The 124,634-nt window shown below is 48.5% G+C and overlaps 3 protein-coding genes across 5 annotated transcripts; all 3 read left to right on the forward strand.

Moving 5' to 3' along the window:
- Window positions 1–6,531: 6,531 nt before the first annotated feature.
- Window positions 6,532–42,503, forward strand: FAIM2 (Fas apoptotic inhibitory molecule 2). The gene is made up of 12 exons (XM_061128226.1): window positions 6,532–6,680; window positions 9,993–10,188; window positions 13,280–13,383; window positions 13,799–13,863; window positions 14,307–14,360; window positions 20,444–20,494; window positions 20,786–20,825; window positions 21,316–21,353; window positions 21,897–21,984; window positions 22,268–22,363; window positions 24,024–24,077; window positions 38,982–42,503. The coding sequence occupies exons 1-12, from the start codon at window positions 6,666–6,668 to the stop codon at window positions 39,129–39,131; spliced, it is 951 nt and encodes a 316-aa protein (XP_060984209.1). The 5' UTR covers window positions 6,532–6,665; the 3' UTR covers window positions 39,132–42,503.
- A 21,312-nt stretch (window positions 42,504–63,815) lies between these two features.
- On the forward strand, window positions 63,816–75,428 carry BCDIN3D (BCDIN3 domain containing RNA methyltransferase). Its single transcript, XM_061128241.1, has 2 exons — window positions 63,816–64,737; window positions 68,419–75,428. The coding sequence occupies exons 1-2, from the start codon at window positions 64,504–64,506 to the stop codon at window positions 69,061–69,063; spliced, it is 879 nt and encodes a 292-aa protein (XP_060984224.1). The 5' UTR covers window positions 63,816–64,503; the 3' UTR covers window positions 69,064–75,428.
- Window positions 75,429–83,657: 8,229 nt separating this feature from the next.
- NCKAP5L (NCK associated protein 5 like) lies at window positions 83,658–119,574 on the forward strand. 3 transcript variants are annotated; one of them, XM_061128265.1, is made up of 14 exons: window positions 83,658–83,752; window positions 84,050–84,110; window positions 102,664–102,725; window positions 103,824–103,982; window positions 104,661–104,729; window positions 104,832–104,870; window positions 105,590–105,709; window positions 108,782–108,895; window positions 109,967–112,593; window positions 113,524–113,686; window positions 113,946–114,027; window positions 114,345–114,653; window positions 114,729–114,871; window positions 115,172–119,574. In XM_061128265.1, exons 4-14 carry the CDS (start codon window positions 103,860–103,862, stop codon window positions 115,382–115,384), a joined length of 4,002 nt encoding a protein of 1,333 aa, XP_060984248.1. In that variant the 5' UTR covers window positions 83,658–83,752; window positions 84,050–84,110; window positions 102,664–102,725; window positions 103,824–103,859; the 3' UTR covers window positions 115,385–119,574. The 3 variants fall into 3 exon arrangements, with proteins under 3 accessions (XP_060984248.1, XP_060984238.1, XP_060984255.1); XM_061128255.1 differs by lacking the exon at window positions 83,658–83,752 and having other exon boundaries at window positions 84,019–84,110; XM_061128272.1 differs by lacking the exon at window positions 83,658–83,752 and having other exon boundaries at window positions 84,026–84,110; window positions 103,854–103,982.
- The last annotated feature ends 5,060 nt before the right edge of the window (window positions 119,575–124,634 follow it).

Below are 124,634 nucleotides of genomic sequence, written 5' to 3' on the forward strand. Positions count from 1 at the left end.
CCTTGCGGGCATGGATGGGCGTTCTGCATCTCTGTCTCCCTGATACCCAGCAGGGAGCTGACACAAAGTAAGTTCTCAGCAAATGGTCCTGAATGGATGTGGATGGCAACAGCTCCAGTGTGTCAAGCCTACCATGTCAGGTGCTGTTTCAGCTTTTTCCATATGATGGTTCATCAAGTCCTCACAATTGCCCCATGAGGCAAATGTTAATATTCCCCACTAAAAAGTAAATCCCCAAAGGCAGAGAATTGCATCTTTTGTGTTGGCTGTTGTATATACATTAGTGCTTGAGATGTAGTAAGAACTCAGTAAATATTGGTTGAATGAATGAATGAAATCAATGGATATCCATTACTAAGCTCAGAGAAGTTTAGTGACTTGCCTAAAATCACTCATATAATAAGTAGCAAGGTCAGAATCCGCACCCAAATGGACCTAGATCCAAAACCTGTATACTCTACCACTGAACTCTAGCAGGTGGAAGAGACTGGGGAGGGGGGACTGCTGTAAGGATCAAGAGACACAGCCTACCTTTAAGGAGCATCTGGTGGAGAAGCAGAAATGCACACGCATAGAACACAGAACACAAAAAGTGATCATAACAACCTGTGACTATCCCAGGAATCAGGGAGGGCGGGCACCCACACCAAGACCCAGGGGGAAGGAAATGACTTCTCAGGGGCCCCCAATACTGCCAAGAGCAGCATGAATGCAATTTCACACCGTAAGCAATTCCCACAGCTGGAAGGTGATTCAGGGTGTTGGTGCCTGCCAGAGACGTCGTGTTCCCGTGCTTTGCAGACCGTGTCTGGGGAGGCAGTATGTCCTGGGGTGAAGGAGGGGGAGGCAGGAATGGACACCCCAGCATAGAGGAGTTGTGCAACCAGGCTATGACTGGCCTGGACAGGATGTTGGTTTCTTTGCTGTAGGGCTATTGGGGGTGGAGGGGGGAGAAGGGGAGGAATTTGAAAGGGCCTGCAAGGATAGCAGTGAGAGGGGTAGGGGGCCGGAGACCTGCAGAGTAATGGCAGGCGTCAATATCTGTGGGCCCTGGTATACGCAGGGAGGTGCGCTGGTACCCAGAGCAGGCCTGGACCACTGCCTCCTGCAGCCCAGCCTGAGATCTGCCTGCGCTGAGCCACCCAAGCTCCAGCCCCTGCCTCTGCGGTTCTCTCTTCACCCTCGGGGGCAGGTGCTGCTACTGGCTGGGTGTACTAGGGGTATGGGTGTGGATCTGGGGAGGGGAGATGGAATGGCTCTGATTGTGCCCACCTAGGAAGCCTGGGAACCCTTCCAACTTGTCCTCCACACCCATTCTAAGTGTTGTCATTTTGAATCACTCCTGGGCTGATGGTCCCCGAGCCGGGGTCACATTCACACTTCTTACCTTGGCACGGCCCCCAACCTGTCATGTAACATTGGGTTAGTCACTAGCCCTCTTTGGCCTTTTGCTTCTATGGCTGTAAAATGAGAAGTGACGCCTCTGTCCACACCTTCAGCCCCCTCCCCTGGCACCTGCCCCAAAACGGAACTGACTGGGAACCACAGCAGAACAAATATCCGGATGGGCCGCCACGGTGTGAACTTGACAGGGGAGGGGGTCTGAAACAGAAAGAGCGGGGGCCCATGAGCTCCCTTGCCCGAGGAGTAGCCCTGAAGACACTGATGTGTGGTCTTCAAATCTCTCCATTTCCACCTCAGCCTGGAGGTTGAAGATGGTGAATGGTGAGGGGGATTCTGGAGGGAGGTAAATAATTTCCTTCCATCCCCTGCATACCTCAGGTGATGCTCCAGGTCTGCTTGCCCTCCTCTTCCTTCCTTGGCCTCGATCTCCTCATGTCCCCGGTGATCCAGCCACTGTCCACACGCTAATGACCAGTGGCCACCCAGTCCGTGGCGACCCCACTGCTAGGCTCCATGAGGCCCCAGGACTGGGTTCCAGGGCAGGAAGGGCAGAGGTGTTCCCCTAGAATCCGTGCCTACTGTCCCCTGAGCCATGCAAGGTCCTGCCCAAGACCTCCGGCTGACCGCCTATGGGATATCACCACCTGGGTGTCCCACGGGCACCGCAAACTCAACCCGACCCCACCTGAGCACATTAGCATCTCCTCGCTTCTCATTATAGCACCATTCACCCAGGGACTTGGTCTCCAAGCCCCGGTCTCTTCTGATGCTCCTTCACTCCTTACCTACGTCCGGCCTCTTCCCAAGTGCGGTCAGTTCTGCTCCAAGCCATCTGCCTCCCTCCATCTTTGTCCCTGGATCATTTGTCTCACTTTAAAGTCACCAGACACATACAGAGTACTTGCTATATACCCGGCCCTGTTCTGAGCGCTTTACCAACACTAACTCTCAACCTTCACTTCACAGAAGAGGAACCTGAGGCAGGCAGAAGTGAAGCATCTCATGCAGGGCCCACACTTGAGCTCAGCCCAGCTCAGTCAGCCTGGGCTCTGAATGCCCATCACCAGAACTCTCCTGAAGTCTCCATGATGTCTCTGCACCTCCAGCCTCTCCCTCATTCAGTCCTTCCCACGTGTTGCTCACTTTCTTTTTAAAAAACTATTTATTTTTGGCTGCTCTGGGTCTTCATTGCTGTGTGTGGGCTATCTCTAGTGGCAGCGAGTGGGGGTTCCTCTCTTGTTGCAGAGCACGGGTCCTAGGGCGTGTGGGCTTCAGTAGTGGTGGCCCACTGGCTTAGTTGCCCCGCGGCAAGTGGGATCTTCCCAGGTCAGGGATCAAACTGGCCTCCCCTATACTGTAAGGCGGATTCTTAACCACTGGACCACTAGGGAAGCCTCCATCCTGCCCTTCTTGTTTAAGAAAATGCTTTAATGAAAAAGACGACTCCAGTAGTGTGGTCTTCCTGGAGCATGTGCTGGGCTGTGCTAAGCTGCTTCAGGCATGTCTGACTCTTTGCAACCCTACAGAATGTAGCCCACCAGGCTCCTCTGTCCGTGGGATTCTCCAGGCAAGAATACTGGAGCTTGTTGCCAATGCCTTCCTCCAGGGGATCTTCCTGACCCAGAGACTGAACCCACATCTCTTACATCTCCTGCACTGGCAGATGGGGAAAGCCCTGGAGCATGCCCTGCTCAAAAAAACCTTGAAACCTGCCCCTTCTCCCCTGGCCCCAATTTCCCTACTTTATGAGCATGGAGTAAAGCTCATTCCCTGGGCTGATGAGGATTCAAGGATGTGACCCCACAAGCTCCCAACTCCCCTGAGGAGCTCCTTACCTTTCTGGATCCCTTCAGACACCCCACGCTCTAACCTCCCCAACTACACTTTCTCCAGCCCTCATGCTACATGGGGGTGAGCTCTGAACGTGCTCGGGATGGATTGTTCCTCCTTGAGGAAAGACTGCAGATCTGATTCCTCTTTGAATCACTGTCCCCCACACAGTGTCACACAGAGGTAAGCATTACACACATCAAGAATGAATAACAGTGGAACAGAGTGCTTTATGAGGATGGGGATTAATTATTCATTCAACAACATCTGTGTAACTTTTAAGGTTGATAGCTTACTTGTTGCTGCTGTTTAGTCGTTAAGTCATGTCCAACTTTTTGAGATCCCACAGAGCCTTTGCGACTGCCAGCCTCCTCTGACCATGAAATTTCCCAGGCAAGAATACTGGAGTGGGTTGCAATTTCCTTCTCCAGAGGCTCTTCTTGGACTAGCGATTGAACCAGTGTCTCCTGCTTGGCAGGTGGATTCTTTATCACTAAGCCACCTGGGAAGCCCAATAGCTTACTTACAGGGAACTTGTTATGTGCTGGGCACTGTGTGAAGCCCTTTACAGATATCATTTCAGCCTCTCTACAGTCTTGTGAAGTCAGTACTATCACTGTCCCCCATTTTACAAATGAAGAAACTGAGGCTCTGAGAGGGGAAGTAATTGTCTGGAGTCAGACAGTCTTCAAGTAGAGAAGCTGGGATCTGAACCAAGGCCGCCTGACTCTCAAGTCTGTGAACTTGATCACTGGACTTCACTGCCTCCAGAGGCCAATGGAGTACTAGACAAGCATTCCAACTTCTGAATGATGAATGAAGACTACATAATGGGATATATAAGCAAAGTCAAGAGTCAACAAGTCCAACTCTACGTCAAGGTCATAGAGTTCAACATCTGAGAAACATCATAGCACTGACAATGTCAAAATGTCTGAAGAATATGAGAATTGTATATAATGTTGCACTTTCCTTAGCCAAATGTTTATCAAGCACCTACTACATCCATGCCAGGCACTATTTTAACCCAGGGGTGTAGGGCAAAATGAATCCTCTCATATAGTTGATGGGAGAAGAAGAGACCAAAAAACTAAACAAAAATAAATATCAGAGGTGACAATTGCCATGAGAAAAAATACAGCTGAGTCAGGAAAAGGGGACCGTCCAGTAAACTGAGTGCACATACACTGGTGGCATGGCTGCTTGTATGACATCAGGAAGATCCCTCCCCCTAGTAAGGTGATGTCTGAGCAGGGCAGCAAAGAAAGTGGGGGTGTGTAGAGATCCCAGGCAGAGGACAGAGTAAGTGCAAAGGCCCTGAGCTATGCTTGATCCAGTCTAGAACAGCCAAGAAGCCTGTGTAGCTACAGCTGAGGAATGGGGATACAAGGAGTAGGCAAGAGTCACAAACCCAGAAGGATGCCAAGGCCTAAGTAAATTGAGGCTCTGCATAACATTGTACGTTTGGATAATAGTAATAAAATTCATTCATTCCACATGCCTGGCACAGTCTTCAGCCCTGCTAACACAAAAACTGCTACAGACAGGATCTCTTAGAGACTAATGGGGAAATTGACAAACTCCAAGTACCACGTGACAGGTGCTATGTCAGGGCACTCTGAAAGTATAGAAGAGTACATCCAACCCAGACTAGGGGCCACAGAGGCTTCCTGGAGGAGATGGCACTTAAGCTGCCAAACAGGAGAAGGAAAATGCTCTGGAACACAGGATCAGAGAGGGAGGGAGGGGAAGGCCAGAACCTGGAATGCTGGGCAGAGCTTCAGCAGTGCCAGGGCCAGGAGGCAGCTTGTGGGAAGAAGGGGTCAGGGAGAAGGGCTGGGGAGGAGAGTGACAGGACAGCGAGGGGCATGGGGAGGAGACTGCGTCTATGGGGTGGGGGTGGGGGGCTGCGGACAAAGCCTCAGGACAGGGAGGCCCAGGTTTAAGCAAGTGTGTGGGAAGTTGGTAGTTTTGGAGTGGGAGATGGCAGATGAGTGGAGGTGGCAAAAAGACATCAACAATTTACCTGCCAGCCGAGGGCCCTGCTTTCTCTCTGGTCACTAGGCGGGTCAAGCCCGGAGACGACAAGGAAGCAGAAGGCAGGAGGCCACCCCGACCTGCACCAAATCTTGTTTTCTCCTCCCAACCTTCAGGGTTCAGATCCTTCTTTAGGCAGATCTCTGAGTCCTCACCCTGGGGCAGTTCAAGACACTCTCAAAGGAGATTCTTCAAATAATGATAATTCAAAAATCCACAGCCCTTTGTGGTCTTCAATGTGCTTCTACCACCATCACCCCTGTGTCTCACAGTACATCTAGGATGGACAGAGCTCCACTGTTAGCCTCCTTCCCACAGGAGATGCTGCAACTCAGAGAGGTTAAAGCTTTGTCAAAGTCACACGGCCAGTGGGTGACTACTCTGGGACTCAAGCCCAGCCCTTGAGGTTGCAAATCTCACACCAACACTGCAGCAACCGCAGAAAACAGGGCCCAGTGATGGCCGAGTCCCAAGGACAAGACTGGGGAATGGGGTGGGACCAGCTCTGGAAAGGGGAGGAGATGGATAACAGGGGTGGTGGAGGCTGAGATTGGAGGCAAAAAGGGAGCAATGTAGGGGGGTGGAAAGGTTTTGAGACAGAACTAGAGGCCTCTCCAGAAAGATCTGGTAAAATGTCCCAGCAGGGTTGAGAAAAAATAGAAGCTGCATCCTCCCACTGCCCATGTCTCTGTGACAAGGTCAGGAGGGGCCTCTTGCTTCCATTTCACAGGTGAGAAAAGGGAGGCAAGGAGAGAGGCCCACATGGTTTGCCTAAAGGCCCACAGGAACTTAGGGCCCAGGGAGGCAGTAGGGTAGACAAGACATCGGAGACTTTTCCCACTCCAGCTTGAATGACGAAACAGAGATGATGAGAGGGGAGGTGGAGATGGAGATAGAAACCAGGGCGGCATCCAAATAGGGAGGGGGGAAAGGCATAGGTACGATGGAGCCTGTCAGCGGCAGAGATGGTGCAGAGATAAGGCCCTGTCACCCAGCTCCAGTTACAGGCAGGCAGCATCAGCTGGTCGGGTGTCACGGAGTCCCCGCGCCTGCTCCCGCCCGCGCGGACACATCCACTTGGGCAGTGCCTCAGCGCTGAGCTCCCTGGCCCCCGGGGGTGAGGGTACCAGGGTGGAGGGGGCGGGAGGAGGGGGCGGTGCTCCTCCGCCTCCTCCTCCGCCGCCTGCAGCTCCGCAGAGGCCTCCGCAGCAGCCTCCTGGCCCGCCCCCTCTTCCCCCCACCCCCCGTGCCTGGATGGTACGCTCCGGTCCGCCTGGCCCGGCTGCAGTGGATGTTGCTAGAACCCACGCGGAGAAAGGAAGAGACGCAGGCAGGCTGCGGTGACCCGAGCGGCCGCCTCTGCCCCAGGGACCCCTTCCCCGAGAGACGGCACCATGACCCAGGGAAAGGTACCGGCATCTCCCCCACCTGCACCATCCTCCATCCTCAGGTTTCCCCCATCTCCCTGTCATCTTAAGCAAGCCCTCTGGACCACTGTAAGCATCTTGTGCTTGGCTCTTGTGCGAAGGTCCTGGGTAGTCCTTGCTGAAGTCAGAGGACCAAAAAGCCCATTTCAAGGAATGGGCTGTGGCCTCTTCCTGCCCACCAGGCTCTCCTCTCCTCCATCTACATTCCACCCATGCTTTGGCATCACAGGACCCTTCACAGATGCCCAGGTCTCCTTAAGGAGTCAGCTGAGGAGTCATGTGTGTGTGTGTGTGTGTGTGTATCCCCAGGATGAGCCCTGAGAAGCAGTCTCTATGTGGCATCCCCCTCTTTTGTCCAATCCCAACCCCAACCATGTTATACTCATCTTTTACACCCTCCACAGAAACCCCCCCTCCAACTCCCTGTCATCATTCCATTTCTGGATACAGCCCCTGTGGCTGAGGAGTTACTATGGCAACCCTGCTTCAGGATGTTCTAATTTTTGTTTTGGTTTTGGCCAGACATGGTACTGAATGGGACCGGATAAAACGTCTTCTCTTTTTGTTTCTGTTTTAGGCCTGAAATGCAGAGGAGGGGGACTGGGGCAGAGGCTTGGCTGGCCTAGTAGGGTTATGTAACATTGACAGCCTGTGGAATTATACAACCACCAGGGCCTTGGGCAAAGGAAGAAGGTCCTCTGGGGTGGTGCTAAGGATTGGGTAGAGGAAACAGAAGAAGGGCTTCCCTTTTGCTCCCACTTTTTTTTCCTCAGAGATGAGCCTCAGAGCCAATGGCATCTTTCCTGGGCTCTTAGACCCTCTTTTTGCCTTGTTTGCAAGCTCATCAGGCCAAAAAAATGATGTCATTGGGTGATACCATCTCCTGCCATTTGGGCAGACTTCACTTGGGAATGCTGGATGTGGGGAGGGCAGGGCCCAGGATTCTCTGGGGGGTCTGGTCAGCAGGGTGGTTCTTGGTGAGGAGGACCAGTGTGGACTGGGCTGAAGTCAGAGGTGATAATCCTTTCCCAGGCACGAGCTCTGGGTCTGGGCTCAGAGGACCTTGGTTCTGGTGGGCTGAAGTGGATTTTCCTGGGCATGACCCTTCTGATCTGGGTGATGAAGGGGATTGGCAAGTAGGAGGGAAGCAAATAAACCAGGACCCCATTCCCACAGGCCTGGGTTCTGAGGCCCTTCCGTGAGGATCGAGGGGTGGGGGTTCACCATGGGGAAAATGAAGCACTCCCCCCTCTGCGGATTCTTTCCCTCCACTTCCCACCCCTGCCTCCATCAGTCACTTTGCTGACGCTGCTTCCTGTCCTTGGATGAATGTATTGCCCCTGCCTCCTCCGCCCCCCACACCCCAGCTTGTTCCCAGGCTTTCTGATGATGAAAAAGGCCCCTCTAGTTCAGTGGCCCCCAGGGCTGGACAGAAGCAGAATATCCTGGTGTGGTTTCTTTTTTCATACCACCCTTGCCTCCCAAGTCATCTCTTCCCTGGCAGCCTCATTCGGGCCCTCAAAGCCTATATCCTCTCACCAAAGCTGAACTTGTACATTGTGGGGGCCTGTCATCCTCCATGGGACATTTCCCACTGGGCCTTAGTTTCCTTGTCTGTAAGATGACAGAAGGGGCTGAACAAGGCACTTTCCCTTCCATTAGTAACAGTCTGATTCTGTTCTGGTTTAAGGGAAAGAGGCTGAGATTTCCAATAAGAAAGAAAGAAAGAGTTAGTCACTCAGTCTTGTCCGACTCTTTGCGACCCCATGGACTGTAGCCCGCCAGTTCCTCTGTCCTTGCAACTCTCCAGGCAAGAATATTGGAGTGGGTTGCCATTCCCTCCTCCAGCGGACATTCCTGGTCCAGGGATTGAACCTGGGTCTTCTGCATTGCAGATTCTTTACCAACTGAGCCACTAGGGAAGCCCATGAGATTTCCAAAATGGACTCTTAGCCAAGGGCTTCTTGCCCTTCCACTCCCCTGCAGTCCCTGTTCCTCTTCCTCCTTTCCCCCTCTCCTCTCCTCTTTCTGTTTCCCTGATTTCCAAATCCCTGCCCTCCTTGGTCATCTCCAGCCCAGGAGAAAGAGGCCAGTCCCAGTGGATTGTGTCTGGGCTCTGCAGCCCAGTGGGCCTTGGCGGGCTTTGAGTCATTCTTCCTCTCTGAGCCTCAGTTCCCTCATTTAAAAACAGGGATCAAAATATAATTAGCAAGGTAACAGGGCGATTCAGTGAGAGAACCTTTCATTGAGTAATATTTTTTAAGGGCCTAGTCTGTGCGAGGCCCTTCTCTGCTCCCCAGGAAAAAGGTGAAACCGTATAGAGCCGGGCACTGCCCCAGGGACAGTGACCCCCAATGGTGGGCCCTCCTAAGAATTTCCTCCTTCCTCAGTTCTTACCCCTGTTCCAGTGTGTGTGCCTCTGGCCAGCCCCAAGCCTCCTAGAGCTCAGTTCTCCCATCCATAAAATAAGGAGATTCTTTTTTCCAGCTTTATTGGGGGTAGAATTGACAAATAGAAATTGTATATAGGGACTTCCCTGGTGGTCCATTGGTTAAGACTCCACGCTTCCACTGCAGGGGGGGGTAGGTTCAATCCCTGGCAGGAGAGCTAAGTTCCCACATTCCGCATGGCACAGACAAAAACAACAAAAAAAATTGTATATATCTAAGGTGTATGATATTTTGATGTACATGTAACTTGCAAAATGATCACCCCAATCAAGCTAGTTAACACATCCATCACTTCACATAGTTACTTTCTCTTTGTTTTTTGGTGGCAAGAACACTTATGATCTACCCTCTCAGCAGATTTCAAGGACACAATACAGTATTGTTAACTCTAGCCACCATGCTGTGCATTAGGTCTCCACAACTTATTCATCGTGCATAACTGAACCTTTGTACCCTTTGACCAGTATCTCCCCACTCCCCCCACCACCCCCTGACCCTGACAGCCATCATTCTACTCTGTGCTCCTGTGAGTCTGACAATTTTAGGTTCCATGTATAAGTGAGATCCTCCACTTTTTTCTTTCTGGGTCTGGCTTATTTCACTTAGCATAATGTCCTCCTGGTTCATTCATGCTGTTGCAAATGACAGGAATTCCTTCTTTTTTAAGGCTGAATAATATTCCATTGTATATATACCCCCATATAAAATAGGGGAACTTGTCTGCACCCCTGTCATTCTAGTAAGGGGAGAAAGTACCTGGGGGAATTCCAGAAGTGGAGGGGCTGGTGCGGAGGACTTGGGTGGTGCCCTGTCCCTGGTGACTTTCTCTGCCTCTCCTCCACAGCTCTCCGTGGCTAACAAGGCCCCCGGGACAGAGGGGCAGCAGCAGGCGAATGGTGAGAAGAAAGAGACTCCGGCAGTGCCCTCGGCCCCGCCCTCTTATGAGGAGGCCACCTCTGGGGAGGGGCTCAAGGCAGGAGCCTTCCCCCCGGCCCCCTCGGCTATGCCTCTCCACCCCAGCTGGGCCTATGTGGACCCTAGTAAGTCTCTTGGTTCCTGGAGGCAGGAGCCTCCGGGGAAGTAGTGGGCCCGTATGAAAAAAACCTGTGTAGGAGGAAGTTGCCCAGAAATAGATGCACTGTGTGGTTGTCAGATGAGGCTGTGATGTCAAAGGTTTGGGATTTCTGGAGGACTGTTCTAAGGATACCTGGTCAAGGAGAACTCCATGAGAAAAGAGAGATACAGTTTCTGCAGTCAGTTCTCTTGGGTAGGGAAGAGGGGTTTTTTTCAAGTCATCGAGCTAGGACAAAAAGAGGGAACAGATGGGGGAGAAAAACCAGGAGCTGGTCTAGAAGAAAGGGATGCAGAGTAGGAGTGGGCAAGGTTAGAGCAGACACAGGAAGAAATAGTGCAAGACCACAGTTGACCGTGGCCTCAACTGGGACTGGCTCCCTGTGAATGGGATGCAGTCTGCTTACATGCGGGCTGATCTGAAACCTGTGTGCATGGAGGCCCCAGGGTTGTTGGGAGCTCCGACCTGAGGATCCCCTTCATCCATCACTCTCCTTGACTCTTTCCCTTCCCCGGGCCTTAACTGGAAGCAAATACCAGCTGTAGTGGGATTCCCTGGTGGGTCAGACGGTAGAGAATCCGCCTGCAATGCAGGAGACCAGGGTTCGATCCCTGGGTTGGGAAGATCCCCTGGAGAAGGGCATAGCAACCCACTCCAGTATTCTTGCCTGGAAAATCCCATGAACAGAGGAGCCTGGTGGGCTGCAGTCCATGGGGTTGCAAAGAGTCGGACACGACTGAGCAACTAACCCACACCAGCCTCAGCATCTCTCACAGCCAGGTACAGTTCCTAAGCAGACCCATGCAGGCTGACGCTAGCTCCTTGCAGACTAAGAATCATGGCTGGTAGGGACCCCTCTGTTAGGCTGAGCAGCCTGGGGAAACTTTGCCTCAGGGCTGGGAACATACAACCCCCCATGAGCTGTAATGAAGTCTTCCTCAGCCCCTTCAACCTCCCTCAACAGCCCCTCGATCCCCTCCCCCACCGTGAGTCCCCACCCCCACCCCCAATGGAATTCTAGAAGCGACCCCAAGAACAATGCCTCAGACAGAGTCTTGACTCACAAGGAGTGGCCACCATGGTTCGCACCTCCCACCACAAAGCTCCTCGGGCCAAGCAGACCCACCCCACCGTGACCTATTGGAGGGCCTACGAAGGTTTGGTGTTCATGGGAGCCCTTCCTACTGCCCCTGATACCCACAGGACTGCTTTTTCTCTCCTTTTCTCCCCCTCTGTGGTCTGGACATTTGGGCTTTGGCAGGAAGTGTAGACAGTACACAGAGGAGTGAAGGATAAGAGGTTTAGGGTCTTCAAGCCCCAGGCTGGCAATGGGTCCACCTCCCTCCCCACTTCCTCATTTCCTGTGTCCTGGTTGTCAGGAATGGCTGCCGTAAGGAATGTTTTCCACAGAACTGTCAGGGCAGAGGAAAGCAGCTCATTTCAGTCGGCAGATGACAAACATTTCCTAAGCCTGAACCAGGCATCGTGTCTGGCACTGAGCTGGTTTCTAGGGATGCATTGATTTGCAAGACCTGCACTCACAGAAGTGATTGTGTAGACAAGTAAATGGACAACCACCACACAGGGAAACAGGTGCGGTGATGGAGGCCTCAGCCATTCAACTAACCTGCCCGACAGTCAGGGAAGACTTCCTGGAGGAAGGGATATCCACTTGGAGTCCTGAAGGATGGCATGTGTTAGCTTGGTGAAGAGGTGGGAAAATGAGTGTCCGAGGTTGAAAAAAAGAATATGCAGAGGCTCAGAGGCATGCGAGCATATCACTGAAAAAAAATATAGTCCCACCGAGAAGAGTAGCAGGGAGCAGTGAGCAGTGGAGCTGGAGGGCTCATGGGAGGCTGAGGAGGCTTTGTTAGGGAACTGGAACTTGAGTAAAAGGCAGTGTGTTAGTCACGAAGTCCTGTCTGAGTCTTTGTGACCTCGTGGACTATAGCCCACTAGGCTCCTCTGTCCATGGAATCCTTCAGGGAAGAATATTGGAGTGGGTAGCCATTCCCCTTTCCAGGGGATCTTTCCAACCCAGAGTTGGAACCCCCGTCTCTTGGACTGTAGGCAAATTCTTTACCGTCTGAGCCACCGGGAAAGCCCAAAAGGCAGTGGGGAGCCATCAAAGAACTTGAAGCAGGGCAGTGCCAACATCAGCTTTGAAAGACCAAGACAGAGGCTATTGTGGTGGAGGGTAAGGTCGGGGAGAGCTGGTAGGGATAGTTGGGGAGAATAGAGTGGACATATTTGAGGCCTTAGAAATGACCCAGATGCAGGATGAAGAGGTTGGTGTGGTCAGCATCAAGCACAAAGTTTTCACTTTTATCTTGTTTCATCGCCAGTAGGTGGGTATCACCGATCTCTATCATACAAGGGACTCAGAGAAGGCTGGTGACTCCCTTAAGGTCACATAGCTAGGCAGTCTTGAGGACTGATCCACATGTTTTCCTACGGAGCCCATGCTTTTCTAAAAGTCTAAGTTCTAGGACCAGGCTCCCAAACTTCACCTGACTTTATTTCCCCTCCAATCACTGCCCTTCACTGGTTCCCAGCTAGAGCACCAGCAGGTCTGATCTTCCCAGGAGTCTCCACTTCCCACCCCAAGGGCCTCAGAGCAACCTGGGGTTGGACCAGTGACCTTGGGGATGTGCAAGGTGGCCCTGGGGGAGTGGCTGTCCCTCTCTGAGTCTCAGTCGAGAGGGAGCTAGAGTGTCCAGGGAGGGGGGTGGGGGGGCACAAGAGGGAAAGACCACATCTCTATGAAAGAGTGTGGCCCCCAGGGAGCCCCAGCTGGGGGTGGGGGCAGGAAGAAGGGGGGTGGGGAGACAGTTCTTTCTAAGGATTCGGAACAGGAGAGGTGAGAGGCACCCTGGGAAAGGTCTGGGACCTCTGTGCGAAGAGATGGGGTGGGGCGGGAGGTTTGAGAATGAGGCTGGAGAGAGAGGCTTTGCCTGGTCCTGGGAGCCAGTCTGACAAATGCTCTGAGCAGGTGGCCGTGGAGGGCAGTGTTCACATGTGTGTTGGGGGGCACTCATGGCCCTCCCCCTGCCACCCAGACAGCAGCTCCAGCTATGAGAGTGGCTTCCCCACTGGAGACCATGAGTTCTTCACCACCTTCAGCTGGGATGACCAGAAGGTTCGCCGAGTCTTCATCAGAAAGGTAACTGCCTCCCCCAGCTCTCCCAGACTGGGAGGGTAGGCGGGAAAATCCGCTTGAGAAACCCCTGGCCCAACCCTCTGCCCAGAGGCCGCCCTTCTCCCCCTCACTGTGATCCCAGCTGATAGTACCTGCTGGTAAATGGGGGCATCCACCACCCCCTGCTGTGCCTGAACACCTGGTCTCTTCTCTCCAGATCCCCTGGGTGCAGGCTGTGGAGCATCTTTGCTCTCTTTTCTTCTTGGCCTGGATTCCTCCCAGTGACTCTGAAGATAGAGGGTGGAGGGCATAGGATGCGGGTCTGGAGGGTAGATCAAGTCACCAGGAAGCTGGGCCCACCTGATCTTGGCTGGGGGCCTGAGCCCCCCGGCCTCCAACAGGGTCCCCTAAGCTGAGAGGAACCCCTTCCTGTCACCAGGTCTATACCATTCTGCTGATTCAGCTGCTGGTGACCTTGGGTGTCGTGGCTCTCTTTACCTTCTGGTGAGTTGACCATGTGGACCAGCACGCTCCAGGAGTGGCGGGCCCAGGCCTGGGGTTGGGGGGCGGATCCAGCATCAGATAGGGCTGGGGATGTTTGCCTAGGGATATTTGTTCAGGGCAGCGGCCCCCCTGGTGCTGGGAAGAACCTTAGACTGGGTACATGGAGGGGTCCTCCATCCAGTGGGGGTGGCCCCATGCTTTCCGGGCAGCGAGTGTCTGTGAAGCAGCTGTTCCTCTCAGACACACCAGCCCTACACCCAGGCATGTCCGCGTCTCAGCCCAAGACTGTGGCTGGGGTCCCCTGCCCCCCAGGGGTGCAGTCACTCCTTTCTTTCTCTGGAGAGAAAGTCCTGTGAACTGGGGGCGGGGGGCAGGTGCAGATGTAGAACCAGAAATGGAGACAGAGGGTCAATTTGGATTCTCTCTTCCTCCCTTCTCTGCAGTGACCCCGTTAAGGACTATGTCCAGGCCAACCCAGGCTGGTACTGGGCATCCTAGTGAGTATTCCACACCACCCACCCCCCTCACCGGGAGCCCCCATGGCGGCACAGGGTGGAAGGTCTCTGCTGACAAGTCCCAGCCCATGGCCTCTCCCCACGCCATGTGGACTGTCCTCACAGGAGCACGGCCAGAAGGGCCCTTCTGAGGTGTTTAGGTCTGAGGGGGAGGGGAGAGAGGGGTGTCGGTTCTGGAGCCTGCATAAGGAGGGAAGGGTGGAGCTGGAGTCATGGCTGGAGAGACCCAGACCTTGGCCCTGAGCAGGAGGCTGGGACACCTTGGCCTACACTAATAATAATGTTGCTACTCTTATTAACATAGTTGTTATTAGTGCTTACGAATTATTAATCATAATAGCTGCCACTTATAAAGTGCCTAATAAGGGCTGGGCATTGTTCGCTGTGCTTGATGTACAGTATTGCATTTGCTCAGGTCTACTGGGTATAATTACCTCAGAAAACTCAGGCTCGGAGAGGTTGAGTTTGCCCAAGGTCACACAGGTAGACAGTGGTGGAGCTGGGGTTCAAACCCAAGATTCAGGTTGAGGCTTGCACTCTTAATCCCTCTGCTTGGCAGACTCCCTTCCCCTCGAGCAGTCAGCTCCCGCCTAGCCTATACGCTGCAAGGAACATGGCAAGTAACTTGAGAGAAGGCTATTCTGACCCTCCCAGGTGGGCGATTAAGACACTGTTCTGGATAACGCCAGGCCGGACCACCATAGGCTCAAAGCAGAACTACTGTCAGCAAAGTCTCCTTCAGCACCCATTGTGAGGCCAGGCTGGAACTGGGGCTGCTGGGAAGGCAGCCTCTGCAGGGCCAGGCAGCCTATGAAAGAGGAGGGGCAGCCCTCAGTCCACGTCAGGGGACGCGTACCTCAGAGGGGGGGCCAAGAGGATTGGGGACTGGAGTGGCTTAAGCAAAAGCGTGTGTGGGAGCTGGAGTGGGAGTACATGGGGTACATTTGCTGAGTTAGGGACCAGGCTGGCAGAGCACTGCAAGGTTCCGTGGAGGGGAATCTGGGACACCCCACAGAGCAGTGGGCCTTCTGGGATGCAGGCTCCAAATGCCCACCAAAGGAGCTTGAGTACTACAGCTGTCCCAGGCCCATTATTGAATAGGAATCTGGTGGAAAATATAGGCTCAGCCCAGAGCTTCTTGGATCACCCGAGCCCAAAACAGTCCCACAGTGGGCCTTGAGATAACATAAGCCAGCCCAGAGACTGACAAGAAGGAGACATCTTGGCCTCTGGGGCTCTTTAAGAGCCCCAAGCTGGGGGTCCCAGGGGAGGAGACATTCACACCCAAAGCCTTTCTTAGGGTGCAGGACAGAGGGCCTGTCTGCAGACCAGGCAGGGAGGCAAGCGTCTAGGGGAACCGGGGACACTAATGAGGGTAAAGCTAATGAGGCCCCAGGGACTGCCACCCCAGTCGGCCCACGTGGCGGGTTGGCATGACTCCCGGCACGTCGGCACCTCCTGGCAGCCTCTGAGCCCTGAGACCTCGAGAGTGGAGTTGCCGGGCCCCTCGTCAGGCCTTCTGTGGGGGAGTCTTCAGGACTGTGTGCCCTGAGCAGATGGAGCAGGGGAACAATCCAAGAATAAGCAGCTCAGGAAGTGGAGGCAGAGTCAACCCACTGAGGGCGGGTGTGAGACTCTGACCTCTGAATGCCGAGACTTAGCATCCTTCCTCCTCAGCATCTCCAGGCAGAAAACAGAGATGCTGTGCTGGGCTCAGGGATGCATGGGGGTGGAGAGAAGCCGGAATTGGGTCTGGGCCCTGTGCTTTCCATGGAGCATGGCAAAGCCTTAATGGTGCTGATGAATTCACCACTGAGATGCTGTGCTGTCCTACAAAAAGCCAGCCTGTGGCTCTGTCCTTCCAGCCCCCTCCCCACCTCACCTTGGTCCTGAGTCTGCCTCTGGGTCGGACACCTAGCAGGGCTGACATCTAGTGGGTCTCACCCCCTCCAAGTACCAAGCCATTAATAGGGATAAAAATGAAACAGGTCTTTTTCTCTGTATGAGACACTGTGCCATGGGATTTGCAGATATTTTTCATTTGATCCCTAACAACAACCCTCCCAGGCAGTTATGGTTATTATTACCATTTTATACATGAAACAATTGAGGGTCAGAGTGAAGATGTTGCTTCCTAAGCAGCAGAGCCAGGATTGAAGCCTGTATCTCTGACTGCAAAGCTGTTGCACGTCCCCTCCCTGCCCAGCAGCCTCCCCCACAGTCAGGAACTGGTCCCGGAGCAGCGTAAGTTGGGAGACAATGCTGGGTTTGGACGTTGGCCTCCACCTGAGCCTCGTGCCTCTGTGTTGACATTCTGTAAATAGACCATGGCTCCAGCTCAGGCCCTGGGGCCCTAGATCTGACGAGTCTGTCTTTCTCTCACTTCTTCTGTGACTCGTTCTCCACTCCCTGGGATGGCCGCCTACCAGCACCCCCACCCCCAGCCCTCGCTTTCTCCAGGCCCCAGTTACCTTCCTCAGTGGGCTCTTGCCTTACTGTCTGATTGCTTCCTCTGAGCCGTGGCAGCAGGAACTGCGTGCCTCCCTGCAGCGGGGCAAGTAAGGACCATGGGTTGGAGGTGGGGGAGCCAGGCAGAGGAGGACAAATGTGAGCCCAGAACTGGGGGGGAGGTGGGTCCCAGCGTCTCCAGGAAGCTGTCAGTCAGCCAGGATCTAGTCATAATAACAACAGCTCTCATCCTCAAGTCCCTGCCCTTCACCAGGCCTTGGTGCTCAAGGCTGGACTGGGAGCTGCCATTCAACTCTCACTGCAGCCCAGTGAATTGGTCAGTATTCCTATTTTACAAAGCAGGAAGCTGGGGCTCTGCAATTAAGTAGTTTGTTCAAGGTTACACGATAGTGGTGCCAGAGCTGGGATGTGAAATGTGAGGGTCAGGCTCCCGAGGTCCCTCGTCCCCGGGCTGCCCCCAGGGGTGACCTGCCCCCAAGTTACCCGTCCCTCTGCCCTTCCTCCCAACCACTCATCTTGAGGGTTGAGGAGCTCTAGACTGGAGAGAAAAGGAGGTTGAGCTTTGCCCTCAGGAAGCGTCCAGTCTGGCCAGGGAGACAGGCCCCACACCCAGGATACACATAGACTAAGGTATTATTATTATCATTATTGTTGAAGTGACTGACCTGTGACTCAAGGGGGACCCAAAGAGAGCAAGTGCTGGAGTGTTTCTTAACAGCTGGGGCAGGATGATGCCACGGTCCCTCACAGAGCAGGATGTCTTGCAGCAGCCCTGGTCACAGCACTGAGAACCCCTCCATCACCATGACAACAGGGATGCAGCAATTGAGAACCACTGAAGAACAGGGAAGGGTGAAGACAGAGGGCTCCTGTTCACCAAATCCAGTAGGCTTGTCTCAACCCCTGCATTCCCTAAGTTTTTCATCCAGGAATATTTAAAGATCGCCTAACCCGTGCAAGGCTGAGGATTAGATGATAGGTTGTTCCAGATGCTATACCTGGGTGCGGATCTGATGAGCAGTCCTGTGGGGTATGAGGTGCAGGCTTTGGTTGAGTTCTGCCCATGGTGCACAGAGCAAGCCCCTCCAGCCCTGGCCACAGGCATCCTCGCCAGTCGGTCCTTTCCATCAGGGGCAGAGGGAGGTGGTCACCCTGTGAGGATGCGGAGGGTGATGAGAGGGTAGATGGAGGGGCGGACTATGGTGCGGGATGGGCTGGAGAGGTAGGCGGGGAGCAGATCACGCAAGACATTGCCAGATCTTTGGAATTTTAAACAGAAGAGTCACATGATGGGATCTGCCTATAGCTTGGAGAGTGGCAGTCAGGGTTGGAGGCAGAAGGACCAGATAGACAGAGGTGGCTCAACCTAAAAGGGTGGTTGCAGGAATGGAGAAAAGGGAGCAGATTTGAGAGCTGCCTAGGTAGAGGACTTACAGGTCCAAGTGATTAGTTGGGTGTAGCAGGCTGGGAGTTAACAGCTGACTGAGCTGCTGGGTGGGTGACTCCAAAGCTGCAATGGGGGGTGCCCAAGAAGGAGCAAGGAAGGGGACAAGTTCAATTCTAACCTTCTGTGTTGGGCATGTTTCTAAATGTGTCTGTCCAGTTGGCAGTTGGTTATTCAGGTCTGAGGTTGAGAAGGAAATTCTAGATCAGAAATATGGGTGTGCAAGTCACGAGCATCTGCCTGATAAAGGGAGTCCTAGAAATGAGTGAACCCACCCAAGGGGAGCAGGAAGGGAGACAGCCTGACAGAAGAGACCTGGTGCTGAAAGGGGTGGAGAAGGAGTGACCAAGGGAGTTAGGCGGGGACCTAAGGCTATGTCATTGTGGAACCAGGGCAACAAGGGAGAGATCAGATATTGAGAAGCCAGGAAAGATAAGGATGGATAAGTGTCAACTGGACTCAACAAGGTCATAGTGATGTTGCAAAGATAGCTGTCTTTAAGCTGGGGCTCAGGCTGGTTTGTTGAGTTGAGGAGTGATCATGAGATGGAGAAAATGCCGTGAACAGAGACAACTTTTTCAAGAAGCTTGGCTGTAAGGGTGGATAAAGTAGCAGTAGCAAGAACCATGAAAGGTATTGTTTAAAGATGGAGAACAGCTGAGGAGGTGTGTGAGGGAGAAGACGTGGTAGTCAATGGCAGGACAAGGGAGGGTATGGGACCCAGAGGCTTAGGGGATTAGTCTGCGATGAGAGGAGGGACAGGAGGAAGGGCACAGAGATCCATGACACAATGTTTCCAGGTGGCAGACAGGGAGCCAGGGGCGCCCCACCTCATCTCAGATCTTCCTGGGACACATCAGGGCAGACCAGGCAGGAGACTGAGGCAGCCTGGGAGGTTTGAAGATGGAGGAGGATGGTTGGCACTGCTGCCATAGGGGATGGGTGAGAGAACTGAGGAGAAAGATGGGGAAGGATGACAGGTGCCATGTCTGATGGCACATTGGGAACTGGAGCCCATGCATTGGTGTTGGCACCCATCTAGGTAGGCATGAGCATGCCCCACCCTTGGGTCCTCAGCCCTCATCTCCCACCTCCTGGACTGGTCTCCATCTCCACTGCTCTCCAGAAAATCCTCAATCCTCAATCCTCAATCCTTGTCTCTGGGTTTGACTTGAGCTTCCTGCCAGTCTCCTGGTGGACATGGCCACCTGGTTCAGAAATTCATGCCATAGGTACTTCTCACTGTGCCAGGTGCTGGCAGGAAAAACAAGATCGTTACAAGTAGCAACAGGTCCAGGGAAAGGCCTGAAGGAGGCAGTGTGGGGTAGTGGTTATAAGTGAGGACTCTGGCACCAGAATGCCTGGGTTCTAACCCTGCCTCTGCCGTGTGGTAGCTGTGTGACCTTGGACAAGTCAGCTGGCCTCAATAAGCCTCAGTTATAAAGTGAAGAACATGCTTCACAGAGATGATGTGAGGATTATATTAGTTAATATTCATAAAGTATGTTTTCTCTAGCTGGCACATAGAAAACACTATATGAACTCCATATATGAAACTATATATATACACACACATATATATGCATGCGTGTGTGGGTGCTCAGTCATGTCTGATTCTTTGCAACTCTGTGGACTGCAGCCTGCCAGGCTCCTCTGCCCATGGAATCTTCCAGGCAAGAATACTGGAGTGAGTTGCCATTCCCTATTCCAGGGGATCTTCCCGACCCAGGGATCAAACTTGCATCTCTTGTGTCTCCTGCATTGACAGGTGGCCACCTGAGAAGCCCATATATATATATACATATATATATATATATATATATATATGTTTGTGTATACACACACACACAAGTTATAAGGTATTATCTGGAGGAAAACCACTTTGGATTGGGTGGTTAGCTATCCTATGGCACCCAAGATTCATTATTTCTAGCAGTAGGCTCATCTTATTCCCCTTCCTCTCTTTTGGAACTGGACTATCACCCGGCGCATTACAAGATTCTAGGATGGTTGTGGGCTTAACCAATCCCCTGCCTCTGCCCCGCAGCACCCTGCTTGGTGACCTGTGGGCAGAGAGTGGGTTGAGCAGGGAACTGAGTGGAAAGCCTTCAGGAAAGACCAGCTGACTCCCCCGTCTGTCTGTCTCTCACAGTGCTGTGTTCTTTGCGACCTACCTGACCCTGGCCTGCTGTTCTGGACCCAGGTAATGATAGTGGAGGGGGGAACTTGTGGGAACATGAGCAGGATTTTGGAAGTTCTGGCCCCGGTCCTGCCTGCCACCAGTACTCTGCACCCTAAGAGAGTCCCATTTTCTGGACTCTGTTAAGCAGGCCTGCCTTTCCCCTGTTTCCTTGGCACTTCAAAGGTGAGGGGAGGGTGAATGTACAGCTAGGGGCCCATGGGGATGTGCCCCAGGAGTGGGGGTGAGTTTCCAGAGCCCCAGTCTGTGCTTCCTGCACCCCCACTCTTCTCAACTCGGCGGCTTGCCTTACAGGAGGCATTTCCCCTGGAACCTGATCCTCCTGACCATCTTTGTAAGTGACGTGGGGGTATCTGGGGACAGATGCTGTAGTGATGGAGGGAGGAGGGATGCAGCGTGAGTTTCGAGGGCCAGGAGTTGGAACCAGCCAAGGTGAGGTCACTGAGGGAGGCAGGGGTATTTTCACCCCACTTTTTCTTCAAAGACAGTTCACCGTCTCTTTTCAAATGAGCTTTCTCTCTTCACTCCAGCCACTCTCTCTTTCCACTATGATTGTGTTTTTAAGAGGTTTGTGTGGGAAATCCTAGAGCTGTGGGTAACAAGGGGGATGGTTGTAGGAAAGGGGAAGAACAGGGCTGCAAAACAACAAAGGGACAGTTGGCTTAAGGCCCTTTGGGACCTCCTTCCCCAGATGAAGGCCTGGAGGTAAGCGCATGTGCCCAAAGCGGACTCAGAGTTGAGGGGCACACACAAGGGGTGGAGACCCAGGCAGGCTCTTGAAGGTGTCTGGGCCCCACCATTCCCTCACGCTCTTCTCCTTTCAGACCCTCTCCATGGCCTACCTCACTGGAATGTTGTCCAGGTAAAGCAGATAGGCAGAATGGGGGAGTTGCCCCAAACTCTATCCCTCCTGGGAGCGCTGGATAGGCAGGTGTTGGGGAGGGGCAGGCAGGTAGGAAATGCTGACTTCAAGCTCACTCCTCCTGCATTCTACTGGACGGTGCCTCCAAGACCTGGCCAGGCTGGCGGGGTTGGGGTGGGAGATGGAGGAGAGCAAGGTGACACTTCTCCAGCTGCAGCTGAAAGGACCCCAGGTTCCTGATCATGCAGTTCCCTGAAAGCAACCACCATATACCAGTACAACCCCCACCCCCACACCCCACCCTCCGATCACCACCTCTTCAGGATCCTTCTAACAGGATTTCGAGTCTTAAGCATGTTGGGAGGTTGGGTCCCAGTAGAAAGGATGGGGAGGCAGGAGAGGGAGGATCATGGGAAAGGAGAGAAGGTGGGGGCCCCAGGTGGTGGGATCAGGTCCTTGCAGAAGGGGGTGGGCCTGGGAGGAGGGCCGGGGGAGACCAGAAGCCCTGCCCTGAAGCTGAGCCCCTGCCCGTGGGCCCTGCAGTTACTACAACACCACGTCTGTGCTGCTGTGCCTGAGCATCACAGCCCTCGTCTGCCTCTCAGTCACCGTCTTCAGCTTCCAGACCAAGGTCAGCTCTGGGGCCCGCCGGCCCGGGAAGGCAGGTGGGGTGCAGGCTCCGAGCTTGGATCCCTGGCTGGGGAGAGGTCACAAGGATGAGAAGCCTGTGGGGAGGGCACCTGGAGTAGATGGGGAGGAACGCCAGGTTCTGGGGTGAGCACTGGAAGGTAGCCTGCCCCAGAGGCCTCAGCCTTCCGGCCAGCACACTGTCTGGCCAGGGCCCCCCGGGGAATGCCGAGCCACCTGGGCAGGCCTGAGGGGCCCGGCAGCTGACACTCATCCCATCCCTGCAGTTCGACTTCACATCCTGCCAAGGTGTGCTCTTCGTGCTGCTCATGACTCTCTTCTTCAGCGGACTCATCCTGGCCATCCTCCTGCCCTTCCAATATGTGAGTCTCTGGGTCTCCCAGCCGGCCCCTTGGGGATGAAAGGGGAGGGATCGCTGGCCCGAGGGTGCCGTTTCCTCCTGCTCCCTCCAGGGAAGGCCCGGAGCCAAGGCCTCACAGCCTGCCATCCAGTCCTGCCACTCCTGGCACCTTCCATGGGCTTGTTGGCAGTGTAAGCAAACACAGGCTTTTCTTGACAGGTCTGGGCACCTGCCCGCTCCACAAGCCACATCCGGCTTCACCTTTCCCATCCTCCCCGCTGGGGTGGAGGCGAGGCTGAGGCGGAGGGCTAGGAGCTTTTCTAAACCCTAGGCAGGGGAGGGGCTCTGGAGCTCCATGGGGCTACGAAGCCCAGAGGGGCCCTGAGGACAGGCCTCCTGGGATTCTGGGGGCATCAGTCAAGTCCAAAGGGGCAGGATCTGGCTGGCCAGGCAGGTGGAAATTGAGACAACAGGGCTCTAAGCACTCCCTCACCTCATGAGGGTGTCCATGGGAACAGTCGAATCTCAGCTCTTTAATAAGTGTCTGGCCTGCCCAGGAAACCCAGCTAGGACTGCTCAGGGCTCAGTGACCTATTCCAGGCACTCGGGCTGCTGCAGGTGGAGAAGGGGCAGACCAAGGGCATCACAGGAGGAGATTTGAATCCTGGGAACCCAAGAGAGCAGCTACTAGACCCCTGCTGAAAACCCAGTGCTGTACCTGCCCCCGGGCTCCTCTTGGTCCCCACCACCCCTTGCCTTCCAGACCAAGGGCAGCCTTCCTCACTGCCCCTCCCCTACCCCATCCTACCCAGCCCCCAGGTATTGGCTCCCAGTCCAGGACATCAGGATTGGTTCTGGCATTTCCTTGGCTCTTCCCAGGATCCTGTTGACGAAGGGAGGAGCCGGAGCTGCGGAGCTGGCCTGGGGGCCTTCTGTGTATCTAGGATGGGGGAGGGGGTACAGGAAGGGGCCCAGAGCTTCAAAGAACCCTTTATTGACCCAGGTCAGGCTCACAGGATGCCTGTGTTTCCAGGAATCTTCTGGGGGAAGGCTCTACAGAGGGCATGGTTGGTTTGGCACCTCTTGCAAGGTTTCCACACATGACCAGGTGCCCCTGAGGCCCCCGGGGGGGGGCAGAGGTTGGGAAGCGGGGGCAGACAATCCCATCAAGTTCAGCGACAAGGACTCCAAGTGCTCCTCCTCCCCGAACTCAAGTCTATCCGCTTCTCCCTGAGATCCTCACCCCCACAGGCAGAGCCTCACCGCCCCCGACAGGGGGGCCGAGAGCACAGGAATGAGTGCTCACTGGGAGGAGGGCACAGTCCCCGGCCAGACTCAGGCTGGGAGGATGTCAGGGCCCCATAGGATGAGTCTCCCTGGGCCAGCCTCAGCCTGGGGCTGTGTGTGGAGTGAAGAAGTGCTGGCCAGTCAGGAGCTCCCCTGCCAGCCCCTCATGATCACTGTTATTCTAGGGCTTCCCTAGCCCCATGAGCACACAGAGGTTTAAGGACCTCTCGGTCTGGGGCTGGGTTAGGGGGGCAGTGAGAGAGAGGGCCCCCACTGGGGAGGTCTGTGCTGCATCCTCCATTCTCAAGACTGAGCCCTTCTCCCTTCCCCTCTGCCCCTCACCCCCACCACCCACCCTCACCCTCCCTGAGTCCATATTTTTGTCTGCCTTGCAGGTGCCCTGGCTCCACGCAGTGTATGCCGTGCTGGGAGCAGGCGTGTTTACATTGGTGAGTGTACCCCCTTCTCAGCCCCCCACCACCTCCTTAGACCCCTCTTCCGTCCCTATCTTCCTCATAGTCCACTTCTCTGAACCCCCGTGGAGTATCAGTGGGCTGGGGCGGGACTCAGTGCTACTCAGGTCTCCAAGACATATCAGCTGACCTGTGCACGGGCATGGAAGGTTGTAACAGCAGGATTGACACTTTAAACAGAGCTGGGAAGAAGTACCCCTGGTTCCTGGGGAGAGGTTCAGTGCTGCTTGTGGGAGCAGGAAAGTGAGGGTGGACTAAGTTAGCCCTGGCTGTCTCCTGGAGGTAATCTGGGAAGACTTCTTGGAGCAAAGGAGATTCCAGGTACTCTGTGACAGAAGCATTTAGATTGAACTTGTCCTTGGCTGCCCTCACCAAGCTGAGAGTGTTAATGATGATGATAACGATAACAGTGATAGTTAATATTTTATTGAGTGCTCACTTCTCCCACAGCAAGCCCTTCACATATACTAACTCCTCACCGTAACTCTATAAAATAGGTTCTGTTGTTCTCAAATTAAGATGAGGAGCTTGAGCTCAGAGACTTTAAATCCCTCTCCAGGTGGCACTAGTGGAAAAGAAGCCGCCTGCCAATGCAGGAGACATTAGACAACGAATGGTAAATCAACTAGCGTAGCCTTGGTCAGGACTAGGGGTGCCAACTCATCCTGGTTGACCCAGAACTTTACTGGTTTCAGCACTGAAAGTGTCCCTTCTTGCGGGGGAACCCCCTAGGAACTGCAAGGTTGGACAAACCAGGATGGTTGATTATCCTATGACACTAATTGGTCTTGGTTCCTGGACCAGCAGTCTTTCCCACAGATGTGTGTGTGTAGTCACTCAGAGATGTCCAACTCTTTGCAACCCCATGGACTGTAGCTTGCCAGGCTCCTCTGTCCAAGGGGATTCTCCAGGCAAGAATACTGGACTGAGTTGCCATGTCCTTCTCCAGGGGATCTTTCTGACCCAGGGATCGAACCCACATCTCATATCTCCTGCACTGCAGGCAGATTTTTCACCTACTGAGCCATCAGGGAAGCCCTTCCTGCAGATAGTACCTGCTGAAGACAAATCTCAATGAAAAGGATGGGTCAGGGGAGTCAACCTAGGAGGAAAGGAAGCAGGAGGGTCAGGCTTAGGGGAGTGAGACTGGGGAAGCCTCAGAGAACGGTGTTTGCAGGGACAAATGGAAGAAGAAGAGGGGCCCAGGCAGGGCAGAGTGGGAGGAGGGCAATCGCCGAGGGAGGGTCAGGAAGTGTACTTGGCTTCCCACTGCTGCATGTGCGTCAGCTGTGCGGGGAGACTGTGCAGACAAGTAGGGTTGGATGAACAGTAATCCCTTAAATTTGTTTAATAATTGCTTGTTATTAGAAATAATAAAAACAATCCCAACCATCGGTTCCACCCTTTCCATTTTACAAAGCACTTTCACACATATTACCTCATGGGATCTCTATCACATCCCAGGGAGGGAGGCAATGCTGCTGATAGAAGACCTGCTTTCTAGATATACCTGAGGTCGTGGGTGTTAAGGAGCTGGCACATAGTCCCACTGCCAGTAAAGGGCAGATTTAGGGCAGGACCCAGGTGTCCTGGGCCCAGCCTGCTGCCATTTCCAGACCCTCCATCGTCCCCCTCAAAGAGGACAACTTCTATTGGCTTGAAGTGGGGAGAGGCTGGGGCGATCTCTCTGGCAATGTTCCCCCTCTTTCTCTTGCACCATCTGTATTGCCCTTTCTACTGGATTATTTCCATCAGCATAAAAACGGGCTTTAATTTCTCCCAAATGAAAAAATAGCAATACAAAAAACCCTTAACTCACATTCCCCCCTAGTTCCCCCATTTAGAGCAAAGCTTCTTATAAGGGAATCTATGCTGTCTCCAATTCTTCTGTCTTCCTCCCTTCTCTCCACTCCATCATTCTTGTGTGTGCTTAGTCGCTCAGTCGTGTCTGACTCTTTGCAACCCCATGGATGGTAGCCCGCCAGGCTCCTTTGTCCATGGGGATTCTCCAGGCAAGAATACTGGAGTGGGTTGCCATGCCCTCCTCCAGGAGATCTTCCCAACCCAGGGATTGAACCCCAGTCTCCCACACTGCAGATGAATTCTTTACCGTCTGAGACACCAGGAAAGCCCATGAATACTGGAGTGGGTAGCCTATCCCTTCTCCAGGGGATCTTCCTGACCCAGGAATCGAACCAGGGTCTCCTCCATTGCAGGCAGATTCTTTACCGGCTGAGCTACCAGGGAAGCCTGAATCCTCTTTAAATGTTCTCATCAGGGTCCCCAGTGGGCTCCCTGTGACTGAATCCAGTGATCATTTCTTAGTCCTTTATCTTGGTTGATTCTTGGTAGCATTTGGTACAATTGTTCGTGCCCTCCTCCCAGAAGCATCTTCTTCACTTGGTATCCAAGCACCAGCTCTCCTGGTTTTCCTCCTGGGTCACACTGGAGGGTTCTAGGGCTGTGGACCTTCTAGCCTAGCTTCCTAGGAAACCTCAGACTATCTCAAGGCTTTGAACACCATTTTTTATGATGATGATCCTATGTTTTACATCACTGGCCTAGAATCCCTCACTAGAATTTCCAGTTGCCTACTCCATATCCCCATTTGGAAATCTAATAGGTACCTCAGACTTAATGTGCACAAAATTGAGCTCCTGCTCTTCTTTTGAACCCCTGCTCCTCCCACACCCTCCCCGTCTCTGTTAATGGCAGCTCCATCCTTTCAGTCACTCAGGCCAAAGGCCTTGATGACATCTCAAATCCTCACTCTCCCCACACCCCACAACTGGCCCAGCAGCAAATCTGGTTGGCCCCACCTTCTGCCTAGAATCTGACTGCTTCTCCTCTGCCTCCATGGCTACTCCCTCGTCCATGTTGCCATCATGTCCCACCTGGGTTCTTGGAATGGCCTCCCGTGGGTGCTGCCCCCTGCAGTCTGTGTCCTGTACCACAGCAGTGGGAGGAATCCTGTTCACTGTTAAATGAGGTCAGATCATTTCTGCACTTGGAGAAGGAAATGGCAGCCCACTCCAGTGTTATTGCCTGGAGAATCCCAGGGACAGAGGAGCCTTGTGGGCTGCCGTCTGTGGGGTCTCACAGAGTCGGACACCACTGAAGCGACTTAGCAGCAGCAGCAGCATTTCTGCACTTGGCCTCCAGCAATCGCTGCCCACCGCCTGCAGACCCTCCTGACCTCATGGCTTCCCACTCCTGGTCACCCACTCTGCTGTAGCCACAAGCATCTTTGCTGCTCCCTAGGATGGCAGGCTCACTCCCAGCCCCAGGCCCCTGCTCCCATGGTTGCCTCTGTCGATTCCTTCTGATCTTCTCACCGCTCCCCACCTCCCCTCCTTCAGTGTTTGCTTTGTTTACAGTCTTGTGTGCTATGTGTGTTTACACACACACACACACATGTAGGCATGCCTATAGGTTGCTCCCTTTATTTCTCTCCATCGCACATCTCATCCTCTGACATACTGAATATTTTTCTGGTTTGTTTATTTATTGTCTCCATCCAGCAGAATTTAAGTTCCTTGAAGGCAGGGATTTGGGTCTGGCTGGCTTGTCGCTGCACCCACAGTGTCTAGAAAAGTGGATGGCTCTTCTACCCACAGCCTAGGGGTTTACAGCAGGCACCCCTAGATGTTTTCAGAATGAACGGACTCCGGAGAGGCCAGGTCCAGCTGAGGCACTGTAAGAGTGAGGTACAGAAAGCATGACTGCACAGCTGACTTAGGCATCCATCTCCTGTGAGTCACAGGGGAGGAGGAACACTGCACCTAATTACCCATAAATGTCTCATTAGGAGAGCGACACTCTGACTCTCCAACAGGCCTCAGTCAGGCTCATCCTTCAAGTCATGTAAACAGTGGTCAGGAGCAGTGGCGTCTGTCCCCCAGCCCCATCCCCTGCCCTCTGTTACCTGGATCAGAGGAAGGAAGAGCTGCAGCCCATCCCATGGTGTGGGGAGGGTTGAGGAGGGGCCGCTGGACTCATTCCGCTCCCTCCCTCTCAGTTTCATGTGGATGGAGGCCCGCAGAGGCCCAGCCCCATAAGAACTAAGGTTCCCATGCCTTTCCATTAACCTCAACTCGGAAGGTCCTTGACCTCAATCTGATCCTGCTTCCAGCATCACTTCTATCCTTTGGAATCTGTGGTCCAACCTATCCCCAGAACCGGTGCCCAGCACCCCTGGTCTCTCTGAATGTCCATCCTGCCTTCTCCTACCCTAGCCTTTGACGAATTCTCATCACCGTGAAGGGCACTCCCAGCACTGCAGCTAGTCAAGGATGTTTCACTCAGCGATCCCTGCCCCTCTTGCTGCCTCGGGGAGGATGTGTGAGAAAAGGGAGAAAAGAAGTGTTAGAGGAGGGCCCAGCCCCCAGTGAGAACCGCCCCAATCCCACCAGCCTGGGCCTTGGAAGGGCTGTGAGAAGCAAAGGGCTTTCTCCTACAGACCTCAGCCCCTCCCCCGAAAGATTGCCGTCTTGGATAGCAGGGCCTCCCAGCTGGACTAGGCTGAGAATGGGGAGATGGGGAGCCGTGGTCCTGCTGGCAGGGACGGGCCCCTCCTAGGCCTCACCCTGACTAGCCTTGGCACATTCTCGAGAGGCTTGGGTTTTTCTCCATTGCCCTACCCTGTAACCCTGCTCTGGGCACCACACTCAAAATGCCAGTGGAAGTGGTGAGTCAGTCGGAAGTTTCTGGCCTCAGGGTGGCCCCGTTCTCCTCTCCCTTCTATTGCCCTCTCCTTGAGTGCATTTTTGTAGAAGCTGATGGAAAGCGAGGCAGGGGAGCATGATGGGTGGGCTGGGGTGGTGAGGCAAGGGGCAGGGTCTGGGACAGAGCAGGAGAGTAGAGGCAGGGAGAAAGAGAGAGGGAGCGAGCCCACAGAGCCTGGACAGCTGCCTTCCTGCTGTGGCAGCACCTCTGTACCTGCATGACTGTGGGCAGGTGCTCTACCTCAGAGCTGGTCCTTCTCTGGGGAGGTGAAGTCTCCCAGTCCCTGAAATCATGAAGCCAAGCCCTGATACCTGGGGAGAAACCAGGAATAGGACTTTAGGTGACAGGCCCAATGAGAAGAGAACTCTCTTCTGCCTGTGCCACCTGGCCAGTTTCAGGACCTCTGGCAACTTTCGTTCCTGTGCTTTAAGGAAGATGAGTGAGAAGCCAGATTCATGAGTAGGACAGAGGCTGGGAGATTAGTTAGGAGGCCGCTGCAGTGTCCCAGAGTCAAGGACAGGGTGGCCCGGAGCATTTGCGTGGTCAGTACAGGATGCGTCAGGGTCTGATGGTGTCTGGATGAGTGAAGCTTGGATGGGAAGATGCTTTTTCTGTAGAGGGGCTGGGCCTCCAGTTCTGGGTATTGACTCCTGGCCACTGAGGGGGCACTCACAGCCATCTGTCCTCAGTCCCCGGGAAGGCGGAGCACTGGGACCATGAGTGCTCAGAGCTGGCAGGGACCTTCCTGTGCTGAGACCCAGAGAGAGCGCAAGCAGACTTACACGCCACATGCCTGCATACCACACATAGACACACCATACACACGTCACACACATACACCACGTATACCATATACACATCTATATACCTCACAGACACACACCACTCACACATACACACACCACACACTCACAAACACACACATGCACACCATACACACATCACACACATACACCTCGTATACCATATACACACTACATACCTTACAGACACACACCACTCACACATACACACACCACACACTCACAAACACACACAGGCACACCATACACATGTCACACACATACACCACGTATACCATATACACACTACATACCTCACACACACACACCACTCACACATACACACACCACACACTCACAAACACACACATGCACACCATACACACGTCACACACATACACCACATATACCACATACACACCTACATACCTCACACACACACACCACTCACACATACACCACACACTCACAAACACACACAGGCACACCATACACATGTCACACACATACACCACGTATACCATATACACACTACATACCTCACACACACACACCACTCACACATACACACACCACACACAAACACACACATGCACACCATACACACGTCACACACATACACCACATATACCACATACACACCTACATACCTCACACACACACACCACTCACACATACACACACCACACACAAACACACACATGCACACCATACACACATCACACACATACACCACATATACTACATACCTCACACACACACACCACTCACACATACACACACCACACACTCACAAACACACACAGGCACACCATACACACGTCACACACATACACCACGTATACCACATACACACCTACATACCTCACACACACACACCACTCACATATACACACACCACACACACATACACATGCACACCATACACACGTCACACACATACACCACGTATACCATATACACATCTATATACCTCACAGACACACACCACTCACACATACACACACCACACACTCACAAACACACACAGGCACACCATACACACGTCACACACATACACCACGTATACCATATACACACTACATACCTCACACACACACACACCACTCACATATACACACCACACACACACATACACATGCACACCATACACACGTCACACACATACACCACATATACCACAAACACACACACCACACACATACACACCATACACACGTCACACATACACCACGTATACCATATACACATCTATATACCTCACAGACACACACCACTCACATATACACACACCACACACTCACACACACATGCACGCCATACACACGTCACACACGTATACCATGTATACCATATACACACCTACATACCTCACAGACACACACCACTCACACATACACACACCACACACTCACAAACACACACATGCACACCATACACACGTCACACACATACACCACGTACACCATATACACATCTATATACCTCACACACACACACCACTCACACATACACACACCACACACTCATATACACATGCACACCATACACATGTCACACACATACACCACATATACCACATACACACACACCACGCACATACACATCATACACACGTCACACATACACCACGTATACCATATACACATCTATATACCTCACACACACACACCACTCACATATACACACACCACACACTCACACACATATGCACGCCATACACACGTCACACACACACACCACATATACCATATACACACCTACACACCTCATACACACACACCACTCACATATACACACACCACACACTCACACACATACACATGCACACCATACACACATCACACACATACACCACATATACCACATACACACACACCACACACATGCACACCATAGACATGTCACATATACACCACATATACCGTATACAGACCTACACACATCACACACACACCACTCACGTATACACACACCACACACTCACAAATACACACATGCACACCATACACATGTCACATATATATACCACATATACCACATATGCACACACCACACACATACACACCACACACATACACACATACACCACACACACATGCACACCATACACGCATCACACACATACAGCACACATACCACATACATACCTACACACATCACACACACACACACACCACATATACACACCACACACACATACACACCATACACATGTCACATATACACCACATATACCATATACACACCTACACACATCACACAGACACACACCACTCATATATATACACCACACTCTCACAAACACACACATGCACACCATACACACATCACACACATACAGCACACATACCACATACATACCTACACACATCACACACAGACCACACATATACACACCACACACATACACACCACACACACATGCACACCTACACACATCACACATGTACACCACACATACCACATACACGCCTACACACTTCACACACCACACACATATGCACACCACATTCATGCACACTATATACATGTTGCACATATACACCATACATACCACATACACACCTGCACACATCACACACACACACACACATGCCATATATACATCACACATCTATACCACATGTACTACATGCACACCTACATACATCACATATATACACTAGACACATACACACCACACACACATGCATTTACACACGTCACACATATACATACACCACACATACCACATGCACACCACACACACACACCCCACATATAGTCCACACACACATACACATACCAGACACTCACATACACACCACACACACATGCACACCATACACACGTCACACATACACACAACACATCACTTACACAACATATAACACACACACCACAGACACACAGACACACCACACGCATGCAGTGTTGACTGCCAGGCTGGATGAAACGCCTCTTTTTCTGATTCTCAGCTCAGCACTCTTTCTATTCTGTCTCCCTTTCCATTTCACAGATGGAAAGATGGAGGCCTGGAGAGGTCTGTCCCCTCATATCAGGAAGGTCCAGAAAGGCCTTCTCAGTCTGTGTCATCCATAGACTGGGCTTCAGGCAGTCTCTTCATCCAGGTCCAACCGGAATCCATGTGTCCTGGGACTCTTCCCCAGTCTTTGAGGGGCTCAGGGAAGAGACCCAGTCTGCCTCACCCCACCACTTGCCCTGCTTTTCTCATGGGGGCTATGGTAGATGCCCTGCCTTCTTCACAGTTAGAGAAACATTTTGAAAAGTAAAAATGGCTACACAGACCTGAGGCAGGGATTTGATTTTCTTTCAGACTTTATTTCATTCAGAATTTGGCGACTCCTTTGCCTCACTAGTTTCCGTGAGCCTAAGGGATCCAGTGAGAGAACCTTCTCTGTTCGGCCGCCTGTCCTCTGCCACCACAGCAGCCCTGATACCCCACCTGAGGCCTCCTCTGAACCCTGGAGGCCAAATGAATTCCTCAGAGGGCAAGAGGAAGGAGGGTAGATTGACCAGTAATTGCTCCTTCAGGGGGAAAGTACACTTGTGCACCGCTCCTGGGCCTCACCTCAGTCTCACTTCCTGAGACACTAATCCTCAGAAACCAACGCCCTGCTCAAATCAAGCCCTTCAAACCAACACCCTGACTCGGAGAAGGTGAAGGAAGCCCCCTGCCCCAGAGCTTGTGGACTGAAGGAGGGGTGATTAAGAGTCCCAGTAGGGCTCAGGGCAGGATGCATCTACATGGGCCTGAGTCGGGGAGGTGCTTGCAGGAGGCCTTCCTGGGAGCTCTCCAGGTGACCACGGGTATCCCACCCAAACCACAGTCAAGGTCTCACCCATCTTCTTACCACTGTGACCTTTGGGCAAGTTACTTGATCTCTCTGTGCCTGGTTTTTAAAATGGGGCTAATGTTAACTGTTTCACAAGGCTGTGGTAATGCTTAATAAGATAATATATGAATGGACAAAAGAAAACAGCCAAGCACCTGGAATGTGGTAGTTTCTCAGCTACCCTGGGAGCTTTCACTCTTACCGTACATGTTAACCTTGTAGTTCAGGGCCCAGATTCTGGAGCACAGTGTGTGTGTGTGCATACTAAATTGCTTCAGTCATGTCCAACTGTTTGCGACCACATGGACTGTAGCCTGCCAGGCTCCTCTGTCCATGGGATTTCCCAGGCTAGAATACTGGAGTCGGTTGCCATGCCCTCCTCCAGGGGATCGTCCCAACTCAGGGCTCGAACCTTTGTCTCTTAAGTCTCCTACGTTGGCAGACAGGCTCTTTACCACTATCGCTCCTTGGGAAACCCTTGGAGCAGAGTAGCTGGGTTCAAATCCATTCTCTGCAACATTTAAGCTGTGTGGATTGAGTCATGTCACTCTCTGTACTTCTGTTTCCTTATACATAAAATTCAGATAATAGTTCCCACCTCATAGCTTGTGACTTGTAAGTGAATCAATATATGCAAAGCACTGAGAAAGTGCCCGGCATGTCATCAGTGAACAATAATATTACCTGTTAGTAGTTGTCAGTTGCCCAGGGTCAGAGGCAAGCTTTGAACCGAGGTCTATGGGACTCCCCAGTCCATGTTCTTGAGCTCTGTTACATGCATACCCTTCACTTGCCTTCTCACATTGCTCCCCTCTTGTCCAAACCCTGTCAGACCCTGTTTGTTTGGTAGTGGTGGCCCACCTGAAGGTGCTTCCCAGGACTGCAGCATGCAGAGATCATCTGTGCTATTTAAACTTTAAAAAAAAAACACAAAAAACAGAACTACTCTTTTATTTAAACATTTATTTATTTCTTCAGCTGCGCTGGGTCTTAGGTATAGCATGTGAACTCTTGGTTGCAGCATGTGGGATCTAGTTTCCTGACCAGGGATTGAACCTGGGCTCCCTCCCTTGGGAACTGAGAGTCTTAGCCACTGCACCACAAAGGAAATCCCCTGTGCTGTTTAAACTTTTAACACCCAAGTTACTGAAGACAAGAGAAGTATGTTCTATGGGACTGAAGCAGGTCTCCACTCAGCTGCCCTCTCCCTGTCCTACATCCCAACTGAGGGTATAAGGGCTTAAAGCTGGCAGTTAGTCTCTTTTCTCTGGAATCCTCAGAGCCCAGTCTCACTCTTTAGCCCAGAAAGTGGGGAGCAGGTGGGCCCAGCGCTCCCTGCATCCCCTCAGATAGCCCGCTGGGCCCTTAGCCATGAACTTTGGGTACACTTTTCTTCCTACCTCTTCCATCCTTTAACACACACACACACACACACACACACACACACACACACACACACACACACCACGCCCCAATGTGATGTCACACAGTGGAAAGAGAATGGGATTGACTGTCCTGTCAGCTGTGTGAAGTGGGTGAGGCACTTACATTCTCAGGGCCTCAGTCTTCTCAGTTCCATGATAGAGATGATTATGCAATATCTGCCCCAGGGGCTTGTGGTGTGAATTAAATGAAAGGGTTCATGAACTCTTTTTTTGTGTTACTTTAACCCTTCTTTTAAAATTTTCTAATTTATAGTATGTGCGTGCGTGCTTAGTCACTCAATCATGTCCAACTCTTTGCAACCCCATGGACTGTAACCCACCAGGTGCCTCTGTCCCTGGGATTCTGCAGGCAAGAATACTAAGTGGGTTGCCATGCCCTTCTCCAGGGGATTTTTCAAACCCAGGGATTGAATACATTTGTTCATATATTTCATTTTTAAAAACCTTAAATAACGTATATAAAGCAAATGTCATCAGGCCATATTCTTCCTTTCCTTCCCAGTGGTAACTGCTGTGGTTAATTGTCTCTCCTTCCAGACCTTTCTATATACATTTTATAGATACATGCTAAGTAGCTTCTATGTCATAGGTTTTTTGTTAGGTAAAGGGGCTCGTGTGACATGGATTTTTCTGTCAGTTCGTCTCTCGTAATTGATGTTATCAGAGATATTTCTGCCTCAGTTGATAGAGTTTGGGGTTGTTTCCAGGGTTTCTCTGTTAGAAGCAATGCTGCCTTGAACAGCTTTGGGTGTGTTGCTGGCATTTCTGTGGGATGGACACGGTCCGCATATAATTTTTTATGCTGATTCAACCCATTGTAACCCCAGCTTTTTGTATCCAGTGCCTGTTCGTTGGTGGCTCTGAGCTGCCCTTTCCATGGCATGGCTCAGAGCCCCTCCAGCTCACCTCCGGAGGGCGGCAGACACAAGCCTGGGTGCCACAGGGTCAGGCCGACTGTGTGGCCTGGGGGGGCCCTGGCCAGGTCCAGCCCTGACCAGTAGGGTGAACCAGGAAAGTCTGCCTTTGTCTTCTCTGCCATTTGCACATGCCTCTTCCCTCCCTGCAAGCCCACCCCACCCTCACCGTCTCTTTCAGAATGTAGGAGACAGGTAATCTGATTCCAGCTGGATAAGTGGCCATCAGCAAGTCACTCACCTGCTCTGAGCCTCCCTTCCTCCTATGTAAAGTAGTGATAATACTATCCACCTCCTAGGGTGAACTGGGCAAGTGAGATAAAGGACTAGTGTGTGAAGACTGCCCAGATGTAAGTTAATAGCACCCCCATCCTGTTCCTACCCCTGACTGCTGTGCCCCTCCTGCAGGGTCTTATATCCAGCTGGCTCACAACTCAAGCACCTGCTGTCATGTTAGGTGTTAGCGGGCAACTGAGTTGTTAGCTCTCAACTGAGATCTTGGCTGCCAGCTAAGGTGCTAACTATAACCAAGGTACCTGCTCTCAGCCAAGATGTTAGTTAACAGTGCTCATCACCCAGAGGGATTATCAAGTTACTCTCCCCTATGTGCATCCATGCTCATAGTGTAATCTCTGATCATGTCTTTTGCTCTCATTAGGCGGTCAGTGCTCTGAAGGCAATTCCCTGTAGCATAGTAGATGCTCAGTAAATATTGTTGGGAATAAATGAATGGAAACCCTTCAGCTGGCTCGACAGGCATGAGGTTGCAGTGGTGGGTGGTACTGGGCTGTGGAGTGGAAATTTGGAGCACACTCTCCCACATAGCCCACAGAGATCAGCATCCATGGCCATGCGCCAAAGGCAGGGACAGGATCCATTTCATCCCTCTTTTCTCTAAGAGAAAAGAGAATCTGCCCACAATGCAGGAGACCCAGGTTTGATCCCTGGGTCAGGAAAATCCCCAGAGAAGGGAGTGGCAACCTACTCCAGTATTCTTGCTTGGAGAATTCCATGGGATAGAGGAGACTGGTGGGCTACAGTCTATGGGGTCACAAAGCGTAGGATACGACTGAGTGACTAATACTTTTCTCCAAGAGAAAAGCTAGCTGGCTATTCTAAGAGGCTCCTTGGAGAGCACCCGCCCCCCACCCCTCCAAGAGGGTCAGGTTCAAGCCTTCTAGGTTGAGAGATTGGATTTCATTAGCTCACCCAGGGGTGACCAGGCTCTGGGAAATCAACCAAGCAAGCAATGATTGGTAAGCCAGATCGGCAGTTTATTAACTTGTGCTGGCAGTCGTGACCACTGAGCAGCCTGGAGCATTTGAGTCGGCCCCTCTCCTGCTTGTTCTCCCTACACAAGGAAGCTTTACCTGGGAATCCAAATCGAAAAGAGAAGGAGCAGAGTAGAATGGAGTGAAATAACACTAAAGAATAATAAGTTGATGCCACATACACTGTCAGATATCACCCCTCAAAACCACACCATGGTGTGGTCAGCATTACCTTCCCATTTTGCAGATGATAACACTGAGGTCAAGTGGGGGACGGCTCCAAGGTATTAAAGCCCAAACCTAGGTGTTCCGACTCCAGTCCTGTGTTCTTGTGCCTTGAACACGGCCCCCTCAGCCCTGGCTGTTTGCCTGCTGTGAAAGCCACCCAGCTTCCCCTGGCGACAGTTCTGCCTCCTTGATGAGTGGCAGGAAACACCTGTGTCTCAGCACAGAGTACACATGCTCTCAAGAGGGCACCTTTCCTTCTGCAGACAATAACAGTAAATCCACACTAATAGCCACCATTCATTAAGTGCTTACCAGGTGTTAGGCACCTGGCCAGGCGCCTCGCACGCATTATCTCACTCTCACAACCACCGCAGGAGGTGAGCACACTCATCTCCCTTCTGCCGAGTTGGACTCAACGGCTCAGAGCGACTGAATAGCCTGGCCCAGAGTCCCAGAGCGAGTGAGTGGCAGAACTGAGGCTGGAATTCAAGCCGGTCTGACTCTCAGGCCCATACTTGCAGTCACCCCTACCTCCCCGCCCTCCAGGGTGATGTGCTTTGATGTCCCACAGGCTGGAGCTGCTCCCTGTTGGAGCATCTGGCCCCTGGGCTCCAGCCTCTCTCTGTCCCTTTGCCCCACTTCTCCCCATGGTGAATTCCTCATTCTTCACACCACCACCCTCACCTCCAGGGCTTCCCCAGGCCCGCTTCATCTAGCAAACCCCTACTCATCCTGCAAGCCCCAGGTAAAGAGTCACCTCTCCTGGGCCACCTTCCTCCTGCCCAATCAGCCCTAATTATGGCATTTCCGAGGTTATATGGTAATCATCCATAAGTGCCCACCACTGAGTGGTGAGACCCAGAAAGCAGACTTGGCATGGTGTTCCTCGTGGTCTCTGCAGTTCTGAACAGGTTGCTGGGGGCTCTCGGGGGAGCCTGATTCCTGGCAGAAGACACAGTAACCCTGGGTACTGCCCATAAACCACAGAGCAGAATGGTTCTAGGAGGGGGCTCTGGAGTCAGCCTGCTTGGGTTCAGATCCTGGCTTTGTCACTTCCCAGCTATGTAACTTTGGTTATGTACTGAACATCTCTGGGCCTTGGTTTCCTCTCGGAAAGGTAGAATCCTTACTGGATACTGATGTTATTAGGATGAAGTAGGTAATGTCTGTAAAGCACCGAACAAGTGCCTGTTCCCTGCTCACTGTTACACGGAGCATTTATTCATCCTCTAAGAGTAGGGCCCTGAGGAGAATGGCAAGAAGACTTGAATGGCAAGAATGGCTTCAACTTGAAGGTCCCCTCCTCCAGGAAGCCTTCCTTGACACCTGACACACTCACATAGGTCAGGTTCCTGTTATCAGTCCCTGGTGGCACTTTGGGTTTCTCATTGGTTACTCATCATACTAACAATTACTTACCCACTAGACTCTGAGCTCTGTGAGGTCAGGGATCTTGTCTGTCTCGTTCTTTGCCACATCGGTGCCTGGCACATCGTAGGTGCTCAGTAAATAGGTGTCAAATTAGGGATGGAAGGTGCTGGGAAAGTTCACAGGAGGATCACTGGGCAGCCAGGGCGCAGGTAATAACAATATCGGGGGTGGGCCTGGGTGGGTCAGTGGTCAGTGTCACAGCGAGCAGACCTTCTGACCTCTCTCTCTCTCCCTCTTTCCCTCAGTTCCTGGCATTTGACACCCAGTTGCTGATGGGTAGCCGACGCCACTCGCTGAGCCCCGAAGAGTATATTTTTGGAGCCCTCAACATTTACCTAGACATCATCTATATCTTCACCTTCTTCCTGCAGCTTTTTGGCACCAACCGGGAATGAGGAGCCCTTCCCACCCCCTCCTTTCTTCAGAGAATGCCCCCTTGCTGGTCCTCGGACCCTCCCTGTGCTCCTGCAAGCCGAGATATAAAGCTAGCTGCCAGCCCAGCCTTCGGCCAACCCGCTCACTGTCCTCAGCCCCACCGTCTGCAGCTTGTCCCCATGCCGCCAGGGGCCCTGTGGAACCCGGTCATACTGTCGCCTGTGCCGCCCCTTCCCCCAGTTATCTCTCCCAAACTGGGACCATCGAGGCTGGAGGCCTCTCTGGTTTGAGGACCCAAGGGATGCGTGGGAGAAGCCCAGCAGGATTTCAAATGTGGGAAAGAGGCCCCAGGAAGCTCAGCTGAAGCCTGCCACCCCACCGTGATTCTTCCTAGGGCCACCCACAGTATGGGACCCTGGGGCAATTGTCCTGTGCCCAGCCCCTGCCTCTTCTCCCTCCTTCCAGTTTAGGCTTTGACATTCTGTAAGAAAGTGGTGGGGAGGACAACTGGGAGACAAGGTGTGGGTGCTCTGCGGAGAGGCAGGGGTCCTGGGTAAACAGTATGGCTGTCCCAGGCTGCCCAACCTCTCTCAGCTCTGGGACCAGGGGCTTGTTTTAGGCACTTGAGCCCTGGGGCAGAAGAGAGGGGCAGGAGGCCAGTACCATCTGTGCTTGCCTTGGTCTACCCTCCTGGGTCACAACACAGCACTGCTAGGGCAAGAGGTGGATGTAAGGGAACCCTGCTCCTAAGTGGAGACCTGTCCTGAGATTCCAAGGGAGCAAGCAGCCAACCAACTGGGCTCTGCAGCATCGCTGACCCTCCCAGACCTGCATCCTCCTGGGAGATGTGGCAGGACTGAGACCAACGTCCTCTCACTGCCTTCTCTTAAATCCCCAGCCTGCTCTCACAGGCCTGAGGCTGAGTAAGGGCTTGGGCGCTGAAAGATTGGGTGTTCTGGGAAAAGGAGATTTATTCTAGCTGCTGAGCCGGCGGCACCCCCGACCCCGGAGGATATTGGGCCCTTCCTCCAGCCCTTCCCCAAGGCCTTTCTGCCCATCTTACTTCCAAAACCTCCCTCATCCACTGCCAGGTGCTGGCTTACCCCCAGCTGGGCCTCTTGAGGCTTCCACTGGCAGTGCCCATGTCCCTACTCCTAGCTTCTCTGACCACTCAGTTCAGAGGTCCAGACCATTCCACTCCTATCTCCTCATCTCTCCAATTTGGAAACCATCCAGCTGATGTTAACAACCAAGGCAAGTCCCTCCGGCTGGTCCCATGTGATGGGATCGGGTCTCCTTATCAGCCTCCAGGCAGCTGAGATCTCAGGCAGAGTGTGTGCGTCAGCCACCAGCCCCCTTCAGGTCTGCTGGAGAGTGGACCAGGGGGCCACGCCTGGGGGAAGTGTGCAAGCTGCCTTGGCTAGTGGCTAACTCAGCCAGTGGAAAGTTACTGGGTGGAGTCAGGGAGGTTCAGAGTGGATACCTGGACCCTTCCTTGACTGCTCCCTCCAGGGTTGCCTCTTTCCCCACATGCCAGTGGCTCTCTTTGCCCCTGGGGAGGGTAACTAGGTATGTTATCTATGTATTCCCAACCCCTCCCTCTCCATTCTTCCTATCTCCAACTTGTAAGAAATATTGTAGAAGCATTTGAAGCTTTGTTCCATCTTGGATGTGAGGAGAGAGGGAATCAAGAATGGATGGTGGTGGTGATGGTATGTGAAACAGAGATAACTGAGAGCATGGGTGGGATGCTCCCTCTGTGCTGTCTAAATAAACCCATTATAGCAATCCTGCAAAGGAAGTATTCTGCACATGCCCATGGCACAGAGGAGAGCTGAGGTGATAGGCTTGATCCAAGATCCTACAGCTAACAGGCTGGATGGCGGCTGGAATGAGACTGAGTGGTCAGGCCCTGACAGCTCGGGGGAGTTTGTGGTCCTGAGTACCACCCCTGGCCTTCCATCTCCCCGCTCCCCCGCTCCTACCACCGGATTTTGTACTCTATCGTTTCCAACTTCTAGACACAAGCTGGGAAGAAGGATTCTGGTGCCTCTTTGCCAAGGGGCTCATGGTATTAAGCAAGTGATTCTTGCTAACTATGATTCAGTTTTTCTATCAGCAAAATGGAACACCGTGGCCAGAATGCCACAGAGAGAGGCACCAGAACACTTATTTGCACTGACTTTTTTTTATCATCTCTCCTCTGAGGGCCCCTTGATTCCTCTTCTGATTTCTAGTTCTAGAGGGGTTATCGCCACCACCCCTTGCCCTGTAATTTTCAGCCTGGGCCTTGGTCATACTTCTCAGAATCCACTGATCCAAGCCTTCCTCTTCATAGGACAGTTCATGAAGACACTGGGGTGAGAAGCTCTTCTGAGGCTGAACTCTGAAAGCATGGGGAGGGGGAGGCAAGCACTTCACTCAGCCATAAGCAACATCGAGGGGGCCATTAAGGGCCCCCTCAAAGCAGAGTATGTTGCAGAGGCCCCTGTTCTGGGTCCTGAGAGGGTGACCTGCTGAGCTGGTGACAGCCAGGACTGAGGTCCCTCTGTTCCACCTGCACTGAAGCACTAGGAACCTGGGGACACCTGAATGGATCTTGGAAGGAGGAAGGGCGGGGACCAGGAATGCAGGATTACGAGAAACAGAGAAACCGAAGCTGGGCAGGTGCCACAAGCTGCCGAGGAGGAGGGGAACCTGTTGGCCCCTCACATTTTTGGCAAGGGTGGGGATGGGCCTGGGAAGGGACAGGTTGATTTGATAAAGCTGGAGGCATCCAGGAGCCTGACCATCTGTGATGTGGGTGGGAGATCTCTCACTAAGGGGAAGACAAACCAAAGGATCCTCTCCTGGGGATTGTAGATGAGGGGGTGCTAGGGAGGTACACGCAAGTCCCTGGCCTCCAGCACCAATCCCCAGGCTCAGGTGTGGCTCCTGTATCACCTGAGGAAGCCCCAGGAATCATGGTTCTCCCAGCCTCAGCTTTACCTGCCAGGGGAGTCAGGATGACCCAGACTCTTATTCCAAGAGGCTCCACCTCTCCCTCCCTGACCCACCTGGGATTGCACACAAGCACTTTGCTGTCCCCCTGTGGCTGCCTGAGGAAAAGCAGACAGAGCCTGGGGTTTGCAGGCAGGATCTGGCCATTGGCCTTCATTCCCCGCTCTTTTCAGATCACCCCAGACCACTCTCCTGCTGTTCCCTTTAGTCCAATCACTGTCTCAGCTCAGACACTGTTTTACCTGTCTGCTGGAAAACACCCCTGTGCCCCCCCAGCCCCAGAGCTTTCTCTCGGATGTCTGAGGGCAGAGAACACTCCCAGACACAAGTCTTTCAGGCCTCAGCTCCTTCAAGTTTCCCGGGGTCCGCGCTGTTTCCTTCCCTGGCCTCACCTTCCTGGTCTGTGTCTGACAGGAGATAAGAATAAAAGTAACAATGATACAGAAACGCCTCCTTTCTTGCCTTTTGCTTGTCGCCTCAGATGGCTCTGGCTTGGGGAGTGTGTGTGCATGTATGTGTGTGTAAGATTTAACTCAGATTCAGTGGGAGAGATTCACACCAGAGCTGATGCCCCCAGCGTAGCTAAGTGAGAGTGAAATCTCCACGGTCCACATTGGCCCCTGTGTCGATACATAATAGACCCTCGGTGGAGGCTCTTTGATCCTCGCACCTGTCAGCTCTGCCAGAGGCTCCTCCCGACAGGGGGCCTTCCACAAAAGCCTGTTCCTTTGTGTGCAGTTCTGTTAGAAAATTCTTCCTTATTGTGACCCAAAATCTGTTTCCCTAGAAGCCTATGTAGTAAGAGTTGCCTTTCCTATGAAACCTTTCTCCCTACTCCCTGCAGGTGCCCTGGCTGCTCCTTCCTCAGAGCCCCTCTGCCCTGTACCACTCTAGGTGCATTTTAACCACCCCTTCTGTCTCCTCCTATAAAATCTGAGATGCATGAAGGCGTGAACCAGGTATTGTTCACCCTTGAATTCATACGTCTTACGGCAAATGGTGTCAATAAATAGCTTTCGAATAAATGAAGGAAGGAATGAACGAAGCCCTTCCAGCCCTTCTATTTTACCTAACAGGAAACTGAAGAGCAGAGATTGTTAGTGACTTGTCCAATTTACACACGAGTGAGTGATTGGATGTGGTTTTACAGGACACGTGGGGTGATGATGACATTACCAAATTCCTTTGTGGAACTTGGGGCTACAGGTGGCATATGGGAGGGACATGTTGCACTGGAGCAAAGGGAGAAGACTTTATCTCACCTCTGACAAGTTTTTGGTATCGATTCAACTGGAGCAGGGCAATAGTTAGGGGACTCTGAGGGAAGAATAACATTTATTAAGCACCTACTGCATACAAAGCACTTCCACAGCTGGCAGGAGATAGGAGAAATCTCCACTGATGCTGCAGGAGAGAAAACATACCCAACAGCTCCAGACCATTTAGCTGAGAGTCCCAGATAAGTGTGCCTTAAAGCAGCCCCAGCAGGAAAGCAAGTGCTGAGGAGATATGGAGCAGTGGAAAAAGGAGGCCTGAATTGGGGCTGGAAGTGAATGAAGGCTGAGAGGCCTGGACTGGCAAAAACAGACGAACGACAGGGACTTCCCTGCCATCCAGTGTCCAGGTGACTAAGACTCTGTGCTCCCGATGCAGGGAGCCTGGGTTCAATCCCTGGTTGGGGAATGAGATCCCACACGCTGCAACTAAGAGTTTGCATGCCTCAAGGAAGATCAAAGATCCTGCGTGCTACAACTAAGACCTGCGGCAGACAAATAAATATTTTTAAAAACCAGAAGGATGGCAGCCCAAGTTGGCAACACTGGGCTCCCTTACCACCTCCTGCCTCCAACCAGCCCTTCAGTCTCACTGTATCTATTTACCCGTTCTATCTTCATTAGTTGCTGATATTATTCAGTCGTTCAGTTGTGTCTGACTCTTTGTGACCCCATGGACTGCAGCACGCTAGGCTTCCCTGTCCATCACCAACTCCCAGAGCTTGCTCAAACTCATGACCATCAAGTCGGTGATGCCATCCAACCATCTCATCCTCTGTTGCCCCCTTCTTTTCTTCCCTTCAATCTTTCCCAGCATCAGGGTCTTCTCTAGTGAGTCAGTTCTTCGCATCAGGTGGCCAAAGTACTGGAGTTTCAGCTTCAGCATCAGTCCTTCCAATGAATATTCGGGGCTGATTTCCTTTATGATTGACTAGTTTGATCTTCTTGCAGTCCAAGGGACTCTCAAGAGTCTTCTCCAACACCACAGTTCAAAAGCATCAATTCTTCAGTGCTCAGCCTTCTTTATGGTCCAACTCTCACATCCATATATGTTGCTAGGGCTGCCATAACAAATTACTGCAAACTGGATGGCTTAAAACAACAGAACTAAGTTATTCTCTCACGTTGCGGAGGCTTGAAGCCTGAAATCCAGATATTGGGAGGGTTGGTTCCTTGTGGACACTCTGAGGGAGAATTCACTCCGTGTCTCTCTCCCAGCATCTGGTGATTGCAGACAATCTTTGGTGTTCCTTGGCTGGTAGCTGCCCTCCAGTCTTTGCCTCTGTCTTCATCTGGCCTTTTCCTCTGTGTCTCTGAGTCTCAAATTTCTCTCTTTTCCCTTATAAGGATACTTGTCATCGGATTTAGGGCCCACCTTAAATCTAGGAAGTTCTCAGTTCACATACTGTTGAAGCCTAGATTGAAGGATTTTGAGCATTCCCTTGCTAGCATGTGAAATGAGCCAATAGTACAGTAGTTTGAACATTCCTCGGTGTTGTCCTTCCTGAGATTGGAGTGAAAACTGGCCTTTTCCAGCCCTGTGGCCACTGCAAAGTCTGTTGAGTCAAAGCTATGTTGTTTTTTCCAGTGGTCATGTACAGATATGAGAGTTGGACCATAAAGAAGGCTGAGTGCCAAAGAATTGATGCTTTTGAATTGTGGTTCTGGAGAAGACTTTTGAGAGTCCCTTGGACAGCAAGGAAATGAAACCAGTCAATCCTAAAGGATATCCACCCTGAATATCCATTGGAAGGATTGATGCTGAAGCTGAAGCTCCAATACTTTGGCCACCTGATGCAAAGAGTTGACTCATCGGATAAGATCCTGATGCTGGGAAAAACTGAGGGCAGGAGGAAAGGGGGATGACAGAGGATGAGATGGTTGGATGGCTCATCGACTCAATGGAGGTGAATTTGAGCAAACTCCAGCAGATAGCGAAGGACTGGGAAGCCTGGCATGCCACAGTCCTTTGGGTCACAAAGAGTTGGGCATAACTTAGTGACTGAATAACAACAGGTAACTGGAACAAAATCTGGTCCCTGGAAGTGAGACACTGCTGTCAAAAAACTTCAAAAGTACAGCATTGGTTTGGGGACCAGGTGGTAGAAGATTCCTGACAAGTCTCAATGAGACTGTTAAGGAAACTTGAAGGACCACCAGGAGAGTGCATATAAAGTTTCAAAGGAAAATATAATTAAAACCCAGAGGAACACAGACCCTTTTTATGTCAAAACTTTTTAATGTGAAAACTAGAAAAAATACCTAATGAACTGATGGATCTGGCTAAGACTATTTCCAGGCAGAATGCTAAAATGTCAGTTGGCTTGTTTTGGCTTTGAATCATAAGAAACAGATAGTGAGAGAAGAGCTAAAGAAGGAATTATTCTGCTAAACAAAATTTGGAGGAGATATAAAAACCTTGGGACAGTCTATCCAGCCAGCAAAGAATACTTTATTAAAGACCTCAGGACAAAGATTAAATCCAGGGTACTGTCAGGAAAACATGATCTCCTAGCAAAGATGAAGCCAAAGGTGTGACTGTAAAACACTTTAAGACCTTAGAACATTGTAAGCTGGTGCCTCATAGAATCTTTCCAAAAGACAGAAGCACTCCTAAGAATCTCGAAGGCATTTGTTGCAAACCCACTCTGTTGGGACTTCCTTGGAGGTCCAGTGGTTAAAATTTCATGCTTGCTATGCTCGGGGCATATTTTTCAATCCCTGGTCAGGGAACTAAGATTCCACATGCTGCCTGGCAGCCAGGGAGCAGGGTAGGGGGAGGACCCACTCTGCTAAACAATAGGGCCTCTAAGGATCTTAAATGGGCTTCCCAGGTGGCACAGTGGTAAATAATGCGCCTGTCAATGCAGGAGACAAAAGAGATGAAGAGATGCCTGTTAGACCCCTGGGTTGGGAGGATCCCCTGGAGAAGGAAATGGCAATCCACTGCACTATTCGTGCCTGGAAAATCCCTTGGGCAGAAGAGCCTAGTTGGTTGCAGTCCACAGGGTTGCAAAAAGTTGGGCATGACAAAGTGATTGAGCATGGAAGGATCTTAAAAATATTATCCCTCAGCAGCCTCACTGGAGGCCCAAGATAGAGAGATGGCCTTGTCTTAAAGAGACTTATGAGTGTGACTCTTGTCACCTATTGGTCCGATCCTCAATAAGTCATAGAAAAACCACAGTTTTTGAGACGGCTGTATTTGTAGTAGCACCACCACTTCAATTGCCAAGGGACAGAAACAGTACAAAATGGAGAAGACTTTGAACTCCTGAACAGGAAGCAAGCTGAGAAAACAATTCCAAGGCAATATACTTTCTATGGAAAAGAAAGTGACTCAGAGGCAAAACCAAGAAGCCAGACTGAGGGTGCAGTGAAGAGCCACAGAGAATCATTGCCAGAGGGATATATTGGGCCCTAGTCAAGGAATGGGCAACATGTGCCCAGATGGAGTTCATAAACAGCATCTTCTGTATACCTCTCATTTCCCCACTTTTGAACCAGAGCAACTACTGTGGTTGTCCTATCCCTGTTCCCTTATTGTATGCTGTGGTGGTGGGTGGGGAGTGAGGGATGGGAGATGTCTCTCTTTTTCTGAAGTCTTCAGATTGAGAGCAGTCTTACCCTGGGACCAAACCTGAAGAACCTGAAGTGCACATAGACTTGGTTTAGATGTGATTCTGGACCTCAAGCTTGAGCCTGATGCTATAATGGGATAAGACTTCAGGGTCTTGGGAAATGTTGGGTATATTTTGTATGAGGCTTGAGGATAGACTGGAGCAGTTTAAAACAAAGACCACATGTTCTTTGGCCAACAGAATTGATAAAAAAAATATTTCCGTATGAGTTCCAAGAGCTCTCTAGCCCAGGAATTCTAGCAGAAGTCCTGACTGACTCTAATTGGTCGTCCTTGGTTCAGAAGTTCTCTGCTGGACCAATCATTGTGGTGCTAGGGTGGAATGCTCTGACAGAGTGAACCTAGGTCATATCTTTATCCTTGGAGCCACATTCATTGATGGGAATCAGAGAGCTAAGGGATATCTCCCCAAAGGAAAATCAGAGTATGGTTCCCCAGAGAAAGTCAAATGCTAAGTAGGCAGAAAGAACAAGTGTCCACCAGCAGAGGAAAGAGACCTTGTCCTCAAGGGACTCAGCAGAGTAGTGTGGCAATGTCAGGGAAGTAACTAATGTATGAAGTGCCCTTCTGTTATAGTTATATGTGCTTGTTGTTTAGTTGCTGTCTTTGCAACCCCATGGACTACAGCACGCCAGGCCTCCCTGTCCCTCACCATCTCCCGGAGCTTGCCCAAGTTCATGTCCATCGAGTTGGTGATGCTATCCAACCATCCCATCCTCTGTCACCCTCTTCTCTTCCTGCCTTCAATCTTTCCCAGCATCAGGGTCTTTTCTAGTGAGTCGCCTCTTCACATCAGGTGGCCAAAGTATTGGAGTTTCAGCTTCAGCATCAGTCCTTCCAGTGAATATTCAGAGTTGATTTCCTTTAAGATTGACTGGTTTGATTTCCTTGCTGTCCAAGGGAATCTCAAGAGTCTTCTGTAGCACCACAATATATAGTTAATAGGGAGCTAGAAAAGGCTTCTCAGAGACCTTTGAACTTACAGAATGATAACACTTTAGTCAAGAAGACAAGCGAGAAGAGGGTATTTCAGACTAAGGGAACGACTAAAACAAAGGCCTGGTAGCGTAGAATGTTACAATGTGTAGAGGACTGCAATTATCCAGTATAACTAGAACACAGGTGATTGGAAGAGAATAGAAAGAAAGGATGCTAAAACTTGGAGAGGAATTGGGATATGAGGGACCCAGCAACACTCTGCCAAGGAGATGGACCTAGATTCTGTAGACAGTAAAAACACTGTAGACAATTAAGTAGATTAATGACAAGATTAGATCTGTGTTTGGAAAACAAGTCTGGAAGAGAATTTGGCCATCTTTATCAAGTGACTTTTAGAATTGTATGCCTTGTGTCCCAGGAATCATATTTTTAGCTATTTATCCTAAGAAAACAACTGGACAAATGCCAAAAGGATAAAAAGATGTCCACTGGGATATTGTTCCCAACTGAGTGAAAATTTGGAAACATGTTAAACAATAAGAGACTAACAAGTTGTGATACACTTGTTCTATGAACTACTAAGCAGTCATTAAGAATGATAATATGGGTAAATATTTACACAAAATCACAATATTGCATAACATTAAATGAAAAAGAATATTGAAAAATATTATGTAGAGTATAATCCCCATTTTTATTTTTTAAAATATATTTTATGGCTTTTCCTTATGGTAAACTGCCCACAAATAAATATAGATGGAATGAGATAATCAGAAAATTTACATTTAATAATAAAGTAATAAGTGATTCAGTGATAGACTTGGGCTCCAAAAATCACTGCAGATGGTGACTGCAGTCATGAAATTAAAAGATGCTTGCTCCTTGGAAGAAAAGCCATGATCAATCTAGGCAGCATATTAAAAAGCAGAGACGGTGCTCGCTTCAGCATCACATATACTAAAAAACAGAGACATTCTTTGCCAACAAAGGTCCATCTAGTCAGAGCTATGGTTTTTCCAGTAGTCATGTATGGATGTGAGAGCTGGACATAAAGAAAGCTGAGGGCAGAAGAACTGATGCTTTTGAACTGTGGTATTGGAGAACACTCTTGAGATCCTTTGGATTGCAAGGAGATCAAACCAGTCAATCTTAAAGGAAATCAGTCCTGAATATTCATTGGAAGGACTGATGCTGAAGCTGAAGTTCCAGCACTTTGGCCACCTGATGCAAAGAACTTACTTATTGGAAAAGACCCTGATGCTGGGGAAAGATTGAAGGCAGGAGAAAGGGACGACAGAGGATGAGATGGTTGGAGGGCATCACTGACTTGATGCACATGAGTTTGAGTAAACTCCGGGAGTTGGTGATGGACAGGGAGGCCTGGCGTGCTGCAGTCCACGGGGTCACAATGAGACAGACACGACTGAGCAACTGAACTGAACTGAATAATTGATTCAGGAAAGAATCATCAAATGAAAATGCTAAACTTTTAGGTGAAAGTTTCATTAGGACAGAATATTTACATAGTTTCAACTGATCTCCACACAAATTACTTCCCTCTTTTTTTTTTAAGACTTTTTGAGGTAACAGTTTATAACATTATAAACCATAAGCTTCACATGTACATATAAGTTTCACATGTACACCCCCACATTTTTGCTTCTGTATACCATACAGCATGCTCACTACCAAAAATTTAGTTTCCATGCATCACCATACAGTTGATCCTCTTTATCCAATTTGCCCCCACTATTACCCCTTCCCCTCTAGTAACTACTATTTTTTTCTCTACAAGTTTATTTTTGTTTGGTTTGCTCATTTATTTTGCTTGATTTGGTTTTTATATTACACATATGAATGAAATCATGTGGTAGATCTCTTTTTTCATCTGATTTGTTTCACTCAGCATAACACACTCCAGGTTCATCCATGTTGTCACAATCGGCACGATTTCATCCTTTTTATGGCTGAGTACTATTCCATTGTGTCATTTTCTTTATCCATTCATCCATTGATGGGCACTTAGGTTCCATATCTTGGCTACTGTAGATAATGCTGTGATGAACATAAGAGTGCATATATCTTTTCAAATTAGCATTTTCATATCCTTTGGATAAATACCCAGAATTGGGATTTCTAGATCATTTCTAGTTTTAATATTTTGAAAATATACTAAGTTCAGTATATTTGGCTGCACCAATTTACATTCCCACCAACACTGCACAAGGGCTTCCCTTTCTCCTCCTTGCCAACACTTAGGTCTTGCCTTGTTATTTATTCTAACAAGCATGAAGTAATATCTCATTGTGGTTTTGATTTGCATGTCCCTAATATTGGGCTGCCCTCTATGAGGTCACACAGAGTCAGACACGACTGAAGCGACTTAGCAGCAGCAGCAGCAATAGTTAGTGATAATGAACATCTCTTCACATGTCGATTGGTCATCTGTATGTCTTCTTTGAAGCACAAGCTGGAATCAAGTTTGCCGAGGGAAATATCAATAACCTCAGATATGCAGATGACACCACCCTTATGGCAGAAAGTGAAGAGGAACTAAAGAGCCTCTTGATGAAAGTGAAAAAGAAGAGTGAAAAAGTTGGCTTAAAGCTCAACATTCAGAAAACTAAGATCATGTCATCTGGTCCCATCACTTCATGGGAACTAGATGGGGAAACAGTGGAAACAGTGTCAGACTTTATTTTTTTTGGCTCCAAAATCACTGCAGGTGGTGACTGCAGCCATGAAATTAAAAGACATTTACTCCTTGGAAGGAAAGTTATGACGAACCTGGATAGCATATTCAAAAGCAGAGACATTACTTTGCCAACAAAGGTCCATCTAGTCAAGGCTATGGTTTTTCCAGTGGTCATGTACGGATGTGAGAGTTGGACGGTGAAGAGAGCTGAGCGCCGAATAATTGATGCTTTTGAACTGTGGTGTTGGAGAAGATTCTCGAGAGTCCCTTGGACTGCAAGAAGATCAAACTTGTCAATCATAAAGGAAATCAGCCCCGAATATTCATTGGAAGGACTGATGCTGAAGCTGAAGCTCCAATACTTTGGCCACTTCATGCGAAAAGTTGACTCATTGGAAAAAGACCCTGATGCTGGGAGGGATTGGGGGCAGGAGGAGAAGGGGACGACAGAGGATGAGATGGCTGGATGGCATCACCAACTCAATGGACATGAGTTTGAGTAGACTCCAGGAGTTGGTGATGGACAGGGAGGCCTGGTGTGCTGCGATTCATGGGGTCACAAAGAGTCAGACACAACTGAGCGACTGAATTGAACTGAACTGATGTCTTCTTTGGGAAAATGTCTATTTAGCTCCTCTGCCCATTCTTTAATCAGGTCATTTGGTTTTTTGTTGCTGAGTTGTATGAATTCTTTATATATTTTGGATATCAACCCCTACTGGATATATCATTGGCAAATATCTTTTCCCACTGCTTCCCTTCACAGATTTTGCCTCAGTCACATTATTTTGAATACACCTTAGAAAATTCTTGAATGCCAAGAATTTGAAAGATGATAAATGAAAAATACAAGATTGTATGAAAGAACACTGCACAGCAGGGTGCCCTTGTGGAATTCACTATATTCAAGTGGTGGGACACGCTAAAAATATAAGTAGGCTCAAATAGCATTTAGAAAAAGTCACAGATGCTAAGTCCAAGTGAATTAGAAGAGGATCTGAGGCTGTTTATAGACACAGTTCCTAATTTTTCCTTTGTAATAATCTTTATTTTTTATGACTACAAAATTAATACATGTTCATTATAGAAAGCTTGGGAAATACATTAGTTTGAAAAGAGAAAAGGGCAGTCAGAGAAAGAAACAGAAAAAATTAAAAACAAACTGTGAGAGAGATGGAAATCAAGTGCCTGTGTGCATGTACTTGTGACACATTCTTCCTCCTCCCCACCCTGCCCCAAGTTCTTCTGATTTGGATAATTACGGATTGATCAATATTTAATGTTTCCATTGTTAACACTCAAAACCCTGGTGACCACTATGTAGTATACAATGATTATTTTCCTTTCTTGTATATTTTGTTTTTCTTGAGGTTAATCACTGTTGTTGTTAGTTGTTCTTCATTTGCTTATTTTTTAACAGGTTTTTTTTTTTTTTTAGCTGCAATATGTCTCAGTTGTGGCATTCAGGATCTCCATTTCATCAAGTGGGATCTTTTGTTGTTATCTTGCGTGATTAGTTGCTCGACAGCATGTAGGATCTTAGTTTCAAGACCAGGGATCCAACCCAGCTCCCCTGCATTGCAAGGCAGATTCTTAACCATTGGATTACCAGGGAAGTCTCCACATGCTTAGTTTTTATGTTCCCATTAACAACTTATTTCTTAACTCTCCCCTAAGTGGGTAAACTTTCTCTCAGTATGTTCAAATGTACTAGATGCTCTATCAGTTTCATCTTGTTGAGCCCCTCTTCTTTCCTGAATATCCTGAATCCTCTAACTTGCATTGGTTACTCTAAAGACCCACTATACAACTATTATCTAGGAATCTTCCTTCATCCCCATACTGAGGATTCCCTTCATCACTGTCCTCTGTTAGAAATTTGCAATCTAGATTCTGTGAATTTCTCTTTCTTGGTTTCCTGTCTCATTTTGGTGGAAAACATTTTTCAGTAGTGTCCTGAGAAGTAGTTCTTTGAAGATAACAGTTTTGGCTTCTTGCGAGTCTGGAAATGTCTTCATTCTATCTTCACACTTCATTAATCACTAGACTGAATATAGAATGAAAGATTGGAAATAACCTTTCCTTCAGAATATTCAAGGCATTATTTCACTGTCTTCTAGGCTGCCAGTATGGCTGTTGAGAAATCCAGTGCTATTATGATCCTTGATCCTTTGCCTGCTTCTTTTGTTTTAATCTTTCTGGAAACATGTAGGATTTCCTCTTTGTCCTCAATGTTTTGAAAATGTACCATGTTATGTCTCATTGTGGAACTATTTTTATCTATTATACTCCCAACAGGACTTTCAGGAAATTATATTGATTCTCTAATAATTCCTCATATTTTAAAAACTTTTTATTTTGAAACATTTATAGATGTACCAGAAGTCACAAAAAGGGACAAAAAGGGACAGTGAGGTTCCCCCGTACTCTTCCTTGTTTCCCTCCATGATAACATCTTATATAATTACATGACACTACTCAAACTGGGAAATCAACATGGGTGCAAAGTGTGTACATAATTCTGTGGCATGTTATCACATAGCTTCATGAAGCCACCACTATAATCAAGACACAGAACACTTCTACCATCATACAAATCTCCATTAAGCTACCATGTGATACTCACATCCATGCCGCTATCATCCCTAACCCTAGCAAGCCCCCACTGATCTGTTTTGCATTTTCTATAATTTTTCCATTTTTAAAATGTTATATAAATGGAACTGTACAGTTTTTACTTTTTTGAGATTTTTTTCCCACCCAACATAAAGCTTTAATGTCCACCCAAATTGTTGCATGTATCAGCAGTTCATTCCTTTTATTGCTGAGTAACAGTCCATGCTGTAGATGTACTACAGATTGTTTAACCATTCAGTCACTGAAGGGCGTTTGGTTCTTTTCCATTTTTAGCTACAACAAATAAAGCCACTATGAACACTCATGTAGAGGTTTTACATGGATACAAGCTTTCATTTCTCTAGGATAAATGCCCAGGAGTGTGATTGCTGGGGTCATAGGGTAAGTACATGTTCATTTTTTTTTTTTAAGAGATTTATTGAGATATAATAATCACACAATTTATCTACTTAACATTTTTTTAGTATATTTAAAGGGTGTGAATAAACCATCACTACAATCTAATTTTAGAACACTTTGTCTCCCTGAAAGAAAAGCTATATCATTCTTCCCAACTCCAGTTGTTGGTTGTTTATTTTTAAGAACGTGCCTGACTCTTTTCCAGAGTGGATGTGCCATTTCACGTTCTCACCAACAAATATTTGACAGATCCAGTTTCTCTGCATCCAAAAATTCAAGCGATTGGTGTTGTCAGTATGCTTTTATTTTTCACTGTTCTAATAGATGTATAGGGATAGTTTGTGATGGCCTTTGCTTGCATTGCATTAATGCCTAGTGATGTTTAACATTTTTTCATGTGTTTATTGGTCTTCAGTGAAATGTTTGCAAATGTTTTTTAGAGCTTCTAGATGTGTCCATGAAGTCTCTGAGAAGCAGAGTTCCCCTCCATCCTATTCTTGACTCACAATGAATTGAAACACGAGGAAGAAATAAATCTTTATTGTGGTAAGCCACTGAGATTGGGGGTTGTTTGTTACAGCACCTAACTGACCCTTACTAACCTCTGTCTTCAGAGAAACTGACTTTATCTCCTCACCTGAAAGTGAGAGGTTTAGAATTGGTACTCTGTCGGTTGCCTTTCGGCTATAATATTCCATTTACAAATTGTATGGCCATTAATCCCAAGGGGTTTAAAACTCCACAAGGATTAATAGCAGAATTTCTCAACTATAATAAACAGCAAATTCTCCATTTATAGATTGTGTTCCAGAAGTCCAGGTATGAGTCCTTTGTTGGAACATGGTTTCTGCAGTAATATAGATTCAATATTTTAAAATATGTGTAGATTCCCACTTAACCCTCAGTTCTGAGGCAGTGAGTGAGGTGGGAGAGCAGGGGCTGAGCAGAGGCTCTGGGGCATGATTAGAGAGGGACAGGATGGGTGGGTAGGATGGGCTGGACCATGGGCCAGGATGTCAGTGGCACAAGCTTCCTTGGGAGGTGATAGATGCCATTATACATGTGAATGATTCCTAACTTGGATATTTCCAGTTCTACATATACTATTTCATTTTAACTGTGCTAGGATACATATTCTGTGCAGGGCAAAGATGGATTTACTATGGAACTAATGAAACTCAACCTTCAGGGTCCTCACTTATACCAAGGACCCTTCCAAGGCCCTTGTATTCACAAGATCATTTGATTTTATAAAATTTGAAACAGTTACTATTGTAGCTGATTAATGGCAGTTGATTAAGACAGCTATCTCCACTTTGATTTCCCCTCCTTCACACTTTCTCTTGTATTAGACAACATTGAAATGGCCACAGACTTTCCTGGAATCCAGCTAAGAAAAGTTTAGCTGGGGATACACTCCAGTTTGGGATCTATTCACATAATTTACAGTCACTTCTATTTATAGTTGATCTATTATGGCTATGACCTGCTGCCCAGATGAAGGAGTAGTTCCAGGAATCTCTTATCCACCCATAACTCTGACTCACCTGAAGTTGTGACCTGAGGGTGCAAGACCAGAGGTCAAGTCAAGATCTAAACGTGACCTACTGCACTTGGTACCGGAAGTGTGTGGGAGTAGAAGAAAATCAAGTTGAGAATGTATGACGTCAAAGTCAGACAGAGAAAGACAAATGATATGATATATCATATGACAAATCATATGATATTGCTTATATATGGAATCTAAAAAAAATGGTACACATGAACCTACTTACAAAACAGAAATAGAGTCACAGATACAGAAAACAAATTTGTGGTTACCAAGGGAGAGAGGGGGAGGGATAAACTGGGAGACTGGGGTTGACATATACATACCAGTACATATAAATTATATAACTAATAAGAAATATTGTATAACACAGGGAACTCTACTCAATGCTCTGTAATGACTTATATGGAAAAAGAATCTAAGAAAGAGTGGATATACGTATAACTGATTTAATTCTCTGCTCAGCAGAAACTAGCACATTATAAATCAACTATACTCCAATAAAAATTAATTAAAAAGAATATATACTAGAAAAATAAACACATTTTAAAAAAAGAAAGAAAAGAAAATATATGAAGCTAGTCTGAAGAAAACTCTATTCTTCACCTATATAAAAATACAAGCAAAAAAAAAATACAAGCAGAAGACTCTGTCCTTATTGATTTCAGTCAAAACAAGTTTTGTTATGTCATCAGTATACTCCATAACACAGCACATAGTATTATAAATGTACCATGCATTCTTTTCTCTCTTTTACAGGAACTGTTCAAAATATGATTTATCAAAACTTCTATCTTTACAGTTTTTGATGACACAAATTACTAATACCAATACACATAATAAAATAACTCAAATACACCATTTGTAACGAGGTTTTCAAAGATGAACTAGCCAGTAAGCGTAGTCAATTTGAAGAATATATCTAAGATTAATCCCTGCACAAGAAAATTTGAAAAGCTCTGAAATCATATAGCTTCCTAGATGAAAGAAACTTAATCAAGTTTTTTTTCCCAATTTGATAACAAACCTAAACATTTACATGACATTGCCAATAATAAATCATGACCTTGAAAGAAATTTTTCTAAATTATCAAATAATAAAAAGACAAATTTTATCTGCCAAGCTAAGAAAAGACTAAATCATCTTTCTATTCCTTTTAGTAAAATGCTATTATCAAATTGTTATCATTTGAAAGTGTTAGTCACTCAGTCATGTCCAACTCTTTGCCACCCCATGGACTGTATAGCCCACCAGACTCCTCTATCCATGGGATTTCCCAGGCAAGAATACTGGAGTGGGTTAACGTTTCCTTTTCAAATTATCATATGAAGAAGCTATCAAAGCATATACAGCCAAAAAATGTAAGAAAAAAGTAATATTCAAGTGTGACTGGCATTTGATTCATCCAACTATAATGGGAATTTTTGTGATGTTTGTAGTATTTTTCAGATTTTTAAAAATTATAATTTGTTGTGATTTATTTTCTCATTGTAAATAAATATTCACATTCACACCTATCTTTACGTTTATAATTTTTCTTTAAAAACTACATGCACCCGTGTGTGTGCAAGCTCAGTTGTGTCCAACTCTTTGCGACCCTATGGACTATAGACTGTGAGGGTCTTCTGTTTATGGGATTTTCCAGGCAAGAATACTGGAGTGGGTTGCCATTTCCACCTCCAGGCAATCTTCCCGACCCAGAGATCAAACCTTCATCTTCTGGTCTCCTCATTGCAGCAGATTCTTTGAAATCTGTGAAGTCTAAAGAATCAGTGGCAGATTCTTTACCACTGAGCTATGAGGGAATTATGTCACCAAACCCACCCCTACAATTGTGTAAACATCAGGCTCCACAAAATCTAGCCAAATACAGCACAGAGCATGCTCTTAGGTGCTATCACAGCTATTTCTCTGATGCTGGGAAAGATTGAAGGCAGAAGGAGAAGGGAGTGGCAGAGGATGAGATGGTTAGATAGCACCACTGACTCAATGGACTTGATTTTGAGCAAACTCCAGGAGATAGCGGAGGACAGAGGAGCCTGGCATGCTGCAGTCCACGGGGTCACAAAGAGTAGGACACGACTTAGTGACTGAACAACAACAGCTATTTGAGGGCTGATTACTCAGGCTCAGGTTGAGTATTGTCAGGTCACTTAGGCTGACTGGGCTCTGAAAAATGAGGATAGGTTCAAAAAGTGCCCAGAGTGAGTCCAATTCAAATGTCTATGGGCTCACTTCTGAGGCATTTCAGGTCCCCAGTAACATTACCAGGCCACTTCTGTCTTTGCTTCCCGGGGGGCCTCCCATTCACCACCTAGGACTGTTGCCTATTTTTTTTTACAGGTGAACAATGTTTTGAAAACTCAAAAGCCATGCCCATGTCCTTAATGAAATTAAACTCTTTACTGATAAATATATATACACTGTGTCTAAACAAGCAAACAACAGAAAAAATGCTTACAGAGAAAAGGTGATTCCTGCTCTTTGAAAATTAAGGATTGTCAAGTTTGTGCTAGCATCATCTAGTGACAAAAAGGGGTAATCTCAGCTTACCAAAATCCGTGGAACACTGGGGAGAGAAATGGTGTTGCTGCTGTCCTCCAATGCCATCTTTTTTCTAGAAGAATATTGTGGTTAACTCAATTCCACCATGACTTTTGGTCATTAACTTATGTCCCCTCTATCTGATACATCAGACAGAGATGAAAATGTGAAGTAAAAATTGAGAGGAAAAGGGACAGGGCCTATTTTAATCTCTGACAGCACTTTCCGGCACTGTCTGCAGAAGTCATGCTTCAGTCCTAGGAAGAAATTCAGCATATCACTGGCTTCATGAAGCTGGAGGCCTCTTTCAGATGCCTGGCCAGGTGGGCAGAAGTCACACCAGCTTTGCAGACCCTTGGCTGAACCTGTTGTATATTCTGAGCCATCCTGGCTGCTGACTTGAACCCACTACTTAGGTGAACGCCTCATCCAGCCTCGCTCCCACCCAGCTTCTCACCAGCTCTGTTTTTTTCTTATCTTTGGTTCAGCCATATTTTGCCTAGCTCCATTCCACCACGTCTGTTTCAGTTCAGTTCCTTCCTTTCTTCCTTTTTAGTTTTCCCAAAACAGACCTGGCTTTTGTTGCCTACTTGCATCCTCTATGGAATTTGGGTTTATTTCATTGCAGAAAGAATACTTAACAAAAGCAGAACCTAGCAGAGGTCGCCAAGAGTGGAATACGACTGAGAGACTAACCCACATCATACTGCATTAAACCAGGTTTTTAAAAATATTTTATTTCATTTTTGTTTTTGTTTTATTTTTATTTAAAGACTCAATTTCATTTTAATTTTTTGGCCACACCACGTGGCATATAGGATCTTAGTTCTCTGACCAGGGATTGAAACCACACCCTCTGCACTGGAAGCATGGAGCCTTAACCACTGGACCCACCAGGGAGGTTCCTGAAACCGGTTTTTAAGTGTACAGTATTGTTATCTATAGACACAATTTTGTACAATAGATCTCTAAAATTTATTCATTTTGCATACCTCAAACTTTATATCAGTGACTAGCCACTCCCCCTTTCCCTCACCCCAGCCCTTGGCAACTACCATACTATGGGTTTGATTTTGGATACCTTATGTAGGTGGAATAATGTAGTAATTGTCCTTCTGTGTCTGGCTTATTTCACTTAGCATAATATCTTCTTCAGAGCCCCTTGAGCTGCAAGGAGATCAAACCAGTCAATCCTAAAGGAAGTCAACCCTGAATATTCATTTGAAGGACTGAAGCTGAAGCACCAATCTTTTGGCCACCTGATGTGAAGAACTGACTCAGAAAAGACCCTGATGCTGGCAAAGATTGAAGGCAAAAGAAGGAGGAGGCAAAGGATGAGATTGTTATATAGCATTACTGACTCAACCAACATGATTTGAGCAAACTCCGGGAGATAGTGAAGGACAGAGGAGCCCAGTGTGCTGCAGTTCATGGGGGTCTCAAAGAGTCGGACACAACTTAGCAACTCAACAACAACAACAGAATGTCCTCAAGGTTCATCCCTTTTGTCACATATGGTAGGGCTTCCTTCTTTTTTAAGATCAATAATATTCTATTGTATGTATATTAACATTTCTTTTATCTATTAATCTGTAGATGGACATGTAAGTCATTTCCATATCTTGGCTATTGTGAATAGTGTCACAATGAGAATATGAGCACTAATATCTCTCCAAGATCCTGATTTCAATTCTTTTGGATAAATACCCAGAAATGGGATTGTGGGCATCATGTGGTAGTTTTATTTTTACTTTTTGGAGGAACATCCATAGTGTTTGTCATGGAGACTGCACCATTTTACATGTCCACCAACAATGCACAAGCATTCCACTTTCTCCACATCTTTGCCAATAGCTCTTGTCTTTTTTTTTTTTTGTTTTCAAAATAGCCACCCTAAATAGTTGTGAGGTGATATCTCATTGTGGTTTTGATATGCATTTCCCTGATGACTAGTTGACCATCTTTTCATATACCTGTTGGCCATTTGTATGTCCTCCTCTGGAAAAAAAAGGTCTGTTCAAGTCCTTTGCCCATTTAAAAAATCAAGTTACTCAGTTTTTTTGTTTTGTTTTGTTTTTATTTGTTCAGTTCAGTTCAGTTGCTCAGTCATGTCCCACTCTTTGAGACCCCATGGACTGCAGCACTCCAGGCCTCCCTGTCCATCACCAGCTCCCGGAGTTTACTCAAACTCATGTTCATTGAGTCAGTGATGCCATCCAACCATCTCATCCTCTGTCTTCCCCTTCTCCTCCTGCCTTCAATCTTTCCCAGCATCAGGGTCTTTTCAAATGAGTCAGCTCTTCGCATCAGGTGGCCAAAGTATGGGAGTTTCAGCTTCAACATCAGTCCTTCCAATGAACATTCAGGACTGATTTCCTTTAGGATGGACTGGCTGGATCTCCTTGCTGTCCAAGGGACTCTCAAGAGCCTTCTCCAACATCACAGTTCAAAAGCATCAATTCTCTGGTGCTCAGCTTTCTTTATAGTCCAACTCTCACATCCATACGTGACTACTGGAAAAACCATAGCCTTGACTAGATGGGCCTTTGTTGGCAAAGTAATATCTCTGCTTTTTAATATGTTGTCTAGGTTTGTCATAACTTTTCTTCCAAGGAGTAAGCGTCTTTTAATTTCATGGCTGCAGTTACCATGTGCAGTGATTTTGCAGCCCCCAAAAATAAAGTCTGCTACTGTTTCCAGTACAAACATCTATTTGTTCTCCATCTATTTGCCATGGAGTGATGGGACCAGATGCCATAGTCTTAGTTTTCTGAAAGTTGAGTTTTAAGCCAACTTTTTCACTCTCCTCCTTCACTTTCATCAAGAGGCTCTTTAGTTCTTCTTCGCTTTCTGCCGTAAGAATGATGTCATCTGCATATCTGAGGTTATTGATATTTCTCCCGGCAATCTTGATTCCAGCTTGTGTTTCATCCAGTCTGGTGTTTCTCATGACATACTCTGCATATCAGTTAAATAAGCAGGGTGACAATACACAGCCTTGACGTACTCCTTTCCTGATTTGGAACAAGTCTGTTGTTCCTTGTCCAGTTCTAACTGTTGCTTCCTGACCTGCACACAGATTTCTCAAGAGGCAGGTCAGGTGGACTAGTATTCCCATCTCTTTAAGAATTTTCCACAATTTGTTGTGATTCACACAGTCAAAGGCTTTGGCATAGTCAATACAGCAGAAATAGATGTTTTTCTGGAACACTCTTGCTTTTTTGATGATCCAGTGGATGTTGGAAATTTGATCTCTGGTTCTTCTGCCTTTTCTAAAACCAGCTTGAACATCTGGAAGTTCTTGGTTCACGTACTGTTTAAGCCTGGCTTGGAGAATTTTGAGCATTACTTTACTAACGTGTGAGATAAGTGCAACTGTGCAGTAGTTTGAGCATTCTTTGGCATTGCTTTTCTTTGGGATTGGAATGAAAACTGACCTTTTCCAGTCCTGTGGCCACTGCTGCATTTTCCAAATTTGTTGGCATATTGAGTGCAGCACTTTCACAGCATTATCTTTTAGGATTTGAAATAGCTCAACTGGAATTCCATCACCTCTACTAGCTTTGTTTGATTTGTAGGAGTTCCTTATATATTTTAGAAATTAATCCCTTATCAGATAAACAGCTTGGGAAATATTTTCCCCCACTTCATAAGTTACCTTTTCACTGTTAATGGTTTCTGTTGCTGTGTAGAAGTTTTTAATTTGATATAGCTCCATCTGTCTATTTTTGCTTTTGTTATCTGTGTTCTTGACATCATATCTATGAAATCATTACCAAAATCAGTCTTGAAGTCTTTTCCCTGTGGTTTTTTTTCTTGCTGTTGTAGTTTCAGGTCTTACATTTAAGTCCTTAGCCCATTTTGAGCTGATTTCTGTGTAAGGATCCACTTTCATCTTTTTGCATATGGATATCCAGTTTTCCCAATATCATTTGTTAATACGGAGTTTTCATTCAACAAATACTTATTAAGCATCTTTGGGCCAGGCATTATGGTAGGCATAGGAGAAAGGGAAAGATATACCCACCTGAATGCGGCGTTACAAAGAATAGCAAGGAGAGATAAGAAAGCATTCTTAAGTAAGCAATGCAAACAAACAGAGGAAAACAACAGAATGGGAAAGACTAGAGATCTCTTCAAGAAAATTAGAGATAACAAGGGAACATTTCATGCAAATATGGGCACAATAAAGGACAGAAATGGTAAGGACCTAACAGAAGCAGAAGAGATTAAGAAGAGGTGGCAAGAATACACAGAAGATGGCTGATTTGTGTCAATGTATGACAAACAATCACTATAATATTGTAAAGTAATTAGCCTCCAACTAATAAAAATAAATGAAAAAAAAAGAATTGAGACCAAAAAAGAAAAAAGAATACACAGAAGAACTGTACCAAAAAAAGGTCTTAATGACCTGGATAACCATAATGCTGCAGTCACTCACCTAGAGCCAGACATCCTGGAGTGTGAAGTCAAGTTTGCCTTAAGAAGCATTACTACAAACAAAGCTAGTGGAGGTGATGGAACCCCAGCTGAGCTATTTCAAATCCTAAAAGATTTAATCCTGTTAAAGTGCTGCACTCCGTATGCCAGCAAACTTGGAAAACTAAGCAGTGGCCACAGGACTGGAAAAGGTCAGTTTTTATTCCAATCCCAAAGAAGGGTAATGCCAAAGAATGTTCAAAATACCATACAGTTGCACTCATTTCACATGCTAGCAAGATTATGCTCAAAATCCTCCAAGCTAGGGTTCAGCAATACATGAACCAAGAACTTACAGATACACAAGCTGGATTTAGAAAAGGCAGAAGAACCAGAGATCAAATTGCCAACATCCACTGGATCATAGAAAAAGCATGAAAATTCCAGAAAAACATCTACTTCTGCTTCATTGACTACACAAAAGCCTTTGACTGTGTGGATCACAACAAACTGTGAAAAATTCTTAAAGAGTTGGGAATACCAGACCACCTTACCTACCTCCTGAGAAACCTGTATGCAGGTCAAGACATGGAAAAACAGACTGGTTCAAAATTGGGAAAGGAGTACATCAAGGCTGTATATTGCCACCCTGATTATTTAACGTATATGCAGAGTACATCATATGAAATGCCAGGCTGGATGAATCACAAGCTGGAATCAAGATTGCTGGCAGAAATAACAATAACCTCAGATATGCAGATGACACCACCCTAATGGCAGAAAACAAAGAGGAACTAAAGAGTCTTTTGATGAAAGGTGAAAAAGCTGGCTTAAAACTCAACATACAAAAAACTAAGATCATGGATCCAGTCCCATCACTTCATGGCAAACATGGGGAAACAATGGAAACAGTGACACACTATTTTCTTGGGCTCCAAAATCACTGCAGATGGTGACTGCAGCTATGAAATTAAAAGACGCTTGCTCCTTAAAAGAAAAGCTATGTCAAGCGTAGACAATACATTGGCTGATGAAGATCCATATACTCAAAGCTATGGTTTTTCCAGTAGTCATGCACAGGTGTGAGAGTTGGACCATAAAGAAGGCTGAGCACTGAAGAATTGATGCTTTTGAACTGTGGTGTTGGGGAAGACTCTTGAGAGTCCCTTGTACAGCAAGGAGATCAAACCAGTCAATACTAAAGGAAATCAGTCCTGAATATTCATTGGAAGGACTGATGCTAAAGCTGAAGCCCCAATATTTCGGCCACCTGATGCAAAGAGCCAATTCATTGGAAAAGATCTTGATGCTGGGGAAGATTGAGGGCAGGAGGAGAAGAAGGCAACAGAGGATGAGATGGTTGGATGGCATCATCTACTCAATGGACATGAGTTTGAGCAAATTCAGGGAGATTGTGAAGGACAGGGAAGCCTGGCATGTTGCAGTCCATGGGGTCACAAAGAGTACAACACGAGTGAGCAACTGAACAACAAGAGGATTCAGGCTGAGAATAACATAATGGTTGCAAGTACAACCTCTAGAACCAAAGTACCTGGGTTCAAATCCTGGTGCTATCATTTCTGTTTCATTTTGGACAAATTACTAACTCTGCCGTCCCTCAATGTCCTCATCTATATAAAAGATGTATTAGTTATGGTTCTTTCCTCACAGGGTTGATGTGAGGATTAAAAAAATACATGTAAAAGGTTTAGAGAAGTGGCGATTGTTACGCACTCTTATGTACTGGCTCTTAAGGCACAGTCCTTACCTCTCAAGAGCTCACAGTCTCCAGTTGCCCCCTGTCCACCTGACCCACGTGGCAGGCTGGGCTATCTGGGTCTTTGGCACCTCAAGTGACCCATCGTTTCTGGCTACCCTTTCCTGGAACCACAGGATAAATGGGTGCAAGTTTTTGGGTCACATATTCCCGTGCAACCCTGGGCAAGTAATTTCTAATTTCTGGGTCTCACTTTATGCACTTGTAAAGGAAGGAAGTTGGAGCAAAATAGATTTCCAAATCCCATTAAATGCCTTGTTCTGGGTAGACGGTTGGCTTGAGCAAGTCACTCAACCTCTCTGCGCTTGTCTCACCAAAAAAGGCAGAATAATATTACTAACCACCTCCCAGGTTATGGCGAGGATACCACTACATCCCCAATTCCCGCGCTCGCTCATGGGAGGCCGCCTTTATACTCGGTCCCTTGCCTTTCAGCGCAGGCGCGCTGGAGGCCGGGCGGCCTGCAGGTTCCAGACTTCCGGTTCCGAGGGGACTCAGAGGCCAGACTGAGACTAATGGCGGCGTCCACGGAGCAGGCCACGGGGGGCGTTGAGAAGACCGCGGCGGAAGAGGAACCGCGAGTTCTGGAACCCGGGGCAGCCCCGTTCGGAAATTTCCCTCATTATTCCCGCTTCCACCCTCCAGAGCAACGGCTCCGCCTCCTACCCCCGGAGCTGCTTCGCCGGCTTTTCCCTCAGAGTTCCGAGACAAGGCCGATCCTGGGACTCGACGTGGGGTGTAACTCCGGGGTGAGTGCCGGGGGAGGAATCGGACGTCGGTTGAGCCGAGAGATTGGCAGCCTTCAAGTCCGCTGGGCTTTCGTCCTGGGCGTGGTATTACACCTCTCCCAGCGTTCCCAAAATGAGTTTAAAGGTGTAGCGTTCGACCCCTTGCTGCTGCTACGGGACCTCCCGGCTCCTAACACCATCTCTTTTAGGAATCTGGGGGAGGAATCATTTTCAAATTCGTTCGGAATTCCTGCGCCCCGCCTCCGCACTTGCAGCATCACAGCCGAACCCCGGGTGGGCAGGGCCACAGTGCCTGGGCTTCCGGCTGTTGCCTCCTGTCCAACGTGGCTGGCGACTTGCTGGAGGAGAGGGGGCTGCCTGAGACCCACGTTTGGAAGCGTAGGGTTGGGATTGGTTTACTGGATGAGATGACCCGGGGGTGACAGAATCATGCCTGAAATTAAGATAAGTGTGAAACAGTGCAGAATGGACCCTGGAGCCAAGTGGATATTTTAAAAGCAATCAATTGTCTGAGTACAGTGGAGAAGATCGAGAAAGAAAATAAAGCATCCTGTTAGAGGAAGGCTTTGCCACATTTTCTTACCACAAAGTATTCTTAGGCATAAGAATGATTATAGTCAGACCACAAACAAAACAGCGGAGTGTCTCTCTAGCACCTATTTGTAGTCACTAGGATATCCTAGAGGAGCAGGCATTCCGACCCTATGATTACAGATGCTTCACAAAGTTAATACCATCACTCCTTTCCAGACTAGGAGGGGAAGGGGTAAGGAAAATTTTACCCTGTTTCTGGCCTTAGGCAGAAGAGACTTTAGTAGAAGGTTGAGGGCTGTAGGGACACAGCTGGTAAATGGGAGAGGGGGTTGCATTTGGACACAGGCTAAAAGCTGGAATGAGTAGAGATGGGTGTCTGGCTATCCTTTGCAGACATTTCTCTACTGTGATGATATGTGAAATCAGAGGGGGAAAGCAATGGAAAAGAGAAACTGGATATCAGATTTGGGGTTTCATGAAAGGCATTAGGAAACCACAAGAGATTTTAAAGTTGAAAGTGCTATACGTGCACGTTAGGAGCCAAGACATAGTTGCAGTTAACTAGAGCAGTGGTTCCTAAACTTGGCTATATATTTAGAGAGTTTATTATTTTGCACTTAAGAAAAGATGCTTATATTAATATTGATAAGACCCCCCCCCCCAATTCAAAATACAAAGGGATACATAGCAAGTCTCTACTCCTGACCCTAAATCCTCCTCTACCCATGATGATAGTTGCTCAGTCGTGTCCGACTCTGCAACCCGTGGACAGTAGCCTGCCAGACTCCTCTGTCCATGGAATTCTCCAGGCAGGAATACTGGAGTGGGTGGCCATTTCCTTCTGCAGGGGATCTTCCAGACCCAGGGATTGAACTCAGGTCTCCTGCACTGCAGGCAGATTCTTTATGTCTGAGCCACCAGGAAAGCCTCTTCCTGTACACAGTGGCAACTGCTATTTGTAATTTCTCGAGTATGTGGCCTGTGTGTACACAGACATCTATGTATGTATAAATATCTCACCTCTTCTAGTTTTATAAATAATAGCACATTATTTTGCACCTGTCTCTTCGTTTAGTAATTTGGAGATCACTCATGTCACTACATTCTTTTTTAGTAGCTTCATAATATTTTTTTGTATAGATGTGCCATAATTTTGGGGGTACTTTGTTTAAATCTTAAAAACTAGGCCTTACTCTAGACCTACTGAATCAGAAACTTGCGGATTGAGACCTTGAGTCTGTATTTTCTTTTTTTATGCTTCCTGGGAACTCTAAGATTCAAGAATTAAGAATGGAGAGTATTAAGAGAAGAGATGTGGTAGAGGAGGGACTGATGTGATGAAAATGACTGATCAAACAAGGAATACACCCAGGACTTCCATGGTGGTCCAGTGGTTTAAGAGTCTACTAATGCAGGGGGCACAGGTTTGATCCATGGTCAAGGAACTAAGGTCCCACATGCCATGCATGCATGGTCAAAAGATTTTTTTTTTAATATGGTACACCCAGGATCAGCTAACAGGAGGGAGACAGAGAAATAAATACAGAGAGAGGAAGAAGTTTTTAAGCAGAATACTATAGAATCTTCCTACTCAAAATGTGGTCCTTGAACTATAGCATCGGCATGACTTGGAAGCTTATTAGAAATACAGAATCTCAGTTCCCATCCCAGATCTACTAATTCAACATTTTTATTTTAGTAAAATCCCTAGGTGATGTGAAGGTCTGTTAAAGTATGAGAAGCCTGTTATGGAGTAAAGAACTTAATGTTGCCTAAATCTTGCCATATAATAACCATGTGACATTGGACTGTCCTCTGAACCATAATTTTTAAAATACAGGGGTTTTTTGTGTGTGTGTGAACTAGGCCACACATAGAGAACAGTGCACAAAACATAAATTCACACTTTATGAATTACTATAAAGCAGAAACTTTGATGACTAATGTCTGTATCAAGAATAAAATATCAGCAACCCAAGAAGTCTCCCATATGCCTTTCCCTGCTCATACACCCCCCTCTCTACCCAGAGAGCTCAACTTTTATTATTATTGTTCCCTTGCTTTTTTTATAGCTTACTATTTTTGTATCCCTAAACAATGTAGTTTAATTTTATACATTTTCAAACTTCATATAAATGGAAGCTTGCCATGTATTTTCTTTTTGTGTCCTGCTTTTTTATTCGGCATTATGTGTTTTCGTGAGTCATCCATGTTGCTGCACTGAGCTGAATTCCTTCATTTTTAATTGCTATCTGGTATGCCATCTTAATCCCTGCTACTATTATTGGACATCTGGGTTGTTTCCAGCTACACTTTCTTCACCTGCACAAAGGGCTTATATATTATCCTCACAGGATTGTTGCACAGAGCACATGAGATAGTGAATAGAAAAATGCCTTGGAAAAAACAGATTAGAACACAAATTTGAGTTAGTTATAATAATTATAGAAGTCAAAGTTAGAGAAAGGAGATAGTGACTTAAGAGTCAAAAAGGTGCTAAGGTGGTGAAAATCAAATCATTGGATTTGGCTCGAAGGAGGTCAGCGGTGACTTTTGGGGATAATGGATACAAAAGCAGAGTGAGTCTCAAAAAGGGGTGGTGAAGTGTAAGACATGTAGTAAAACTGAAGATGCAGAGTGAAGGCTGAATGAGGACTTTTTGGAATCCAGACTTTCCCAACCACAAGTCTGAGAAGTAGATTTTTATGAGATGGTGCTTGCTCTCTTCCTCACCTTCCTGGCAGGGAGCATGGTTATTATGCCTCTTAAATATTTTGCTTCTCCCTGGGGTATGAGTTACCGTCCCCCCCCCCCCCCCCAAAAAAAAAAAGATAGCATGTTACTTAAGCTGGAAAATACTGCTCTGGACTCCTTTGCTGCATCCATTGGGCTATAACTTTCAACCATGCAACCCATCAGTGTTAGGAAGGTATAGAGATGATGCATTACAGCCTGAGACCCCTGGAGGACTCTAACAGCCTGCTCTGTGGAAAACTTTGGGGGGCAACCTCCTTAGGCTATAGTTTAAGAACCTTACATCCCATAAAGCCAGGAGTAAGTGATTCAATGAGAGGCTAAGAGATACAGGTTTCTCTTCCATTCACTGGTCGAGAGCTGCAATGACAAAGCTCTTTTGGATTCCTCTAGGATCTGAGTGTGGCTCTGTACAAACATTTCCTTTCCCTACATGATGGGGAGACCTGCTCAGATGCCTCAAGAGAACTCCATCTCCTCTGCTGCGACATAGATCCTGTCCTGGTGGAACGAGCTGAAAAAGAATGCCCTTTTCCTGATGGCTTGACTTTTATTACCCTGGACTTCATGAATCAAAGAACCCGGAAAGTTCTCCTGAGCTCTTTCTTGAGCCAGTTTGGACGCTCAGTTTTTGATATTGGCTTCTGCATGTCAGTAACCATGTGGATTCACCTGAACCATGGGGACCAAGGCCTGTGGGAGTTCCTGGCCCACCTTTCTTCCCTATGCCGCTACCTCCTTGTGGAGCCACAGCCCTGGAAGTGTTACCGGGCAGCTGCAAGGCGTCTCCGGAAGCTGGGCCTCCATGATTTTGACCACTTCCGCTCCCTGGCCATCCGAGGTGATATGGCCAGTCAGATTGTGCACATCTTGACCCAGGACCATGGCATGGAATTAGTATGCTGCTTTGGCAACACCAACTGGGACCGAAGCCTTTTGCTCTTCAGGACAAAACAAGCCACAGAGACTCATCCGATCCCTGAGTCACTGATAGAAGAAGGAAAAGAAAGGAACAGGATAAGATTCTGGAGACAGTGAGATGGGAGGGCGGTAAGACCAGGATAGAGATATTGAAAGAGTTTTATATAAAAATTAAGTTCAAAAAAAAAAATTAATTAAGTTCACTCTCCTTAACTCCTGTTAGTTAGGCAGCCTCCAAACCTGGCAGAAGTTTTGTAAATGTCCAGGACATGGAACTAAACAAATCATTATCTGTTCCCCATTTTGGGGGATGATCCCTGAGGAGACTATATCTGAGGGGCAATGACCTGGGCTGTCTGGAATGAGGTGACCTGGAGAAAGTGCTTCTGGGATATGGAAAGGGATGCTTTTGGTGATTATTTAGGAAAACTTAGACAAGGTTAGCCTTAGAATGTATCTGTTCCCTGGGCTACTTGAATCTGATCTGCCTTCTTCAGGCTTCTTCTAGACTTATCCTGTCTATGAGGCAAAACCTCACAATACAGTCTGGAATGAAAAGTCACTAGCCTGTTTAAAGGAGAGCTTTGGTAGGAAAAATATCTTTCCAGAGCAGGTCAAGTTTCCAGCACGCCCAGGCTGAGCACGGCAGTCACAGATAGAGTACTAGCCAAGATACATTGACTAGCATTTACAAAGTGTTTAAAAGATTTAAATCATGAGCTCAAAATTCATCTGGTACAAATGAATGAAGTGGGATTGTATACAGTATATACAATTATATATAATAAAAGTGACTTGAGTATGATTGAGAATACCCTGTGAATCTGGAGTAGAAAAGAAACTTCTGCCTTTAACCAGTCTACCCTTGGAGGTTTCAACTCAAGAAAAAGAACCTCACCCAAGCTCAAAGCAGAAAACATGCCAGTGAGTAAGTTAATTTAGGACTTTCTTGTCAGGGACCTCTGCCAAAGTACACCAGCATGGAGACACATACCACTATGGGGATTGGAATATACGCAGGGAAGCGTACACAAAATGCAGCCTGCAGTTGGATGGCTGTAGCATCTGTGCTGTGGAACAGGTGTCATTGATATCTGACAGGTGTCAATTTTTAAAACACCCATGAGTCTATTCCAAGGGAAAGTGGAAGGTAGAAACAGATTTGGTGGAGAGAAGATGGAAAAACAAAACACCTAGCTAAGAAGGGAGACTGGATTGATGAGTTTAAAAATCCCTAAGATCCTGTTTTCAAAGTTGATGTTATAAGAGGAAGGAACAGGGAACAAGAGAGTCTGAACCACCAATTAGAGGTTGGACCTCTTAAAAGAGAAGTTAGGAAAAGTTCCTACTAAGGAATTTGAACTTTATGCATGAGGGAGCAGAAGCCCAAGCAGTCTCTAAATAATAGGAGGATGGAACCAAAACCTTCATTTAGGAAAACCAGTTTTTCTATTTTGTGCAGGATAATTGTATGGTTGGTGCCATTTCCAATCTCAATTAGACTCCAATACTACTTCTCAGTCTTTTTATATTGCTGCTTCTGATCACTTTTACCCTAGTGACTCTTCCAGACTTTTCCCCTCTGCAGGCTCTTGACTCAATTCCTGCTCCATTAATCTACGCAGGTGCCCAAACTGCCGCCTAGTGCCATTTTTGTTTCAGGTGTCAGGAAGTCTTTTCTTGCCCTCAGTCTTGAACCCTTCATCTTCCCTTGTTTTCACTTCTAACTTACCCAGTAATGTTTTATTCAAATAACCTCTGCCTAAGTCCCTGATCCCAGCCTATACTACCTCTCCCAAAGTGTACTTTATTAAGGATCCTCTTGGTGTCCTTTGGCCCCATTGACTCCTTCCTATCCACCTACCAACATGTTCAGTTCTCTCTCATCTTCAAAACCACCAACTTTTCCTTTGTCCTATCTTCCTCTCCACCTTATGCAATCTTTCCCTCCATCTCTTCACCACCAAACATGAGCAAAGTCCTTGAAAGAAAGGATGCCAGAGCCTCTGCTCCCTCCCCTCCCATTCATCAGTGACCACCCGAACACCATATTTTGAGGTCTCTCTTCAGTCTTCCTCCTGAGCCATGGAATCATTCAACAACATTGACTCCTTCCTTATTGAACGACTCGCCCTTGGTTTCTCTGTCTTACCTCTCCCCCTTTATTCTCTTCCAATCTTTTAGTTTCTCTCTGTCCCTTAAGCAATTGGTTCACATTTTAATTTGTATAAAAATTACCCGGGATGTCCTGGATTCATCTCCAGAAACAGTGATTTGGGTCAGAAATGGGGCTTAAGATTTTGGTTTGATTTGGGGTTTTGGCACTTTTTTTTTTTTTTGCATTTTTTTTTACTGTGGTGAAATAAATGTAACATAAAATGTAGTTTTAACTATACATTCTGTGTACATTCTGTGGCATTAAATACATCCACAATGAGGAATCTTTTTAACAAGTACCCCATATGATTCTGACGCAATCCCACACTGTGACGCTTGGGGTTCCTTGGTATCCATCCAGTCCTCTTCTACATATTTTTCCTGGGGTGATTTCCTCTGTTCCAATACCTTTAACAACTCCCTATACGCTAATAACCCCCAATAGTTATAAGCCCCACCTTCACAGTTCCAGATTAATATTTCTCTGTTTTGTAGTCACATTCCCTTGATGGCTCAGACGGTAAAGAATCTGCCTGCAATGCAGGAGACCCAGGTTCAGTCTCTGGGTCAGGAAGATCCCCTGGAGAAGGGAATGGCAACCCACTCCAGTATTCTTGCCTGGAGAATTCCACAGAGGGGCCTGGTAGGCTACAGTCTATGGGGTAACAAAGAGTCGGATATACTGAGTAACTAACACTTTTCCCTAGATAGTTATCTGGCACCTCAAATCCAACATATCCCAAAAGCAAACTCACTACCTTTATTCCAAACCTAATCCTATCTCAATTGTTGGCATCCTCTCATTGCTTAAGCTACAAATTTCAGTTAATCCTCCTCATTTATACTTCCCACATTGGAATACAGCCCAGTAAATTCTACCAATAATATGTAAGTTCCACTTATTCCATCCATGTGACTGGTGCCTACCAAAGGTTTCCAGGTACATCTTCAGTGGTTTCCAGGTACTTAAGAGTCTTGTCCATTATCCAGTGCCTAACGACTACTGTTCAATAAGGTAGCTGCTTGCTATTTAAATTAAATAAAATGAAATAAAATTTAAAATTCAGCTCCTCATTTCTGCTAGCCACATTTCAGTTGTTCAGTGGCCATATGTGACTAGTGACTAGATTATTGGACAGCACAGATATAGAATATTCCCATTGTTGCCGAAAGTTCTGTAGGACAGTGCTAGTCTTCATGCCTTTCCTCCATACATCAGTCATACTGAAATGAACTTCGTAGCACAAACTCCTCCTTGACTTTGCTCTTCCCTCCTCTTCCACTTTGCAGTGTGGTTCAACTCTTTGTCCTAAAAGATGGCTCAGATGTTACATTTTCTCAGAAATCTTCCCCAACTACTATAGTACTTACATTTGTTACTATACTCTAGTGAGGACTTTGCATGGAAGCCTCTATTACAGTGTTTACCTCATCATACTATAATTGTTTTGATGCCTCTTCCTCACCACCAGGAGACTGAGCTCCTCAAGCTCAACTTATTTTTGTATAGCCCTAACTCAATGTCTGACACATGGTAGGCAGCCAGGAATTACTTGTTGAATGAAATATATGAGTGAACAAAAGAGAAATACACCAGAATTCAAGTACTGAGAAGAAAAGGGAGACCTATGAATGAGCAAAAAACTATACAGGATACTGTAAAAATGGGGAAACTAGAAAGTTGAGAGGAGAATATGCTTAGCCTTTGGCATGGATTTTTGAGTAATGTTTCCCAAATATATATCTGAGATAAGATGTTCATTCCAAGGCCTTCTTTATTGATAGTTTGGAAGAGAGCAGCAAATAAAGACTAGATACAAAAATTTGGAAGTCATTCACATAGAATGATTAAGATTTAATGAGTAGTAAATTCCAAAAATAGGTGGATGTAATAGGGGACAAGATCCTAGGTTTGAGGGCTGCTAATAGTTTTTGAGTGAGGAAAATAAGGAACAACCAAAAGAGGTCTGGTTAGAAACAGGAAAAAAAGAAAACAGAAAAAGATAATACAGGACCATGTGCCAGACAACATAAATTTTAAAATCCTGAACCCTATGGGATAGATACTATTATTATCCTCATTTTGCAGATGTGGGAACTGAAGCATACACAAGTTAAGTGACTCCCAAGGTCACACACCTTGTAAGCGGCAGAGCTGGGCTTTGAACCTAGGCAGTGTAGTTGCGGAGACTGGGCCTTGACTACTATGCCTTGAAATGTCACAGAAATCAAGACTGAGAAGAGATTCCCAAAAAACAGTGTAAAAGAGCATATGCTTTGGAGTTATTATGCTGCTTCAAATTATGTGTTCAGACCTGGGAATAAGAGACCCAGCCAGGCCACTCTTAGGTATGCCTGATGTTCTTAGAATTTCCCTCACAGAAATCAGGCCTAATTCTAGGTTTAATACCTAGTAGTAGCCCTGCTGCTGCCGCCTTACAATTAAATAAGCACATTTTGCAAGCATAGACACCCTGATAGGTCTCCGTAAGTGCTAACTACCCTCACTGTGTTCTTGACTTGCCAGCATCCATAACCTTTCCCTGAATTTCTGAAACATCCAATCTGCCCCTAGCTTTGACTTCTGGATAGAACCTCCAAAAGTAGGTTTCATGCTAAGGAAGTAGGGATTCTAAGGCCTACTCCAGGATGTATTAAAATCCAAAAGTCAGATCCTTCTCAGCAATCTGGCATCAAGTGTGGCCTAGGAACAGTGCAGTGGAAAGAACATCAGGTTTGGAAGGAGGCTCTGCCAGTAACTCATTGTATAGCCACCCTATTCAATTCATTTAACCTCTCTGAGCTTCAGTTTACTCATCTGTACAACTGAAATAACCAGACCTTTTTCCTATGCCCAGATGAGCTAAACGATATGAAAGTAATTGGCAGAATATGGTTATGGTTAAACCAAAGTGCTATTATCTTCTAAGCATGCTATGGATCACAACCATGCCTGTTAGATCAAAGGCTTATGAGAAAAATATCTTGTCTCTAGAAAACATGCATCTTACTATTTCGAATAATTTGTTTTTTAAGATGAGGAAGTAATAGGAGTGTAGCTTCAGCTTACAGAACATTTTATAGGAAGCAATGCTGGGAGGGAGTGATCGTTATGACGGTCGCACAGTGATAGCAGTGATTACAGATGTGAGTTTACCTACTTCTCTGCTGATCTTAATTTAAGAACACTTTGCAGCCCTGTGACCCTGCTGATGCTCTCTCCCTTCACCAAGGCAAGGTGAAGAAATATATATGGGGCTGTGGCAGGCTGCATATTGGTCGTCTGAAATGTCCACATCCTAATTAATCCCTGAGACCTGTGGTTGCTACCTTTCATAGCAAAAGGGACTTTGTAAATGTGTACAGATGTGTTGAGTAAGAATCTTGATTAAGGATTTTGAGATCAAGACATTAATCCCGGTTATCAGAGTTGGCCTTAAATGTAATCATAAGTGTCCTTATAAGAGGGAGGCAAAGGGAAATTGGACAACAGTAGGTGGAATGACAGAAGCAAGAAGTCCGAGTGATGTAAGGAAGGACTGGGAGCCAAGAAATGAAGTTAGAAAAGGCAAGGAAGTGGATTCCCCCCAGAAGCCTCCAAAATGAATGCTGCCCTGCCAATACCTTGATTTTAGACTTCTGACCTGCAGAACTGTAAGAGAATAAATTTGTGTTGTTTTTAAACTACTGAGTTTGCAATGATTTGTTACAGCAGGAATAGGAAACTAATACAGGGATTCTGACTACAATGAGACTGAGCTACAAGCCAAGCGGCAACTGTCCCAAATAACTCCTGATTGCAGGAAATGGCCCAGTGACCAAAGGAATAGGCTGGGGCTCCATCAACATGGGTAACAGGAATCTTCAGTCACTAAAAGCTTTGGGAGATGCTTCAGCATCTGAACCTGACCTAACATTTCTATAGGCTGAGCAGTTACCTGACCTGTGGGGAGGAACTGTTGTATTTGAAATCTGTAGCAGTTAGTTTCAAAAGAGATGTGTAAATAGTGCTCATAACGATGAGGTCCCAGTACCAAAAGGGTAATGATTGTATAATGGCCTAGGAGAGCCTTTGGAGATGGTAAGAATATCTTTGGCTTCAAGAAAAGATCATCTTTATTTATCCTCAAAATAGCCTAATTTAGGAACCAATACCAAACATGACAAGAGACTTACTGAGGAATAAGAATGAAGAATGGTCCTGGATAGACTTTAAAAATATTTATCTGTAATCCAGTATATTTAAGAATTAGCATTTCAACATGCAGTCAATATAAATAAAAATTATTAATGAGATATGTTATTTTCTAATACTGCCTTCAAACTCTAGTGTGTATTTTATACTTCTAGCTCATCTCAGTCTGGACTAGCCACATTTCAGATGCTTATTAGCCACATGTGGCCAATGCTACACATTTATGTCAAATCAAAAAGTAATTTATCAAGTTCCTTCCATATACCCAGCATGCTTTTAGCTGCTATGGCCGGGGGGTGGTGGGGGGGGGGGGTGGTCAGAAATCAGTTAAACCAGCACCAGGGACTGATTTTGTGGAAGACAATTTTTCCATGGACGAGGGTGGGGGTGGGGTGATGGCTTCGGGATGATTCAGGTGCATTACATGTATTGTGCACTTTATTTCTATTTTGTGGCAATCTCAGGATATTCCACCTTGACTTTAGGCTTAGGCTTCGGGCTCCTATGAGAATCTAATATTACCACCAATCTGACAGGAGGTGGCGCTCAGAGGGCAGTGTAAGTGATGGGGAGCGGCTGTAAATACAGATGGAGCTTCACTTGCTCACCTGCTGCTCACTTCCTGCTCTGCAACCCGGTTCCTAACAGACCACTGACAGGCATCTGGCCAGTGGCGCAGGGGTTGTAGACTCCTGAGTTAAACAAACCCAGGCTTCTAAAGATTAGATTTATTTTAGCAACTATGTTAAAGTTGAGGGGGATAAAAAAGAGGCTCATACATAGCATGTAACCAGGTGAGCTTCAGAAAAGAAGTCATCATAACAGGTTTTGCATCCACAGAGTTAATCAAACATGGATCAAATGTATCTGGGGAAAAAATTACAGAAAGTTCCAAAAAGTGAAACTTGAATTTACATTATATTTACAACTATTTATGTAGCATTTATACTATATTAGGTATGACGTGTAATCTAGGGATGATTTAAAGTATAATGGAGGATATACATAGGTTATATGCAAACACTACATTTTATATGAGGGACTTGAGCATCATCCGTGGATTTTGGTATCAGTTGGAGTCTTGGAACCAATCCCCCAGGGCTACTAAGGGACAGAGCTGTATAGCTTTTGCAATGGTAACAAGAGGAAAAGGAGCATGCCCTTTTCCTTTTCAAGTAAATGAACCTCTCTGAAAGGGTACACAGAAATGGGTGTTTTATTCACTGAGAACAGACTGGCTGGTCTGGAATGGAGATGTCATTCTGAGCAGTAGTGAGAAATAACAATGCTCTTTGCCAATGTAAGTAGATTCTGGATGAAATATTTAAAGTAAAAAGAAAACCATAAGCATACTAGAGAAAAAAAGGTAATTTTAAAAAATTGGAGTACTTTCTAAACACAAGACTCCAAAAGCCATAGAGAAAAAGATCAATAAATTTGACTATCTAAGGCAAGGGGGGAAAAAAATCCAATAAAGTCACATGACAAACTCCCAACTAGGAAAAACTTTGCAATACATGTGACAAAGGGCAAATTTCATTATAATACAACCAAGTCTTATACATCTATTAGAAAAAGACATGCACAGAAAATGATAACGGCAGATAAACACCTGAAAATTTGTTTAATCTTACTCCTTATTAATTACATGCAAATAAAAACAACGAAAGAATACTTTCATCACTTAGAGCAATATTCACGAAATTCTTAAACAGTGATGGTGAGAATTTGGGAAAGTAAGTATTTTTATACCTTTTTAGTGGGAATATAAATTATCATAACCAATCTGAAAGGCAATTTGTCAGTATTTATCGAAAATGTTTACTGAACATACCTAGAAATTCCACTGCTAGGAATTTATCCTGTGAATATACTCACGACAGTATGTCAGGATGTGTAAACAATATTATCCATTACAGCTGGTTGATAAAAGTGAAAAGCTGGAAACAACATAAATGTCCATCAGTAGGAAACAGTATGGTACAGCCATAAATAGATTACTATGCAATTGTTTAAAAAAACAAGGTAGGGACTTCCCTGGTGGTCCAGTGGTAAGACTCTGTGCTCCCAATGCAGGCAGGCCAGATTCAGTCCCTGGTCAGGGAACTAGATCCCACAAGCCACAACTAAAAGTTCACAACTGAAACAGATCCCACGTGCTGCAGTTAAAACCTGGTGCAGCCAAATAAATATTTTTAAAAAAGAAGAAGGTAGATTCATATATGCTAGTATTAAAAGGTGTCTCCAACACAGAAATACAGAACAGACTTTTGAACTTTGTGGGAGAATGTGAGGGTGGGATATTTCAAAAGAACAGCATGTATACTATCTATGGTGAAACAGATCACCAGCCCAGGTGGGATGCATGAGACAAGTGCTCCGGCCTGGTGCACTGGGAAGACCCGGAGGAATCGGGTGGAGAGGGAGGTGGGAGGGGGGTTCGGGATTGGGAATACATGTAAATCCATGGCTGATTCATATCAATGTATGACAAAACCCACTGGAAAAAAAAAATAATAATAAAAAATAAATAAAATAAAATAAAAGGTGTCTCCAAGATATTTTAAGTACAAGAAGAAAGGTACAGAACAATTTGAATGGTAAGATCCCATTTTTTTACCTTTTAAAAAGAATATATACATAGAAGGTAATACAATATTTAAAAGTGAAAAATGAAAGAATTCATTTTTATAAGTATAAGCATATTTAATCATATCAAAGAATCAACCAAAAAGTTCAAATGGCTCATTTTGGGAGGTAGGGAATGCAGCAAATAATTGCTTCTGTATTGTTTGATTTTTTAAACCATATGTACCTAGTGCTTTTTTAAAATAATTAATTTTAAATATTTCTGAAAATTAAGAAACAGTGTCTTTCTAAAAATAATTCTCTCTCATCCCCCATTGTCCCATCCACCTATCTATCTAACTTTTCCCTCTCAGCATAGCCCAAATTCTTGAGAGAGTTTTAAGTACCTCTTGTCTCCATCCCTTACTTCGTACATCTTTCTCAACCCTTCAAAATTTGATTCTGCCAAAGTCACCAACCACATGTGGCTAAAGTCAGTGGGTATGTCTAAGTCCTGATCTGGCCTGACATCGGTATCAGGAACTATTAAGTCATTTTTTTGGAAACCTCTTGGGCTCTGGTGACAGTACTTAGCCAGTTGTCTTCCTCCATTTCTGCAGACCCCTCTCTACTTTTCCTAATGATTCTGTCCCAGTTTCCTGTCTTTCTTTGCATGATCTCCTCCACTCTATGGCTTTAGTTATTACCTATGTTCTGATGACTCACAGTGTCTTATCTCTAGTCCAGACATCTCTCCTGAGCTTCAGAAGTATTTAACATCACCATGCATCAGTACTTCCCAGCATTTCCTGCATCATGGCACACGCAGAAAATGATGGTGCTTTTGTGGCAGTCCACCTTACCGAGACTGTGCTCTGTTGGAAGGAGCTTGTGCTGCTTTGAGAGTTGAGAAGATCAACATGCAACACACTGGGAAGCTTTTCCTGAGGTACAATGGTAGGGAAGCTCTGACCTCTGTTTTTTTGTTGTTGTTCTGACCTCTTGGCTAGACATTTCCACCTGGACATCTTCCAGGCATTTCAGTGTGAACATGTTTGGAAGTGAACATATCCTCTCCCAAACCTGCTCTTCAGGTGTTTTTGATGTTTCAGTGAGTGGTCCAGAGGTCTTGGCTTAGCGCTCTGCTTCCCTCCTCTTCCACTCCCAAGATCTGCTGACTCTAATACTGTTTATATCTTTAAGTCATCTCTCCATCATGCCTATCATTTTCCTAATCCAGAACCCGTAGTTTCTAGTTTTTCCCAGTTACTACAAAAACTTCCTATCTGGTCTCCCTTACTTCAGTCTTGCTGTCTCTAATCTGTTCTCCACACTGCAACCACAGCGATCTTTTTAAAATACGGTTGTAATTAGGACCCTCCTCCCATCCTGCTTAATACCATTCAAAGGCTCTGCACTGTTTTTAGGATAAAGAATGATTGTCCACTAATTAATTATCTTTTCAATCTCATCACTTATCATATCTCATTTGAATTCCTTATTAGGTAGCTAATACTACATGCACAGTGCCTGTGATATAGTAAAGGCTCAATATGAATTTTTGAATGATGAAAATGAGGTTTAAGGACCTGAGCAGATCCACCATATCTGTGCCAAGTAAGCTTTCAAAGCACATACTGGCAATGCTGTCAAAACCCAAAGAACATGTTGTCCTATGTGGAATCAAGCAGCACTAGCACAGATCTATTCCTGTTCAGCAAATGAACCAAATAATAGCCTTTCCCCAGCTCCTTTCTTCCTCTTACTGAGCAGGAAAGACAAAAAAATCAGGTTACCAACCTAACTGTCTCCTTATGTCAGGAATTCTAAACTGGGGTCAGTTCACCAACAAGTGTATTTTATATTGTTGAACTTAGCTATTTGATATTGGAATACATTCTTAAATAAATATGCATCATTTTAATGCACATTTCTTGCTTTATGTTTTTTTGCTAATGACTTATTACTTGCTGTGTATTTTATATTTATTTTAGACTAGGGAAATGATGTTAGACAAAAAGCAAATTGGAGTGATCTTCTTATTCAAGTTCAAAATGGGTCATAAAGTAATGGAGACAACTCACAACATCAACAACACATTTGGCACCAAACTGCTAACAAATGTACAGTGCAGTGGAGGTTCAAGAAGTTTTGCAAAGGAGACAAGAGCCTTGAAGATGAAGATCACAGTGGCCAGCCATTGGAAGTCAACAACGACCAATTGACAGGACCATCGAAGCTGATCCTCTTACAACTACACAAGAAGTTGCCTAAGAACCCAAGGTAGACCATTCTATGGTCATTCAGCATTTGAAGCAAATTGAAAAGGTGAAAAATCTCGATTAGTGGGTGCCTCATGAGCTGACCACAAAAAAAAAATCATTCTGAAGTGTCATCTTCTCCTATTCTATGCAATGACAACAAACCATTTCTCCATCAAATTATGATGTGAGATGAAATTGGATTTTATATGACAACTGGCAACAACCAGCTCAGTGGCTGGACCGAGAAGCTTCAAGGCACTTCCCAAAGCCAAACTTGCACCAAAAAAAGGTCATGATTATTGTTTGGTGGTCTGCTACTGATCTAATCCACTACAACTTTCTGAATTTCAGCGAAACCATTATATCTGAGAAGTATGCTCAGCAAATCGAAAAGCTGCGCAGCCGGCATTGGTTGACAGAAGGGGCCCAATTCTTCTCCTGACAACGCTCAACTGCACATTGCACAACTAACATTCACTTTAAAAGTTGAATGAATTGGGCTACAAAGTTTTGCCTCATCCACCATATTCACCTGACCTCTCAACAACCAACTACCACTTCTTCAAGCATCTTGACAACTTTTTGCTGGGAAAATGCTTCCACAACCAGCAGGAGGCAGAAAATGCTTTTCAAGAGTTCATCAAACCCCAAAGCATGGATTTTTATGCTATAGGAATAAACAAACTTATTTCTTACCGGTAAAAACGTATCGATTGTAATGGTTTCTATTTTGATTAATAAAGATGTGTTTGAGCCTAGTTATAATGATTTAAAATTCATGGTCCAAAACGGCAATTACTTTTCCATCAGCCTAATAACACAGTAACCAAATGGCTACAATGCCAAACTGAGGAATGAAGATGCCCTAACACCAAATGAATGACCACATAGTATTGAAGTAGAGAACCCCATTCAGTGTACTGATGTGAGCAGTGAGGGCATGGTTCTCTGAGATGCCACCTACCAGTCATTCATCAGCACTGTATGCACAGTTAGACCATGCCACCAAACTTGTTTATTACCAACAGCTTGCAGCAACCAGAAACCTAAGAGGCCTAGCTTGTTTTGTAACACAGATAACTCGGGTAAAGAACAACTAATGGGACTTCCCTGGCAGTACAATGGATAAGAATCCACCTGCCAATGCAGGGAACTCGGGTTTGATCCCTGGTCTGTAAAGATTCCACATGCTTTGGAGCAGCTGAGCCCATGTGCCACAACTACAGAGCCTGCACTCTAGAACCTGCGAGCTGCAAGTACTGAAGCCCCTACACCTGGAGCCTGTGCTCTGCAACAAGAGAAGCCAACTCAGTGAGAAGCCCGCACATCGGAAGGAAGAGTAGCCTGAATTCGCCATAACTAGAGACAGCCCATGCCCAGGAACAAAGACCCAGCGCAGCCAAAAACAAAGAAAGAACAATTTAGGATCAGAAAACCAATGTTGGGACTTAAGTATAATTTTTAATAAGTGAATAATACCATTAAGAAATTAAGGTGTATTAAGCCTCTTCAAAGACAGAAAGCATGGAGCAATTGTAGCTATACTTCTTTCACCTCCTGTCAGTGAAGATAAAGGTCTGTGAACCATAGAGAATCTACCAAAATCTATATGTCTAAACTTTAAAGTGTGTAAGAGCCTTTAACTTAAGGAGAATAGGTACTTGTTCTGACAAGTGCAGATGTTCTGGCTGTGTTTATTAAACAAGGGTAAACATCTGAATGTGAAGTAAAAAGTCATCTAGATGGCTTGTTTGCTTCCAAAATTTAGCTATTTGGAAACATCCAAGAATAGTTAAAAATGCCTGGTAGACTCTTAAGGTTTTTTCACGTGGCTTTGGAATGCAACAGATTTGTGGACTTTTAAACCTTTTCAGGAAACCACCATGTCTCATATTTGTTGAAAACTCAGGACTAGAACATTGATTCCTATTCAATAAATGTTAAATGACTGAATGAATAAGAATGCTGAAGGATTCCAAAGATGCCAATATCTATCATAAGAAATAAGGTGAGTTCTCTCAAAATGAAATTACATTGACAAAAAGATGTGTACAAAAATATTTAGAGCATCTTTATTCACAATAGCCCCAAAATGGAAACACTCAAATATCCATCAACTGGGAGAATGGATAAACAAATTATGATACAGTCATGCAATGGACAATTACTCAGCAATATAAAAGAATAGATTTCACATGGCTGAATGGCAAAAACATAATTAAGCTAAAGAACACAGACACAAAAGAGTACATACTACATGATTCCACTTATGTGATATTCAAGAACAGACAGCGATGGTGATAAAATTCAGGAAGTTGCAGGGGGTGTGTGTTGGTAGGTACAGGGTAATTGACTGTGTGGGGGGATGACCAAATTCTTTGGGGGTGACAGTTCAGGCGGGTTACATAGGTGAATATATTATTGTTGAAATTCACCAAACAAAACACCCGAGATCTGTGAATTTTATTGTATGTTAAGGATAAATCTATTTTTTAAATTGTTTTAAAGCAAAGGTGAGATCTGATGGGAGTAACCACCATCTTCTAGGCTCCAATAATCACTATACTCAGGCACTCTTCATCAAGCTACCTCTACACTCAAGAATCCAAAATGACTTATTACTTGTCCTGTCAAATCCATATCTTTATTCTCATCTCCATACAAAACTTCCTCCATTAACTTCTCCCACTTCCCACCCTACCACTGGTATCTGCTCATTGTCCCATGCAGATAATTTGCTCTTTCCTACCTGAATCTCCTTGTGTCCTTACCTGGCCTGCATCCTACTCAAGTTCTCTCTGCCCTTCAAGTTCCACTTTAAATTAAGGAGCCTTCCTTCAGAGTGGAATTCTTGGTTAATTCTAGTCAATTTGAGCACCCAATGTTCCCTCAGCTCTTATGTTCATTTATTGGATAATGTGGTGTATACCCCAATTTTAATAAAATGCACAGAGACTGTGGCTAGGGATCCCTTTGTATTTCTCTGCAGAACCCACTTCAGAACCAGCATCACCGGGCCAGCTTATATGGTATCCAGACAAGGGCAAATAGCTATTTAACCAAGGACCAATGAGAATCACATAGAAGGGAACTCTGAGGCCCTTCAGGGGCCTAGGTGGTCTGTTGGCTATTCCTCTTTCAAGCAAACAGTTCAACAAGGAAGGATCTGGTCCCCACTGAGAAAGCAAGTGGCTGAGAACAAGGTTGTATTCTTCTTCTGCTCAGTCTTCCCTGTTCTTTAACCAGTGAGGAAAAGACCAGCACTGCTCTGAGTGGGGCAGAACCAGTTTGCAGGGCTCAGATTTCCATAGTGCTCGAAGGACCCGATCCGGAAGGAAGAAAAGGGTGGCGGGAGCATTTAAGGCCAAGCAGGCACTCAAGCCTCTTCCCTTAGATTTACACCCAACACGTATGCAGGAAAGCGAATTACAAACACCGACGCTCACAACCACATATACACGTGCAAGCCCAGCCCTACAGAAGCAGACGCGCATGCCCACTAATCCGCGTGCACCCTACTTAGTTTTCTCTGCTATAGATGCCTCCCATTCCACCACCGCTCGGCCCAGCCTGGCTTCTCCTATCCCGGCACTGGGGAGGTTACTAGGCCCGACCCTGCCAGGTCTGAGAAGACTGTTTCTCTATGCGGGGGGTGGTTGGGGTGGGGGCGGGAATGGCCTGTAGGGGAGGTCCTTTCCTCCAGGGCGGAAGCAGCGCGCTCTAGCCCGGCGGACTTAGCTCTTGTCCTGGGAACATCTGGAGGGGGCTGGGAGGGGCGCGCATCCAGAGTGAACGTGGATTGGCTACGCGGGAGGGGGAGGCGGGGTCTGAGCGAGGGGCGGGGTTCACTGGCCCCTTTAAAGCCTTGACATCAAGAGGCGGCCCCAGCACCCCCCCTTTTCTTTGCCCCCCGCCCCAGAGCCGCGGCCATGGACCCGGCGGATCCGGCCTGCCCTGGCCCAGCTCAGCACCTGATTTCGGTGAGTTCTGGGCCCACTTGCAATTTAAAGGGCGGCAAGTGAAGGGTCTGTAAGCCCCGGGCCGAGGGTGGGACGTATGGAGGCTAAGACTCCCGTGGCAGCCTTGGGTCGGAGAGGGCGGCGCAGCTTCCTGCCGAACCTCGCTGCCGTCCCTTCGCGCCCGCCGCACTCACCCCAGGGGGACCAGCCGCGACTCTACCCACCCCCACCCCACGCCCTCCCGCCCCCCGCGCCATCCTCGCGCACACTCCGTGGCCCCGGAAGGGAAACTTTCCAGAGAAGGGGATGTTCCGGGGGGCCGGCCTCCCTCCCCCTTTAAAAGCCCTGACCTTGCCCCAGCTGCGCACCCCGCCCCACCCGCATCCCACCGCCTGGGTGCCGTTTAGCGGTGCCAGGTTGTTGCTGGGGGGAGACTCTCCCCAAAGCGCAGGCGCGGAGAGGAGCCTCGGGCTCCTTACTCCTTGCAGTCCCGGTGGCCTGGGGCGGTGGGGCGTGGGGGAGGTGGGGAGAGGCGGAGAGCTCGGGGTCTCCCGGAACGATCCTTCCGTGGCTTTGAGGGGCTGCGGAAAGGAGAAAGCGATTTGGGCAGGCTGAACACTAGAGAGGCTGAGGAAGGGAGAAGGGCTGGGCAGGGAGTGGAGCCAGGACAGCGCCTGCAGGAAAGGCTCTCTGGGTCCTGGCTGCGGTGCCAGAAGAATGCAGAGAATTTATCTGTGCCCGACACTCCCCTGGCCTAGGCGGACTAGAAGAGCGACTGTCTGAACCCCAGCCCCGGTCTCCTGATCTGGGCCCAAAGCCCCGCTGTCTCTCCGGCCCTGGCGCTGCCCCAAGGGCACGGAGGACCCTTATCTCCCACAGGCCTGGTTTTCCAGGTGTCTCAGCGCTATCCACTAGCCTCTCCAGCTGCTACTTCTTAAACGCCGGCCTTCCTGAGAAGCCAGGGGTCTTAGGCTGCCGCGTTGTCTGGCTGTAAAGGCAGAGCTTCTATTCCCTTCTTAACACTGCTCTCCCTCCCCCCACGGGTCCTCCAGCTTAAGCACAATTGTCCGCCAGGGATAGCGGTGGAAACAGATGCCTGGAACACGTGTGGTCCTGGAGGAGGGGTAACGAAGGGTCAGAGTCTGACGGTTCTGTGGACAATGTGTGTGCTTCGTTGCTCAGTGATGTCTGACTCTTTGCGACCCCATGGACTGCAGCCCGCCAGGCTCCTCTGTCCTTGGGGACTCTCCAGGCAAGAATACTGGAGTGGTTTGCCATGCTCTCCTCCAGGGGATCTTCCCAACCCAGGGATCAAACCCAGGTCTCCCCAGTTGCACGCGGTGGACAGTACTTTGGGGAAAATGAACCTAACCCAGTTGCCCTGTTGCAGACCCTCTCTTGCAAGACTTGCCAGCTGACTGGGAGACTCCTTGTCTTTCAAGAAAGGAGATAACACAATTCACTTCTCATTTTGGGTCCCTGACCTTCTGAGAACAACCTGGGGTTAGTGGGTTTCTTACCTCAGAGAAACACTTGCATCCCTGTTTGGGGAGATATTCCCATGTAGTTCAACTTTGTTTTCAGTCTGTGGTCTGTGCATGAGTTGGGATGAGCCCTCCAGCTTCTCTCCAGTTCCGGCCTTTGGAGGATAGCGAGAACCTGAAGGGGCAGGTGGCCTGGACTGCAGGGAAAAGGCCCTTCTACAACAGGCAGATGGAAATGAAAGTGTGTGAGGATCAAACTGCTATCACTGTGAACTGGGAGTCAGGAGCTCTGGTCCCTGCCCTTTGTAGGTTGCTCTGTGACCTTCACCAAAGTAGTTTGCCTCTCTGGTGTTCCTTTCCCGATTGTAAAATTCAGCAGTTAGACTAGAAAGCTCTACCATTCCTTTCCACGTTTTGCATTGTGTGGTTTCACTGATGAGTGAAATTGGAGGGGAGAAAGGTCCTCCAGCAGGGTAGCTGTTTGGAGAGGTAAATTGCTTAGGATTAGAACCTTGGGTTGGAGGGGTGCAGACTCCCTTATCCTGCCTAAGAATAGCCACTGCTCTGCTCACCCCTGGTGCCTTGGAGTATGAACTCCTGCTGGCTAGGATTTGGCCCACCCATCAAGGCCTCTGGTGAGACATCCTGGCAGGCCAGTCTTTGAGCTGGGCCTTTGGGGAGGGGTTGAGAAAGGAGAAGGCAGCCAAGGGCCAGCAGGGTAAGCAGATTCCCAGGAGACAGTTTGTATCTCAGCTGTTGGGACTTGTTTTAGGATCCGGGCCAGGGACTACAGCACACTCATCCACTGTCTTATGGGAAGAGGGCAAGGAGAGCCCCACTGCTGTTGCCCAGCCTGGCCCCACTCACCTCACCTCTGTACTCACCACCCCCAGCTCCCAGCCACCCTCCCAGACCCTGCCGCACCAGCCCAGCAGCAGCAGAGAGAGACTGCCCCAACCCCACCTTGCCTGGACTCCTTCCCTCCTGGGGGTAGCGCTTGCTCAGGAGTCAGGCTCTCCAGGTTGGGACTTGCTCTCTAGCTCAAGAGCCAGAGGCCTTCACGTTCTCCTCATTTGTTTTCAGCCTTTGGTCTCCGGGTGCTGAGGGGGATATCAAAGGAGATGTGGTGGGCAGAGAGGCCCTGGGACCAGTTACATGTGGAGCACATTCTCCTGCACTGCTCTTCCCTCTGCTCGCTCCCCAGGAGCCCTCTTCCCCTGGGTCTTGCTGCCCACGGGAGTGAAGCTACAGCAGAGGGTGTTGAGGTTAGACACACCCCCCCCCCCTCCCAAGGAAGCCTTCCTTACTGCTAGGAGCCCCTGGGATGCAGAATGGAAGCTCCCAGGAAGGTCAGTTTCCCAGAAAGTGGCTAATGGTGGAGTCCCTGTCAGAGTGAAGGATGCGGCTGTTGCTAGGCAGAGGCTGCTGTTTCCTCTTGGGGTGTGGCTCTGAGGCTGGCCAGCCAGAGGCCCCGTTAGAAGCAGGAGAAAGTACTCTTGCCTCACAGCCAAAGAGGGGTCCCTGGCCCCCTCAGCCTTGGGTCACCAGAAGCACATCTCTCAGGACAAATGCTGCTTCTGCCCCTGCTTCCCCAACTCCTCCCCTGATTCACCACTACTAACACTGTTTGCTTTGACAGTCCTCTCCCAAACCTGGCAGGCTCCTTCAGCCCTCAGTCTGGCTGCACTAATGGACTGATTGGATTTTCTATACTTGGGAGTTTAGGATTTCTGATTGAACATGCAAATTTATGTAAATCAAACTGGGATCTGCCACTGCATCAAAACAACATAGAGTCACAGGCTGGAAGAAATCCTAGAGACAGTCTAGTCCAACGCCCTAGTGTTAAAAATGGGGAAACTGAAAAAAAAAAAAAAAAAAAAAGAGGGAGGTGCGGTGAAATCTAGAGGGGGAAATGATTCATACAGTGGCGAGTGTCAGAAGCAGGGCTCCTGACTCTGGTCTGTTGTTTTGCATTGTGCCATTTGCCTTAAATGTCTTGTACATGAAGGGGCCAGGCCAGATTTAAAGCAGAGAGGGCAGCTCTTAAACCTGAGATTGTGGAGACCTAAGTCCTTAGTGGGTCAGAGTTTTATCTCAGAGTCCCCCATGGGCTTTGGTCAGCTCTGTTAACATGCTGAAGAAAAACAACTTCAAATTCTTTAGAGTAGCACCCTTAATATTTTTCCCCAGGCTCTGCCCTGGAGGGATGGAAGACAAGGTCCTTCATTGGTTGCTACCTGGTTTGACACTTATGGTTCCCCAGAGCTGAGATTGTATCTGTTCCCAGCATTTCTCATGGTACCAAGCATGTAGTAAGCTGCAATGCCTCCTTCTTTGTTGTTGTTGTTGTTAAGATTTTTTTTTTTTATGTGGACCATTTTTAAAGTCTTTATTGAACTTGTTGCAACATTGCTTTTTCTATTTATGTTCTGGTTTTTTGGTCCATGTGGAATCCTAGCTCCCTGACCAGGGATTGAACCCACAGCCCCCTACACTGGAAGGCGAAGTCTCAACTACTGGACCCCCAGGGAAGTCCTCAGAGCCTCACCTTTCCATTTCCATGCACATTCCAGTGTCTGCTGCTTCCCTCCATGGCTACAGTGGAAAAAGACCTTTGGTCTTCTATGATTCTCTGCCCACTCTCCTGGAGGTACAGACCAGCTGAGCCTCCTCGTGGATTTCTGAAGCAGTGACCAACTTAGCAGGCTTTGCTGTAGGAAAGATCTCATTTTTAAGATCAGTGCCAAAGGTGTGTGGGGGCTGCAGAGACAGGCTTGGATCCCAAAGAAGTCGTCTCCCCACTTGAAATGATTTTGATCTGATCTACCTAGCCGTCTGCCAGGTGCCCCCTGCTCCCACTTCATGGACCGGGCCTGCGGTGTGGTGCCGTTTGGAGAGCTGAGCCCTCACTTACCCCGCAGTGGCTGTGTACGTTGCAGAGATGATGCTTTGGAGAGTAGTGTGTTCTGACTCAAGATCAAAACCCCAGACTCCTGGCCAAGGCTACCACCAGGCTCTGCTGTAGTCTGGGGAGGGAGCTTGGGACATATTTGGGGTCTTCCTCACCTTCACCCCAAACTCAAGTCTCGCTGCCTCTGAAAGAAGCACCCTTGTCTTCAGCACAGTCCCAAAACACAGCAGGTACAGGGCGGGCACCTCTGGTGCCTCACTGCGCAGTGGCCCTCGGCATCCTATATCCTTAGCTCCCTGTGAGAGAAATCTTTCTCCCTGGGCCTCAGTTTCCCAGTCTGTTGCTGATGAATTAATAAGACATCATTTTTGGGGTGTGGCACCTGCTTGATAATTACCATCTTCGCTTCTCTGGGTTACATAGATGAAAGAGGCCAGGGAGGCCAGCTTGTTATTAAGGTGAATTGTAATTGCTGTTAGTCCTGATTTCTAAAAATCCAGCAGCTGCTGAGAAGAGCCCAGTAGACACAGGTCCCTGAACTGTACACTGGTTCATAAGCTCTGGGAGTTCTCCAAGACTCACTAAGATTTTTTTTTTTAAAGTATAGGTATTTTGAAAGGAGAAACACCCCATTCTGCTGCTCATGCTGTTGCCTGAAACGAGTACTGCTTGGGGTGTTGGTCTGCTGTTCTCACTTTAATGCAGGGCATGAAGTTGTCCCTCCCTGCAGACCCTCTGGGTAAGAGAGTGGTGAGGTCTTTCCTAGAGGGGAATGTGAGGGGCGCTGTAACTCCTGGGGTGTGGCGCTGGAGTCCTCGGCAGCCGCAGTTCCCAGGGGCTGATTCACTTCATCCCTAGCTGGCTTGATGTGGGGGCTGTAATTGGCCCTTTTGTGTGAGGATCTGTTGAGACACCCCCAGAACTTGCCCTCGGAAGCCCTAGGCACTTTCAGGAACCCTTTACCCCACTTTACCCGCACCTGCCCCAAACATTCCCCTTGCCCAAGCTCCTACCTCTGCTCTTGGCCCAACCTTATCCCTTTCCCAGGAGTGAGAACGAATCCAGCTCTTAGCTAGGCAGAAGTGGCCCTAATACTTCTGAATAGTTTGTTGTTACCAAGGCACACCACAGCTGACAGCTGGGAGGTCCTCTCCCCAAACTTGGGGAGACACTGCTGGGAAGAAAGGGGAGAAAAGAAACTGGTGTGCCTTGGCCAGACCCCACACTCCCCTGTGGAGACCTGTTCACCCCTCCCTCGTCCCTGGAGCCTGGTCCTTCCATCCTAACATGAGAAGAGAGTAGGTGGCCCCACCTGGGAGGGGCATTAGAAATCACATAGTCAAGTGTTTATTCCTTCTAATCATTTTTTTAAAGTTTATATTCTTTTTTTCACTAGATTTTTTTTTACAAAGTCCAAAAATCAAAATGATACAAAAAGGCATATATTGAGAAATCTCACTCCGACCTCCACCCTCTTCTTCCTCCACGTGGTGATGTGTGTGCTCAGTCGTGTCCCACTCTTTGTAACCCCATGGACTGTAGCTCACCAGGCTCTTCTGTCCTTGCAATTCTCCAGGCAAGAATACTGGAGTGGGTTGCCATTTCCTTCTCTAGGGGATCTTCCTGACCCAGGGGTCAAACCTGGGTCTCTTGAGTCTCCTGCATTATAGGCGGATTCTTTACCACTGTGTCATCTCCCCCCATAGATAATCACTTCTTAATTTCTCTCTTTTCTTTTTGGTTGTTTTGGGCTTTTGTTGCTGCAAGGGCTTTTCTCTAGTTGCAGTGCCTGGGCTCATAGCAGTGGTTTCTCTTGTTGTGGCTGGTAGGCTCTGGAGCATGCAGGCTTCAGTAGTTGGAGCATGTGGATTCAGTAGTTGTGGCACACAGGCTTCGTTGCCCCACAGCACGTGGGATATTAGTTTTCTGGGCCAGAAATCGAACCAGTGTCCCCTGCCTTGGCAGGCAGATTCTTAACCACTGGACCACCAGAGAGGTCCCATTAATTTCTTACATATCCCCCATCTTTTAATACAAAACCAAATACGAATATCCTTTTTTCCCCCTTTACCCAAAGATAGCATGTAGCGTGTACTATTTTCATCTGTTACCTGTTGGCAATATTTGTGTGTAGAGCATTTTCTTCTGCCACCATATTGGGTCTCTGGTTTCTGTCCTTTAGCACCCACCCCAGGGTCCCCCAGTCGACCTCAGGCCAGGAGCAGGGTTCATTTACCTTCGTATACCAGACTTCGTTCAGATGCCAAAACCAGCCTCTCAGGAATGCTCAAGCTCCGGGCAGCTCTTACTAGGTGCTCAGTGTGATGCCAGACTCTGGGGTTACAGTGGGGATCCCAGAAGTCCATGTTAATAAAAAATTAAGCAGTTATAGAGTTACAGCTGTGATGGAGGCTGCAAAGAAGGGACAAGTATTGTCAGACTGGATAGTCAGAGGCCCTATCCACCTTGGTGTGCAGGTAGAATGTGTGTATATTGGGGACAGGCAGATAGCGTAGCACAGAGCTGGGGCAGAGGTCTGGGACCAGTGCTGCAGAAATGGTACCATGTGACCTGGAAAGCTGGGTTTTTCAACTTGACTTTGGTTGTGTCTCCTCTCCCCACTACCCCAATCTGTGGAATGTCCAGGACCCCTTAAGTTTTACTGTGTCTCAGACAAGAGACCATCTTCTCTTGGCAGATGGTGCCAAAAATGCCTCCTCCCTGCCCCCTCCACCCCATCACCTTCAGTTTCCCCAGCTCTGGGGCTGTGAGCTCCTGAAGCTAGAGCCTTCCTTTCCACTTCAGGCTGAGGGGAAGTTGTGGGGTGTTTGCCTCTCACTTCCTCTGTAGACGGCACCTCACTTCCTGTCCCCGGGGCTAGAAGGAAGCGCAAGCTCTTGGCTTTGCTGTCCCTTCCTCTCTACCCGCCTTGCTTTCCTGGGAAGCCCATGGGGCCCATAGGAGGAGGGCAGCATCAGAGCCAAGGGTTTCTCCCTAACGGTCCTGCCAAGCTACTCAGCCACACATACCCCCGCCCCACACAAGGGGACCTCTCAGCTGCAGTCCATTTCCAGGCGTGATCTCATCCTTCTCTTCTGTGCCCTATGGGAAGAGAGGAGTCTGAGAGAGCTCACCCCATTTTACAGATAAGAAAACTGAGTCGGGGTGGTTCTAGGCTTCACCTAGGGGCATGCAGTATGGCTGAGCCAGATCAGAATCCAGGAAGCCTGGCTCATATTTATGGGCATGGATGAGTGGGACCTGTGGATGAACAGAGCTACTTCTCCCTGAGCTGAGCTGGCAGCTTAGGAGGTCGCCCATGGGCCCTGGCCAGATAGCACCCACTGAGTCAACTCTAAAGCTGCCTGGGTGTGGAAGGCACTTGATTGGCCAGAGGCTGTTCCCTTTGAAGAAAGAAGCTAGGATGTGAGCTTAGGGGTGTGAGCGCTAGGGGCCGGGCATGGGGGCTGGCAGAGTGTATGCCTATCTCTTCAGGGCCTGCAGTGCAGCCTGAATGCCAACAGGCTCTGTGGTCTTCCAGGCCCTTTTTTCTTGGATCTGAGAGCAGATCACCGAAGTTCCAGTTGTCAGCTCTTCTGTCATCTCCAGGAGCCTCTCTGCCTTGGTTCCTCCTGGGGCACCCAGCATATGCCTCTGGTTACATCCAAGTTGTTGAAAAGATGCTGACTATCCTGTTCAGTCAGGGGATAGGAGAGGAGTTAGTAACTAGCATGGACCAGGGGAGCAGGAAACACTCACCTTCAAATGCCCTTCAGTCCAGCTGCACTGAGTCACTCTGTTTCCATACACACCCAGAGATTTCTGCCTCCTGCTGCCTGGAATGACTCCCTTCCCTTTTTCTTGTACCTAAACCCTGTCTGTCTATAAAGGCTAAGTTCACTAGATGCCTCCAATTCTGAAAAACTGTTCCAGCTTCAACCTAATATTTCTCTCCTGATTTTTTTTAAAGTTCTCCAAAGACTTCTCTTTTGGTACCTCCTTCATAGTACAGCTATCTACCTGCATGGCTTACATCCCCTACTAGTCTGAAAGCTCCAGGAAGTCTGAGAAAAGGGGACCCATCTCTAAATTGCCCCCCAGTACCCAGCATTGTACCTCCTAATCTGCAGAATGAATAGATGAGTCCCTTTTTCAGAGGGCATCGCTGAGACCTGGGCAAAGGTTGAGAGCTTGGAAGAGGTCTTATCAGTGTTCGGGGCAAATCTGAAAATGTCCTCCCTCACTTTGCAGTGTGTTTTGACATATGGGCCTTTCAGAAGCACTTGGCAGGGGGCAGGGTCACTGGAGATCTTTAAGGAAACATGATGAACCCACTGTATGTTCTCACCTATCCCTTCTTTCTGGTCTTGAAAGGAGATCACCAAATTCAGGGCCTTGGTGGCAGGAAGTGGCGGGGAGACAGAAGGATCAGTATAAGCAGGGTCCCCCCTCAAGGAGCTCTCCTAACAGCATGGAAGTTGCCCCTTCACAGAGGAGTGCTGGAGAACAGGATGCACTGTAGTTTGAGATACTGATCCTGCAGGAGGCACTTGAAGATGAGAGATCAGTGGGGGCCTCATCAGTCCAGGACAGCTTTTCAGAAGAATGTTGCTCTGCTGCTGCTGCTAAGTCGCTTCAGTCGTGTCCAACTCTGTGTGACCCCATAGAGGGGCCAGCCCAGGTCAGGGCTTCCAGGGCCGCGTTGAGTGCTTTCATCAGCCCCCAAAGCTAGGAGGTCATGGGAAGATTTGACGTGAAAGGGACACAATCAGATTTACAGTTTCAGAAAGAAGGTTGCTCTGCTAGAAAAAGAGACTGTGGCGGGGAAAATGCAAGATAAGCCTGGGACATCTTCTGTACCAGAAAGTAAGCAAATGTTAAAAATAATGGTTTTGGGGGCTACGAGGTCTCTTTGTTGTGGAGTGCAAGCTTCTCTAGTTGTAGCCCATGGGCTCAGTAGTCATGGTGTGCAGGCTTAGTTCCCTGCAGCATCTTAGTTCCCTGACCAGGGATCAAACCTGCATCCCCTGCATTGGAAGGCGGGTTCTTAACCAGTGGATCTCCAGGAAAGGCCCAGTTTTTTGTTTTTTTTTTTTTAATGAAAGCATATTGAAAGGACACAGGAACCAACCTGAAAGAATGGCCAAAGCTGGCATTTAAGCAGTAAAAGTAAGTGGTGATGATAATATTAAGATTATAATCCAAAGAATAAAATAATGCATACTGTGAGTCCATACTGATACAAAGATGTAATTAAGTAAATAAATGGGAGTGAAGAGACAGCTTTTCCTTACAGAAAACTTCTAATTAATAAATTACAAGGAATGAGAGAAATCAAAAATTATCTTTAGAGCACAATAGTAATTGCTGCAGGCGAGTTCCACTGATGAATCCTAAAATTAGTGGGTGAAAGTTTAAGCAGAAATAGGATTTTGCATGGTCGCAAAGTGTTGCCCCCCCTCAATGTTTATTAATTACAAAAGAAAAATAGTCTTGTTATGATGCAAAGCCCACTGATAGATGCCACCTAACCAAGTGATCGAAGTTTAACATCATTAGTAATAAGACCTCTCAGCATCATGTATACATACCCCCTGATAGCATGTGCTGAGAAGGGCACATCACCTCTGTAATATTCTTTCCTAGAATCCATAACCCCAGTCTCATTGAAGAAAACATCAAACCAACTCATATTAAGGAATATTCTCCAAAATACAGTTACCTTCCAAAGTTCAAGATAATAAAAGACAAAGACTGAGGAACTGTCTTGGATCATGGGAGACTAAGAAGTCACGGTGATTAACCACAACGTGGGATTCTGGATTGGGTCTTGGGATCGAGTACCAGTAGAAAGGACATCAGTGGAAAAACTCATAAGATCCAAATAAAGTCTGTTTTGTTCTGTTTTCAAGTCTTATTTATTTCTTTAGGGCTTCCCAAGTGGTGCTAATGGTAAATAACCTGCCTGCCAGTGTAGAAGGCATAATAGATTCTAGTTCAATCCCTGGATCAAGAAGATCCTTTGGAGGAGGGCATGGCATCCCACTCTAGTTTCTTATCTGGAGAATCCCTGTGGACAGAGGAGCTCAATGGACTACAGTCTATAGGGTCGCAGAGAGTTGGACACAACTGAAGAGACTTAGCACACACATTCGTTTTTGGCTATGGTGGGTCTTCATTGCTGCACTCTGGCTTTCTCTAGCTGCTGCGAGCAGGTCTATTCTTCATTGTTGGCTCGGGCTTCTTACTGCAGTGGCTTCTCTTGTTGCAGAGCACAGGTTCTAGGGCTTGTGGTCCTCAGTACTTGTGGTTCACAGGCTATAAAGCACCGGCTCAGTAGTTGTGGCTCACAGACTTAGTTCCTCCAAGGCGTGTGGGACCTTCCCAGACCTAGGAGCGAACCTGTGTCTTCTGCATTGGCAGGCAGATTCCTTACCACTGAGCCACCAGGGGAACCCCCTTTCCTTTTTTTAAAATGTACACATGTGCTCAGTCACCAAGTTGTGTCTGACTCTTTGTGACCCCATGGACTGTAGCCTGCCAGACTCCTCTGTCCATGGATTTTCCAGGCAAGAGGACTAGAGTGGGTTGCCATTCCCTCTTCCAGGGGGTCTTCCTGACCCAGGGATCAAACTACATCTCCTGCAATGGCAGGCAGATTCTTTACCTCTCAGTCATCAGGAAAATGTTAACAAAGTATACACACATAGTCTCACAAATAAATAACAGAAGATGAGGTGGAAGATGGCTGCAAAGAGAGAAATGTGGTAGATGGGGGAACAGTTGTCCAGGAGGAAGTGGTTACTATAAAGACAGTGAAAAGACAACCACAGAAGAGGAGAAAATATTTGCAAATCATATATATGGTAAGGGGCCTGTGTTCAGAATATATAAAGAATTCTGACAACTTGATGGTAAAAAGACACATATCACAATTAAAACAATAGGCAAAGGGTCTGAATAGGCTTGTCTCCATGGAGGACATGCAAGTGGCCAATAAGCCCTTGAAAAGATGCTCAACATCATCAATCAAGGAAACAGAAATCAAAACCCTAATGAGATATCACTTCACATTTACTAAGGTGACTTAGAATTAGGAAATCAGACAATAACAAGTGGTGAGGACGTGGAGAAATTGCATCCCTCACACTGTTGATGGGACTCTAAAATGATGCATCCACTTTGGGAAACAGGCTGGCAGTTCTTCAAAAATTTAAACTTAAAGTTATATGACCCAGCAGTCCCACTCCTAGGTGTATACCCGTGAAAGCTTTCATCCATGTGAAACTATTACAGCAGTGCTTAGAGCAGCATTGTGCATAATAGCCAAACAGTGGAAACAGCCCAAATGTCCATTAGTGGCTGAATAGATAAATTGTGGCGTAGTTGTACCATGGAATATTCAGTTCAGTTCAGTCACTCAGTCATGTCCAACTCTTTGTGACCCCATGAATCGCAATTGTCACCCTGCTTATTTAACTTATATGCAGAGTACATCATGAGAAATGCTGGGCTGGAAGAAGCACAAGCTGGAATCAAGATTGCCAGAAGAAATATCAATAACCTCAGATATGCAGATGATACCACCCTTATAGCAGAAAGTGAAGAGGAACTAAGCCTCTTGATGAAAGTGAAAGAGGAGAGTGAAAAAGTTGGCTTAAAGCTTAACATTCAGAAAACTAAGATCATGGCATCTGGTCCCATCACCTCATGGGAAATAGATGGGGAGACAGTAGAAACAGTATCAGACTTTATTTTTTTGGGCTCCAAAATCATGGCAGATGGTGACTGCAGCCATGAAATTAAAAGATGCTTACTTCTTAGAAGAAAAGTTATGACCAACCTGGATAGCATATTAAAAAGCAGAGACATTACTTTGCCAACAAAGGTCCATCTGGTCAAGGCTATGGTTTTTCCAGTGGTCATGTATGGATGTGAGAGTTGGACTGTGAAGAAAGCTGAGCGCTGAAAAATTGATGCTGTTGAACTGTGGTGTTGGAGAAGACTCTTGAGAGTCCCTTGGATTGCAAGGAGATCAGTCCCGGGTGTTCATTGGAACGACTGATGCTGAAGCTGAAACTCCAGTACTTTGGCCACCTCATGCGAAGAGTTGACTCATTAGAAAAGACCCTGATGCTGGGAGGGGTTGGGGGCAGGAGGAGAAGGGGACGACAGAGGATGAGATGGCTGGATGGCATCACTGACTCGATGGGCATGAATTTGGGTAAACTCCGGGAGTTGGTGATGGACAGGGAGGACCATGGAATATTATTTGGCCATAAAGAGGAATGTAATACTGATAAATGCTTCAACAGGGATGAACCTTGAAAACATGCAGAGTGCAAGAGGCCAGTCATAGAAGTCTACCTGTTACATGATTCCATTCATATGAAATGTCCAGAATGGGGAAGCTATCGAGACAGAAAATAGATTAGTGGTTTCATAGGTTTGGGCATTAGGGGATGGTAACTAAGGGGTAACGAAAATGTTCTCAAATTGACTATGGTCATGATCTATATGTATCTGTGAATATGGTACAAACCCCTTAATTGTACACTTTAAATGAATAGAGTTATGTGTGAGTTAAACTATGTCTCTAAGCTTTAAAAAAAAAAAGTCCGGCAGGAAGTAACCACCAGAGGCACCTGAGAAAGCAGTGGAGACTGAAAAATACTGTAGGATTTAGCCTTGTGGCAGTTACTGCTGAAGTTGGACCGGGTTGAGGAAAGAATGAGAAGGAAGGATGGCTTTTTTGTTTTTTCTTAAGAAGTTTGGCTGTGAAAGGCAAAAGAGGGCAGTGTCTGGAGAAATGTCAAGGGGAAATCACTTTTAAGATGAAAGTACCTGAGAAGTTGTAAAGGTAGATGAGAAAGATCCCTTCCGGAAGTAGACCCTGAAGTTGGGAAGGGTCTGGGACAGGAAGGCCTGACCTTGCCCGGGGAAAGAGCAGCCCGTCTGCTGTAACAGGAGGAGAGGAGGGACAGAGGGTGGGAGGGTGGTGGCAGGAGGTTTGAGGGGTTTCCCCCTCTGATAGACAATCCTCTGGGGAAATGAGAAGATGGTCTACCAGAAGTACAAGGTGATTAGCGAAGGGATGAAGTAGCTCTTGTAGAGAATGAGAGAGCAACTCTAAGTATCAGTAAGAGGACCAGGAGGACTGCCCATCTGGCTTAGATGGCCTCCCTTTAGTGAAGAGAGAGTGAGAAATAATGTTAGCCAAAGCCTTGGGACAGGAATATCAAGGCCTGTCCTTCCTTACTCGTAGCCTTTGGACTGGAAAGAAACATTGACCTTGAATGCTAAAGTCAAGAGACCCAGGGATCTTCTAATTTCACTGTCCAGAATAGTCGTCACCAGCTGCATATGGCTATTGAAATTTAAAATTCAGTTCCTCCATTGGACTAGCCACATTTCAAATGCTTAGTAGCCATATGTGGCCGGTGGCAACCATGTTTGTTAAACAGTACAGAATTAACATTTTCATCATCACGAAAAGTTCTCCTGGATAACACTGTTCTAAGAAAAGTGATTCTTTTCAAACTATTGAGTCTAAGGGCCCCTCTGCACTCTTAAAAATTGAAGACCCCCCCCACCCCCAAGAGCTTTGGTTCACATGGATTGTACCTACTGACATTCACTGTCATATAAATTAGAACTGAGAGTGTTGAATATTTAATTCATTTTAAGGTAACAATAACCCATATTAACATTTTAGGAAAAATAATTATCTATTTTCTAAAACAAAAAATAGTGAAAAGAAGGACATTGTTCTTCATTTTTGCAAATCTGTCATGTCTGACTTAATTGGAGGTGGCTGGATTCTCATATCTGCTTCTGTATTCAATCTGTCATGTTATCAGTTATCTTTTAGTGTCTGGAAAATGTCACAGCCTACTCATGAGACAAAGAGAGTTAAAAAGGCAAATCATGTCTTAGTGATATTGTGAAAATAGTTTTGACCCTGTGGATTCCTTGAAAGGGCCTCAAGATCCCTGGACCTCACTTTGAGAACCACTGTTCTAGAATAACCTCCACCTGGCATAAAAGAACTAATCCTTGAGAAATGGAGCAATCTGCCTAAAGTCACACAGCAAATAAATTGCACTGTTGGGACTATAAGCCAAACCTTCTGGCCTGAGGCTTTTCCAGTTCCCTTGGCCAGGCCAGGATGGGCCTGCTGGACTTTTGGGAGTGGGGCTAGGCGTCTTGGCTGCAGATCCCCTGGCATGTGTCCCTATAAATAAACCCACTGAGTCTGTCAGAGCCCCTTCCCTCCCCACCCCCAGCAGCTGCTTTTATTGTTGGGTGATGCTGTGACAGGGAGCAGAAAGGATCTGGGGAGGAGAGACAAAGGGTATCAACATCTATAAGCCTTTTGGGCTCATAGCACCCCTGCCCTTCCTCCTGCCCCGACTGACCTACTGTCAGTTTGAAAGAACCTCCACCATGGTCTGGAGGTTCTTGGAGTGCCTGTGAGGAGGAAGTTGGAGGAGGGGTGCAATGGGCCCCTTCCCCATGGACCCTTGCCCCTCAGACGGGCTATTGTGTCCTGGGGCCAGTTGTTAGGAGGAGGGAAGGAAATTCTTGTCTGCCTCTGGCCCTGAGTGAGGGGGTGGGGGAGACCAGTGGGAATCCTTGGGGCTGAGAGATGCTTTAGGCCAGAGGAAGGAGCCACTCTCAGGCTAGGAATGCCCCGGGGCCTCAGTCCTCATTTTTTGTGTTTTCTTTTTTCCCCTACCCTCAGCCCAGGGTAGATCTTGTCTAGAAAGGAGTGTTGCTGTGGATGAAGAAGTTGCTGTTTACAAGTAGACTCCTGGGTGTGACGGGGATTCCAGAAAGCAGCTGGGGGATGGGGGGAGTAGAGGGGGAAATGCTTGTATTACACGGACGATTCTGTTATTAAAGCCAACTCCATCTCTGCCTTCCCACAGCTGCCCGCCCCTCCCCCACCTCCTGGCCCCTGGCTTTTTCCCTAGAGGACTCCAGGGGGGAACAGCTGGTCAGTGAGGGGCTCATCAGGGCCCGGAGGCCTTGGCTAAGGGCCAGGGTGAGGGAGCCTAGAGGACCGGCTTGCTGCCATCTCTCTGACCCCTTCTTCCCAAGCCTGGACTCTGAGATTACAGAGGGGTCTTCTTGCCTGTGTCCTGGCTGGAGAGGGGTTGGGAGCTGCAGGCTCCCCCTCCTTGATCTGGCTGCATGAAAGGCCAGGACAGTCTTTTTGGGGGGTTGCCCAACTTGTCTGACCAGGCTGAAGAGATGAGCGACCACCCAGGTTCCCTCAGTCATTGGGCTGCACCTGCCCCTTCCCTGGGTTACCCAGAGAACCCCTGAGCAGCTGTTCCCCCTTCGCTGTCTCCTCTGAAGGAGGGCCAGAGAGGCCCTGCTCTTCCTCCCCTCCTCCCCTCGGCACTGAGGTCACCTCCCTCTGAATCAGGCCTTTGTGGAGGGCGGGGTTGCCCGTTGGCAGTTCTGGCGGGAGAGCCTCCCCATTCAAGTTCAAGCTCCCACCCGCTGCAGCTCCATCCCTACCCAGCTGGGCCAGCGTCCTGTGTTCCAGACCCACAGCGGACACCGGGGATATGTTGTGGGGCCCCCAGAGGAATGCTTGAAAGCAGGGCCATCCCGAAAAACCCAGGCCAGGGGTTTTCCTGGGCTCCAGGTGGGGCTGAACACAGAAGCTGTGAGTAGCAGTTGTGGGCCTGAGGGTGGACAAGGGTGCTTGGCCTGGGGGAGGGGACCCCATTGACCCTGCAGGGACAGCCACTGGGGAACTGACCTGGATTGTCTGTTTTTGTTTTTTTTTTCCTCAAGAGATTTGGGTAGAAACCTCAGACTCTGAAGGGCCAAATTCCTAATTAGGCTCAGTTTGGGAGCTAGAGGTGGTATTGTTGCTCTGGATCGTAATTTTCCCCAGAGGAGGCGAAAGATGCAAGAAGTTTTCAGTCTAGAGACCTTGAGTCCAGATTCAGAGCACGCACCTCCCCAGCGCCAAGTTTAAATGCAGGCCTCTTCCGAGTGACTCAACAATCTGGGCTGACAGCTTCCTGCCCTCATCTTGTGGCCATGCAGACGCACAGAAGGCCCAGTGTCCGGAGTTGGCCAGACCATTTGGGCTGAGGGCAGAGAACTTCTCCCCAAAGTGGGGCTGAGTCACAGGCCGCCTTCAGCCGATGTGTCTGGAGCCTCTCCCAGGCCCTGCTCGGACCCGGACACTGACGCCCTTGACAAGCTGTTGTGCTCCGGTGGCTTGTCCCTTGGAGGGTCTCCCCCAGGTCACAGTGGGACTCAGGCCTCCCTGCCTTGGGATTCCCGGGGGCTCAGATCCAAGGGTGGTGGTGATTGGCTTGGTGGGTCCCCACCCTCCTCAACACATACACAGGCCTCATGCCTGACCTGGATGCTTTTTCATTCATTTGTTTATTTATTTTAGCAAAAGATACCCTCCTAAACCACCTTCACCCTTAGTTTGGTTTCTGTGGTTGTGTGAAGAAAACAAAGACTGAAGGTTTCTACCACTTTATATTTCCCTTTTGTGGCCTCCGGACACAGCCCTGTTCATCCCACTCCCCTCCTTCATCCTCCTGTTTTTTTCTCACCCTCCCAAGCACTCCCTTCCCTGCCCCTGCCCCTCTATTTCTGGAGGTGTCCACTGGGGACGTAAGTGATGAGAAGGTCGAGGGGACGCTGGTGACCTGTGGGGACAGGCCTCTCCTGGAGCAGGGGAAGCCCCTGCCGGGCAAGAGGATGGTGGCCAAGGGATGAGTGACGCGGGGTGGGCTGGAACTGGTCCTCCAAGGCCTGTTTTGGTTTTAACCCCTGTTTGTGTATGTGGGAAGGAGGCTTTTTCCTGAATTTTTTTCATTTCTTTTGAGGTCTGTCCATTTCTAAATATAGCAAGCGTGATAATGTTATGAGCAAACAAAGTTATAACTCAATACATTTTTATGATGTTAAAATAACAAAGGACTTTAGATTGTGGTGGAGTGTCAAAAATAAGCATTGCACAGTTTTTCCTTTTTCTCTCGTTTTCAGAAGCCCCCTTCCCATTGTTGTGCACATGCTTGTTTTTTCTCCCTCCCCACTCCACCCCCACCCAGAAAGAAGCCTTCTCCCCTTCTCTCCCTTTCTCTTTCTAGAGTATCAGATAGAAGAGAGTGAGGGCTGGAAGGCTGCCAGGAAAGGGGTCAGAGAGGAGGAAGCCCCTACAGGAAGAGCAGAGGGGCAACACTTCAGATCTTCAGGAGCCCCTCCTTTAAAGACCCCCAGGGAGAGGGACCTGGGACTTAGGGTCTGCTTACAAGTGAACTGCTAGAGTGAAAAGCCTTCATTTATGGGAGTCCATGCAAGACTCTCTACATACATTATCTCACTTCCTGCTCCAACAGCCCTTTGGACTAGGTATTCTTATCCCCATGTGAGGGGTGAGGAAACTGATTTTGCTGAGTCAGCTTCTAACCCAGGTCTGTCTGACTGCAAAGCTCTGGGAACACTGAGATTAAGTGCATGGAGCACAGAGGACGTGGATGTACAGACAGGCTGTGTAGGAGGGGGCCCAGGCCTGCCCACTGTGCTCTGTGAACCAGCCAGATGGTGTGGGCAGCATCCTTTGTCTCTGGAGCTTGCTTCAGAGCAGGCTGGCACCTCCCCCCATCACCCTCCTTACAAGGTCGAAAGGAGAATCAGATGTGATCCATGACCCAGGAGAACATGCCAGCATGCAGGATGCACTCCGAGGATGCAGGTGTAGCTTCCTTTGCCTCGGTTTCCTCATCTCAAATATGTGTCGATAATAGTACTTGACCCCCTTTGTGGTCGTGAGGATGAAAGAAGATGACGTATGCTGGGGAAGGGCTGGGTTGCTGTTCGTTCCCCTCTGGCTGAGAGCTGGGGCCATTTGCGCTGCCTCTTTCCTCTGCCTGGAATGCTTTTCCCATTCCAGGATTTCATCTACCCATTCATGCAGTTAGGTCTCTGCCTCGCTGTCACCTTCAGCGCCTTCTCAGGACCTGATGTTGGTTCATTGGCTTATCTCTGGCACCACTGCCGGTCCCAGTAGAATGGAAGCTTCATACGGGCAGGATTTTCTCTGGCTTGTTTATTCCTCTGGTCCAGGATGCCAGGCAGCAGGAAGCCAATAAATGCACAGCTGACCCTGTCTCCCTCTGTGTCTCCACAGGCAAGGTGACCATTCTGGCTGCGTGCGTGAGTGTGCCAGCCTGGGTGAGGAGGCAGAGACAGGTGAGGGGCTTTGGAAACTGGGAATGCTAGTGGTGGGGACTGGAGGAGGGCTGGGCTGGGCGAGGCAGCCTCTGTGCCCCACGGGAGGGAGGAAGGAGCGTTCAGATGCCTGGTAGGTAAGCTGCTGCGGGCTCCTCTTCCTGGACCTTAGCGGGTCCAAAAGCGCTAAGCCCTTTTTGTGGGAGCTTCATTGGGTCAGGGAGGCAAGTAGTTGGTAGTAGACTGGGGACTCCTACTCTTTTGCATCAGGAAGGGTTTCTCATCTACTGGGAATTTCGACAGTATTTGTGCAGAGGAAGGAAAGGAGTACTTTCCTGTAGCTGAAAAATTGAAACTCAAATGGAAGATGAAGACTAGTCAAGGAAAGCCAGTCACTATGGCAACAGTTTGGAGTAGGGTGGGATCAGGGATCACATAATGTGATACAGGTCAGAAACCTGGCTCAGTTATATTCAGGCAATGACAGAGTAGTCTGTTTAGCCATCAGTTGGGCTCTTCCACACCAGGTATCACATCGGGTATCTAGTCAGTGAAATGAGGACAGTGTCCCTTCCCTCGCAGAGTTGACAGTCTGGGGGGACACTTACAGAGCTGAGTAAGAGGAGTACCTAACTCAGCCTTGGAGTGGGAGCCCTGGAAAATGAGTAGGAAGGAGCTGGAAAAGTGGAAGGGGGATGGGTATCAAGAGACCGCTGCAGAGGGCCCAGCGTGCACAGAGGCTGGTCTGCTGGGGCCTTGCCAGAAGCAGGGAGGCTTGGAGGCCTGCAGGCCACCTCCCACTCTGCCAGGAAGATACAGAGTGTCAGTTTGAGACCAACCTCAGCGGAGCATTCAGGTTTCTTGGCTCCTGGCCAGTGTCTGTGTACAATCTGTAAGAGGGCAAGGGCAGTCATAAGAGTTTATAAAAACAGTGGTCTCTGTTCTTGAGATGGAAGAGCTTGTCTCTGTGTCTGTCCCATGAGCAGGAATCTGAGCCTGACCTCGAGTTGTTACAGTGTCCAAGGCACAGGGGTCACACGGATACCAACTCCGGGAATACTGACAAGTTCTGTCTCTGTCCTCCTCCTCCTCCGCTCACCTCCCTGTGCCCGGGAGTAGCCTGCCGGGGCTTCTCTCACTTATCCCCAGGGCCTGATGTCGGAGGCCATGGACCAGTCGGCCGGGAGCCCTGGAAACCTGAACCCAGGAGAAGGTGGTGATGGCAGCACGGAGCCGGGCACCTGCCAGGAACTCCTGCACCGGCTGCGGGAGCTGGAGGTGGGGCACGGGGCGGGCCGGCCAGAGCCCTGTGGGCTTGGGTGGGTTTGGAGGTGCGGGGCAACTCTTCTCTCAGCCTGCTTTTCCAGGCTGGAGCAGAGCTGAATGTTTCTTTAGCAGAGCCCCTCTGAGACGCCACTTCCTTACTCTTAGCTCTCCAGCCTTCATGCCAGCTCAGGACAAGAGGAGTGCACAAGAGTGGGGCTGTACTAACCCCCAGATATCTCCCTTTACCCCACTTTCATGCCCTGGCTGTAGGAAAGGGTTGGCCACAGAGGCCACAGAAGGAAGAGTCTCAGGCATTGAGGGACAAGGGCACGGATCCATGAACTAGGCTTCTTACCACGTTCCTAAGACCCTGCCCTCCTCCCTCCAGCCTCCTCTGCCTTCTCCCCAGGGAAATAAGGGTAACTTGTAGCACCTCCCACCTTGCTCCTCCTGGCCACTGTATCTCCCCAGCCCCTCCAGCCTCATGGACTGAAGTGGGGGTACAAAGGACCAGCCATCTCGGCTCTGCCTCCTGGATACCCTGGGTCTCAAAGGCCTCGCCCCTGACAGAATCACCCCAGAGCCAAGAACTGGGGCAGGGAGAGAGCTACTGGACTCTTTGCCTCTCCTTCCCCAGCCCTGGGGAAGAAGGATCGCTTAGCCTCCCATTTACTCTCCTCCTCCCTGCAGGCAGAGAACTCAGCACTCGCCCAAGCCAACGAAAATCAGCGGGAGACCTACGAGCGCTGTCTGGACGAGGTGGGTGGACTGATACCACGTGTGGGGAGCATAGCTTGTCAGCTCCACACAGAGACTCAGTCAGCTGACAGCTTTTCCTCAGCTCTGCCTTTCTCTCCCCAGGTTGCCAACCACGTGGTGCAGGCACTGCTAAACCAAAAGGTAAAAGGCCACAGGAGACATTCATACCCCCTAACCTGAGCCCAGATGCCCTGGGAGGAGGCCCTGGGGACAACAGGGGAGGTCCTTCCTGGGGACCCCTGAGTCTGCTTAGCTAGGGGATCAAGGAAGGTGGAAATGGCCTCTTGGCTCTCCAACAGAGTCCCCTTTCTCTATCTTGGGCAGTCCATACTGTTTGACCTGGAACCAGGGCCATGCTAGGTAAGGCCAGGTCTCCAAGCGATAGTAACTTTGATTTGGGCTTGAATCCTTCCATTATCCAGGCCCCAGCTAGTTTCTCCAGATCACTCTAGCCCTGATAGCAATGTTGATGTTGTGAGCATAAGGTGACATCTAAATATTGCCTTAAGTACTGTGGGTAATTTCTTGACATGTGGGCTACTCTGACCCCCAAGTCTTCCTCTGCCTTACATGAGCCCTTTGATGTGTGGTTTCTAAGAGGCAGAGGATTGGCTCCAGAGATGAGAAAGCTGCCAAAGGGAATGGAATTACTTCCGACCAGGAGTGGTAAACTTTAGAAAATTTACCATCCCCAGAAGATGCGAGAGCCATGAATATAGGCAGGCTCAACTCCTTCATAGGAGGTTGCAAGAGAAGCGCATGCCCAGCAGGAGTGCCTACTGCTCTGATGAAGCGACTGTGCTCACGCCACTCTCCCTCTCCCCACCGCCTTGCCTTCTTCTGCCTCCTGGGGGCGGCAGGACCTGCGAGAGGAGTGCATCAAGCTGAAGAAGAGGGTGTTTGACCTGGAACGGCAGAACCAGATGCTGAGCGCCCTGTTTCAGCAGAAGCTCCAGCTGACAGCAGGCTCCCTCCCTCAGGTGGGCACACGCAATTCCCCCTCCTTCCTCACATCTCAGCCTCCTAACTCCCAACTCAGCCCTGTCGTCCTCATCACCCCCTCTTCTCCCAAACACCTACAGAAGCAGGTTGTCAGCCATTGGCCTCCATTCTGCGTGCTGTGGCCTTCCAGGGCAGGCCCACCTCCCCTGATAGATCTGCGCCTTAGGTGAAGGGAAACTTCCTAAGACTCCTCAAGCTTTGCTGTCCCCCACCTCCCAGGTGCTGCCTACCCAGCCAGCTGGTGTCCCTTCTTGTTGACAGAGAGTCCTGGCTTCCTCCGCCCTGAGTAGAGAGATGGGTGGATGCTGAAAATGCAGTCATTTCAAGCTAGCTCCCGTGAGGCCCTTTTGGCCACTGCCTTTCCTCTTCTTGGCCAGGGGCAGGGGTGGGGCCGGGTGTAAGGCACCCAGGGCTTGGTGTCATGGAGAGGTTAGGGAAGGCCCTTCACCCGGATGACTCTGCGCACGCCCGGCTGCATCTGCCCACCCGCTGACCCCATCTTGGCCACAGACACTCATCCCTGCTTCCAGCCCTGACACCTGCCCTATCCCGGGAGAAGCAGGAGGCTAGTGGTAGTGAACCCTGGGCTCAGTTAACATGTAACATGGGGTCCACTCTGTCTGGAAGCCCTGATGTGGTGTGCCTGTGGGGAATCAGGAGCAACTCCATGTACCCGAGGTGCACAGTATGTTCTGAGGTCAGCCAGCACACCCCCAGCCAACCCTGACTTGACAGGAAGAGAAACGCCTTGTGTAAGTTTGTGTATAAATTTATATGTCTGGGATACAAACCAGGCAGCCCTTGGCCCCCCAGACCCTGAGCAGGATGCCCTCAGCTCCCTGGGAAGCCTGACCCCTGGCAGATTCATCCCCAGGCCGGTGCAGACATGGGTAACTGGGCCGCAGTGACTCTGCCGCTTCCTGTCTCCTACCCTGGCCCTGTCGTGGGCTGACCTGGAGGCCAGACCACACCGGCCAAGTTCACCCTGTCCACACTCTTCTCAGTGACTGACGATAACAGAGGCGTAGATCATCCTGAAATCGTTTGTTTTTAGTAAATGAATTCTGGGATTCGAGTTGGAGATTTTTTAATGAATTTTGGGGTTTGGGACCATAGATTTATCTTCCCCAGAAGTAACATGACATAATGGAAAGAGCACGAACCTTGGCCTCAGATAAACTTGGGTTGGGTCCCTAACTTAGCTAATTCTTAACTGTGTGACCTTGGGTAGATTATTTAACCATACAAATCACAGGTTTTTTTTCTTTTATAAATGGGGATAAAAATACCTATATTGCAGGCTGTCGTGAGGGTGAAATGAGATAATATCTAGTACTTGACCTGTGTAGTAGTCAATGATTAGCAGCTAGTTATCATTATTAATGTTAGTTCCAAATTGTGCTTTGCTAGGATGGAAGCTCCATTGAACTAATGCTAGTTAAGCTCTTACTGTAAGCAGTGCCTTTGCCAACGCACATGGAATTGGAGAGAGCTGGGGCTTCTGGACACTCAGGCAGGGCTGCAGAGGGGGACAGTGCTGACCAGGAGCCCAGGGAGGGGGCGAGGCCATCAGAGACAGGCTAAAGAGCGTGCCCTGAGGAGGTGACTGTGCCCTGATGATGGGAGATGTTTACTTTTTTACTCTAGTTTTGTTTTATTCTTATTTTTATTTTTTGACTGCACCATGGTGCTTGTGGGATTTTAGTTCCCTGACCAGGGATTGAACCCACACCCTCAGCAGTGAAAGCAGAGTCCTAACCATGGACCACCAGGGAATTCCTGATGGACAGGAGATTTTAAAGGGTACAGAAGGGGTCTGGGAGAAGGGGTGCCCTGTGGGAGGAACAGAGCAGGGGATCCTAGGGAGCAGAGAGCTGTTCAGCCGGACTTGAGCAAAGGTTGTGTAAAGAGGGAGTGAGACAAAGCTGGGGACGGTGTCAGGGAAGAACTGGTAGATCTGGGTATAATGCCGACCGAAGAGTTCAGACATGTCAGTGGAGGCAGTGGGCTGGCAGAGGAGGCTGTGAGCACAGAGATGCTTTAGACAAAAGAGAGACTGGAAAGCCGCGCAGTCAGGTGAGTGAGACTGAAATGCCGAGCAGCTTTCAGGCCAGAGATGTGAGGATGGCACCCCAAAGGAGCTGCTGCAGATGGCTTGGCTGGAGGGGAGGCAGAGACACCACAGAGACAGGACTTAGCTGTGGCGTGCAAGAGGCGGGGGAGAGCTGAAGCCGACTTGTGTCTCATCAAGATGCCTAAGAGAAGAGGAATGAGAGAGAAGGGATCTGTGATTAAATACAGCTTTGGTAATCCTCCGAGCAGAGGCCATTCAGGGGAGATGGAAGTAGTAACTGCCACCATCTCTATTCCAGGACCCAGTAAACAACGCCGCTTCCATTAGTCTCAACCATTCCTCTGGAGGCTGGGTCACAGGTGGTCAGAACAGAAATGGGCCTCGAGGCTCACCCTCTCTGTACTCAGGGAAGGGGCTCCACAGAAAAGCAGAGGATCAGGACTTCCTTGGTGGCCCAGTGGCTAAGACTTCATGCTCTAAATGCAGGGGTCCTGAGTTCGATCCCTGGTCAGGGAACTAGATCCCACATGCTGCAACTAAAGATCCTGCATGCCACAATGAAAATCAAAGATCCTGCCTGCTGCTGCTAAAACCCAGCGCAGCCAAATAAATAAATTAAATATTTTTAAAAAAAAAGAAATGAAGAAAAGCAGAGGATCTTGGAGGCTCAGCGGACAGCCGGGTAAGGCCTGCCACTGCCCTGCGGCCCCCGGAGCACTCCTCTTTCTCCAGAGCCCCTCGCCCGGCCCCACCTCCCCGCCCCACCACCTGAGCTTGCATTTCTTCAGTCTGCCTGTGCTGGGGTCTCCCAAGGTACCTCTGACCCAAGTGGTGAAAGCCACACCTTGGACCAGGAGACGTCACTGAAGGAGCAGGGAAGGATGTTCCCCTGCCCCTGGATGGGAAGCCTCAGCTCCCTGAGGGCATAGGGCCCTGGGCTGACAGCACCTGTGCTAACCTCGCCTCTCCCCTGTAGATCCCACTCGCCCCACTCCAGCCGCCTTCAGAGCCACCGGCCTCGCCCTCCCTGAGCTCCGCCGAGGGACCAGCCACCTCGCTGCCTCTGGGGCGCTGCGCTGGGCAGAGAGAGGTAGGAGGGCTGGGCTCCATGGTCTGTGGCTCCGCTGGCAGTGGGCTCGTCAGCTGGTGCTCCACGACTGTCTCCTAACAAGTCTCAGGGGAAGGACTGCCTCCGGGCACACAGATTCTCATCCAGGCTGGGTGTGAGCCCTCAGCTGTCAGCCTCGTACCAAGAAAAACAGATCCCCACCCCTAACCGCTGGCCTTGTGAGTAAGTGTTAGCACTGCAGGCAGACTCAACAGTTAACACTTCTGAGCTCTTACTGTGTGCCAGGCATGGTGCCGGACACCTGGATCTCATTTATCTTTTTCCTTCTTGGTCATTTTTGGCATACATTTATAATCCTACACGTATGTATTTATCCAAGTCCAATTCACTCATTCTTTTGTTTACCTGGTTTCATTCATTTTATGAGATTTAAACACAATCACCATCTTATTTTACAGATGATACAGTGAAGCTTAGAGATTAAATGACTTGCTGAAAGTCTTATAACTTAGTTAAGCAATAGACCTGGGTCTTGAACCCGCACAGTCTGACTCAGGAGCCCAGGTAGTTAACCACTGTACCAGACTGGACCAGGCCTGAGAAGGGGCCAGGGAGAAGCAGGAAAAGGCTCACAGTAGAGTCGTTCCCAGTCTGCTTCTCCACGGGGATCAGCTCAGCAGGACAGCTGTCTGACCTGAGAAGGCCTGGGCTTGCCTGTAGCGACTGACTGAGGACTTGGCCACATCATATCCCCTTCTTGAGTCTGTGTTCTTTCCGAAATCTGAAAAAATGGTTGGGTGTCCCTCCCCTGGGGCAAATAGAGATACCAGCCTTCCTGACACATAGTGGTAGGAAGTAGCACTGGGATAACCAGGAAGGGAGGTAGGTACCCCCCTAAGTGTGCCAGGAAGGACAGCTGGGATAACCAGGACTCAAACTCTTGAGAAAACTTTCCAGCACATTCCAGAAGCCATCAGTTCCTTTTGGGGACACAGGCAAACCAGGCCAGCTCTGTTCCTGACATACTCGGTTATGCCAGCTCAGGTCCCAGGCCTGCACAGGGTTTCCTCCTCATGCCATTTCTCCCCCAAGGTGTGTTGGGAGCAGCAACTGCGGTCAGGAGGCCCAGGACCCCCAGCCACACCACCCCCAGCGCTGGATGCCCTCTCCCCATTCCTTCGAAAGAAAGCGCAGATCCTGGAGGTGCTGAGAGCCCTGGAAGAGACGGACCCCTTGCTTCTGTGCTCACCTGCTACCCCCTGGCAGCCTCCAGGCGAGGGTCCTGGCTCCCCGGAGCCCATCAATGGCGAGCTGTGTGGCCCGCCTCAGCCTGAACCTTCTCCCTGGGCCCCCTACCTGCTACTAGGTCCTGGTAGCCTGGGAGGCCTGCTGCACTGGGAGCGCCTCTTAGGGGGCCCAGGGGAGGAGGAGGGTGCTGGGCGGCCCTGGGGCCCTGGTAGGGGCTCCCCACAGGCCCAGGGCACTGGTTCTGGGCCGCCCTGTGTGCCAGGCAGTAGCTCTTCCTCCTCTTCTGATGAGGCCGGTGACCCCAATGAGGCCCCCAGCCCGGACACCCTGCTAGGGGCCCTGGCCCGCAAGCAGTTGAACCTGGGCCAGCTCCTTGAAGATACAGAGTCTTACCTACAGGCCTTTTTGGCCGGGGCTGCTTGCCCTCTCAGCGGGGACCACCCGGGTCCCAGGCAGCCATCCTCCCCAGACCAGGGGCCCCCACAACTGTCCAAGTCCAAAGGCCTCCCCAAGTCAGCTTGGGTTGGGGGTACCCCAGAGGCCCACAGGCCGGGCTTTGGTGCTACCTCAGAGGGCCAGGGGTCCCTCCCCTTCCTCAGCATGTTCATGGGTGCAGGGGACACCCCCCTGGGCTCACGGCCTGGCCACCCCCACTCTTCATCTCAGGTGAAAAGCAAGCTCCAAATTGGCCCCCCTTCTCCTGGGGAAGCCCAAGGACCCCTTCTGCCCTCTCCAGCTAGAGGTCTCAAGTTTCTAAAGCTGCCTCCAGCCTCAGAGAAGGTCCCCAGCCCAGGAGGCCCCCAGCTCAGCCCCCAGCTCCCCCGAAATTCCCGAATACCCTGTCGGAACAGTGGCTCAGACGGCAGCCCCTCCCCACTGCTGGCCCGCAGGGGTCTGGGCGGAGGAGAGCTGTCCCCAGAGGGGGCACAGGGCCTGCCCACCAGCCCTTCACCCTGCTCCACGACCCCTGACTCTGCACAGCTCAGACCTCCCCAGCCAGCCTTGTCCGCTACGCTTTCCCCAGGACCCACAGTGTCTCCTTGCTACGAGAACATTCTGGACCTTTCCCGGAACACCTTTAGGGGGCCTTCCCCAGAGCCACCTCCATCTCCTCTGCAGGTGCCCACCTACCCACAACTAACTCTGGAGGTGCCACGGGTCCCTGAGGTCCTCAGAAGCCCTGGCATCCCCTCCAGCCCTTGCCACCCAGAATCCTGCCCCTATGAGGGCACCCAGGAGAAGAGTTCGGACAAGGCAGGCTCCGAGTCTCCCCATCCTGGCCGCAGGGCCCCAGGCAGCTCGTCCAAGAAGCCCAGCCAGGGGGCAGGGCGGCGACCTGGGGATCCTGGCTACACGCCTCTGCGAGACAGACTGGCAGCCCTGGGGAAACTGAAGACTGGCCCCGAGGGGCCTCAGGGCCCAGAAAAGAATGGGGTGCCAGTCAGACCTGGCACTGAGAAGGCCCGGGGAGCAGGGAAGTCAGGGGAGAGCACTGGAGACACAGCACCCCCTGCTTCCAGGCCCCCTGAGCAGCCAGAAGCCAAGGGGGCCCTGCGGGGGGCAGTGGCCTTAGGCACAAGCAGCCTGAAGCAACAGGAATCTGGGCTCCTGGGAGACCCCGGGGCCCGAGTCTACTCTTCCCACTCCATGGGGGCCCGGGTGGACCTGGAGCCTGTCTCACCAAGGAGCTGCCTCACCAAAGTGGAGCTGGCCAAGAGCCGGCTGGCAGGGGCCCTGTGCCCCCAGGTACCCCGCACCCCTGCCAAAGTGCCAACCTCAGCCCCCAGCCTTGGCAAGCCCAATAAGAGCCCCCACAGCAGCCCAACCAAGCTGCCTTCAAAGTCACCCACTAAGGTGGTGCCCCGACCTGTGGTCCCACCGGCCACCAAGGAGCCCCCCAAACCTGACAAGGGGAAGGGCCCACCCTGGGCAGACTGTGGCGGCACCGTGGCCCAGCCCATGTCCCCAGCACCTGGCCCTGCCGACCCAGGCCCAGGCCCTGAGGGGCGGGCCCCACACTCGGCCATTGAGGAGAAGGTGATGAAGGGCATCGAGGAGAATATGCTGCGGCTCCAGGGCCAGGAGCGGGCGCCCGGCACCGAGGCCAAGCATCGGAACACCAGCAGCATCGCCAGCTGGTTTGGCCTTAAGAAGAGCAAGCTGCCAGCATTAAACCGCCGCACAGAGACCACCAAGGGCAAGGAAGGGGCCGGGGGCTCCCCGCTCCGGAAGGAGGTCAAGATGGAAGCCCGGAAGCTGGAGGCTGAGAGTCTCAACATCTCCAAGCTGATGGCTAAGGCGGAAGACCTGCGCCGGGCGCTGGAGGAGGAAAAGGCCTACCTGAGCAGCAGGGCCCGGCCTCGGCCTGGGGGCCCAGCACCAGGGACCAGTGCAGGCCTGGGGCAGGGGCAGGGCCAGCTGGTTGGCATGTACCAGGGTGCAGACACCTTCATGCAGCAGCTTCTCAACAGGTAAGAGCTGGGACTGGCTCACTGGGGCTCAGTAGTTGGGGGCACTTTGCCCTCCATAGGCATTCTGGGATTGGGGCTGCCTTTCCTGGGAACTGGGGCTTTCCCAGAGGTCAAATGACATGGCACCAAATCGTCTGGGGGTTAATGGCCCAGCCCAGAGGAGGGGTCAGGACCTCAAACAAGGAGCTAGGGATTTGTGCCCCAGCTCCCTTCTTCCCTGGCTGTCTGACATTTGGCTTGGTGAGACTCAGTTTCTCGTTTGAAAAGAGTTACCAGTCAACGTTTCTCTGAATTGCCTCAAGCCAGATGAGGCAGCCTGTCTGGGGTCCAGCGTAATTAACGAATGCTAGTACCTAGCCACGGGCTAATGCAGGTCTTCTCCCTCCAGGGTTTTATATCCTGTAGAACAAGGAGGGCTCCCATCCCTTTTGCCTTTTTGCACTTGCCACAGACTCAGCAAAGGGAACTGTGGTTTAGAGAGGGGGTTGCTCTTGGGGTTGCTCTGTCTGGGCTAGGTAAGGCAGAATGTCTGCAGGAATCTGGCTGCAGGCAGAGTGTGCTTTGGACAGCAAGTGCATGGAGGGTCAGCTAGAGTAGGCAGGGTGTGTCACATGTGGACCAGGATGTAACCATGTCTGTTCTCTACTGGGGGACATGATGAGAAAGGTCTCTAGGCTTGACCCTAGGTAGCTATGGAGGAGTTCTCCCATCACTCCTGCCCCTGCTGGCCCTCTAGGGTTTCCCTTGGGGTCTTACCCTATTCCTGGTGTCAGGAGAGTTAATGCCGGAAGCCAACAGGCATATGTCGTCTTCCCCAGGAGCAGGGGGCAATAGGTACCTCTCTAGGCCCAGCCCCGCTGGAGGAAGTGAGGCCAGAATGTGTGGGTGGGCTCAGGCCTCCCTCACTCTATGTGCACTGCCCACCCCTAGGGTGGATGGCAAGGAGCTGCCCCCCAAGAGCTGGCGGGAACCCAAACCTGAGTATGGCGATTTCCAGCCAGTGTCCTCTGACCCCAAGAACCCCTGGCCCGCCTGTGGGCCCCGAAATGGCCTGGTGGGCCCTCTCCAGGGCTGCGGAAAACCTCCTGGGAAGGTAAGTTCCTGGGGGGGGTGGGCTGGGTGGAGGCCCTGGCTTTGTGGCCCTGCCAAGTCTCTGACCTGGAGGGCTACCCTTCCCTGGGGCCGGAAAGCTGCTGGATGTATTTCTGGTCTCCAAGGAGAATGGGGAGGGGAGAGGGCCTTCTGAGGGCTAGCGGGTTGCCAGAACTTTTAGATCCGTACTCCAGGGGTCCTGATGGAGGGCGTTGGCATGGAGGAAGAAGGGACTCTGAGGTCTCCTGTATCCCATACAGCCAAGCATCGAGCCAGGGAGGCGAGAAGAGATGCCCTCCGAGGACAGTCTGGCCGAGCCAGTGACCACCTCACACTTCACAGGTCAGCAGGGTCGAGGGCCAAGGCTGGGACCTGCCCCTCACCCCTTGCTCACTTTATTCCTTCCTGTCACCTTCCTGTCAGCAGGTGCCAAGCCCCAGTGGGCACTGGGACTACACAGGAATAGTAGTCCTGCCCTGTCACTTAGGGTACCTGCCCTGTCCTCTTCCCCAAGACTAGAGGGAGTGGGGCAGGGCAGGCAGGGACAACTGAGCCTGTGGAGCTAGAAGGGTGTCCAAGGGTGGAGCCTGGATTGGGGCAAAAGAAGGCAGAGGGGCTGAGACAGCTGAGCCTCACATACCCTCCCTTCCCCTCCCCAGCCTGTGGCTCTTTGACTCGAACCCTGGACAGTGGCATTGGGACCTTCCCACCCCCAGACCACGGCAGCAGTGGGACCCCCAGCAAGAATCTTCCGAAGACCAAGCCACCACGGCTGGAGCCCCCACCAGGGGTGCCCCCAGCTCGGCCCCCACCCCTTACCAAAGTCCCCCGCCGTGCCCACACACTGGAGCGTGAGGTGCCCGGCATAGAGGAGCTGCTGGTGAGCGGGCGGCACCCCAGCATGCCGGCCTTCCCTGCCCTGCTCACCGCTGCTCCAGGCCACCGGGGCCATCAGACCTGTCCAGACGGTGAGTGCCTGGGCAGCGGGGTGGGCCTTTCTGGGAGCTCCGCCCACCACCCACCTTCCCCTTGTCCCCGGACAGATTCCTGCGAAGACCCAGGCCCACCCCCACCAGTCCAGCTGGCCAAGAACTGGACCTTTCCCAATGCCAGGGCAGCCAGCGGTTCCTCTGACCCTTTCTTATGCCCACCCCGACAACTGGAGGGCCTGCCCAGGACCCCCATGGTGAGCATGGCGGAAGGGGAAAGGGAACAGCACTGGAGGGCAGCGGGGAAAGACGAGGGGTGAGGTACCGCCCTGTCCGGGAGGAGGACTGAGCGGTCAGCCCTTTGGAGGCCCCTCTGGACAGCCCACCCCCTGCCTTTTCACACCCGTCTTGGGGGAAGGGTTTCTCCCTTCTGGAACCTTGGTAGGACTGGCTCAGTCGCGCCTCCAGTTTGCTTCCTCTGCAGCGCCCCGCTCAGGTGGAAAGAGCCTCTCAGGAGGTGAGAGGTACTTGCTCCCGAACCTGCCCTCCTTCCCCAGGCCCTGCCCATGGATGGAAAGCGGAGCCTGGAGCCCAGCCGCCCTGCCCCTGCGCCCCAGGGCCCGGCGTTTGGGGGCAGCCGCACCCCCAGCACGTCGGACGTGGGCGAGGAAGGGAGAGTGGCCAGCGGGGGACCCCCGGGGCTGGAGACCTCTGAGTCTCTCAGCGACTCGCTCTACGACTCGCTGTCCTCTTGCGGGAGTCAGGGCTGAGTGGCAGCGGCAGCCACGCCCCGCGCTGGAGGCGGAGACCACGGATTGGACGGCTCTCCTCAAGCCCCGCCCCGGGGCCCCGCCCTGAAGGGACCAAGGAGGCAGATGAACCAGAAGGTGAAGGGGGTTCCCGGCACAGCCCACTGCCCGCCGCCGCCGCTGCTGTGGAGGAGATGACCGCTCTCAGCTCAGGGAGAGACCCCACCCTTGGTCCTTTCTCTCACCCAGAGTACGGCTCTTCCTCTGAGGGACTGGGGGGTTCAAGGCCGCTGTGTCCCGGCCCCCACTCCCGCTTCAGGCTGAGCCATCTTGTGGTGCTGGGCTTCCTGCCCACCGGTCGTGCCATCTCCGCCCACCCTGGCGGCTCCCCTGCCTCAGCAGCCGCGTGCTGGTGGAGTTTAGGGGCGAGGGGTCACGTTGCCTTCTCTGTCTGCCCTGGTCCTCCCCGCTGTCTGGATGGTGCTGCCCTCTCCTGCCCCGTATCTTTGGGGCCCATTTGTCTGTCTTCTTTTGTTGGTTGTTTTTATAGATATATATATATATTAAAGCGTCTGACCCAGCCCCCACCCTCCCATCCCCACACTGCGGTTAATTTATCAGTTGTTAAAAACGCGGTTGCTCTGCTTCCAGCCTCTGCTTCTGCCGTATCCCTAATAAAACGTGGAGGACCCCCACCCCCACCCCGACCACAGACTCAGCTTGTTCTATGGGAGGACTCAGGGATGGATAGGCCAGTAGAGACCTCGTGGGCTCCAGGGCGCAGGACTCCAGGGCTCTGCCTCGGGACCTCTTGTGAGACCGTTGAGTTTACCAGGGCTGCTGACTTGAGTCACTAAGGGTGGGGGATCTGTTTAGACCTGGAATGGTACCTAGCAGTGGGGAAATTCCCCTGGCCCAGGGCTTTGTCAGGAGGAAGGCTGTGTTGCCCCTCAGAAAGGGAGGTGGAGATGGTGGCTGTGGGCATGCACTCAAACCCTGGACATACCAGGTTGGGTGGGTATATAAACTAAGCTTCAGGGGCCCAGGGGTAAACAGAGGTAAGTGTCCACAGCCACCTGTGTCATAAAGTGAGGCACGACTGGGCGTCTGACTTGCCGCCTTCTAGCCCCTCCTCAGCCTTTGCACTTGCCCCTATTTCGCCCTCAGATTTCAACCAGAAGTTCTCCTGCCTCTCAAATTCTTCCTTTAAGATGGGAAGGCCAGGAATGAGGCTGTGTGGAAGGGTCTAGGCTTCTAGGAGTTATTTCAGACTCTCCACAGGATGTGAGAAGGCCAGGGGGTGGTTGTGGCCCTCCAGCCCTTGGATTTCCTACTGCGCATAGAGTTGGACCGTGACCTGAAGGTGACCCAGGTGGCCCCAGCCCATCTCACATTGGCCAGCCAGGCTGGGCCTCAGGAAGGCCTTTTCTACCCAGGTTGCAAGGTGTGGGATGACTTGTTCAGAGCACCCACCTGCCGTAGTCAACACTCACTGCCTCCCCATACCATCTGTAGGCCACCTGGGCATTGGGCATGCTGAACAGCCTTGGCCTTGTGGGTGGAACTCTGGACAGTTCATCATGGAGGTAGGGGGCCATATAGTGAATACACAGTCTGTGTTGGCACCCCAGGCTTGCCAGGCTTGCCAAGCCAAGGTCAGGAGTACCTGAACAGGGAGCAGTGCTGGGCCAATTCACAGCTTATTTCTACCACTGGATGCTGCCATGCACTCTGACCAGCCCAAGGAAGGCTGGGAGGGAGGGAGGATGTCTGTGCCTCTCTTTATACTAACTCCTTCCAGCAGTGTCTGTTCAGCCATGAATGGTCCAGAGAGCAGTGAAAGAACTCCCTGTTAAATACCTACCATATTGCTAGCCTCCTGATTTGTTTCACAGGGGAAGTTATTAAGGCTCAAATACAGTGAATAGATGAATTCCCTGGTGGTCCAGTGGTTAAGACTCTGCGATCCCAATGCAGGGAGCACAGGTTCGATCCTTGATCAGGGAAATAAGATCCTGAATGGCCTGTCCAAAAACAGACCATTCAGTAGTTTTCCAAGGCTGAGAAGTGATGGATCTTGGCAGGAGTGATTCCTTTTGGGTGTGTAACTTTGCTTTCTTCCGTCAGGACTTTAACCCCCTCCTCCCTTTTTAGTCTTGGAGCTCTCCTGATGGGCAGAGCTGGAGGGCACTAGACTGGGAGTCAAGAGTCAGCCCTCAAGTCTGGTTCTGTGTGGAATGTTACTTCTTGTCTCCAGGCCTTGGTTTTCCTTATCTATGGAAGATTGGGAAGTTGGTTCAGACCAGCTTTCCTCTTAGCTTTCTGCTTTTCCCACCCATCTCCCAATCTGGCTGTTCTCCCTGCTGTTTCCCTTAGTGGATGTCACCACTGAGGAAGTTAAAGCGACTTAGAGAAGCATCAAGTCAGATGTCTTTATTTTCTTCAAATGTCAGGATCGCATTTTCTTATTTCCATCTCTGACTTCCAGGTATCCATCCCACTCTCCCTTCTGCTTTTATGGGCTTAAGGATGTTATTACCAAGCTGTTGATCTCTACCTCTTGCCAGGCAGGCTCGGAGAAGTCTACATCCTTCTCTACTTTTTATTTCTTGGTTTCTTAAGCCCTTTTCTCTGTGTGAACCTGATGGATTACCTCATTTCCTTGTTAGAATTGTTCGCCTACAGGATATTTATCCTATTTCCTTTCTGAGAAGGAATTTGGCATGGTGGGTTTAATTCTGGACTCCACCTCTGACAAGCTGAGATCAAGGGTCCATGCAGGTTTCTGTCACCAGAGTCTGCTCATTCTGCTGCTGGGCTCTGTCCTGCAGTGTTTTCACATGCAAGGTGAACTCTCGGGCCCGGGGACAATGTGGGCCACCTGAGAAAAAGCTCACTGTCAGTCACCGGGACAGAGCAGCATCAGCCACACCTAGTACCTGCAGCCAGCCCTTCCCTACCAGGCAGCTCCTCATTCCTAAGTCCCCCAGTGTGCTGCTAAGGGCTGCCGGGCCCAGACAAGCCATCTGTGGCCCACATGACTGTGTATGCCCTCCACACAGACAGAATATTCCATCTGAAGTAATTCTATGGCAAGGGACACACAGTTGAGTTCGAGACTCTTCCAGGAAACAAATTTCTCTTTGCCCTTGAAGAAAAGATCTATCTAAAAGACCACTTGATCCTCACTATGGCAGAATACTTCATATCTTGAGTTTGTAACATCTGCTTGCAGGATTAAGATGACCTCACTGTTTTCTCCGCGAACAATGGGTGAACACTTGCCTTACCATTGTATATGACCCTTTCTGCTGGATTTCCCAAACAAAAGAAACCCAAACCACCAGACTCCTCTTGTCCCCCATGAATGGCATCAGCAAAAAGCCATGAAAAGACTCCAGATTCCACCTTTCTGGGCACTCTGCTTCTTATGAGAAATGTCTCAAAACGTTAACTGAGATTTTCTGTGGGTTGCCAATGGTTTTTATTTTCTTCTCTGCCCTTGTCTAGATTTTCTACAAATAGTATGCTTTGTTTTCCTTATCCAAAAAAAAATTTAATAAGAAACAACCATTCTGTGCAACAAATTCTAGGTATATAATGCCATTCTATAGTCCTGAGTGAGTTAATTCTAGCATATAAGTAATTTTTTTTAAAGACATGAATTTAAAGTAAATATAGGTGAGTATTTCTATGATCTTGAGGTAAGGAAAATCTTTTTTAAAACCTTTTGTAATCATTAAAGACATACAAATTAGAAAAGTGCATGTTCGGGATTTCTCTGGTGGTCCAGTGGCTAAGAATCCACCTTCCAATGCAGGGGACATGGGTTCAATCCCTGGTCAGGGAACTAGGACCCCACATGCTGCAGAGCAACTAAGACCACGCATCTCAACTACTGAGCCTGCAGTCCCTCAACGAAAGATCCTGCATGCCACAACTAAGATCCATCACAGCCTAATAAAATACTTTTTTACGTGCATGTTCATGGTTTTAAAAAATAATTAAGGACTTCCCTGGCAATCCAGTGGTTAAGACTCCATGCTTCCACTGGAGGGGGTGTGAGATTGATCCCTGGTCAGGGAACTAAGATCCTGCATGCCATAGGGTACAGCCAAAAAAAATAAAAATAAATTTAAAAAATCAAAATTGAATAGACTGTCATGTAAGGAAGAGGAAGAGTCTCATATTCCAACTTCCAGTCTCACTGCCCAGATATAACCCAAGTTGACTGGAATTCCTTTCAAATCACTTTTTTTTTTTTTAATTGTGTTCTTTCAGTAGACATTCTGAGGGCTTCAAGCCAACATCCTCTCAGATCACTCTAAGGGACAGCTCCCTCAAATCACTCTTTAAATGCACACTACAAAGAGAGAGTATATTTGTGTTGACCTTCTATTAGACAATGAGATTATTCTGAAATTGCCGATCTGCTTCTTTTAGCACTTCCTATTATATCTTTCCAAAGATTAGATCTTTCCAAAGATCATGACTCTCCATTATCATACACACTCTCCCATTGGATGGATGTACAATATTTACATGTTTTGCCATGACAACAATACTGCAGTGAACATTGTTTATGTGTCCTTGGCCACTTGCATATTTCCATAAATTCCTATAAGTGGAATTGCTGCACTATAAAAGACACTTAATTTAAAAATTTTTATAGATATTAACAAATCACACTTCACCAACAATGTATAAGTGGGCTATCTTCCACACTGCGTATTATCAAACTTTATTCTTAGCCAATTTGGTAGGAGTAAGTGATCATGTCTTGTAGTCTTGGAGCCCAAAGTAGGAACTTTGGCTTTTACTCAGTGACGTGGGGAGCAATTAGAAAGTGGTAAGAATAAACTGTAGAGGGCAAGTATGGAAATGGGCCAGTAAGGAAGCCTCTTGGGTAACTCCAGTGAGAGATGGGAACCTGTGCCAAGGGCAGAGGCACTATAAACAACAGGGTTTGCTAATGTAATTACGATGGGGGGAAAAGAGAAGGGTCAAGGACAGCTTCGACGTACAGATGGCCAATAGGCACCTGAAAAGATACCCAACATCATTAATTGTTAGGGAAATGCAAATCAAAACTACATCGAGGTACCACCTCACACCAGTCAGAATGGCCATCATTAAAAAGTCTATAAATAACAAATACTGGAGAGGGTGTAGAGAAAAGAGATCACCTACACTGGTGGTGGGAATTTAAGTTGGTGTAGCCACTATGAACAGTATGGAGAAAGCTAAAAATAGAATTGCTATGCAATCCAGCAATCCCACTCTTGGACATATATCTGGATAAAACTATAACTCAATAAGATACATGCACCCCTATGCTCATAGCAGCACTATTCACAATAGCCAAAAACCTAAATGTCCATTGAAAAAAGAATGCGTAAAGAAGATGTGGAATATACATACAATGGAATACTTCTTAGCTGTAAGAAAGGACAAAATAATGCCATTTGCAGCAACATAGATGGAACTAGAGATAATTATACTTAGTAAAGTAAGTCAGAAAGAGAAAGATAAATACCGTATGATATCACTTATATGTAAAATCTGAAATATGACACAAACGAACTTAACTACAAAGCAGAAACAGACTCACAGACATAGAAGGTAGACTTGTGGTTGCCAAGGGGGAGGGGGAAAGGAAAGGGATGGACTGGGAATTTGGGGTTAGTAGATGCAAACTATCACATATAGAATAGATAGGCAACAAGGTCCTACTGTATAGCACAGGGAATTACATTCAATGTCCTGGGATTAACTATAATGGAAGAGAATATAAAAATAATGTAAATGTATATATAGCTGAATCACTTTGGTGTTCAGTAGAAATTAACACAACATTGTAAATCAACTTTACTTGAATTTAAAAAAAAAAAAAGGATAACTCTCTGGTAGAATTTGCCATTAACTGATATGGAAAAGACAGTGGATGGAGCAGACTTGAGGGAAGATGAGGAGTTAAATACTGGACGTGTTAAATTTGAGATGTCTGTTGGACAACATCCAGTGGAAAATGTGGAGTAAGCAGTGAGTTATAGAAGTCTAGAATTCAGAAAAGAAGCCTGGGTTGGGGATATAAACTGGTAAGTCATCAGCATATGGATGCTATTTAAAGCCAAGGGACTGGATGAAATCACCAAGAGAGTAAGAGGAAAGGTCTGAGTCCTAAGCCCTGGGGGTACTCCATCTCTTTAGAGGGCAGAGGAAATGAAGACCATAACATAGTGGGGGCTGCTTTGAAACTGTGTAAATATTTCACTTTTAGGAAACTCCATTTGTGCATTTATATCAGTATAGGTTCATGGTTTCCTATTTAATGGTTTATAATCCATTATTACCATTATCTACTTTGGTGCTCAAATTGTCCATGATTTGGCCAGTAGGAGCCCCCTTAAAACTGGCTTTTGTTTTGTTTCTTTACAAATCTCCATCATTCTTTTTGAGTACATACTTTCTGGTATAACATGTTCAAGATTCATTTTCTCAAACCCAGCTCTGAAATCAACCATTTTTCCAATGAACCCTGGTTTCTTTGAGTGAGAGCATCTCTAGAAACCAAGATCTGGGGGCTGTGTGTGCTCATTGTTATGGGGAAGTTGCTTCCCCCAGGTTCTAAGAGAGGGTTTCTTGGAGACTGAAGAAGTTAAAGCATTTTTCTGTATTTATGGGACTGATCAGATAGAGAACATTTGATGATGCAGGAGAGAAATCAGGAAGTGGTTGGGTATTCAGTGCTCAGGTGGCCTTAAGCAGCATCTACAGACACAGGAAGGAGGAGGGAAGAGAGGCAGGTAGGTGAGCATATGTGGTGGTGTCAATTTAGAGAAGAACTCTTCTGATTGCTTCTGTTTTCTCAAGGAAATAATCAAGGTCATCAGCCAAGAGGAAGGATACGAGAAAGTTATTGGAGATTTGAGAAGAGAGAAGATAATATGACTAGTCATTTAGGAGCTCAAAAGTTTTTTGTTTTTGTTTTTTTTTTAATCTGAGGGGTTTTGGACTTTTTTACTTACTACATTTAAAAAAAAAAAAAGTGTTTATTTATTTGACTGCACCAGGTCTTAGTTACAGCATGCAAGATCTTTAGTTGTGGCATGCAGGATCTAGTTCCCTAACCAAGAATTGAACCCAGGCTCCCTGCATGGGGAGCATGGAGTCTTAACCACTGAACCACCATGAAAGTCCCTAGGATCGCAAAAGTTAGTGAATAAGTTAGAGAAATGTAGTAGGCATAAAGGGTCCACTTGAGGTGATTAGGAATTAAAAACAAGACTTACTAATGTGAATGTGTTGGAGGTTTTCTCCTGCCATATTAGGTACAGAATAGGCAGCAAGTTGAATTAGTCAGGGCTGCCAATTTGCCAAATAAGCAACAATGAGACAGAGGCAAGAGAATTGAAGATATATATATATATATATATATATGTATTATATATACATAGAAGTAAGTGGTTCTATTAACTGGCTGTGGGCTTTGCACTGGTTAAAGAGGGAAGAGAGTACAATAGAACAATAAAGGAGAGAGGCATGAAGGGAGGTAGAATCAGTAGGCTGAAGGGCCTGGTGGGATCAAACGAGTTTTGGAGATAAACTACTAGTGGGAATGAGCTGGAAAGATGTTGAGAAGAAAAGAGGTGATGGTCAGAGGGTGAGTCGCATGAAACTGAGATTACAGGAGAACAGGAAATGTTATGGGTTGAATTGTGTCCCTCCCTTCTTTAAAAAATGTTGAAGTCCTAAACCTCAGTAACTTCTGAGGTTACAAGTTAAAATGGGGTCATTTGGGTTGACCCTAATCCAAAATGATTGATGTCCTTATAAAAAGTGGAAAACTGGACATAAGGAGAATACCATGGAACATGATGATGGCAGAGATCAGGGTGATGCTTCTGCAAGCCAAGGAATACCGACATGTGCCTGCAAATTACCAGAAGCTAGAGGACAGGTCTGGGGGAATAGATTCTCCTTCAACAGCTCTCAGAAGGAACCAACGCTGCTGACAGCCTGATCTCAGATTTCTAGCCTCCAGAACTGTGGAACACTGAATTTCTGTTGTTTGAGCCACCCAGTCTGTGACAATGTGTGATAGCAGCCCCACAATAAAACAGAAAGGCTGCAGTTATGGGTAATGAGAAGGACCAGGGGATGACCATGAGAGTGAGGGGCTCAGAGGGCCAGGTCGTTGGAGAAGAGGTCATGATGCAGAGGCCAGGGACTGCGAGGATTGTCTGTCTCTGTGTGTATTGAGAGGTCTGAGCATCAGAGGGGGTGACAGTGAGGCAGGAGCCAAAACCTCCAGAAAGAAGGGGAAGTAACCCAGAGATTGATAGATAATAGTGGGGGGCATGGTGGGTGGAACAGTTTGTCAGCATGAGATTCAAAGCTGAGGGAGTTTCAGAAAGAATGATTTGAAAGCAGCCCTGAGGAATAAGGAGGGCGCCTACAAACCCTCTGGCCTCCAGGCACGGGGCTGAGGGAGAGAACAGCGCCCCCTTGAGAGGCCCGCAGGGAGGGTGTGCTCAGGGAAAGCCAGGAGGTCAAAGGGGAACTGTGGAGCCCTATCCCTCGATAACCACGACGGTGTGATCACTCACCTAGAGCCAGACATCCTGGAATGTGAAGTCAAGTGGGCCTTGGGAAGCATCACTACAAACAAAGCTAGTGCAGGTGATGGAATTCCAGTTGAGCTATTTCAAATCCTAAAGGATGATGCTGTGAAAGAGCTGCACTCAATATGCCAACAAATTTGGAAAGCTCAGCAGTGGCCACAGGACTGGAAAAGGTCAGTTTTCATTCCAATCCCAAAGAAAGGCAATGCCAAAGAATGTTCAAACTACCGCACAATTGCACTCATCTCACACACTAGTAAAGTAATGCTCAAAATTCTCCAAACGAGGCTTCAACAGTACGTGAGCCGTGAACTTCCAGATGTTCAAGCTGAATTTAGAAAAGGCAGAGGAACCACAGATCAAATTGCCAATATCCACTGGATCATCAAAAAAGCAAGAGAGTTCCAGAAAAACATCTACCTTTGATTTACTGACTATGCGAAAGCCTTTGACTGTGTGGATCACAACAAACTGTGGAAAATTCTTCAAGAGATGGGAATACCAGACCACTTGACCTGTCTCCTGAGAAATCTGTATGCAGGTCAGGAAGCAACAATTAGAACTGGACATGGAACAATAGACTGGTTCCAAATCGGGAAAGGAGTACATCAAGGCTGTATATTGTCACCCTGTTTATTAACCTTGTA

The sequence above is a fragment of the Dama dama genome, chromosome 3 (genome assembly GCF_033118175.1).
Source record: "Dama dama isolate Ldn47 chromosome 3, ASM3311817v1, whole genome shotgun sequence".
Classification (NCBI taxonomy): Eukaryota; Metazoa; Chordata; class Mammalia; order Artiodactyla; family Cervidae; genus Dama; species Dama dama.

Bases quoted from the DNA above. Each gene is read 5' to 3' on its own strand.
- NCKAP5L (XM_061128265.1), top strand. From the start codon at position 103,860: ATGTCGGAGGCCATGGACCAGTCGGCCGGGAGCCCTGGAAACCTGAAC. The intron at 103,983-104,660 runs GTGGGGCACGGG...TCCTCCCTGCAG, and splicing joins ACCGGCTGCGGGAGCTGGAG to GCAGAGAACTCAGCACTCGC. The intron at 114,028-114,344 runs GTCAGCAGGGTC...TCCCCTCCCCAG, and splicing joins GACCACCTCACACTTCACAG to CCTGTGGCTCTTTGACTCGA.
- FAIM2 (XM_061128226.1), top strand. The intron at 21,354-21,896 runs GTAAAGCAGATA...TGGGCCCTGCAG, and splicing joins CTCACTGGAATGTTGTCCAG to TTACTACAACACCACGTCTG. The intron at 21,985-22,267 runs GTCAGCTCTGGG...CCATCCCTGCAG, and splicing joins TCTTCAGCTTCCAGACCAAG to TTCGACTTCACATCCTGCCA.
- BCDIN3D (XM_061128241.1), top strand. From the start codon at position 64,504: ATGGCGGCGTCCACGGAGCAGGCCACGGGGGGCGTTGAGAAGACCGCG. The intron at 64,738-68,418 runs GTGAGTGCCGGG...GGATTCCTCTAG, and splicing joins ACGTGGGGTGTAACTCCGGG to GATCTGAGTGTGGCTCTGTA.